Source organism: Vicugna pacos, chromosome 27 (genome assembly GCF_048564905.1).
Source record: "Vicugna pacos chromosome 27, VicPac4, whole genome shotgun sequence".
In the NCBI taxonomy this organism is placed as follows: domain Eukaryota; kingdom Metazoa; phylum Chordata; class Mammalia; order Artiodactyla; family Camelidae; genus Vicugna; species Vicugna pacos.
In genome coordinates, this window is record NC_133013.1 from 22,106,458 (window position 1) to 22,245,208 (window position 138,751).

At 43.1% G+C, this 138,751-nt stretch overlaps 2 protein-coding genes across 7 annotated transcripts; both read right to left on the reverse strand.

Annotated features, from left to right (window-relative positions):
- Positions 1–1,670: 1,670 nt before the first annotated feature.
- Positions 1,671–33,479, reverse strand: FAH (fumarylacetoacetate hydrolase). Of its 3 annotated transcripts, none has more exons than XM_006208801.4 (14): positions 33,269–33,479; positions 28,461–28,571; positions 27,268–27,389; positions 26,706–26,755; positions 22,465–22,555; positions 18,310–18,407; positions 18,150–18,202; positions 15,101–15,200; positions 14,209–14,339; positions 12,277–12,352; positions 10,151–10,197; positions 8,374–8,475; positions 7,579–7,696; positions 1,671–1,893 (listed from the first exon to the last, which is right to left on the reverse strand). In XM_006208801.4, the coding sequence occupies exons 1-14, from the start codon at positions 33,347–33,349 to the stop codon at positions 1,814–1,816; spliced, it is 1,260 nt and encodes a 419-aa protein (XP_006208863.1). In that variant the 5' UTR covers positions 33,350–33,479; the 3' UTR covers positions 1,671–1,813. The 3 variants fall into 3 exon arrangements, with proteins under 3 accessions (XP_006208863.1, XP_015098660.1, XP_031547628.2); XM_015243174.3 differs by having other exon boundaries at positions 18,150–18,226; positions 33,269–33,458; XM_031691768.2 differs by lacking the exons at positions 7,579–7,696; positions 8,374–8,475 and having other exon boundaries at positions 18,150–18,226; positions 33,269–33,462.
- A 4,629-nt stretch (positions 33,480–38,108) lies between these two features.
- ZFAND6 (zinc finger AN1-type containing 6) lies at positions 38,109–95,238 on the reverse strand. 4 transcript variants are annotated; one of them, XM_072950909.1, is made up of 7 exons: positions 95,105–95,238; positions 66,157–66,317; positions 51,763–51,933; positions 50,613–50,721; positions 49,655–49,755; positions 41,218–41,331; positions 38,109–39,026 (listed from the first exon to the last, which is right to left on the reverse strand). In XM_072950909.1, exons 3-7 carry the CDS (start codon positions 51,914–51,916, stop codon positions 38,878–38,880), a joined length of 627 nt encoding a protein of 208 aa, XP_072807010.1. In that variant the 5' UTR covers positions 51,917–51,933; positions 66,157–66,317; positions 95,105–95,238; the 3' UTR covers positions 38,109–38,877. The 4 variants fall into 4 exon arrangements, with proteins under 4 accessions (XP_072807010.1, XP_072807012.1, XP_072807009.1 ...); XM_072950911.1 differs by lacking the exon at positions 66,157–66,317 and adding an exon at positions 52,123–52,261 and having other exon boundaries at positions 95,105–95,232; XM_072950908.1 differs by lacking the exon at positions 66,157–66,317 and having other exon boundaries at positions 95,105–95,235.
- Positions 95,239–138,751: the final 43,513 nt, after the last annotated feature.

The following is a 138,751-nucleotide window of genomic DNA, read 5'->3' on the forward strand; positions in this document are numbered from 1 at the left end:
TGGTCTTGTGACTAAGTTCAATAAAATGAAAGAAAAGTATGGTATGGGACTCCCAGGAAGGCTGATTAAAGGGCACCTAACTCAGCTAGAAGGAGGACCCTTCAGCCCTTCATCCTCCTAACCCTTTCTGCAGGCCTGGAACTTAGATGTATTGGCTGGAGCTGCAGCAGCCTTCTGTACCATGCGGTGACCTTGAGGTTGAAAACCACGTGCTGAGGATGAGGAGCCTGGGTCCCTGGTGACACTGTGGAGTTGCCATACAAATTCCAGACTTGCTGGGCCCAAAATGCTTTCAGTGAGAAATACCAGCCTCCTCAATGTTCCTTAGAACTGATAAACATGTTCCACCCTCGGGGCTTTACACTGGCAGGTGGCCCTCTGCCTGGCTCACTCTGCCCTGAGATGTTCATCTGGCTTGATCTCCCACTTCCTTCAGTTCTTCTGCAAAAAAGCACCAAGAACCTAAGCACCAAGGCCTCTTCTGACCACCCTGTTTATTACAGCTCCCATGTCCCCCACTGTCTCGTAGAACCTGTCGCCATCTGTCATGCTATGCACCTTCTCCTTGTTCATTTGTTCCCTGTGTGTCTCCCTGCATTAGGAGGTAGTCACCACAAGGGCAGGCGTTGGGCTCTTCTGTGACCACTGCACCTCTTGTGCCTAGAACAGAGCCTGATGTAAAGAACTGGTGAATGAATGAATGGATGAACAGTGGTCTGAGGGGTAGACTCCACATGCTCAATCGTCCTCCCAGGCCCTGCTGAGTCCCTGGGCATCCTTTTCCCCTGTGGTCACCAGGAACCAGGCTGGGACTAGGGCTGCCTGTTTGCAGTGGGTGGAGCAGAGAAGGGGCAGAGCTTGCTCTCCTGACTTTGGTGGGCTTGCCAGGGAGAGAAAAGCTAGCTAGTCCCCAGCCCTTTTTTTGCTCTCTCACAGTTCAAGTGTGTGCACCCATGACTTGGGGCTCTGCCCAAGATTTATAACACGCTGAATGAATTCTCCACCTCATGTATACCCATTAGTCAGCCCCAAGAAATACTGAAGGTGAAGGGCAGTGTGATGGATGAATTTAGGTGTGTCAACTTGGCTGAGCCAATGGCACCCAGAGATTTGGTCAAATATTAGTCTAGATGTAAAGGTATTTTTCAGATGAGATAAACATTTAAGTCAGTGGACTTTGAATAAAGTAGATTATCCTCCATAATATGGGTGGGCTTCATCTAATCAGTTGAAGCCTCAAAAGAAAAAAGCGTGATCTCCCTGGAAGAGGGAGATCTGCAGCAGGCTGCCTTCAGACTCAAACCGCAGCTCTTCCTGGGGTCTCGAGTCTGCAGGCCCATACTGCAGCTTTTGGACTTGCCAGCCTCCACAACCGCATGACCTAATTCCTTAAAATAAATGTCTCTCTCTCTCTATACACATCCTACTGTATATAGGATTGTATTGTTCTGTCTCTCCGGAGGACTCTAATACAGGTGGCATCCTTTTTCCATATTCCAGGGAATACTGGGAGGCAGGGGATGTCTGATGAGAAAGCCCCACATGGACCCTCGGCCTCACAAATGAAAACTAGGAAACAAATAAATGAATGTCTCACAGGAGGCGGTACACGCCTTGACCCACTGGACCAAACCAAGAATATGAGTAAACATTGCACACTCACAGCAGGCTGGGCTCAGAGCGTGGAGACGGGGCACGATGGCTTTATTACTGAATGAAGAACCAGGCTACAGCCACAGAGGGGACCCCGGTGTCCCCAAGGAGGTGGAGGGCTTGGCGCTCAAGCCTGTTGTTTCCGGGCCAGCAGAGAACCTCACGCTGGCGAGAGGGCGGGCAGCACTTTTCCTGAACACTGGCCGAAGCCGACGCGGTAACCATCCCCCTGGCAGTGCCCTGCAACAGAGGAGGATCAGGGTCAGCCTTGGAGCCGCTGGGCTCAGGGGGACCAAAGCCCACGCAGCCACAGTGCCAGTCAGCACCCAGCTGGGCCCGAGGCAGGAAGGTGCCATCAGAATGACAAATATGTAGTTTTCACAGAAAAACAACCCTCCCCCAGAAGCTGGGCCGGCTGCAGGAGCACCGAGACGGAACTCCAAGCCCACCCGATGTCCGAGACCCCCGGAAGCAAGGATGGCTCGTCGGCTTTTCCGAAGGGTGATTGACTCTCCAAATTCAGATCCTAGGTCTGCTGATTAGCCTGAGGCCAGACTGTCTGAGTTCAAAGCCTGGCTTCTCCACCTCCTGGCTCTCTGACCTTGGGTCCCCCTGGAACTCAGTTTCCTTGTCTGGGAAATGGATCTAATGACAGTACCCACTGTTGTAAAGATGACACGGGTTCACACAGAGGAAGTTCTGAGAATAGTGCCTGGCCCAGGGTAAATGCTCGGTGTCGGCCATTAGGACAATTATTATTTTTTTAAATTATTTTTTAAAATTAAAAAAAATTTATTCTGGGGGGGGTCTGTAATTGGGTTTTTATTTATTTATTTATTTTTGATGGAGGTACTGGGGATGGAACCCAGGACCTTGTGCATGCTAGGCTCGCAGTCTACCACCAAGCTATACCCTCCTCACTCCCCCCGATTAGGACAGTTACAAGCTGGGTGAGTAGGAGCCACTTGTTTAACCTCCGAGCTCAGCCCCCTCATCTGCAGAGGGGAGCAGCACGCCTTGTCTCTCAGAGTTGTGCGGATCCGATGAAACTCTCGGGGAAAGCCCCAGCAAGGCATCTGTCACAGAGCACATGCTCAGCGAGTATTAGTCTCATTCATTCAATTCCATTCCAACAGAAAGACCGACAGGAGGAGGCGCCTGTCCCTGCACCTGAGAAGGGTCCGTTTAGTGGGAGCAGCCGGTCTAGATACGAGTTAGGGGAGAAAAGTCTATGAGGTGCTGGGAGAGCAGCAAGGAGGGAACATTGGAGCTGGGACTTGACAGGTGGGTAGGAGTTCACCAGGGGAGACACAATGAAAAGTGTGAGCCAGACAGAGGGAACAGCATGTCAAAGGCACAGAGACCCAGGCATTTGTTCAGTGGAACTGCTATGTGGGGACTCCCGAGAAGCCAGATTACAGAGGGCTCTGAGAAGCCACGTTAAGCAGTTTGAACCTTAACCTGCAGGCACCAAGGTAACATGGAGGAGTTTGCAGTAAGACAGTGAAAACTTTTTTTTTAAAGTGTGCTCTCTGGTGGCTCCAGTGAGAAGATATACAGAAACACATAGATGGATGAGTGCCAGCCCTACACAGAGGCCCCGGGGCTGCTCAGATTGAGATGCTTCTCAAGGGCCCTGGGCCAAGGCAGCGCTGAGGTGATGGCGACCAGGCCCTCAGTGGACACCAGGGCCACTGCAAGGGATGCCTGTGACCTCACGTTACGCTACCAGACCCCTTCACCTGTTGGAGACGAGCCCCAAATCTGGAGCTAGACCTTCTGCTACCCAGGGCGAAGAAGGGAAAATAAGACTGCAGCAACCGAGAGAAATAAATAGAAGCTCACTGCTGAGGGGACTCCCAGCCATCTGAACACTGAGACCGAAGGCAGCTTTCGGAGATGGGGTCAGGGACAGCTCAACGAGCCCTCCCAGTGAGCCAGGGACAGTCCTCACGGCCACCTGCAGCTCAGCACAGCGTACCCAGCCTGTCTCCTCCCACCTCTCCCCACCTGCCCAGTCATCCAGCTGGTCCTCCCTGCATGGGCCGTCCAGACCACTGGTCTTCCCTGGGAAGGTGGCAGCTTGGACGCTAGGGCGACAGCCCAAACCAGCCCCTCGCCCTCCCGGCATCATAGAGGCACACCCCTGCGACTGCGTGTTGACCCTTAATGCTCTGAGTCACCTTTTGTCCAGAGCAACATCCTTGCCTATTCTGTTGCTTGGTTTCATTATTTTCCCATCACTTTTGAATCCCAACGTTCAGACATATCTGTGTCCCTGGGGAAAAAAGGCCTATTCAAGTAAAACCTGGCAGAAATTCATCAATCATCTATCAAAGCATCTCCCTCCAAGCTGCAGCATTTAGAGAGCCTTCTTCCTCCAGAGCCGCCCACACCGATGAGTGTTGTCTTCCTCTCCTCCTGCCCTCAACGATGGGTGCTCTCTCGCCCTCCCGACCCCGACTCCTTCCTGCCCTGGGTTACAGCAGCACCGCCCCTGCAGCGAACAGCCCCTGCCTGCTTCCCGAGTGCGGGTGCCTGATTACAACCGCTCACCTCCCAACCAGCCATCCGGGTAGGAGGGCTGGCTGCTTCCTCCCCATTTCACAGCCGGCAAGCAGACGGCCTGGATGGAGTGTCTCAACCTCGCTGAGAGGTCCTGGCAGGTGAGGGCACAGCACTCCACTGACTCTGCGACCTCAGCAAAGGGAACACGGCTGGCACCCCGACCCCCGGTCCACGTCCCCACGTGCCCCTCCTCCCTGCAGGTAAGCGCAGAGCCCAGGTCTCAGCTACGTTCACTCCATGGAGTTTGCCAGGCATCCCCTTCAGTAGGAAACTTTCTTTTTCTTTCTATTGACATATAACTTATATCTCTTCTACTGCCAAGCTATCATTTCTGTGCTTGTTCCAGGGAATTCCGCCAATCTATTCTCCGGCCAACATGTGCTTCTTCAGACCCAAGGGGTTGCCCTTCTTGAATTTCTCTGCCTGGCCTCCATAAATCCTTCTGGAGAAAGGCATCGTATAAACAAACATACAAACGGGTGACCCTCGCAGCATCTTGGCTCCTTTCTCCCACCTCCTCTGGCTCAAATGCCAAGAACACATGTAAATTCCATCTGCCTAAGTCCCAGCCTCCTCTCTTCCAGGCCCCGGACAGCTGCGGGTCCAGAGCGATCTAGCTGGGGGCTGAGATGTAGAACATACGGTGACGGGTCTGAGTTATGGTGACAAGAGACAGCTGAAGCTGCAACTTTCTCCTCTCCCACCCTAACTCCTCCCTTCCTGTCCTCAAACCAAAACTTTGGAAAACGCTTTCACTCAATCCACAGAACCACAACCAGCCTGCAAGCATCACAGGAACTCTGGCACAAAGCTGGCAAGGGAATCCAAAGACCCAATCTGCATCCTGGCTTCACCAGTGTGTGACTTTCGGCCAGTAACCTACCTCTTTCAACCTAAATGTTTTACTTTGTAAAATCGGGACAGTGACCTTACCCAAGGACTACCGCGAATATGAAATGAAATCACAGAAGCAGACGCGGCTAGCACACCGTTGGCCCCAGCAGATACTCAATAAACATTAGTTAAATTGGAACTAGAAAGGATACTCTAGGGCTGCCGAAAGAGCAGGAGCAAAACTGGTTAATTCTGGGTGTCATTTGCTGCTGTCTTGAGCTCTGCCTGTATCTTCTCTACTTAATCCACTTCATTTAATCAACCTCCCAACGACCACACTGAACACCTAGTATGTGGCTGGCACACAGTCAGACTGCAGAGAGATGTAAAACCCGAACCTCATCCTCTAAGAACCCTGAGTAGGTGAAACAATCGTCCCCAAAGGTATCGAGTCCTAATGCCTGGAACCTTTGAATGTTACCCTATGTGGTAATGTTTCAGCAGATGTGATTAAGTTAGGGATCATAAGATGAGGGGATTATCTGGGTGGAGCCTAAAGGCATCACAAGTGTGACATAAGACAAGCAGAGGGGAATCAGATGGACAGAAGCAGAGGGGTCAGCGTGGAGATGAGGCAGAGGTTAGAGTCATGTAGCCTCACACCGAGGAACGCCGGTAGCCACTAGCAGCCAGAAGAGGCAGGAATGGACCCTCCTCTCGAGCCTCTGGAAGGAGTGTAGCCCTGCCAACACCTGGATTTTAGACTTCTGCCCTCTAGAACTGTGAGAGAGTAAATTTTTGTTGTTTTAGGCTCGCAGGTTTGAGGTAATTTGCTATAACAGCCAGAGGAAACTAATAGGAGCTCTTGGCCAAGCATAGAAACAGACGCGCGTACAATTAGCCAGAACTCTGTGTTTCAAGTGAGTTGCTAGTGGAGAGGACAGACAGGCTGATTCCCCCTGAGCAACTAAAGAAGCCGCTATCTGGGCTGAGCCAGGTTTAATTCCAAGGGCTGGCAGGCCGTAGGGAAAGCGGGGTCGTGTAGTAGAATGAGGCTCCGTGGGGAGAGCAGAATCAGATGCGGGACGGGTGTGAATTTGAGGAAACAGGCAATAGGGAGCCACGAGAAGATCATGAGCAGAACAGTTGCAGGCGGAAAGCAGAACTGAAGGACGATTTTCTAGGCAGCGGGAGCAGGAGGGATTGCAGGGGCTGGAGCAAAGCGGTGCCAGCAATCCAGACACAGCAGGTCAGACCAGGCCAGTGGCACAGAGACGGCAGGAAGCTTCAGAAGGATGCTCAGCAGGATGTTTAGATGAAACGGTTCCAGCCCGCAGAGCAGAGTCAGGGGTACCAAGACAGGGTCAGGAAGTGGGGGTGCCAATAGGACATGCGAAGGGAAATGTGCAGTCAGCCGGCAGAGAGCAGGATGTGGGGAGTGAGTGCTGAGGATGGGCGCTCCCTTAACCTGCCTACAGGGCAGACAGGCCCCGCTGGTCACACACTCCATGTGGGCACTCCTGTTAAGACGGGTCATGATGCCGGGCCTTCTCCAAAGGGGGTTCTGGAAATTACCACAATGACGAGGAGGACAACGGTGAAGACTGTCATCAATTTCACGCACTCACAAGGTTACATGCACCCTATTAGGCGCTTTAGACACTATAAGAGGGGTTAGGAGTTGGGGATACGCTGCCTGGATGGGAACTCTGATTTCATTGCTTACTGGCTGCAAGACCCTGGGCAAGCTGTTTAACCCCTGTCAGGCCTTCATTTTCCCACCTGTAAAATGGTGCAGCAGTGACAGTGGAACATGACCCCAGAAGGGCAGATCCTGCACTTGTCCGGGTCACCATCAGAACCCCAGTATGGGGCTCACAGCAGGTGCTCAGAAACGTCTCCTGAAGGAGTGAACCGGGTCTTCCTCACGACTATGCTGTGAGGTTAAGTATAGTAACATTAACTCCATTTTAAAGATGAGGAAACTGAGCCTCAGAAAGTGTAAAGAACCTGAGGAAGGTCACAAGCCAGCGTGGATCTGGGCAGCCAACTTGAGTCTGTCCGACCAATGCGGCGCTCTCCTACCCCACGATAATACGTGGCGGGCAGAAGCGCCCCCCAAGATGTGAGCCGTGCCCCCGCCTCCTCGATACGGGCTGCTGGGAAATCTCAGTCAGCAACTCAGCCCAGTCATAGGGCAAAGGGTCACAGGGCACAGGGTCACGGGCATAGGGTCATAGAGCACGGGGTCTCTGCCCTGCAAAGTCCAGAACAACGAGAACCTGACATTGTTTTATAATTTCTCTCGGGGAAAAGGGAGACAAAGCAGGACTTCTGCAGTCTTGTTGGGCTGGGGAGACTCAGATTGAAAATCCCTGGCAGCTGTGGCTGTGATAAAGGACAGAGCAAGAGGTCACAGACCTGGGAAGGCCAGAGTGGGGACGAGTTAGGACAGATGGCTTCCCAGCCAGACGGGAGCGCCGCATGGTTAGGACAGTGCCCGCAGGCCTGGGTCACCCCCACCTGTCATGATGACTTCATCCCCATCCAGCAGAAACTTCCTGGTCTGGCCGCTCCCCAGTTCCACGGCCCTCGTTCCCCTCCACGACAGCTCCAGCAGGGAGCCAAAGCTTTCTGGCTCCTTCATAACAGGACAGGGAAGAAAGCGTCAGACATATTTATACCGTGGTGAGCATGTTGGAGCCAGTGTGTACAGAGGTTAGCAAGGCCGGGGGGCTCAGGGCAGGGATAGGGGACCCCCGCGGTCCTCAGAGATCCTGGGGAAATGTCCTCGAGGCAGGGCACCCTGCCCTGCTCACTTTGTCAGGTCTCGGGAGAATGCTGGACCAGCATGCCTACGCCCCTTCTGCCAGGCCCCGCCCACTCCGGGGGCTGCAGCTTACCCGAGACTGTTATGCCTGACCCCTCCCACTGGGAAGAGATGTCCCATCAAACAGAGCCGCACTCATGACCTTGCAGGAAGTGACTGGTACGTGCACCGCCCCAAAGTCGTCAAGGGCTTACAGTGGTGCAGGGGTCTGGGGGAAGCAGTGGGGCCACGTGATCCTGGTGGGTGCATTCTGACTCTCCCCTAGTAGACAGACGCAGCCTCCCATTCCTCCCATTCCTCCCAAATTCCAGTCTCTTGAATTTGGAAAAGAAGACCCTTCTGCACCCAGAGATGGATGAGGCTACGAGTTGTAAGATCCACCAGCCTCAGGCTGCAGTCCCTTCTCGGGGTGAGCTGAGGGCCCTCTGGTCTGTACGGGGAATAGGGCTGCTCCACGTGAGCAGCTCCCAAGGCAATCGGATACTCACCGGCCCGCTGATGGTTCCAGAAGCCAACAGGTCCCCCGGCCGCAAGTTGCAGCCATTGACAGAGTGGTGAGTGAGCTGCTGCAGCATCGTCCAGTACATGTACTGCGGGTGGGGGACACAGAGGTGGGGATGGGCAGTGTTGGTGGGGGCTTCTCCTAGCCTCCCAGAGGCATCCCACCCAGACTGCCCTACTCACAGCAGCCTTCCCGGGGCTCTCTCCCTTCCCTTAGAGCAAGGACAAGTGTCCTCCTGCAGTGACCCAGCGACCCTCCCCACCTCTCTCCCTGCCCCTTCACCAGCTACAGCCTGGCTCCTCTGCTCCTCCCAGCAACCCTACCAACCCGTCTTCTCCAAGAGGTGCTCCCTAGGTAGCTGACCTCACTGCTCAGACCCTCCGTCTGCAACGTGCTCATCTGTCCATAATTACACTCTGTCCTGTGATTAACTTTGAGTCCTAGGTTGACGAGGTCGAGATCCTCATAACAGCAGAAGTTTCTGGTGAGCAAAGACCTCACTTGCATTCTCCCACCCTGGGCCTTGGAACAGAGGGTGTGCAAGTGGGAACAAGTGCAGGACAAGGTGTCCAGCTGCATGAGTCATTAGGGAGATGCAAACTGAAATCACAACCCCCCAGAACGGCTGAAATGAAAAGGCTGGTGTCATCACATGAGACCAGGATGTGGAGCGGCTGAAATGTTTATGCACTGCTAGCGGGAGTGGAAGTTGGAACAAGCCCTTTGAAAAAGTGCTTGGAAATACTCCTAAGCTGCAAACAGATATATATTCTCTATGCCTTAGCAGATCTATTCCTGAATATCCACCCAACAGACACATACACATACATGCACCAAAAGATACGGACTAAAACATTCACAGTAACTCTACCAAAAAATGGAAACAATCCAAATGTCCATCAAGAGTAGCATGAGGGGAGGGTATAGCTCAGTGGTAGAGTGCATGCTTAGCATGCACGAGGTCCTAGGTTCAATCCCCAGCACCTCCATTTAAATAAATGAATAAACAAATAAATAAATAAACCTAATTACCTCCTCGTCAAAAAAAAATAGCATGGAAAAAGCAATTGTGGAACATTAATACTGTGGAACACTATACACAGCAGGAAAAATGAACTATCACTGCAAACAGCAATGTGATTAAATCTCACAAAAGTAATGTTAAGACCAAAGAAGCCAGAGAGGGGAGGATACATCCTGTATGGTTCCATTTTTATAAAACTGGGAAACAAAGTGAATGTACGGTAACCAGAAGTCAGGAGAGAGGTTACGCTTGTTACAAAGACGAATAATGTGACTGGAAGGGGGCACGAGGGGGCACTTGAGGTCCTGGAAATTTCCCACCTCTGGATCTGAGTGCTGGCTGCACAGGGCTGCTGCTTCTGTGAGAACTCATTGCGCTTAGAATTTGTGCATTGTCAGCTGTGTGTGTTGTGCTTCAATTAAAAGTTCACTTAAAAAGAAAGTAAGTCACTCTGATCAGTCCAGCCCCTGGCAGACAGGAGAAGCCAGAGACTAGCCCCTTACAGGAGTATCTGTCACTCCCCAGGAAAATCACTGGCCACGTCCATGCAGCCTCCATCTGGAGGGGTCTCTGGGACCACCTAGCCTCTTTAGACAGAAACAGCGTCACGGAGGCTCCCCCACAGGCTGAACCAGCATCATATCCCAGAATGGGCGCTGTTGCCCTGGTCCTGCCGGGAAGACGGAGCTCCTTCTTCCCCTCACCTCCAAAAAGCAGTTTATCCAGCTTCCAAGCTTACCTTAAAGTTGGACCTGCATATGGTGGCTGCCTGGCTCATTCCTTCTCCTGTTGGTTAGACAAGCAACACAGACAAAGAGATTCCATTAATCAAGGAGGGGACAAAAACCAACCACCTTGTAGGGTGAATTGTTCTGTGGCTTAAGCGTCCCATTGTCAACCGTGATCCCACCGGAAGAGTCCGTGAAACAATAAGCTCATAGGATATCAGAGCTGGGAGGCTTCCACAGAGATGATCTGGCCCAGGGATGGCAAACAGATGCATACGAGACACCACTTTCTCCTCGCACACCCACGGCAGACAGCATGACTCGATCATGGTACTGGTTTCCTCTGAAGTCAGATGTAACCTTAGAATCCTCTTTAACACGATGCTCCTGGCCACCGGTCCTCAACAGGAGATAGTGTTCAAGTTGAAACCTACTTGCCACCCACCCCCTCCCAGAGCCCTCTGGACGGCTGGAGCCCGCCAAACTCCTCCAGTGACGGGCAGTGTGCTACCACACACTTTACTTCAACAATATTTATGAAACAACCAAACTCCTCCTACACACACGGTACCAGGCCACTGCTGCACCATGTCTAAACAGCGCCAGTAATCAGAAAGCTCTCCTCCCCAGCACCAGCCTTCCTCCCTTGGCCCTGGCTTCCCCTCCGAGGATGCACAGAACAGGTGGGCTGCTCGGCCCCATAGAAAGTCAGGGTCCCCCAAGCCTGCTCCACCCAGATCCTAACACGGAACATCAGAACTGCACGTTCAGGACTGGCGTGGGGGGGGGTCTTGGAAAGCATCCCTGCACTCGGCCTTCCCTCTTCTAGGTCTTTCTACATCTCTGGACCCTGCACATTGATAAACTTGTCCCTTCCCCCAACCGTGCACGCTCCTGGGTGTTTCCAGACAGGCAGGATGGAAACCAGACAGAAATGGGCTCTAAAGAGGCAGCTGTGGGTATAAGGACTCTAGCCTAGAGCGCGTGACACTTGGCTGTAGTCTCAGCCTTGTCACCAACCAGTTCAGTGACTTTTCCACTCTGAGCCCCAGTTTCCCAGTCAGTGACACGAAAGAGTTTGTAGGGCCTCTGTGGCAGCTAGGAGCCATCCGTTTCCCGTGTGGGGCGTCCTACTCCCACGAGAGACAGCTCCTTCCTCCTCCCAGCGGACCCCAAGCCTGCTGCCAGCATCCCCTCCATGAAGGCCAGAGACCCTGGAACCCACTGCAGCAGAGCCTGGGGTAAACAGACAGGACAAAAGGAGGAGCGAAATCTGCGAAGAAGAGAGACTGGCCGAGTGTGGCCCAGGGGCCAGTGTGCGTCCCCTGGGCAATCCCTCCCCCGGCGCTGAGGGCCCCCAGCAGGAATGGAAAACAACACCTGATTCTTCCCAGGGGCAGGCGCTGTTCTAGGCCTTTTCATGAGTCGTCGACCTGCTTAACCCCCACCATTATCATGAAGGCAGCACCAACGTTAGCCCACTTTACAGACGACAAACTGGCACAGACAGATTCAGTAACCCGCCCAGAGTCCCACAGCTGGGCAAGGGGCAGAACCAACTCGAACCTGCAGAGCCAGGCTCCTTATCACTAACTCTCCACCAGTCTATTAACGCAGCCGCGAGTAGCCTCGGGGACGGGGGCCCTGTCTTCCAGGCTCCGCAGGCTGACCAAGGGCAGGGTATCACGGATTGGGCGTGCCGGCTGTGTGGTCCCAGAGGGCAGAGCCAGGCGCACAAGGACAGGCTTTCAAACAGGCACTGGGCGAAATGTGCCCCACCCGGGGTGGGGTGGGGAGCGGTGTGCCAGCAGAGGCTGGGCAGACTCCAGCTGGGGAGGATGGAGAGGGGATTCAAGCGGAGGATGGAGGTCCCAGACTCCACAGTTTCTGGCCCTAGTGGCTGAGAGCCCAGTGATACTGGGCTCCTGTCATGCGGGCCCCATGTGGCTCCCTTTGAGCACAAGGGTGTCCCTTCCCCTCCTATCTCCTTTACAAGAGCCCCACGTGTCTCCCAGACCGCACCTTCCCCGCATCGACCAACACCCGCCTCATCCACCTCCTGCCCAGGAGTCAGGAGCCATTGGGCAATGGCACTTGGGTACACTTGCCCACACATCCTCCGACCCTGTGACAGTACCTTTCAGAGCGACAGAGAGTTTGATGTCAAACGTGTAGGGCTGGTCATGGCAGAGATACGGCAGGGGCTTGGGGTCCTGTGGGGTAAGAGCACAGCACAGAGGGTCGTGGGCCGGCGGGCTGAGCTGGCACAGGCTGGGCCCCGCAGCAGACCCACTGGCCCTCCTGCTCTGCTCTTTGCCCCTCCCGCCAAAAGAGGACCTGAGGAAGAAGGGGTGGTCCCTCTCCAGGGACCCAGCACCATGTCCCTGCACAGTGGGGGGTGGGGGTGGTCCTATGAGCTAGACTCTGGGAAAAGAAGCAGGGGGAGGGGAATCAGCAGGTCAGAGGTCAAATCAGAGAGGACCCAGAAAGCCGGGGAGGAGAGTGCTGGGCAAGGCTGACCCGGGGGAGGCCAGAGATGGGGGAACAAAGCAAGGCCTGGAGGAAAGGCCGGGGCAACAGAAAAGGAAGGTGGTGGGGCAGGTGCCTGGCCGTTCTGGTGCTGGACCCAGCTGTGGAGGCAGCTTTGATGGCCAGGCCAAATCTGCCCTTCGGCCAAAAGTAGTGCTCTCCCAAAGAGCAATACATGAATCTCTAGTGGGACACGAGATAACGTGGGGGATTTTATTTCAATAGTACGTTTCTTTTTATGATTAACTTTGTGGCCTGTAATGCTGATAGGCACATAAAATTCCTTTTCTAAACAAGTTATTAGTTTTCAAAAGGAAGCTGCTTTAAAGACAAACATTAAATAAATAATATTGCAGAAGGGGCAAGAGTCGGGAAGGTTGCACATCCATGGTATTTGGGAAAGGGTGGCATAAAGGGAGGCACAGCCCAGAGATCTCTCTGGCAAGGGTGCAAGGGTGCCTGTGAACGGGGATCTGGACCAAGGATGGAGCCTGGGGATGAGCAGCAGGTGCAGCGCGGGCTGGGCGGCCCGTGCGAGGGCTGGCTGCAGAAGCCACCAGCAGGGACTCACCAAGGAGAGGGGACCAGTCTTGGTGCCTGAAAATGATGGGGGTTGGGAGAGGCGGTGGCAGGAAGGAGAAAGGGGACAAGCACGGGAGCCCCATGGGAGCTTCACGAGGAACTGGTCTTCAGGGAAAGACCCCAGGTGTGTTTCAGCACAGCTCCCTGAGCTGACAGCAGGGCCAAGAGGGGCCCAGGAATGCGGGAGGGCGGTCGGGTACAGGGGCCGTGTATGAGGTGAGATGCTCAGGGGAGGCTGTGGGGGCAAGGGCAAAGGCTGAGAGCTCGGCAGGGGCTGCCAGCTCACCCATGGAGAGGAGAGTCAGCTGGAGCATCGCAGGACTCTGGGAGACACAGTAAAACTGGGCAGGTGATGTGTAGGAAGCCAGGGGAACGAGAGCCTAGGGAGAATGGGGGCTGCCGGGGGTCCACGCTGAAGAGGGTGCGAGGCCACGGCATCAGGCAAGATCACAGGCCCTTTGGTGAGACCACTGGCAGTGATGGGGCGGGGGCGGCAGCCAGCCTGGGACAGGCCGAGGAATGAGGGCTGAGACCATGAGACCTGGACAGTAGTACACCTACAGGAGGCTGGGGAGCAGGACTTCTTGTTGCCTAACTCCACACTGCATTCTATTCGTTAGACTCCAGGGGGCGCCATCACACAGAACACAACTTGGCGACCTGGGAAGTTGTACAATGTGGTGATACTGGCAGGGACCTTCCTCCTCCCAACTGGCCAGTTCCCATGGCCTCAGAGGATTCTGAGTTTCCCCACAAGAACTGTGCAGGGGGCAGGGAGAGCACAGGCAGAATGATTGGTGCCATGCCTGCCCGGAGGTCCCTGTCACCAGGAACCCCTGTACGTGGGCATGCTGGGGGCATGGAGCTTTTCCTCCGGACCCTCTCCACGCCTGGTGGGCAAACAGCCTCAGAGACAGCAGGGCCTGGGCTTGGCACTTCTGGCAGACGATGTGCTTACCTGCTCCAGGTTGGGCCCGGCAAAGGGCATGAGGGCGTCCATGGGCACCACCCACGGAGAGATGGTGGTTCCAAAACTCTTCCCGAGGAACGGCCCAAGAGGGACGTACTCCCACTTCTGAATGTCTCGAGCTACAGAAGGGCCAAGCGGGGGTTACAAAGGCTGACTGTGCCTCGTGCCAAGCCTCCCTCTGCCCCTTGACCAAGGAGCACAGACACAGCATAGCCCTCCCCAACCCCGGTGCTCTGGCCCCAACCAGGCTGCCCCAGGACCAAGGACAGAGGTCCTTTGAGGTCACTGTGCCGATTGCAGCAAAAAGAAAGATGACCAAAGTGCAGGCAGGATATTTCCCCACGAAGGGGCCGGAAGCTCATCCTCATTCTGGGAGGCGACACTTCCTGGGACTCACTGCACCATCTTTCTCCTACATCTGACATGGGGGCTGGGACAGGCTTAGAAACTGGGGTGTTTGGTTTGAAATCTTAGCTCAGCAACTAGCTGAAATCTCTCTATGCCTCATCCCTCATCTGTAAAATGGGGATAAACACCTTGTAGGGAGTCAGCAGGAGAGTCCATGGGAGGTACTCAGCACAGGGCCTGGCTCACAATTGCTCCAAAATATGAGCTATGACACCAGCCTTGTCCCTGTTCAACTTACAAGAAAATTGGAGCTCAGGGAGGTGAAGTAACCAGCAAAGAGCTCAGAGCTGAGATGTCTGTCTGATACCCAAGCTGGCACCCTCAGCCACTGTACCACCAGCCGCCTCTGACCCGCACCAGACTCGGGAAACCATCACGGCCTCTGCGAAAGTGTCCCCAGTACCCAGCCTCCACCCAGAGCAGAGCATGCACAGGGAAGTCAGCCCCAGGATGCCTGACAACCCGTAATTACCACTCCAGTCGTTCATAAGGACCATTCCAAAAATGTGCTCGTGCGCCTTGGAAATGGGGATCGGCTCTCCCAGTTTGTTCCCAGGGCCTACAAAGAAAGCCTGACATAGGGAAGAGTCGATGAGAATCTGGGTCTGACACACTGCCCCAGGTCATGTGCCTGGAGGGCAAAGGTCAGGCATTTCCAAACCAGGCATTTCTGGCCAGGGACCTGAGCTGCCCCGCAGTTACGAACTGCAAGGGTACGAATCCACTGTATTTCTACATCATGAACAGCACCCGAGAGGACAGACGGCCACCCAGGGGAAGTGGCGAGCAGTGCCTGCCCGAGCCCCCCACCCCCCACCATGGTCCCTGAACACCGCAGCGGCGCCCTCCCCCTCCTGCAGCCCGCCCCACGCCTCTGCTCTTTCCCCTTCACCCGATGCGAGCTCGGCCTTCTGAGATCTGACAGCTACACGAGGCTGGTGAAAATGAAAACATCAGGGTTTGTATTCATGTCATGAAAAATCGAAATGCTGCCTCTGGGATGCAGCAAAGAAAGAGCCTGCTGGGGTGTACCCCACACCCCAACACATCACCCACCGCCTCTGAGGAAAACGTCATCGACACACGTCCAGGAAATGAGACTACTTAGACATCATTGGGGGAAATTAGGAAGGTAACTGCCAAAGGCACACAGAATCAGCTACACATTTGCAAAACATGATTCGTGGTTCTATCCGTTCTGGGACACTGTTTAAACATCGCCAATTTTTCATCAAGATTTTTTTTAAAAAGGTGCCATCCTATAGAGAATCTTACCATCATCAAGTCTTGATTATCTGTGCTCCCCTCACCCTGTCGTTCCTCCACACTCTGACTTCCTGTCATCTTTCCTCTGCCCACCCCTCCCCACCCCACAACAGGGACTTGCCTGCAGAGTCCTCCGTTCTCCCTGGGAGAAGAGGCTGGCCCCAAACCAGGGCTCTGTGCACTGCTCTGGGCAATCTGGGCTGGGAAACATCCTCCGGGGGTCCACATGGCACCCTCACCAAGGCAGCGGGAGGCAGAAGGCTGGCTGGGAATGCCCCGCGGGACTGGGGGACTACTTGGCAGAGCCCAGACATCTTCCTCCCTTGGATGGAGCCCAAAGAAGTCACGAGGCAGGACGGGAGAGACAGGGAGCTCCAGCCTGTCTCCCACCAACCTAGATTCTCACTCCCACAGCCCTGCAGGGGACCCCACGGCCCCTTCCTCTCCACCTGCACCAGGAGACACTCCTGAGGCATCACCTAAAACCTTGAGTGCTGCCTACAGGAAGCCCCCTCCACGGCCTGTCTGCACTTGCCCGCACTGAGCCTGGCCCCACTCTCGGGTATCTGACAACCCAGCAGACACTGCAGACACTGCCCGTGTCCCCAGGTCCTCTCCTCCAGTTCCGCTCCTCCTTCCTATCACTTTCCTGGTCCCCCTCACCTTGGGGGCTTCCCGGAGTTCAGTGCTGGTCTCAGAATGAATGCACAGCCCTACAGCATGAGGGATCCTGGATGGAAGTAACCGGATTGATGTCAACATCTGGCTGTGAGGTGGCACTCTGGCTCTGCAGGATGTCACCCAGGGGGAAAATTGCCCAGGGTGCTCGGATCTCTCTGTATTGTTTCTTACAACTGCACAAGTCTATAATTATTTCAAAATACCTTTAATTAAAAAAAAAATGCAGCCCTAAAGTAACCACAGCTCTGGGGTTGTTGGCCCCGGCACAGGCACAGTGGGGCTGATGTGGCTGATCCTTGCTCTCCATAGTGCTTATATTCTATAAAGTCATTATGAACCTGAGTTAGCAAACCAGGCGTATTGCTTCTGGGAGAAATACAGGGTTCAGTCCCCGCCAGCCTCCGGTCACAACATTCATGTCAACAAATCAGTATATAACCTGGCTTCATGTGTGTTTCTATTTAAGGACACCTCATTTAATATACAGGCCTGCCTTGGTCAGTTCCAGACAATCACAATTAAACAAATACCACAAAAAAGCACGGATGCTTTGGTTTCTCAGTGCTTATGAAAGTTATGTTTACACTGTACTGTATTCTGTGAAGTGTGCACCAGCATTATGTCTAGAACATCTCTGTAAATACTTTAATTTAAAAATATCTTACTGCTCATAACATTGTAAATCAACTATACTTCAATTTTAAACATTTAAAAATAAAAAATAAAAATAAATTACTGCTAAAAAATGCTAACCATCCTCTGGGCCTTCAGCCAGTTGCAATAGTCACATCAAAGATCACTGACGGTCCATCGCCATAACAAATACAATAATGATGGAAAAGTCTGAAATATTAGGAGAATTACCAAAATGGGACACAAAGACACAAAGTGAGCAAATGCTGTTGGAAAAACGGCGCTGACAGACTTTCTTCAACCAGGGTTGCCTCAAACCTTTGATTTGTAAAAAAAAACTCATTGTCTGTGGAGCTCAATGCAGCAGAGACAAGGTCTGCTCTACATGGTTGACTCATGAACGTGAACTCACAACCATGGGCTCTGTCAGGCCCCGATGCAGCTTATCCAGCATACACATTTTCTCCATACGGCACATCACAACCTTTTTTGTGCTCAGGAAAACTAGACAGCACCTCCACACAAAGCATGAAAATGCAAAATAACGTGGCACTAAGTGGACCATGAAAAGGACACCTGTTTGGAGTAAAGGAGCTAAAACAGGAAGGCAGGGCAGGGCCTGGTTCAGCCTCAGCTGGGAGCACGTACGTCAGGAGACTCAAATTTTGGCCACTCAGTTTATGTCCTCCAGTGACCCCCAAAAGCTCCGTTGAGTATTGATTTGGAGGTTACAAATTAACTGTAGGTGAACTCACAAATATGGAATCCATGGATAATGAGGATGGGTGGTACTTTCGATGGCCAGGTGGGGACCCGTTTTCCTCCATTGATGTGGCTGAAATGGGGGGCAGCCCATCGTCCGGGGCAGCCACCCCAGAGAGCATCCCTGCCCTAATGTGTATATAGACCCCATGCCAATAAAACACTGAGACACAGCTTACCATTTCCAACTCGAAGTCCAAGAGCTTGCAGGCACCATAAACAGGAGGCTTCGCTGGAATAACACCAGGAAAAGAGGCTGGAATGAATACCAGGCATGCAACTCACTGGGTGGGGACCCAGAGCTGAGCATGGTGGCGCCTGGGTGCTGGGGGCACTTACAGTCATCGGGTCTCATCTGTCCCATGGGCCTGCGGACTGGGGTGCCCGACACCATGACGGAGGAAGCCCGGCCGTGGTAGCCCACTGGCAAGTGCAGCCTGGTGGGGGGAGGCGAGAGAAGGCGTCAACACCGTGACCCGTGCAAACTCAATTTCAAAATGGTTTAAAATTAAAGACCAGAAGGAGCCAACATATAGGCATGGTCAAAGACCCCAAGGTACTTGCATCTTAAGATGAGCTCATCCTGGATTATCCAAGTGGGCCCCAGATCCAGTGACAAGCATTCCTTAGGAGACAGAAGAGGAGACACGGAAAGGGAGAAGACCATGTGAAGACAGAGGCAGAGAGCGCAGTGATGCTGCCCAGAAAGGATGGCCACAGCCACCAGGGCCGAGAAGCGAGGAGACCGCTGGTCCTCTAGAGCCCTCGCGGGGAGTGAGGCTTGACTCCACACTTATGGCCTCTGGGGCTGAGCGCTAATACATTCCTGTCGTTGTGAGCCACCCAGTGTATGGCAGCTTGTTCCAGCAGTCCAGGAAGTGAAGACAGACCCACACCTCACATCACACCCAGAAGGAAATCCCAGGCGGATTACAGATCTAAATTTGTGCAGGGTAAGGCTATGCCAAGTACCAGGGGAAAAAGTGCAGAAACACCTTTAAGTTCTTAAGGTGGAGGAAGCCCAAGCACAGCAGAAAAGTAAAAGCCTTGAAGAAAATGATTGACACGTCCGCCTATAAACATTCAAAACCTCTGCATCAAGAACGACAGCAAATGGGAGGAGGGCATAGCTCAAGTGGCAGAGTGCATGCTTAGCATGCATGAGGTCCAGGGTTCAATCCCCAGCACCTCCTCCAAGAACAAATAAATAAATAAATAAACCTAATTACCACCCCTTCCCCCTCCCAAAAGACAGCAAATAAAGTAACAAGGTGCCCACGCTGGAAGAAAATACTTGGCAATGCCTTACAACAAGGGGTTCACTTCTATTAAATGCAAAACACTCTTTCAGATTAACCAGAGAGCAGTCAGTGACTGCCCAGAAAACAGGCCGAGATTCAGCAAGAACACCTGTGCAAGAGCCCCCGGGCAGCCGCTGATGATAAGGACAGCACCTCTGGAGGGTGAAGGACAGGGTGGACAGGGTGGGGGAGCCTTGCTCTGTTGCCACTGTTAACTGGTTAATTCCTTTTGAATTCTAGACCATGTACATGCACTGATGATTTTTTAGTTTTTTAAATGTAAGAATTTATTAAATTTATTTTGCAAAATTTATTTTGCAATATTGATGATATACAACAAGATGAAACAAAACAAGTAACCACAGAACACTAACAGGCTTTCTAACCCAATTAAATGCCCCCTTCTTAGCCCTCCCTGATGCTCCCCTGTCCTCTTCACCCCTCCTACCCCCTCCCCCAGAGGGAGCCGCCACCTGGAATGTGCTGTCCCTCATTCCTCTCCATTTCCATATACTTTCACTGCTGTGTAGTGGTTTTTGCATCTTGTTAGATAAGTGGCAATTTACTACACATTTGCCTTGTCTTACCTCCTCAAAAAAATTTATTTTGTAAATGGCTGAGGTAGATTTGTTTGTTTGCACAGAGTGATGTCAATGATAAATTAAGGTGAAAAATGCACATGTCAGTCAGCATGGTCTCATTTTGTTAACTCAAGAAATAAAACACGTGTGTGCGCCTGTGTGTGTGTGCCCGTATGTGTGCGTGCGGACGCTTGTAACCTGGAGGGGTGGAGGCGATGGAGCCAACTACCATTCAGAGTAATGGCCTGTGGGGGGTGGGCTGGCAGTTCCCTCCTTCTCCCTATTTGCTTCCCTTATTGGGCCAAGTTACAAAATACAACTGGGTGCAATTACATTACATGGAATTACTCAAACAACACAGAAGGCAGGCAGCTCTTCCCATCCAGCCACTGCCCTGAGGGAAGCCATGAGGAAGCGGTCTGTTATTCTGGGCCTTTCTCTATGCTCATAGCAGCCTATGCAAGTGTGTGTGTGTGTGTGTGTGTGTGTCTATATGTGTATGTGTAAGTGCATCTATGTATACACATGTATGTGCGTGTCCGTGTAAGTGTATGTATGAGTATGAGTGTGCATGTGTGTCCATATGTATATGTGTAAGTGTATGTATACAGTGTATGTATATTGTGTACATGCATTGTGTGCATGTGTCTGCATGTATATGTGTATGAGTGTGCATGTGTGTCCATATGTATATGTGTGAGCATATCTATGTATACACATAGATATGTATAAGTGTGTATATGTGTGTGCATGTGTGTGTGTGAGGCTGAATAACAGCCCTCCAAAAGACATCCAGGTCCTAAGCCCTGGAACCTGTGGATGTCACCACCAAAGGAGACCTGCAGATGTGATCAAGTCAATGACCTTGAGGTGGGGGAGATTATTCTGGATTATCCAAGTGGGCCTAAATGGAATCATTAGTGTCCTTACAACGAGGAGGCGAAAAGGTCAAAGGAGGGAGCAGGAGAAGCGCGATGGCAGCGCGAGGCTGGAGTTAGCTGAGGGGCCCCAGCCCGGGCACGTGGGCGGCCTCTGCAAACTGGAAAAGACAGGGAAGTGGGTTCTCCTTCGCAGCCTCCAGGAGGAACCAGCCCTGCCAGCACCCTGACTTTGGCCTAGTGAGACTGATTTTGGACTTGCGGCCTCCAGGACCATGAGAGAAGATACCTGTGTGGCCCCAGTCTGTGGTCATTTGTTACAGCCGCTGCAGGAACTAACACAGTCCCTATGTACGTATATTTTGATTTGTCTTTTTATAAACATGAGAACTCACTTTATACCATACCTTCACTTAATATATCATGCACATGCCTTTTGATCCTAAATCTTTCTTTCAAGAGCTACAAAATAATTCATATTGTGAACGGACCATAATTTTTCAACTATTCCTCCACCAGTAATCAGATTGCTTCAGACTGCTTCCAGTTTTGGGCCCTTAGAAAGACTGCAGGTAAAATCTCTGCCCTTGGATACAAACATTATCTCTGCAGGAAAGATGCATGTGAGAGAGATTGTGGGTCCAATGATGTGTACATTTGAAATCGTTAGTGTTTCATTTTATGTATTACACATACTTTCTGTTCGGGCTAATCACGCCAGCACATGTCAGCATTATGACAAAGCGTGTACACATGAAGCAGAGGCGCAGCCTCCGGCCACTCTGCACCAAAGCCTGTTTGCTCTTATCCTGCAGAAGAGAACGAGCTGCGACCGCACACCCCCACCCCCACCCCGACTTGGCCTGGAGCCGGCACAGGGCAGGACTCTCGAATGTCCGGCCCGCTGCAGTCCTAGATTCACCCAGGCCTTGTTCTGCAACCTTGGCCTGGTTGCTTCACTCCTCCGGCTCGTAACCTCTCTCCCTCCTTCTTCCTTCTTCCCGTGGTCCTGGTAGACGTTGCCCCTCCTGGCACAGCCTATCGGAAGCACTCGCTGAGAGAGGGAGAAGCCTGTGCCCACCCCAGCGACGGCACGCGGCCCACCACTGTGTCCGAGTAACCGTCACATCCTGAGGACAGTTCACGGCAACGGGTGAAGGACCTCGGCTCTGTGTTCTAGGCTTGGGCAATGGCCTTGACCTTTGACCTGGGATTTTGGAGACAGTCTCTGGCCCTGTTTGTTCTCAGGCAGATTGACCCTTCTCTGAGCCTGTGTTCCCTCCTGTGAAATGGGCCTAATAAATTCGCGCCTGGGTGGCCCCACAGAACTCCTATGAGGGTCAAATAAATAAACAAAGCTCCCCCTTCTGAGCTGACCACACTTGGAGAAACAGACAGCCCTGGGCACACTTGAGGATTCTCATCCATCAGAAAATCCTAAGTACGGAGATGGCTGTGATTTAAGACCTGCAGATAGAAGTATAATTCATGGAAGGATCTTAGTGACTCAACCCACGTTCTCCAGATCAAAGAGCTGAAGGGACTGCCCGACGACCCCACTGCAGGTCCACGGCTGAGCCGGGAAGAGACCAGAAGCTGAGAGCACTGTTTCCAGAAGTGACAGCAGGGTCATTACCAGGTTTCCTCCTCAGTTTCTTTAACCTGAGAGGACCTGTCAGCTCCTGGGACAACAGACAGACTTGGAACTTAGCCTCACTCTGGTCTGGGACATACCAATTTGGCATCAACGGGTTCTCTTTGCCCCGGAACATGATTCCGACGTTTGTGGCGTGCTGCCGAGAGGAATAGAAGTCCGTGTAGTCGCCTGCAGAGGAGAGATGTGAGAGATGCCCTCAGTGACGCAGGTGATGCAGGGCCGGTTCTGAGGGATGGGACCGGAGAAGGGGTGGGTGGCCGGGAGCGCACACCCGACAAACAGCAGGTGCACGTCCCAAAGCTCCACTCCAAAGGCAGCACACAACCACTCCACTAAGAATTCGTTTTTACAACTCCCGACTGAGAAAGGAATAAGAAATAAGGAGCCAGGCTTCCGGAAACAGACAGCGGAATCTGAATATGAATGGTGACACCGCACCCACCGACAGGCTCGGCTCACCAGGCCTCTGCCCCGGGGACTGGCCGCTCCCTCTGGGTGTCTGTGTGCCCACATCCTGGCAGCTCTCCGAGGCCCCCTCATCCGGGAGGCCCTGCCCACTCTCCCTAGCGGGACCTCTCCTCCTCCGAATGCCCTCATCCGGGGAGCCCTCCTGGGAGCAGGCTCCACGTCCCGCTGGTGTTCCGGTCACGTGTGTGCAGACCTTAGCCCTCTGCTGGCCTGCAGCCGTTTCAGAGCAGCCCAGCCCCAGGCCTTGCTCTGTCTGCCTCTCTTGGTGCCAAGAACAAGGTCTCACCAGTGCCTGCTGCTGCTGAAGAGCGGAACGAGCTGGCTGGACTGCGTGCTGCAGGCACAGGCTCCCGTAAGAGAATGAGCTGCTCAAACGGGCAGGAAGAACGAGTTGGGACAGTTTGCCTGTTCCTCCTCCTAAACCTCTCCTCCAAAAAAAAAAATTTTTTTAACAGATAAATAAAAAGCTGGGTAGGCCAGTACCAGCAGCCTGGACTAGAAACGGAAGTGGTGAAGGAGGCGAAGAGAGGAAAGTCTACAAGGCCCAATGAGAGCAGGGGCACCCTGGGCCGTCGCTGCTGCTCCCCATCTCCAGTCCCAAAGCTCAGAGATCACAGCGGGGATATTTTTCAGAAGAATACATCCGTAACAAGAAAGGAAGAAGGCACAGGCAGCCGACCTGAAATGATAAGGAATCCCTGAAAGCCAAGTGGCGTGCCAACAAAATAGCCGACCCCTGAATGCATGAGAAGGAGGAGGGAGAGGCTGAGGCGGTGCAGGTGATTCAGCCCCTGCCCCCAGTCCCTCCCTCTACCCAGCTTTTCCCAAGCAGCCAGCAGGGAAGACTCTGCCCAGGCTGACGAGCTGGTCCAGAGAGCTGAGACCATGCCTCCAGAGGCTGGCGGCACCCAGGAAAACCAGAGCAGCCCCCACAGCCAGGAAACCAACCCAGAGCGGCTCCCCCCACTGCCCCATCGGAAGTCAATTGTGCCCCTTTCCTTGGGTCTGGTTACAGGAAAAGCTACAACCACAGACACCTAACGAAGGTGGTTTCCACACAAATAAAGAGGAGCACAAAATCCAGAATCACCAAGTGTCCAGGAGAACCCTCACCATGAGAGAGGTACCAATTCATCTGGAGAAAGAAAGGAAACAGAATTAACAGAGACACCAAAAAGAAGCATCCTTTAATATATCTAATAAAAAAAAGGATGCCGAATACATGAACCAAGAGCAGGTTGTTTGCGAGGGGGGAAGGTGTAGCTCAGTGGTAGAGCTTCCGCTTAGCATGCACAAGTCCTGAGTTCAATCCCCAGTACCTCCATTAATAAATAAACCTAATTACCTCCTCCACAAAAAGACAAAAAAAAAGAGAGAACAAGTTGTGAAAAAATAATCTTGGACTTGGAAAATGCAAAATAAGTGGCAGAGACTATGCCCCCCTCAGACTCACAGCAGGTGGTCCTAGGCTCCCGTCTGCCCTCCTCCCCACCTGGGTAAGCCCGGCTCGGTTCCTGCCATCTGACACTGGACACACATCCCCGCAGCCCTCCTGCAGGATGAAAAGCATGTAGGACACAGGAAATCATTTACAGAAAAACAAAACCAAACCCTGTGTTCCAGCTCTTCTCTTAAAAACAAAAACATGGAAATGAGTGGGTTTTATTTCATAAAATCATAGATCTGAGGGCCAGAAGGCGGGGGTGGCTGGTTTAAAACCATGCCTTCAGGTAGATAATTCTATTCTCATTTCATAGGTGAGTGAGGCCTCACAGTAAACGACCTGCCTGAACCTACATCTGAATTCTGACCCTGCTGTCTCCTGGCTGTGCGGGGCCTTGGGAAAGTCCCTTTGCGGCTCTAGGCCTCAATTTCTCCTTTGGGAAGAATGACGCCAATCACAGGTACATCAATAAGCAAAGGAAATCATAGATCTAAAGTCCTTATCATTGTGCCTGGCATGGTGGTCCCCAAATAAAATTCCTTCTCTTGCCCCTACTGGGAGTCACTGTCGCCCTGCCATGGCTACTTTCAACTCAATTTCTCCTTAGAGAAGATCCAAGCAGACTCAAAGATTGAATCTATTTCAAATAATCATCTTTCAAAAAATCATTAGGACATGTCTTGTACACTATGAAGTGCAGCAGAAGTGTACATCACTCCAGCATTACTTTAAACACAGTGCTGCATTTTGCAGTAAGATCCCACTGCCCTGGCAGGAGCCCAGAGCAGAACCAGCACAGCATTTTAGAGCATTCTTGCCAAATGAAAAGAAAATGAACAGTTTCTACCCCCTTGTCTGTTTGTAATATCTGTGTAAAGGCCGTGTCAGAATCACTTAAGAAGGACTGGAAAAGGTGGTATCCAGGCCAGCTGCCAGGCAGAGGGAGGAAGGCCCGCCCCCACCCTGGAGGTGCCTGCAGCCCAGTTCAGAGGGCAGAGCATGCTGCTCCAAAGGCTCAAAGTGACAAGGGGGACAACGTGGTGTACCCGACGCCGCTGAACTGTACACTTAAAAACCGTGAAGAGGATAAACTGATGCTGTGTGCATTTTACCACAACTTTGAAAACATATTTTAAAGACCTCCTTAACTCCAAAGCTGATTTTCATTTAGTTAAAAAAAAAAGTAATGAAAAAAATAATATGATGAAAGGAATAACAGTAATACGAGGGGAAATACAGTTGAGAGGGACAAAGAAGACCGGCATAGAGTGTAATTCTATTTATGCGAAATTTCTAGAAGAGGAAAAACTGGAGACGGGCAGGCAGTGGCTGCCTAGGGGCGGGAGCAGGGACCGACTGCAGACAGACTTCTTGTGGTGACGCAGTGTTTTCAAATTTAACTGTGGGGATGGCTGCCCAACTGTGTATATTGTCTGAAACTCATTAAACTGCACACTTACAATGGAAGAATTGTGGATGTGTAAATTATACCTCAGTGAAGCTGTTTGAAAGGGGGAAGGTTCAGAACCAAGAGAAAGGAAGTGGGGGCGGGGCAGGGGGTACAGGAGGAGAAACGTCCCGCCAGGGAGCCAGGGGGTGCTGAGCAGAGGCGGACCATTTGACTCTCACCGTACTTGGATTTTAACTGGAGCTATGCCCTCGGAGCACCGCCTTTCAACTGCCTCTGATCCTCAAACCCTCAGATGAGGGTCAGCGAATACACTGATCCTGTGTGTGCCCATCTTTTGGAAGGAGATTACCCAGCAGCAGGCCTTGGGGGCTGCTCGAGAACACAGGCCACAGAAACGGGGTCAGAGGCAGCAGGAAGGCCCACCAGAGCCCGGGCCGCAGTCCTGTCTGGCCCCCGCCGCTCAGCGCCCAGGAGCCCAGGCAGATCCGGCAGGCAAGCGCCCCTGGGCCGTTGGGCAGGTTGGAGGGCCCAGCCTTCTGCCTCGGCTCATCTGGACTCTCTCTGCTTTGGGCCAAAAGAGTTTTGAAAACTCCAACTTCCTAACTGAAACTCTAATTAGAAACCTTGCCAATGTCTCAAACTGGGGCCCTTCTGGCCTCTTTGCTCAAAACCCTCTGACCTCTTTCCTCAAAACTGCTGACTCATGGACAGAGCACAGAGCGCTCCCCTCAGCCTTCTGGGGAAAGGGAGTGGTCTGCTGCCCAGGCAGCCCTGCGGCCAGCTGCAAAGCTGAGCAGCCTGCAGCCACCCTTGGCGGGAGCGCTGGCCTTCAGCCAGGCCTGAGCCAACACTGGGTCCCTGATGGGGAGGGGCTGACAGCCCCCGAGCCCCTCCCCCGTGACCTCCCCCACCAGGACGCAGGGGCCACCGCCCTGGGCAGCCGTCCTGGCCCACTAAGCTGCTCCATGCATGTCTAGTAAAGAGACCATGCTCACCTATGGTGGCGGGAAGATGCATCGTGGCAGAATCCTGGGAGGTGAACGCGCTGAAACACAGAACAAGCGGCTTAGAGGTAAAGCAAGTGGCAAAGCAGGGTCTCTGCTCTGGTACCCCACCCACAGGCTCAGCCCAGACCACTCCCAACATCCCACTTATAATCTCCAGTGCACACTTTCAGGTGAACCTGGGGTCGGAACTGGGCTGAAGTGGGCCACACTGGGGAGGGCGTCCACCCACTAAAGACAAGATGCCTCTGTTCTGCTTCCAAGTTCCACTCTGGGAAACAAGCTAAATGACGAGCATGTGAATGAAGCTGAGGAGTGGCTGGGTGAGCAAGGGAGTGGGCCAGTGGGCGTGACCTGGCCTGGGCACTCTGGTCCAGGCACAGAGGTAATCCCACTTGTCCCAGAGCCCTCCCACCAATAGGAGGCCAGGCCGGGGCTGGACGAGGCCAAGGCAGCCAAGCGGTGACTCAGAATGGCCCTGACTACCACACTGTCTTCTTCTCCCCGACCGAGTCCCCTGGTCCCCACCCACCAAGGTCCACGGGCTCCTCACCATTTCCGAAGCTCTGTGTCATCTCTGAGCCTGGCTTGGCTGGCCGATAGCAGGTTCTGTAAGAATGCTCTCGCCTCCTTCCAGGCAGCCTGACCCAGGCCCATGAAGCTGTTGAGAGTTGGCTAGGACCAAGACAGGGAGGAAGAAAGAAGCTCACACACGGGCAAGCCAGGAGGGGGTACTCCTCCTATCGACAGGAGAGAGGCCAGCCAGCCTTCTGGGGCCCCCGTCGTTTATCTCCAGTTCATTCAAACTCTCAGGACGTTCGTTCTTAGTTCTGTCATCTGTGCATCAAGTGGGCAGACGTGTCACCTCTCCTGATGGGCCTTCATCCCCTCATGGACTTGCAGATGACTGGTAAAGCCAGGGAGCTGCTGTCTGGGACAGCTGCCTGGTTAAGCTTGGCCCAGCCTGCAGGGAAGATGGCTGCGTTCCTCCAGGGAAGGGAGTCTACACCCAGCCCCTTCGCATAAGTTAAAAAGAGGTTTCTGAGCAAAGGAAGCATGGTAGAAAAAGCACTTGTGGATGCTCATGGTCAGAGTTCCAGCCCCAGCTCCAATCCTTGTAGCCATGTGACCTTGGAGGACTGTGTCTCATTTCAGATTAGACCCTCATCCACCTAGTGAGGATTCCATTCCCATGCCAGAGGGTCGTTGCGAGAATTGGACAAGAGATGTGTGCAAAACTCCTGGCACATAGAAGGTGCTCAATAACTATCACCTTCCTTCCTGACCCACAGAATAGGAAGATGCACATCAAAGCGTTTGACCATTTACAGGGAAGCCAATTCACGCCCATCACTCACGGAGGTGTACTTCAGGCTGACTCCTAAGTGGTGGCCACAGAGAGGGCACCTGGAGCCGGCTGTCCGTCCCTCCCAGGCTATATCTGCAACCTGAGGGCAGCGCTCACGGCTCCCTCCCTTGGAGGGCCCAGCTCTGGCCTGGATCAGGCAGAGGCTCAGTCCGCTTAAAATGGGGCAACTAACCAGTTACTGGAGAGCCTTATCTCAGAGACAACTGGGAAAGGCCAGGACTGCAGAGAGACAGACACTGTCTCCCCTAGGAACCATCCTGAGGTGTCCCAAGGCTGCTTCCTGCCAGCCTATCTCAGAACAACCCCAGTCTTACCCAAGTAAAATCTCTGAGACCTCCAAATGCCACTGAGATCCAGGAAAAGCCATGTCATCATACCTGATCAAAGACATCCTGATGTTTGGAGAGGACAGGCCCAGTGAAGAGGTGCTTAATGACACTGAGGTCCAGGATCTGGTCACCAATGGCTACGCCAATCCTTGGTCTTGGCTGGAGGAAGATGGTATGGTCAGCACTGGGAAAAGCCTTGACCAAACTTGGCTCATTAACTGGGAAAGTCCATCTATTTAAGAGCCCATGGGTCCCCCTGTAGGTGGCCCGGGATGGAGAGGGGCTGAGAAATTGGATCCTTAGCACCGCAGCCCAGCTCCCTGTGCCTCCCAAGGGGCAGATATTGCCCAAGTGATCTCTGTCCGGGCAGATCCTGGTGCCATCTCTGCCTCTAGGACAAGAAAGGAAAAGAATCTGTGTTCCCTGAATGGAAAATAAATCAAACACCCCTTGGGGTGGGGAAGTTGCAAGAGGCCTAGTCCAAACCTCTGAGCCCGCCAAAGCTCCCAGCAAAGCTCCTCAGGGGTTGCTTAAATGCCTCTGGTGATGAAGAGCTCACCACCCCACCAGGCAACTGGACTACTTCTCAGATGTAACCTAGGCCTTCCCTCGGGGCAAGTCCTTTGCACGGCAGAGCAGAGAGTGTCCCAGGCACCCTGCTAAGGGCCAGGGGCTTGGATTCATGAGCTCTGATCTGGCTCAAACAGAGTAGAGCTCAGGTCACATGGGAGCACGAAGCCAGACTTGGCAGAACACGCAGGGAAAGTTCCTTTCTGCACCATCAAATCCCAGCTTCAGTCCTGACTGTGAAGATGTCTCATATTTGGCAAAGCCTGGCATTTGTCCCCATGACCCTGAGCTTTGCTCGTCAACAAGGAACCCAAGAGCAGGTCTGCAGACTCGACCTCCCAGGACTCTCTCCTGAGCCGAGCTTCCAGCCCTCCTGAATCATGAGCTTTGTCATTTCAGTTCCAGGGAGTTTAGAGATGGGGCTACGGGCTGGCCTTATCTCCACTGGCTGTTCATTTCCAGGCACTGAGAGAAGACTGCTGTCCCTCGGTGCACATCAGCCACCGGGAACAGGGGGAGCCCGGAGCCATACCCTCACCTGGCCCTGAGGCCCCAGGCAGACCCTGCCCTGGAGGAGGTTCCCTGGAGGGCCTGGCTCCTTGTTCCCAGCTCAGTCTTCCCCTCTGGAAAATGTCAACTGCTGCGACCAGCAGTGAGCTAGCTGGGCCCTCCGGACCCCAGCGGTTGCCCACTCAGGGGGTGTGCAGGGCAGAACCTCAGGCCACTTCTATGACCCTGGCTGCCACACACAGATGAAGGAAGAAAGGAGCTGACTCCACTGAGAAACATCCAAGACCCGGTCACAAGCGGGGCTGCCTGCTTCCCCTGCTGCAGGCAAAGGCAAGAAGCTGCCCTCGTGCCCAGGTTTCCAGCCCTGACCTGAGGACCCGAGAGAGTGAGTCCCTCTACTTTAAGCGTTGGGAGTTATTTTCTTCAGTACCGGACTCAGAGTCCCTGAGGTCCCGCCTGCTCTGTCATTCACCATCCCATCAATTTGGACAAGTCCCTGGTCCTCTCAGGGCCCTGGGTTCCCATGTATAACTTGAGGGAGACAAATTAGAAAGAGATCCCATTTGTCTGACTTTAAGAGAACCCATGTGCATCACCTCTGCTTCATAATGTTTGCTCATATCTGACAGAAAGTTGTCCAAAGGAAAGCTTTACCCATTGCCCAGCCTGACAAAGAGGGAAAAGTGTAGGGTTTGGGAGTTCATAGATGTAGAGTGCAACTCCAAATCTGCCTTACTGGTTGTGAGACCTGGAGCCCGAATCTTAGCCTCCCTGTGCCTCAGGTTCCTCATCTGTAAAATGGGGACAATAGGTTTGTAGTGAGACTTCAATTAATTAATATCTATAAATCTTTTATCATGAGACCAGAGACAAGGTAGACATTCACTCGGACAAAAACATCTATGGAGCATCTATTTTGTACCAGTAGTACATCAAGGCTGCAAGAGTACTGAGGGTACAGGAGAGACTTGTTCCCACCCTCCAGAGGCAAAAGGAAGCACATAGTGTGGTGAGAGATTAAAAACTGTGACTATGCACCTCAATGTTCATAGCAGCACTATTTACAATAGCCAAGACATGGAAACAGCCTAAATGTCCATCAACAGATGACTGGATAAAGAAGATGTGGTATATTTATACAATGGAATACTACTCAGCCATAAAAACAACAATATAACGCCATTTGCAGCAACATGGATGTCCCTGGAGAATGTCATTCTAAGTGAAGTCAGTCAGAAAGAGAAGGGAAAATACCATATGAGTTCACTCATATGTGGAATCTAAAACACACACACACATAAATACAAAACAGAAACAGACTCATAGACATAGAATACAAACTTGTGGTTCCCAAGGGGGAGGAGGTGGTAAGGGATAGACTGGGTGTTCAAAATTTGTAGATACTGACAGGCATATGTAGAATAGATAAACAAAATTATACTGTATAGCACAGGGAAATATATACAGGATCTTATGTTAGCTCATAGCAAAAAAAAATGTGATGATGAATATATGTATGTTCATGTATAACTGAAAAATCGTGCTCTACACTGGAATTTGACACAACATTGTAAAATGACTGTAACTCAATAAAAAAATGTTATAAAAAAAAACTGTGGCTAAAATACAGTAGGAAACTGGTTCTGTGAGGGTGCTTAGGGAACACCTCTCTGAGGAGGTGACATTTAAGCTGGGTCTGGAAGAGTGAGAAGAAATCAGGCACACATAAAGTAGGGGGAAAAAGGGTATTCCAGACATAAGAAACAATGTGTGCTAAGGTCCTGTGGCAGGAAATGCTCTTAGAATGTTCCAGAAACCGAAAGGCAGCCAGTGTGGCTGGAAGAAGCAGAGGGTCTGGAGGCAGAGGCAGGCCCGGAACCACAGGGACTTTAACAACTTGGCCATCAGCTCCAGGTTACTGTAGCACCTGTTTCTCAGAAGCCACTGTCCCTGTCTTCACAGAGAGAGCCAGGATACCCTCCTCTAGTCCATGAGCACCCTGAGGTGGAGGGAGGGTGTCTAATGTGTCTTTGATCCCCAACTCCCAGCCCAAAGTCTGGCCCAGAGTTGGGATTCATAAGCATTCACTGCATAAAATGAAAGCCGGATTAATTCACTATTGTTCCACCCAAATTATGAACGGCTGGCCAACGGCCTGGAGGAGGGAGGCTTTGCCTTGGCAACTAGGCCAGCCTGGAGAGGCAGTCGCCACCCTTGGAATGTCCAGTGCCTGCAGCCATAGCTTTAGACACAGCCTGTTCCGCTTGAAGGCTCTGAGCCTTCTGGAATGCCAAAGGGGCCCGCTCCCAACCCTCGGCACTCTTTCCAGAGGGCAGTGGGACCCAGACATCCCTAGCGGCTGTCCCTGCACATTATAATATGAAACAGCAGGACTGTGGTGTCTGAAGGTCACTAGTCACACTCTAAGGAGCATTCATTCCAGAGTCTTCTGGGAAAACAAGACAGAGGACCCCACCTGCCTCTCGCAAAGGCTGCTGTCTAGTCGATGTGTACCCGAGGAAAGGCGAGGACGCACTGCTGAGGGCAAAGTGTTAGAGGAGCACAGAGCAAGGCTGGCTAACACAGGTCAAGGTTTAACATGCCTCGTATTTGTATTTGCCTCCCTCCAGGGACTGAGTGTTAACTTTTTGTGTCCTTGCAACATCTGGTCAGTCCTGGCAGTTGTGAAACCACATGCTGAATCTTCTAGACCTAGGCATTTGCTGCACTTGGGGCCAATGATCAGCCATGGGGGCAGGGAACCCACTTTCCAGAAAGGGGCTCACTGCCAGGAGCTTCACTTAGCAAATAGCTCCTAAACACTGTTGAGTGTAAGCAGATTCTGAGACTCCATGGTTCACAGAGCTGCATCAGCGGTTTACCTTGAAGCTTGGGAGCAGAAATCTAAGCCAAAAATACCATGAATAAATCCAAGGGAATCTGCTTTCCCCCCCCCAGGGACCTTCTTATGTATTTGTTGATAAATCCCCAGTTTTCAAAGATTCCTTTCTGCCAATCAGACTACACTTACTAAGGGAAATTTCATTTCTCTGCCCAAAAGGGCTTCTTCTGATCAGCAAAGGAATGCCAGGGAGCCCATGGAGCCCGGGGAGCCGAAAAAATTCCAGCTGGAGGCAAAGAAACTTGACCTGTCAGATCCCAGGGCTCTACTGCCAGCAAATGTGCTCAACACACCGGGTCAATTAGTATTTCCCGGGTTCGAGGGTTAGGGGCTAACCTGGGCCATAACGTGGTGTCTTGAGGGGAGGAAACAAAGCCGAAGGACCTCGCAGTACGCAGTGCGATTGTGCGCCTCAACTGCTCTGTACTAAAACTTGAACTTACTTTGCTTGCCTGAGAGGTTTATATCTTTCAGTTCATTTTGTACAAACTTGCAGAAATTGAGGCTGAGAGTTTCAGTAACTTGCACATCTAGAAAGTTACAGGAAGGGATCTGAACCCACATGCATTCTCCATGATCAGCTCCTCAAAAGCAAAAAGGCCCCTGCCTCCACCCCACCCCGCCATCGCACGCCCCAGGGAGAAGAATGCGAAGCACCAGTTATTAGGCCCCAGATGACACCGAGAGTTTTCACGAGAGGCGCCCAGTAGCGAAACTACAGGCCCGACGTCCCGCTTGGTCTGGTGCGGGCAAGAAGTGGCAGGGATGGGCTGAGGCCGGGGTGGGGGTGGGGGGCGGAAAGATGGTGTGGGGGTCCCAGGCGGAGGGGACGCCCCCCCTTCCCCGCGCCCGGAAGCCGAGCGCCGCAGCTCACGTTGCCTTTGGTGGAGAAGACGCCGTAGGGCAAGTTGTGGATGGGGAAGTCAGAATCCTCGGCCACGGGGACGAAGGACATGCTGGCGAGAACGGAGCAGGGCGGCGGGCTGCGGGCTGCGGGCTGCGGGCGACCAAGGCGATTGGACTCGGCAGAGGTGGTCAGGCCAGGTCCCGCCTCCTGCAGACTCCGCCCCTTCAGGCTCACCCCGCCGGAGCTGACCCCGTGACCCAGCAGAGACAGGCCCTGCCCCTCCGAGGGCTCCGCCCCTCCTCGAACCCCGCCCACCAAGAGGCCGCCCCTTCGAGGGCTCCTGCCCCGCGAGCAGCGACGCTTCCCCGAAGCCCGCCAGGTTCGCGAGCCCTGTTGCTCTGCAAATTCCACCCCTGCAGAGAAAGGGAGGCTGACGTGCAGTTTGGCTTGGAGGGAGGAGAGGCTGGACTGTTGGGATAATGTGAGATAAATGGGTCTGAAACCCGAAGGCCTGAGGGGAGGGGTACTGCAGGTGGGGCTGGCTGAACCCCCTCTCTAGGCCCTGAGATGATTGAAGCTGACCAGCGAGCACCCTGTATGGGAATCAGTCTTGCCCAGCCTCTTGGCTCTTGTCTCCTGCCCAGAGCGTCTCTACCAGGGGTAGACCTGAGTTTTGGTTGAGTCTGCCCTGGGGAGGCAGTGGTAGGTGGTCTGACTCTTTCTGGTAGGTTCCAGACAGGGGAAAGAAAGAGGAGTGTCCCAAGTCTGTTCTGCGACCTTGTAAGAGGCATTCCAGGCAGCACCTAATACCTACCAAATTCAAGTGACTTGTTAGCCGCAAGGCAATGAGCTATTTACATGTTCTGTACTGGCCCTGCCCCTCTTGGAGGTGGGAACTATCTTATTCTGTGTGCAGCTTTGTCAACGACCAGCAAAACACCTGATACAGAAGATTACAGCAGCACCACAGCAGCTTCATTATTTACGGAGTATGTGCTGTGTGAGCCATGGGTGGGTGTGTGTGTGTGTGTGTGTGTGTGTGTAGAGGTGTGGGTATGAGATAGCTGAAGGGGGAGTACAATTTCTTGTTTTAAAATAAGACTTGCCAACCCACTAATTATATATAGTGTCTGAAAACACCAAAGCTGTTCTCCATTTGGGGAAAAGAAAAGAACAAAACATTTGAAGTAACTTGCAAATACACGATTTTCTTTTCTTTCTCCTGTTTTGGGAGGGAGTGTGTTAAGTATGTACATTACAGCAATATAAAAAAGAATTCTAAGGAAAAAATATTGCCCATAATCCCCATCATCATACAATTATCAAATTTCCATGTTATTTGTTCATTCCATGTGTATGCACACGATTTTCTGGCTTCACAGAGAGGCAATTTTTTGGTCTTTCCTTACATTTTACTTCTGAACATTTTTCCTTGTGGCCAAATAAGCTTCATTATTATCATTTTCATCAGCTAAAGAAATTGCAGTGTTTGGGATTGTACTAATGGAGCCACGAACATATGCATACACAGAACGTTTTCCTTTTCCTACACTGTTGTCAGAGGGTAAATTCCCGGGTCGCAGGGTATGGATGCTTTCAGGACTGGAAGAGTTTTGGCACCTCCATCCTGAAGGGCTGGTTTGAGCCTCTGTAGCACCAAATTCGGTGCCTCCCTCAGATGCTAAAATGCAGCACAACAGAGGCTGCAGCAGCTGGGCTGCAGGCCTCGTGCACACCAGCATGCCCCTGACGCCTTTTCAGAACTGGGAAGGGCTTTTTGAATCCAGGGTGCAGACGGTTTGCAGGGAGGGGCTCCGAGAGGTGGGCAATTGTCATTCAGATGAGCAGGCTGTGGATGTTGCCTGTACTGGGAGCAGAGGGGTAGCCTTTTTAGGGCAACACTCAGGAGTCCACCCATTCCCCTTCTCCCCACCCTGCAAATTTCACTTGCACTTTGAATTACTTGAATTCAGTCCCAAGGTCCTCTAAATGCTGAACTTGAAGACAACGGAATGTCACTCATGTTTGCACATGACGTATATCCCTCTGATGCTAAAACGTATGGTATACATGCCAAACACATGAAGCCCTCTCTAAAACGTGTACAATGAACACTTGAGAGGAGATACTTGCTTCACTGAAGTGCTTGGTCTTTATCATTTTTCTTGACTATCCTGAAGCAGAGCCAAGTGAACCAGCTCAACCAAGACTGGGTTTTTTCAAGGTTTTTTTTTTTGCAAGACAAATTTCTTCTCCCTGCCCTTTTTCCTTCTGTCTTCAGTCTGCTTTAACTGTTTCAGGTACTACCGTGTCCGTGTCTTGATGGAATGCCACCTCAAAGCCAATGCGGATTTAAGCTGGATCTGAAAGACCCACAAACGAGAACCATCATGCTAAATAGAGAAAACATCATTGACAGTTAATTGCCTTGATAATAATGTGTACCATACAATGTTCTCCTTTGTTATTAAGGCACAAGCAACTTCTTCTCTGTGATTTCAACTACTTATGACTGTTTTGCTTTCTTGTGTGCATACATATTGAAGAGCTTTCTCATTCAAATTTTTCCTTTTCCCATCTAAATTTTCCTTTTTGAGCTATAGCTATGCACCCAAAGATGCAGAAAAATTTCAACATTTTAACATGTGCAACCTGTCTGGCATAGCTGAATAGATATTTCTCAGTGCCCCTCTCCCCAAATACTGCTTTCCTGTGTCAACAATAACTGCCCACTGAACTACGTCTCTCATAAACATCTCTGCTCTTTTTCCCCTAAAGCACCAAGTTTAGGCCTGCTTCTCTCTTCCTTAAGGCTTCCAGACCAAAAGCCCTACTCCTAGTCTGCCATCTACTTTCCCCGCTTATTGTTCCAAAATCACCTACCTTCTCCCTTGCTGGACAGACCAGGGGAGTCTTGCATCTTCAGTTGTCTACCTTGCCCACAACTTCCTTTGGATGGGGTGGTCCACATCTGCTTTTCCCTCCACTAGCTCCTGGGGCTTCTGCCTGTGCATTGAGGGAAATCAGCACAGCTCCTCTGGACACAATGCACTGGGCTAGACCATTGCTAACAGAATGTTCTGCAGTGATGTTCTTTATCAGTGCTATCCAATTCGGAGCTACCAGGGCATCTGACATGTGACTAGTGAATGGAGAATCAAAGCCTTCATTTGACTTAACTGATTTAAATTTGCAAGTCTCATGTAGCTAGTGGTTATCCTCCTAGAAAGCAGACCTATAGACTCAGCTGTTTGATGTCCCACGGCCCTGAAATTTAACTTAAAAAAAAAAAAAAAGGGTGAAAAGTTTGCTATGCTACCTAAAAGTAGACCAAATCAGAGAGAAAGCCAGAAGCAGCGGGCCCAGGCATCTTCTGCAGGGAGGTCGGTAGGCATTTTCTGGGCATTCTGGTTTAATCCAGTGGAATTCTCTTCGGCCTTTAGCTGATCCCATGCTATTTTAATTAACATGGCTTCATAGTGAGTCCTAACATCTGGCAAGAAAAAATGCCCACCCCTCTGCTCTTTCCTTTCTGAGATGTCCTAGCCTTTTGCTCTCCTTTATCTTCTACTTTAGAATCACCTTAACAAGTTCCAGGAGAAAACTTGGTGCGATTTTGACTGGAATTGTTTGAATCTATAGGTCTATCTGGGGACAAATGTCATCTTTATGAAATCGTCTGCCTAGCCAAACATGTCTCTCTCTATTTTTTTGAGGTCTCAGTTACTATCTCAATAATGTTTAAGAATTTTTTCTTAAAGAGGTGATGATCATCATACATTGTTCACTTCCTAGGTACTTGGTATTAATACTATTGTATAAGGTTATCTTCTTGTTTTCTAGTTGTTACTTCTGTAAACAAATGAAACTGGCTTGTGAAAATTAATGTTACATCTACTAACCTACCCAAACCCTATTATTTCTGGTATTCTCTTTAGACTTACTTTGGTTTTCTATAAAAACTAACAATTGTAATGTGCAAATGAGTGTTTCTACTACTTGTAAAACTTTTTCTTGACTTACTCTATTGGCTAGGCTCTCCAACACAAATTCTGAATATAAGCTGTGATAGTGGAAAACCAGCCCTTTGTTTCTGACTTACAGGGTAATAAATTTTCCTCTTTTTGGAAGATGCTTGTTTTTTGTTTATTTGGTTGGTTTTACATAGAAACTATCACCTTAAGGAAATTCCTTTCTAGTGCTAGTTTATCAAAGGTTTTTATTAAGAATGGGTGTTAAATTCTATTAAATACTTTAAGTGGATCTATTAAATAGCCATAATAGTTTTCCCTTATTTACAGATTTCAATGCTAAGCCATCAATACACACCAAGCTAGAATATACATATTAAGAGAGAATATACAAGTAGTTTAGTAAACAAACTTAAACATAGAAATTTGTATTTTACTGTAAAAGGCTATTTTAATGTTTTACATAATATTTCATGTTTAAAAAAAGGCTGGCTGCCAGGTAAGTTTGAAAACCACAGGACAAACAGTGTTTCGGAGGCCCTTCTACTCCACAATTCTCCAACTGCTGTCTGAATTACGCTTTTTCAGTTTCTCTAATCCTACCAGAAAAAGCAGCTTCCACTAGATGCTAATTCAGCGTGACAGAGAGCAGAACAGAGAATCACACAAAAGCTAGAAAGTATGACATCTTAGTGACAGAAAAGTTCTTGGCTTTAAAGAAATGCTGACATCTTCAACTCACAGGAATGTAAAATTACAACTTACCATCATAAGTTTTAGTCACAAATAGAAGTGAGAGTTCATCTCACAAAACTGGTAAAGTAGAAAACTAAAGGACCAAAAGCCAAAATGAACTACCGGAAAGAATAACAAAGAAAAAGCAACGCAAGGGAACATTACGGTTTTCTTTTTTATTTAATCAAAGACTGGTGGATAAACATAAATACAGCACAATTACTTCAGATCATTCTTCATATTGTATACACACAGACCGATGAACGTAATCTGAAAGAAACCTGCAGTCAGCAATGAAATGCATACAGCTTTTCCTTCCCTCGCTCAAAAAAAAATTAAAAACACACAAACTTAGAATCTCATCAGCACACACTCTCCTGTGACAAATGATTCAGACATAAATAGTGGGTGCAAAGAAACTATATGCTAACATATGTATAACCTTTGTTAATGAAAAACAGAAGCAGCCATAATGATTAAAATACATTCAGTTACTGATAACTAGCTGTGCCCTAAAGGGCATTATCAAAGAGAAATCGTGCTGCAGAGAAAAGCTATATATACATACACAATGAGAAAATAAACTGCAAGATTAATGCATGCATGTTTAATACTGGAAAAATCACAGCCCTCCAAAATTTCTCCACGTTTGTTATAAAAGCCCTCTGCACTCAACTAAAATTAAAATGATCTTAAAAGGATAATACTTGTAAAGTTTACTTAAGTCTTTTCAGCCACAGAAACTGCAATGGAAATAAATGTTCAGAGTCATTTTCAAAACAAAAACAAAAATCTATTCTTCTGATGACATGCATGATTAAAAGGTCTATGCAAGATACATCGCTCTACATTCCCAATGACTAGGAAAAAAAACCTCAAGTCAATTTTTAGTTTGCAGATGGTCAAAGGAGTTTGTATTCCAGCAGGAGTTCAAATCTTCTGGATCTTTTCACCAACAACTACTGGATTTTCTTTTCTGATTTTCTCAGCAGCATCAGCTTTGTAATTGTAAGAGCAATTGTGTACATCTGAGTAACGGTGTACGCCACAGTAAACATTTCCACACCGGCATTCAAACCCTGAAAATGGATTAATACACATACATGAGTTGAATGGAAGCTCTAAATATTAAATTCCTTAGCCTAAACAATGTTAAAAAAGATCATGTATTTAGGGCAGCAATGTAAAGGATCATTCCAAACAAGCCGTTTCATGAGCTAGTAACATTCTCAAAATTCACTAGCTGATAGCTTCATTTCTTCTTCCCACCTACAAATACAGATTTGTACCAGAGCAAGTCATAACCACTTCTCTCAGCTCAAGTTTCTTTACCTGTGACATGGCCACAACTGCCTCCTATCAAGAACAGAATTGCTAAATCGAAAATGTGGAACATTTCTCAAATACTACATACATGTGAAAAAAGCATAATGTCAGAAGGCAATCTTAAGATTTAATTAAGAAAGATGAAATGAAACTTTTGACAGAACTGTTAACAAATAAAAGTGTATTAGCTTTCTCTGGCTAACCTCCAATGGAGATGTGAACTGTAACCAGGCTGGGTGATTAAGAGACAAGATCTAGTTAGGTTGCCTAAGCGTGAATCTACTTACTAACGTAGGCAAATAGCCTCTCTGAGCCTCAGTTTCTGCATTTGTAACTTTGGAATCAGTTACTATAAGAATTAAATGAGGAAGTATTAAGTGCTTAACATATACTAAACATGCAATAAATGCTACTTATTTTAGGGAAATGCCTGAAGAACTGAAGACAAAAGACAGATATAAGCAATGAGGATAGTCTTTAAATTAAACCAGTCTTGCACCCCCCAAATTAGGATTTTATGGTATGATGGAATTGTTGGAAATAGAGCATAGGAATCAGTATTTTAAACACTGACATTTGATGTAAACTTCCTTTACTACATTTTTTTTAACTTCAAAAACATACTCTGTAACTTCATAATAATGAATGAAAAATGAAGCCAAGAACACCAGACTGACAAGACTGGAAAAGATGAAAATTACTAAGTTGCAGCCTTCTAATCATGAAGTCTAAGTTTCTGAGATTTAGAAAGACAATGTTTGATACTAAGTATGTATACTTTAAAACGTCTTCTTACTAGTTCATGTTTGTATTCTTTAAATAAACACACTTGCCAAGGTATGGGCCAGTCTTAAACATCTCTGGTATCAGACTGTAATTTCCCTTCTTCTTTATCCCCTATATACTCCTTAGCCAGAGAAACCTTCCTAAAATACAATTTTGCTCGAAATCTTATCTCCTCCTCTTCTCAGCTCTTAGGTTGATTTTTAGGCAGAGTACTCAGCACAACGCCTGGCATAACGTACACAGTCAGCGGGGACTATTTACGGCTGCACCTGTCCCTGTCACTTCGTCACAGTGCACATCTTAGTCTTGTCTCTATTTTTGTCTGATGGTGGTATCCGATACCCTTCTTCACCTACTCTGTGGTACAGCTACACTCCCCATTTACGGTCCCTAAACATGCCCTATCCTTTCCTTTCTCTGCGCCCTTCATGAAGATATTTCTTCCGAGCTGAAATGCCCCTATTTCTGTCAGTTGTAAGTCCTACTCATCTTTCAAGACCCATCTCAAACATTCTACCTTCATGATACTTTCTTTGATGGGCCTCTACGCCTCTTCTTCTATATAAACTAATTATGCCCATCTCTGAATTCCCAAAGCAATCTATCTGCACTTAAATGTACTTTTTGGGGGGCCAAATACCCTAGGATTGTGAAGTTTTCTCTCCCTTTCTTAATAACAGCACCACCCAACAGCCCTGGGACGGCAGTTAACGTGTACTGATTACTTACTGAGTGGCAGCACAGGGCCACCACCTTCCGTGCATTAACTCGGAACCCTCACAACCACCCATGGCTAGCCACTTTACACAGAGAAAGGACTTCACAGCTCACCAAGTTCTTAAATATTCTCTCACACACAACCGGTTTCTGGCTTTTGGAGGCAGGAGCCACACCTTTGCCCTTTCACAGCACCTGGCAAACCGACCTTGTCTATTATTCTCAAACTCAGCTGAAATGAATTTTGAAAAGAAAAGCTATTCATTTTACTTTAAGGTATGTAATTAAAACTACTTTTATTTAAGATAATTCAGAAGGTGAAGCATATCCAGTATTAACTCTTACGGGAACAGAAACAATCCTAAACGAAGCCAGTAACAGTAAGTCATGAATCATCTCAAATAAAATCTTAATTTTACACCATATGATTTAGGCTCTTACCAGTAAGTCCTACTTTCTTCCTGCACATGAAACAGCGATTCTTTTTTTGTTTTGGTTTTTCAAGAGACTTGCTTTGCTCTTCAGATGGCTGCTGTGCCGTATCTGATACTGAAGCTGACAGAAATAGGAAAGCGATGAAATTTAATTATTCAATGAGATCTTGCCATTTGGGTGGTTGTTCCCCCCACCCCCCAGTCTGTTTATTCAGAGGATAACTGAGTAATTTATTAATGTACTAGCCTGGAAAGATGCTTACATTAAGCTACACAGTTTATATGATATGACCCCCTTTTGTTAAATATAAATATATAGTTATATATGCACGTATACACACATGCAGAAAATCTAAAATATATATTGACATGTTAACGGTGACTCTAGAAAACATTATATTTCCTACATTTTCTAATAATTATGTATTTGACCAATAAAAGACACACAACACATAAATACTCCTTGGGTATTCTAAGGGAGTGTGTAAGAAAATGGTCACATGCAAACTTCTAAATACTGTTGAGCTCAGAACTACGTAGACTTCAAAGAGGACAAGGGGAAAAAATGCTGACACCAAGATTCAGTGGAATACTTAGTACGTTCAAAATTCTCAGGCTGTTCCATATAAAACCTTTAAAATATTAGGAATAAGATAAATTGATTAAAATGTTAAGTAGTGAAACTAAGGACAGCTGCACTAATATTCAGGTCAAATTACTGTCCCTAAATCCTAACAAATGTGAACCCCCCTCTCCGCCCTTAACTACCCTGGCCCTCCTGAGTGCTGTTACTAGAGTTAAATCTATAATGTGACCTAGCAGACCTGGATCTTGTTCTAAAACAGTGACCTGCCAGGGATCAAGTTCTTAATCTCTTCAATTTCATCACCAACTGTCGTCCTTCACAGAAATCTACTGCTCAACCAATCTCTGGGGCTATGCCAGGTACCTTTGCTCACACTGTCTACCATAAATTCAAAAGGAATTCCTTTCCCTCATTTCATCTAGGTCAAGTAGCCCTTCCCCCAGGAAACCCTGTCTCAGTTTTCTTGCAGCTTTTCACTCTGATTGCTCTTAACTCCCTTAAATAGTCTCAACCAAATAAATACTGGACACTTCACGTGAGCCCCCTCTTCAATCCATGCGTTTACATACTGCATCCAAATCATCTGCCTTGCATGAAAATCTAATGATATGCCCTCCAATGTTTAAAATTCTTTGACGACTTCCCACAGACCCCCAGGATAAAGCCCAGAAGTCCTTCAGGATTTTTCTCATCCTCATTTCTCACCCCTCAACAACACACTACGCTTCAGCCACACTGAAATATCTGCAGGTTTCCTGAAGATCCAGAATTTTCTCTTACCTCTGGGCTTTTATAAAAGTTGTCCTTTCTATATGGAATACTTTTCTTATGCCCCTCTTGTCCCTCCTCCTTACCTGGCCAACCCCAATGTGTCTTTTTTGTTTATGCTTATATTATCAACTCTTAATCTATTCCCTCCCTCCCTGACACAGCAGGAAACCCTACTATGCCCCAGTAGCACTTTCTACACTATTATAAATGCCCATCTGACTTAACCCGGCCTTCACCGTGAACCATTTCAGGGCAGGAACCTATCCTTTTCATCCCTGTTACCAGGGCCTATCCAGTGCCTCCTACCACACAGCAGGCACTCAATACATATCTGCTGAATGGAATTAGTACTGAGTTACTTACATATTATATTTATGTGCCCTCTTTCCCCAACTAGACTGTAAGCCTGTTCAGAGGGACGGAATCTTACTCCCTGTTTGACTTTCCAGCACCCACCACAGTGAACTACACCTAGTAGATATTCAAACACTTGATGTAATGGATTCTAACCTGCTTATGTTAACACATTATGTCATATTTTAACAAAATATGAAAAAAGGCAAAACACCACAAACAAGTAAATATGCATGAATAAACAACTCTGTAATGTGACTGTTCCACCTAGACATTCTGAAGCTAGATGGGAGATAGTTCTACCAATATATACATTTTATTTTGAAACGTAAAACCTTTTATTTTTAATAAATAGTACCCTGAGAATGTAAGCTCTGTGAGGGCAGGGCCTGAATGTCTTGTTTGCTGTTTTATCCCTAGCCCCTAGAACACTATCAGGTAAGGTTTGGCTGTGTGTAAATGAGCTCAAAAATAGTTAATTTGCAATCAGAAAACAATCTATTACATTTACTATCTTTGAAATCTATAAGCCATGCCTGTTCTCCCAAGAAAGTCTGATATTCAAATTAACTACTATAAATAAAGCTTTAATGGCAATAACAACACTACCATCCCACAAGATTACACATTTGAACAAAACCAGTTTAACCACTGAGACACAAACTTTGGTATCTGGAAATGGAAAACAGTAAAAATACACTTATCTGCTATGGATAACAAATGTAGCTACCGCATACCGCAACAAAGACATTTCACAGTATTAACCCTAAAGATCTGTCAAGGCAAATGGCTTCTTTTTAACTGAGGCAAATGCACCACCTTTAAAGTAAAGGATCAGTTGGCAATGTAAAAGCTTATGAACCAGGGTTCAAATCTGAGGCTGATCAACATCCACTATATCCTCATCAGACTAAGGTAACTCAGCTTACCTGAAACTAGTGGGTGTTAGCCTGAATGCAGACATTCACCAAATGAATTTACAGGCAAGACAGTACAGTACTCAGTACTACATACGACTCTCAGAAATTACTCCTGTTTCTCCAATTTTTATGTGATATGTAAGATCACAGCATCCCTTATCAAACTCTATGTAAAAGGAAATGATTCAATCTTTTAAAAGGGCCATACAGTAGACTAAAGACCAAAAGACCATACTCTTATTGAACCTGAAGCCAAAATAAGGACAGTTTCCTCAGATCTAGGCAGTTTTTCATATTCTGAGATGAGAATTATAAACAAAGAACACCTGCTTATTAATGATTAAGAACAGGTGGCTGCCTGCATCGCATCCACTGGCCCTAAAGGCTATTTGGGAGGCCTATGCGACGGCATAAAGGCTGTGAAGTAAGCTGCAAGGCGCTTGCTAATAATTTTTAATGGGAATCCCAACTAGACAAAATCTACTGGCCACTACTTTAAAGACACTTCAAAAAGCACTGGGCAGGTAAAATTAGTTTAACTACCCACATGGAGGATCACATTCAAGATCACATTCTGCTTTGGGTCCTGCTAAAAAAAAGAAAGGAAGAAAGAAAAAAGAAAGAAAAGGAAAGAAAGAAAAAAAGCACACAAATATAACAATGAGTACATAAAACTATTTAGCACTACCTCGGTTTAGGGGCATATTCAGACACGTGGTGAAAAATAAAACTGAACGTAAGATGACATTAATAGGTCACCTTACAGTATATACAGTATCTATGTAATATAACATATCCCGTCGTCAAAGAATCATGACAAGTCTCATTCAGGGATTAAGCTAAAGCATTCTGAGGTTGGGGACTATTTCCACGCACCACTGTATACCCAGTGCTTACACAGAGTGGTTGTTCAGTAGATACTTACTGAATGAATACACACTTTTACAATGACCCACTGGGATAAAATTCACTTCCCTCATTTTTTTGTATGCAAAATAAGGAAGAGGACCAATGATCTTTAAGTTACTCTTAGCTCAAAAATCCATTAAAAAGGGAAAAAAATTAAATTTTCAAGAGAAAAATAAGCCTGCATAGTGGCAGGGTCCAAAGGAAATATAATAATTGAATCATGTATTTAATTTTATATTTTCTAGCAGGCATATTAAAAAATAAAAACAGACAAAATATATTTTATCATTTTAAAATATAATCAACATGAAAAGAATAGAACATTTCACTTTTTTTTTGCTACTAAGTCTTCAAAACCTAGTGTATATGTTACACTTAGCAAATGAAAATACATTATCTAACTTCAGATTAGCCACATTTCAAGTGGTCATTAGCTGCGTGAGGCTAGTGGCCACCATCCTGAAGAGATCAGCCCTATAAATGAGATGAGTCTCTATTAGCAGCTATTTGGAGGCACAAAACTGTTACATTAATCCTAAAAATACAACTTTGTGTCATCTTATAACAAACAAACAAAAAAAATCAACCAACCTTCAAAATGGCTCTCTTTCCTTACCATGGATTAAAACCAAATACCTTAGAAATTCTCCATGGCCTGGTTCTAGACAACTTTTCTAGCTTTAGTTTTAACACATACTTGTCTGAACTGGCCACTCCAGCTACTGCTGTTCTATTTCCCAAATTTCATGTTTTCCTATCCATAGGCTTCTGCTCTCACAAAGTCTTCTCCATCAAAAAAGCCCTCTTCACTGTGTCTATCTTTCATAAAAATGGAATCATACAACGTGTGACCTTTTGTACCTGGTTTCTTTTATTTAGTATGTTTTCGAAGTTCATCTATGTAAGTAGCATGTTAAAAATTGGGTTGTCTTTATTGATGACAACTATGTCTATATTTCCTTATATATTCTCATCAGATGATTTGCAAATTTCTTCCCATTCTGTGTGTTGTCTTTTCACTCTTGATGGTATCCTTTGAAGCAAAAGGATCTTTAATTTTGATATAGTTCAATGTATCTATTTTTTCTTTGTTTGCTTGTGCTGTCTGTAGGCATCATATCTAAAGAAACATAATCCAAGGTCATGAAGATTTATGCCTCTTTTCTCTTAAAAGTTTTATATGTTTTAGCTTTTACATGTTGGTCTTTGATGTATTTTGTGTAAACTTTTGTGTATGGTGTGAGAGAGGGAATCCAATTTCATTTGTTTAAATGGCCCAGCATCATTTGTTGAAGATGATTTTTTCCCTACCGAATGATCCTGGCATCCTTGTCGAAACATCAATTGCCCATAAATGTGAGAATGTATTTCTGGACTCTCAATTCTATTCCATTGATCTATATGACAATCCTCATGCTAGCACTGTGTAATCTTTAATACTGCAGCTTGAATTAAGTTTTCAAGTTGGGACTTGTTAGTCCTCCAACTTTTCCCACATTGTTTTGGCTACCATCACTCACTCTTTAAAATCAATCTCTGATTTTTAATCCACACAAAAATTTCTGATTTTCAGTCCAAATGGACCGACTATTTCTCTCTAGTTGTTCTAAACCAATTCTATTTTGTGTGAAGTCAGAAACCCTCAGAGCTGAAAAAAACTTGAGAACTGTAAGTCACTCTGCCACTCAGTGCAGCAATCCCCTCTGTTTTGTTCCTGACAGTAACTCAGCTCTAACATGCTTCCTTGATGGAGAGCTCACCACCTTAGTAGTGATTTCTTGCTACTGTTGGAAAGCTTTAAAATTCTCTTATTCTAAAGCCTCCTATAACTCCCAAATCACTAGCTTTATACAGAATAAGAATATTCTTTGTAGTTCATTAAGCACGTTTCACCTCCATTATTTCACTGACTTCTAATAACCTATAAGGTGGACATGGTTGTTATGCACCTTTATAAATAATATAAATAAGGTTCAGAGAGGTGGAAGAGTCAAGATATGAAAACAGAACTTCTGGATCTAAATTCCATATTCTTTTTACTATGGTCAAATATCTGAGGACAGAGAGGTTAACTGAAGTTAAGCATATTATACAATAAGCAATCAAGTATCATAGTTTAGAGTGCACCAAAACACTAAAAAGTTTTTCTATTTTAAAAGCTAAGCTTTTGTAAACTGAAAATCTGACATTACTAAGTGACACTGTTTAAACTGAGGTACTGTGGTTTATTAAATGAAAAGGCATAATTAAATGAGAAAGATGCTGTAATATGCTAAATTCTCAGTTAAACATGATAAAAAACTCCTCAGAGCCATGAGGACAAGATGAAAGCAGTACCACTCACCTGGTGGCAACATAGCCTAATTGTAAGCAGGATACTTACACAGAAAAAAAGCTGTTTCAAGGACACTGTTCTGAAAACTCCAATAAAAAATGCTAGGAAACTCTGGCTAAGGCACACAGGGACTCCTCATGAACCCTCTTTCATCTGGGATGGTCTTTCTACCTAAATAAATTTCCTTTGAGGGATGCAAATATATTAATAAGGAAGAAAACAGATTCCTGAGTAGGTCACCAAACCAGCGGATCCTACCCTAGGAACTGTGGGGGGCTGGATGTGGCAACAGAACACACACAGGGACATCCCAGTCCAGGAAGCACCACAACTGTCTAGGAGAAAGAACACTGGCCTAGAGTCAGAGGCCTGGGTTCCAGTTCCAGCTCAAACAACCATAGGACTTGAGTCAAAGACCTTCTCTCTTTTCATTCATGTATGAACTAGATGGAAAAAACATTCTCTGCATTTGTTCCTATCAAATAGGGAAATCACAAGTAGATTATGTATTGAGTGTACGTATATATACAGATACACATACATTTGCAGGCATGTTTATAATAAAAGAAGACATTCTTAATTCAACAGTATAACAGGATATTTGTAAAAACCAGGCTATGGAGAGATTTTACACATTGAAAACTAATCCTCTCAAACTAAGATGAAACACATTTCTTCAAAGATTCCACTATGCTGAAATTATGAATGCTAAGTTCTTAAAAGGTACTTATAAGTTAATACTGTCACTGAAATCACGCATGAAAAAGCAGTCTATACAATTTTAAAATCCCCCACAATTTTTCTGAATATGGCACCAAGACCATCTTTTGCATTAATGTACTCAGTACTAAGTGGAGAAAACTGTATTGTCTCCATATGCCACAAATGGTATAAAAGCACTTCATATTATTATGGCCTATTAACCTGCAATCTTCATTTTTTTGTCAAACGTGTAGAACTGCTATTTTAGCCTTAAGCAGCATGTATTTTTCCACTACCAACATTATAAAATTTGTTCTGTCGTTAAGTAGTATCTTCATGGTTAGCGCCTGTTTTCACTCTTCCTTACTTAGCTCTCTCTCAGAACTAAGCAACTCTTGCTCCTTGAAATCCTTCCTTGGTATCTGTGGCCTGAAACCAACAAGGCTCTAGATGACTTCTTTCTCTCCCTTTTGCCGACTCATTATCCTACTTGCTCTTCTTGATTTTGCCTCTCATTTTTCAACCTATGCCAAGGACTTCCAAATTTCAGACATAATGCTGATCATAAATTTAAATATCTAGTAGCCACCTACAACCTCCAATTGAGCTCTTTTAGTTTTGAAATTTGATCACTTCCAATTCACCCTATCTAAAATCTTGTCCAACTGTAACTTCTTTCAAGCTTCCTGTTGAAAGCAACCACAACTGAAAGCATTAACAGCACCCTTGTCTTATTTCCCATGCCTAATGGATAACTAAATCTTGGGAATTTTTCTATATCTGCTTTTTAAAATATCCCTTATCTCTGGCTCTTCCTTAAACTTTTCTATTTAACTGAAAAATAAAAAAGGATTCACTTCTAATGTTTATGAATATTTATAATATATTGGAATATTTATGTTGGCCAGACAGTTCACTTTCTTGTTATAATAAAATCTACAAATGGCAAATTATGCTAATTATTTGTTGGGCGTGAAATCAGAGGAAGGGGAATTAGCTAGCCTAGCTGAATTTAAACTTCAGAAAACTCCAGCTAAAACTGGTAGATACTATCTGTTGCCACCATGTGAATACCATGTACAATGGAAGGTATCACTTGATGGTCATGGCATCGTCTTACTTTAAATCATGCCATAGGTAAAATGACACACAGTCATCCTTTGGCTTCTTTCCAGAGTATCCTTCTCAATTAACACATTGTTTCCACACACTGGTAGAATATGACTAATTAAGCATAGATTTTTAACAGTGTCCTAAATGCCTCTTCTACAGTCTCTGCCCACTAGAAAGCCTTCATACATATTTTCAAGTCTTCCTAGAGCCACTTCATTTTGATCCACATAATGAGGATATAAAGAGCATGGGCAGGAACAAGGGACACTATGCTATAAATAAAAGTAATTGAATGTGACTGTTATGCTGGAAGTCACAGATGGGAAAAAGGGGCCACTGCCAGTCAAAATAAATAGTCACTCAGACAATCTGAGTCAAAAGCAAAAGATTTCTCTCAAATCAGCAGCCCCAGTTTTCTTGGAGAGGAAACAGTATTTAGGCAGAACAGTAAAAGAAAACAGTGTAACACCACCACTCATTCATTTAATCACATTTCTCCAAAAAAACCCCCCAATTTTTAATTTTCTATGTTTATATTGATGACCTAATTATATAAAAGTGGGAAATGGCTCCTAACATTTCAGTCAACTAAATATTTCAGGGTATATAATATTCTACTCATAAAGAAAATGAATGTAAAAATATGTATCTTAGGCAGGCAATTTTAAAAAACATATGCACCTAGGATAGTGCCTGGCTTATAATACTCAAATGTTAAATAAGTGAGAAAACACAGACTAGTTCATGTGCAAACCTTGCAGGTCTTCTGTTTCAGGTATTGCTTTGTCCACAGATGTACTGTCCACTTGGGAAGATGCTACAGATTCTGATAAAAGTGACTGATTTGATACAGGGCTAGAAAAGCAAAAATATTTAATTTTAAAAATGATATCTATGCAGGAATAGTAACTAAAATGATATAAGTAAGGGTTCAAAATATGTAAGTAGATCATTAAGACAAAATTAACACAGAGATACTTTTTTTTATAACTTAAACGTAAGTTTTAGAACTTTGAAACATGAGACCAATTTGGACCAGAAACGTATAAAGCAACAGAATTGTGCATGAACGCACTAGATGAAAACTAGCATGACGAAGACATGCTCCAGACGCCCCAGTGCTAAGCTGTACATGATGCACTGGCATAGCAGAAATGCACATCTCCCATCGTGAACTGGAAAAGGGAACTGCGGGGTAGAAATTTAGTATTTGTTTCCTAACAGTAGAGTAAGAATGAAACAAATATTTCTGTATTTTCAGACTTCTAAATGATGAGACTTTAAAGTTAAAAAGAAAAAATACAATACAGTACAAATAAATATCGTACCACATCATGACATTAAACAAAGAGAACCTGTGGCAAGACTGTTATTTTTAATACAAAGTACTAGTACAGGACTTGCAGAACAAGCTTACGTCTAGAAGAATTTAACAGGTTTCAAAAGGACTTTAGAGGTCTGTCAGGACATATTATGAAGACAATGAAAGAAAAAACTGTTTGAAAAGGAAGTCTGAGGCTTAAAAGACAACTCCCTACTTCCATCCCAATGTAAAATCGACAAAAAGACTCTTCTGACTAGTCAATAATAATAATGAGATAGATACAATTTTATGCCAGTGACTTTATACATAGTTTTCATTCTTATCAAAACTGATCAAATATGGAATATTTATTTTTCAATAGCTTTCCAATTCAGAGGCTACATCCTACCTTGGCTGCATAGATGAAGATGTAGAGTCTAACGATGACTGAGCTTCTGGAACACTGCCATCTGTGCACTGAACTGGTAGAGACTCAGACAGACTACTGACAGAAGGTGCTGTAACAAGACCACATCTCGTATTAGTGACTGTTTACCTTGGGCAGGCCAACACATCTAAAAAGAACCAAGATAACTTTTCCACAAAATATAGTATATGGATTTAATTTTACTATGTAATATGCTGGTTCATTATTTTAGGTTAAAAATTTTTTAGTTTTCCAACGAAAAAAATGTTAATTTTAACCAAGACCAAATACAAAATGTATATATTAAAAAAAACTGAACTTCTATTTCTTAGAACCATCATCCAAAATCCTTTAACTCACAAACATCTTCTAGTGCACAAATGAGACATTTAAAGAAGTCCTGATTAAATGATTCTAGCTTTTGGCTCGAACATGAAGCAATGACAAGAAAGACACACAATTTTAAATGAACTAAGTAACAGCCCACACCTTCATTATCACAAAAACCTATACATTCAGGCATTAACCTACGTGAGAACTATCCTAGATGAATACTATTAACATTTTACTTTTGCAGAATTCTCATGATTCTTCTTACACGAGTACTGAAACAAAAGCCACTTCAATTCCAGGAGAATTCTTGAGCACAAAAATGCATAAAGAACTCAAGGGAACTGGGGTTAAATATCTCTTACTCTGAGTCAAACTGCTACACCTCTCCTTCCTAATGGAGAAAGGCTTTCCCTAAAGTCAGCTGTGGCTATCCATAACTTACTCTTTCCTTCTACAACTATCTTGGCTTCAAAAGTCAAGAACCAAGGTCCTCTCTTACAGGCCTCACTGCCTTACACCTTACTTTCTAAGACAGCTATATATACGTGAACTATGCCTCTATTTTAATAGAGTTCTCTAGCACAGCAAGTAAGACTGTAAGGTGGATTTATAGTAGTTCTTTTCAATAGTAAAGATACTTTTATCCCTGTTTCCCTACCACTGATAATCACAATATGTAATGATTTTCCTGATCTGAACATAGTAATAGAAGTACAATGTGAAAGTGGAAAAAGGTACCCTGTGCTATCCAAGTGTATTTCAATTATGAACAGTGCTGTGTTTTAACAGAATTACTTACCAGGTGGGCTTATTCTACCATTACTACTATTCTGTCTTTGAAGATGTTCTTTATAGCATACTGAACACATGCCATTTGTACGAGGGTTTCCATAAAATCCGCAGCCAGTGGAACAAAGCATAGGCACTTGGCTGTGATTAGTTTCTTGAGCCATGTTCCTCTGTTGCACACCTGAAATTTATACAGAATTAGCAAAGAACTAAGACTCACACAGCAGTCACACATTATCCAAATTTGCTTTCTATAATAAAGGAAAACCCACATATATTCCCCCCTAAGTCACTCTGTGCAACTGTCTCAATACCTAGGGCTAAGGTATAGAGAGAGGAAAAATAAAGATCAAAAGGGTACAAACTGAACTTTTATTGCCAATCCAATCTATAGAAGTCGGTCTGTACTGGTTTAGAAGTGGTAAGAACCAGGATTAGGTATCTGTTCTGAAGAGTCCACACCATCAGAATGTTAAGGAAAATTCTTTATGCTAGTTCAGCCTGGACTCCTAGTAATGAGAAATATATGTGTAAGTTTTGCTATGTGTTGTATTATTAACTTCTAAGCATGTAAACTTTCCCTTGAAGTTCACATTTTAACTTGCATAATTTTTTCTGTTTAAAAAGCATTTAACACAAAATCAATGCTGGTGAAGCTGAGGAGAAATGAGCAGAACACTGGTGAAATGAAAAATTGGGTCAATCTTTCTGGAAAGCTATGCAGCAATTTACCTTAAGAGCCTTGTAAAAGATAGCCCTTTTGAACCAATCATTCTCCTTCAATAAAATAACTAGGGTATAATCAGAAAAAAAATATACCTATACAAACACAAGGGATGTGTTTCACAGCATATTTATAATGCTGACAAACTTAAAATGATTTAAATGTCTAACATTAGGAGAATGGATTTTTTTCAAAAGTTAAGGAGTCGTTAAAATATTTTAGAATAATTTTTGAAGGAGAAAAATGCTGATAAGAGTGAAAAAGTACAATATGAAATGTATATATAATATGCTGTCAATTAGGACAAACAAAGCATCTATTAATCACCAGTAAGGACAGGAAGGAACATATCCAAGGGAGGCAAAGTTAATTGTGATTTCCCCCTCCCCGATTTGTACCTTCTCTGTAGTTTTAAAATCCTCTTATATGAAGATACTATTTATCTAATTGGGAACAAAATATTTACTTATTTTTACAGTGCTTAAAATTAAAAAACTAACGGGCAGAGAAGCTGTCTGGGAACCACACAAGGCAATAATCAATTATAGCAGATAGAAGAACCCCATGTGCCATTTCTCCCATAAAGTGGTTCTTTGGCATGAGTAACATGACAGAAGGTAATAACAGGTTCTATCTTTTTTCCTTTAAAGGAGAAAAAAAAAAGGCCTCCCATATGGAATGAAGGTTACTCCAAAATGGGTGTGTGTATATTTACAGATGAGTCTATGTTCAAAGAGCATAAAGGATAAAACTAACCAAAGAAAGATAATGCTTCCTTGAATTGACAATCAAAGAGGGAAAATTCACTGTTTACCATTAACAGATCTTTTTTCCTCACCTTAATTATTTGAAAAGACTGTTGGAGAATGGGGAGGATTTAATGCAAATTTCAGAACCAAGAGCAATAACACATTTGACTGGATTACAAAACAAAATAGCAAGCTTAGCATTTGTCTTTAAAAAGAATTGTCCTAAAATTTCTATAGGCCTAGGAACATAATTTGGGATTCTGACAAACATCTTTCTTACTCCATGATAGCAAGTCATTTCAGAATCCAATCTTGGCTACCCTGCTTTATATACTGCTTTTAAATTCCCTCCCCCTCCTGTAGTTCTGCAAATATACATATCAAATTAAAAAAAAACCCATTAACATGACAGGATAGAAGAGCTAATGTCAAACATTTTGTTGATTTTAGGGGTCTATATTACTGAGATAATGCTTGTCCTGTTTGCTATCGGGTAATTGTCCAAGGTCATGTACTTAGCTAATAAGTGATAGAGCTGGGATTCAGTAGAGATCGTTTTGTCTCTAGTCCATGCGCTAAATCAGTGGTTCTCAAAGTGTGTTCCATGGACCCCTGGGGAGGTCAAAACTGTTTTCATACTAACACTAACTAGTTATTTGCCTTTTCCTCTGTGTTGACATGCGCACTAGTGGTGCAAAAATCAACAGTGGATAAATACCTGGAGCCTCATCAAGCAGCCAGATCAAGACAGTGGCACCAAAGTAAACTACTACTCGTAGTCTTCATCACAACATTGTCACAGAAAACTACTAATTCTATTAAATCCTGAGTTTGGATACACATCTTGTTAATATTTTGTGACAAACTGGGACGTACATAGAAAGCATTCCTGCTGCATACAGAAATATGATGACTGAAGAAAAAAGGCCCTTGTGCAGTTGTTTTGAGTTACAAGCTAGTCAAGTCATCTTTTTCACGGAACACTTTTTTTTATTTCAAAGAACACCTGGCAAACTCTGATTATTCAGACTTGAGTATATGACAGATACTTTCTCAAAGAAAAACAAAGCGAGCTTGTCACGTCAAGAAAAACAACTAATATCATTTATTGCCAAGGACAACATTCAAATGAAAAAAGCTTGACAAGTATCTCCAAATTTTAGAGTTTCTGATAAGATCAGTAGTGACAGTAATGACACATGAGTAGTTGTACTATTACCAGCATTTGGAAGATCTGCATAAGTCAGTAAACCAGTATTTTCCAAGTGACCTATGTATAGCGGTACAAAATTATTCATGGACTAAAGAGTCATTCAAAGTGAAAGACAGACCAATGAATTTTAAAGTAATAGGACCAAAAGCTTTTATATAGTATAAAATTCTACACTGCACTGCAACTATCCCTTAAGAAACTACAAACTGTCACATTTGGTGTAATGTCAAAAAAGAGCAACTTCTATTATATAAAAAGGTTATTAAAATATTCCTTTCTTTTCCAACTACGTATCTGTATGACACCAGTTTTTCTTTACAACATTGTAACAGACTGAACACAGAGGAAGCTATTAGAGTCTTGCTGTTTGTTATTAAGCCAGGCCTTAAAGATTTGTAAAAATATGTAACAATGTCACTTTTCTCACTAAACCATTTAAGGAGGGAAGGAGGAGAAATGGTTATTTTTCATAAATTAATAAGTATTTTGTAATTTTTCTCACCTTTATTTGCAAATATAGTATTTTTGCTAGATATAACAGACATAAATAAAAGGTCCTCAATGTACTCCATAATTTTAGAAAATACAAAAGTCCTCAACCAAAAATTGAGAATCCACTGCTGTAAACCATCAATACAGGTAGTATCACCTCAAGAAGGCCAACACTGATTTTTTGGGGAAATAGAACACTAAAAACAAAATCTCTTACTCTCTATAAAACATGGACATACATTTAATACATGAATAAATATGCAGTATGTCTGTGGAATTAAAATTTTATGGAGGTAGAAAGCCAATTAAGGAAAAAAACTGTTTAAAGGCTCCTAGAGAGGTGGGGGCAATAAAGAAAAAAGACTTAGAAACTTTCCTGTGTGTTCTAAATCACCAACTATTTTATGCTGCCTATTAATGACATTAAAATGATATGTTATAAGAATTAAAGAACTTCCCCTACCAGTACTGATAAATCTTTCAGTATATGCTGGCAATTACAAGCATCTAGAAAAGATAAATATCTCATTTCCATAAAAACTCAAGTGAATAGTCAGATTAAAAGTACAACATGACTACCAAGCTTTTTATATCACAATTCCTGCTCTTGAATAGTAAAATTAAAATTTAAAACATGTAACACTAGCAATTTCCCCAATCCAAACTGCCTTGCACAGCAGCAAATTAGTAATAATTTTCGTAAGAGCTTTCCTATAAAGAGCTATTACCTTGGCAGATTAAAAAAAACAACAACACAGGATTTCACAGGTTACTTAACAAGAAACAAAGAGAATAAAGCAAAAAAAAAAAAAAAAAGAATCAACTTTATTTATTCACTTCTAGGCCACAAAATATACCTTTCCATGAAGATTCAGAAAAAGAGCAAAAACCATAAAAGGGTTTATTTTTATATGTAATGGGAAAGATGGGGTAGGTACAGAGAAACTGGAAGTCTAGCCTCCACCTGCTACTGTACCTTTCTGGTAGGTAAACAATTTGGAGGGCCCATTAGCCTGGCATTTAGGAAGGAAAAGAGGAAAGCGAATGAAAAGACAGAACAATTTCTTAATGGCTCTATGTTTTGTGGGATTATAAAGCTGCAAATCCAACGAACTAAAGAACGAGATTACCAAACATACACAGAAAAACTGATTAACATGGTGTTAAAATTAAAAAAAGTACTAATTAGAGAGAATTCAGAACTGTGATTTTTGACTCTTAATAACATTCATAACCAAAACCACAACTGATGATCCTCTCTAACCCCCTTGGATATTACTTAATTATTCAGAGCTTACTATGGGCCCCAAACTGTTTTTATTGCTGTATTTATCTTATTTCATTCTCCCCAAAACCCTGTGATGTTGGTACTACTGATATCCCCATTTTTAAATGAGGAAACTGATATTCAGAGACTTAATAAGTTGCCCAAGGTCACATATCTTGTAAGCAATTAGGTCAATGTCTTTTTTGATCTAAAATACCAGAATGACTTTCAAAGTCCATCCTGTCCCGTCAAACCTGTAAGTCCATGAGCTTGTGAATTCTTATTCTTTTCATTTAAAGATAATTTAAAATTTCACTCATTTATTCAACCTTGAGATATTATGCAGCTTTAATAAGCTTAACCAAGGTCTTAAGAAAATCTGTTTTTCCTTTAAGTCTTTTTACCTAAGAAATTCTCATTAGCATAAAAATTCAAGATCAAATATTTTAAGACTGCAAAGAAAATTCATTACCAATCGTTAGAATTCTGACAAAAGAACAGCAATGAATGAATGCAACACAGACTCAATTATAACTGCAAATACATGTCAGTTAATTATTTCCCTCTACTTCATCCCATAGAGTTAAGTCACCAAGTTATAATAATTTCCATTTTGAAATATCTCATGCTCTTTTCTTTTGCATTCCAATTCTGATTCTCATTTCATACCCGGGTTACTCTTAACAGTTTTTTCTTTCTGTTTTACCATCTTTCCTCACAATTCACTTTTGTAAATTCTTACAAAATACCCAGTTCTCATCATATTACTTCTGTTTTAGTTACTATATAACTGCCCCAGAAAGGAGTACTAGACCTGGCATTCATGCTCTACATAATCTATCCCAACTAGCCCAATTTCCCTGAAACGTATGCTGAGTGAGAAGTGAATAGGCTTGGGGTTAAATCCCAGCTTTGCCATTTTTATTAGTATAAGAGCTTGGACATGTTCCTCAACTTCTCTAAGTTTCAACTCCTTAAGAGGGCGCTCATATCATACATCTAACTAGATTAAGTAAAACAATGTATGTAGAAAGCTTTTATACAGAGCCTGGTAGGTAGCAGAAACTCAGTAACTGCTCTTTGTTCTTCCCAAAGCAGAGAGACCTTTGCTGTTTGAAACAAATCATGCTCACTGATGGAAACAAGCTTCTAGCTCATATTGCTCCTTCCTTTGTAAATTCTGTCCACTTCTTCACTATGCCTGGAACAATCCTATTCAGGAATCAGCTTAAATTCTACTTCTGGGACCATTTCTGTCCACCTCGATCCTCCTCTGCTATGTATTCCTAAAGAAGCTGTCTGTACCATCCTTTTGGGGCACTTAAGCTAAGCACTACACAAGTGCTTCATAGGTATACAAGTCACTTCCCAGTTGAACAGTTTCCTCTTCAAATCCCCTTTATGCCTAATATGAATACTACAAAATGTTTTGTTGAATAAACACATTTCATTATTGTTAGAAGTATTCACGTCAGGCCAAAAAATGATTATTTTCCATTGAAAAGAGGAGAAAACAGATTGATATAAAATGTTTCAATCACAGAACTCATAATTTATATACTGAAACAGTCCTTCAGCAAGAATGATCAGTAACCCAAGCCAGTTACAAAATGCATATGACTTTTCATTCATTATTCTTCTCCCTCCTCCTGCAATAGGGAGGATATATAACTTATGACAAGTTAATCTACAGAAGCTACAAACTGGCAAACAAGTTAAATCCAATACACAGGCATATCTGATTAGTCAGCACATACTAAAATTTTAAAATAAGCTGTTAGCATTCAGAAATTACGGAATGTCACACAGAAATCTCAGATTTCCAGCTTCTCTTGAAAAATAGCAAGACCTGGGAACAGTGAACTGGTATTTCCAAAATTAACACCCATCAGCTACGCCGCCTCTTACAGCCTATACTCTCCAATTTGAGACCACCTTCACTTTCAGTTACCAGAGTTTCTTAATTCCTAGGTTAACACCTATGACTTTTTCAATTTGGAATCTTTCCTATTAATTTCAGGGAAAAAAATACGTAACATGCTGAGTTAAACAAGAACTCACATTAAACTTTCAACTAGTACTACAGGCACAAAGTGGTAAGAAGCCTTCCCCCCACCCCCTAGCCTTTTCAGTCATTAGAAAGCCACTCAGCACCGGCTGGCCCTATTTGCTATTTTATCAAATAGAGATCCCAGAAAAGAGAACAGCAGAATTTATGGTATATTCTACTAGAATTTTTGTTTTCTTAATAGTAATTGATCAAAAGAGGAATACTCATCCTGTCATAAGTGTTTGAGATTAACATCTCCTGGTAGCATATAGTAATTTCTTATGGAGTCCTGAGCATTTGGATCTACTGGCTATCACATGGGCAATACACATTTGTTCTGGGGGGTCAAGAACCTTTGCAGAGATTACAAAAATCCAGGAAAGTTCATAAAGCAAACAGATCAGAAAGTATGACTCGACATAAAAGAGTTGGGACGAATGCTACTTACTCTGATAAAAGTACAGGGACTTTGGATTAGGGTTTCTAGTGTACTGAGGAAGCTATGTTGTTCTCTCTCTGTATAACAGTACCCACTTCCCTATGTCAGGTTGCCTTTCCTGTTGCTGTTTGGGCTGAAAGACAAAAAGGTGTGAGTCCAGCTAACATAAGGATAACATGTTTGGGGATGCTACATATTCCTTCCCAGTAAATGATAAATTCATCAGTTCCAACATACTAGGTTACATAAGGATAAGAGACCCCAAAACTAATTCTAGTATATACAAACCTCACTTTCCCAGTTACTGACTTACGGGAAGTTTTCAATGACTGGCATGATAAATCTCATAAAGAGAGGCCACTATCATGTTTCCAACTGAATAAAACAGGTTTTAGAAAGACTATGAATGGCATTCCCATCTTAGATGACTCATTTGTTTCATTCTACCCAACAATGAGTAAATCAGCAGTTGGCAAACTTTTCTATAAACGACCAGACAGTAAACATTTTAGGCTAAACAGACATAAAATCTGTTATAACTAATCAGTTCTGCTGTAGTCATGCAAAAGCAGCTAGACAATATGTAAACAAATGAGCACGGCTGTGTTCCAATAAAACTATACTTACAGTCACCAAAATTAGAATTTTCACATTATAAAATGTTCCTCTTTTGATTTTTTCCCCACAACCACTTAAAAATGCAAAAACCATTCCTAGGCTCATGGGTTGAACAAAAATAGCTGCTGAGCCAAGTCTGTCAACCTCGGGATGAAATAAGCAAATGACTCTGGTCTAATCACTGCAGATGACGCGGGGAGGCTAGGTGGACATGGGACTTAAGCATAGGTACTACTAACTGAGATTCTCTAATCCAAAACAACATAAATTTGAAGTATTATTTGCTCTTGCTAAGTCTCACCTACTCAATAAGTATGTTCATCGCTCAGTAAGGGGAGAGGACTATGAAAAGCAGTATTTCAAACAACTCTGCGTCACCAGGTATAGGGTATACGGAGAGCTGCAGCTAAAATCTGAGAAATGACAGTAATGTTCTTGGTACAAACTGTCCATGTGTATTTAGTACACAGTTTTCTATTCACGAAGGCTAAATAAAACCCATGATGTCTTAATAATTATAAAATCATTCAATAACTGAACATGGAAGATATTCATATTCCTGAAACTGACAGTTTATGTCTGCCTAGTATGTTTTCCTTCCTTATTCTTTCAGGTAACAGAACCTCTTTTTCACGTGGGAAGACCATTTCATTTGCTTAGGGTAGGCCTAACTTCTTCTCAGGGCCAGACATGTCTCAGGGGTGGGCATGAGAGCCAAGCCTGGTCACGTGACTCAATATGAACCAACCATTCCTCCCTGGATTTTACCGGTACTACTGGGAAAGAGGCCGACTGTGCTCTGGGATTACACTAAAAACAATACAATATAAGCCTAGTGCTGCTGGTGGACGTCTTTGCCACAATGGAGAAAGAGTCCACATTTAACATTTAATTAAAATAAGGTTATAAACAAAGCCAAAATGAGTAGGAAGGAGTCAAGACAAAGAGGCGTTGAACTCAAACACTTTGCTGAGGACAGTTCCATCTCTTAGACTTCTCAGCTATGTGAACAAATTCTGGTTTTGCTTTAGTTTGATTTGGGTTTCTGTAACTTGCAATTCAAAGTCCTTACAAATGTTATAATCAAGTTGCTCTACTAAAATGTTCAAACCGAACACAATCAACACATTATCAAAATGAAAGATACTCCATTAGTTCAATTGAGATGTCCTATGGTAAAGTAAAGAAATCAACAACTCCCATTCTTTTCTTCTTTAAACATACGAAAGTATACAAAGTTCCAGATGTAAAGCTTGAAACTTCACAAGCTGAACACAACTGGGTAACTAACTAGCACACTAATCAAGACATAGAACATCATTCATACCCCACAAAAGCTTCCTCACACCGTTTTCCAAATATTATCCTTTCCCCAAGGATAACTAACCACTATGCTGGCTTCTAACACCTTAGATTAGCTTTTCTTATTTTTAACTTTTAATAAATGGAATTATATAGTGTATACACATTGTGTCTGTCTGTCTTCAATACAGCAGCCAGTGATCTTGTTAAAATCTAAAGCAACTCACACTGCTTGCTTACTTAAAATCCTCCAATGGCTTCCCAGTTCACCAAGTAAAAGCCAAACTGCTTACCGCCCTTATTAACTGACCTCCTCTCCCACTCCTCCCTGATCATACACACTGCCAGCTTTGCCAGGTATGCATGATCCTGTCTCGAGGCTTTTGTAATTGCTGTAACTTCTACCCTCCAGAAGTCACCATGGCTCATCTCCTTCAGGTCTTTGTTCAAATGCCATCTTATCAGAGAAGGCTTCCCCGACCACCCTATTTAAAACTGCCACCAGTATTTTTTATTACCCTTTCCAGTTTTATTTTTCTTCAATGCCCTTACCTTAGTCTTAATTTACTATTAAGTTACACTTGGTGAATCCGTGCTCCCTTTACTAAAATGTAACCTCTGTAACGGCAAATATTTTGCCCATTTTTTTCACTGATGCTTAAAATAATGCTTGGCGCACGGCAGGCATTTAGTATGTGTTGAATGTATGCATGAAACTGGGCTGGCCAGGTAGCAGCCTTGTATGACAATGTGTAGTAGCCAGGTATGTACCCCAAGGCAGATAGGCTGCAACAAGCTCTTTTTAAAGAGAGTGAATGTGCTGCTTGAGAAAAAATCTACGTCTGCCAGCAGGAGCCACTACGTAATACAATTTGGGCACTGAACAAGGAGGCTTAGCCTCATGCTCCAAGCTTTTGGGTAACTTTTCTAATTTTGTCCACTCGGAGAGGGGTTCATTTAGCAATTTGCCTAATTTAGCAAACCAAACATAGTAATTTTATAATTAAAGTTGTAGTCAATACTTATGTTCTCAAATTGACCTACATTCCATATTGCATACCTTAAAGAATTCAGATAAAGTTATTACCTGCACAAGGTGGATCCACAACTCTTTTTTTTTTTGCAAAACAGTAAACCCACTCAAAATTTCCCAGTGGTTTCCACATTCATGAGCGTTCATTCATTCTTCTCCAAAAGACTAACATAAAAAAAGGTCTATGTGTGCAAGATCCACATGTATGACCCTCCTTTTTAGTTCCTCCTCTTTGACCTTAAACCTTTTAATTCAACCATGGAGACTGCACTTCACCTCCCTGTCCCAACCCTGTTAAGAAATCTCTTCTCCTAATGCAAACCTCCAACTTAGTTTCCAATATTTGTAAATGAGTATTTCTCCTTGATTTCTTCTGTTGTATGTGGTCAGTCTCTAAATTTAAATCTCTCCTATTCTGGAACTTTGTACAACACTTTTTACACAAGTAACTGGCTTTACTATTTAGTTTTGTTTAACAGTATTTGTGTAGTGCTTTGTGTGCCAAGTATAAGTACTTTATATCAACTCCTTTAATCCTCGTAACAAGGCTATGACATAGGTATTATCACCACCCTCATTTCACAGATGAGGAAACTGAAGTATAGACAGATTGAAGTAAACGGCTTAAAGTCACACAGCTAGTAAGCGGTGGAGCCAAAAGTCAACCTAAGCAGTCTAGCTGGAATCCATGCCCTAAATCAGTAGTCCCCAAAGCTTATCTATGGACTCCCGCTGGGGACTGCTGAGATCCTTTTGGAGGTCCAGGAGGTCAAAATTATTTTCATAAAAACAAGAACCTGCGACTTGCCTTTTCACTGTGCTGTTGACGGGCAGCGTAAAAGCAATGGAGGGTAAAACAAGCCGGAGCCTTAGCACGAAGCTAGGGCAGCAGAAGCCAACTGTACTAGCAGTCACCAATCACCGTATTCTTAGCCACCACACTCTCACCTACCTTGCCACCCAAAAAGCCACTTTCACTTAAGAATATCCTTTTTTTAAGCTTTTGTGTGTGTGTGTGTGAGGTATGAATATTCTTGATAAAACAACAGATTATTAATTTTATTAAATCCTGAAACCAATCACAATTCATTGTGTTTTCCTCTTTGGCCTATTCTGGGACACTGGCATTCCAGAGTAAAGTCTTCCTCATTCTAGTTTCCTATCCACACACCCCAAATTGAAGTCTACCCTTGGACAGAATATGAGCAGACAGCTCTCTGTTTCTCATTTCAGGGAGAAGTCTACTAAGGAAACATACCTACACAAATTCAGAGTTATGACAGCTATACAGTAATCTACATCACCCTTCACTATGAAATGAAACATGAACAATGAACAAATAATATGGTCTGTAAGGACTGAGTAACGTAAGAGAAAAACCAAATTAAACACACAAAACGATTATTTAGTTTTTTTCAGGGTTGTATCCCCAGCACTGTAGATTACAATTGGTAAACTTTTTCTCTAAAGAGGGCCCAACAGTAAATAATTCAGGCTTTGTGTGCCAAATAGTAACTACTCAACTCCACTCTGGTAGTGAGAAAGTGCTGAAATGCAGACTACTTTTAGGCTTTAGGAGGATCATCCCCAACAGAGGATATTCTCTTACTGATACCTAGTCCTTCCAGAACGAGTCAATGCACCATCTGTAACACTGCCAGTCTTTCAAAGGTGCTTCTAGATTAGAGAGCACCCTATCAGCATCTGAATGTAAAAAAAATGGCTCACTTTAATCCAAGAAGCGGTCACTGACAGAACTCAAAACTTACAACACTGCTTAATTTACCCTTCTATGCCTTCATCTTACTTTAAAATAACATTATAATAACTTTGGTAAATTTCCTACAAATCACATTACCTAAAACCTAGAGAAAATATTCCTAACTTTCGCCAACATTCTTCAAGAAATATTCTGGTTTCCTTTCCTTTTCCTTTGTGGAGTTATATCTGATGCAAGAACCAATCTTTCACATTCCAGACGCATACAGCTGTGTGTCATCAATATATTAATACATCAATACATTAATACATTACACAGATTAAAACCCAACTATCTAGAACAGCACTGTCCAATACACTAGCCACATGTGGCTACTGAGAAACTGAAACTGGGCTAGATAGGTAGAAGACTGAGAACTTACTTAGGTAAGAAAGTAAGCTAATATAGAGATGTCTCCCATGATACCTAACTGAAAATACCCTATTTTGTGAGTTCCAAATTCTTAATTCTAAAGCCTTAAAATCTATTACTTTAAGGATTTATAATAGCCCACTTAGTATTATGCCTCTCAAAGAAGAAATAAAAGATAATAATAATAATGATAATAATTTGCAGCACTGATGCCTTATTTAAACCTCACAAGACCCCGTATCAGGTAGCAAATTATTACTGTATCTATTTTACAGAGTAGAAAAACTAAATCACAGAAAGACTTAAGTCATTTGCTCAGTGCCACACGGTTTTTAAAAGGAATAGTTAGGATCTGAATCAGGCCGCCTGTCTCTACATACAGCCTGGGTACTTAATCATGTTACATGGCATTAAATGTAGCTCAGGAACCTCATGTTAATGCATACTGCAAAATACAACAATATAAGAAGCTAAAACACATATATAATCTACACAAAACTCTACTATACAAGTGGGTGCAAGATCAACAAAAAGCCTACGTGGTAAGGTAACGGGTATGACACGACAGGGGACAGAGTAGCAAGAGTTTTATGTATGGCGCTCACACACTCCTATGTGAATTTTCTAGCCCAGGAAAGTTAATTAGCTTCTTAGCACTTTCCTCTACCTGCTTGGGAGAAAAGCAATATAGAACACAAGGAAACATCTCAGAGAGACAAAAGGAGAAATGAAAACTGGGGACCAATTTACTGGCATACAGTTTCCCCTCAAATTCTCTATAGTTTTAAAAGCGTCTCTCTTTTCCTATTGTGTGTCCTTTCTGCATAATTTCACCCTAAAAATCAAAGTTTTACTGTATGTTCTAAAAGCTTCCTTCACTGAACAATTTATTTTTGACACTAATTAAATAAAGAGAGGAGGGATATGTTTTGGAGTACTATTTAAAGAAAAAGGACCAAATTAAACTACAAATGAAATGCCAAATGACTGTAAACTGGAGAGTTAAATCTCGTATTACAGATCCTAAAAATTCATTAAAATGAGACTTGCCATCATTAAACAAGATTTCTTGGAGGGTGGGTATAGCTCAGTGGTGGAGTCCCTGCTTAGCATGCAGGAGGGTCCTGGGTTTGATCCCCAGTACCTCCATTACAAAAAAACAGAAAGAAAAAAAGATTTCTTTAGAGCTATCAAAAAATTAGAAACTAGGTAATCCTGGAATTCACACAGTGCTGTATATTTACTGACCAATCCAGAAAGGAAAAAAGTTGGCCGGACTGAAATCTCATTTTTTTTAATGACTTTGCAAAGCAACTACATGTATCTCTTCATTTCTGCCATGTACCCTTTAACTACTTTCATAAGAATACTCATATTCAGTGTATATTCTTCATATGCTTTCTAAATGTCTTCCCATTCACTGATTCTAAAGTCAGTCAGTTTTTATTTTCCTTCAGCTAACACACGTGATATGAAAGTAAATTCATCTCAGTGCAAATAATATTCCTTCGACTCCATGCCTCAAAAATAATAAGATTTTATAAATTTTATCTACATGCTCATCATATTGCTCACGGCAATGTCTTATACTTTAATTACCTCATCTTTACAAATCAGGCTTTCCTCTAAGGGGGAAAAACATTCAATTAAGAGTCTTATTCCTAAATCCATGAAGGAGGGAAAACAAAAACAAAATTAAAACACAGAGGACAGCAGGGGAAAAACAAAATCAGACTCCTCCATCCCAAATTGATTCTTTTTTTTCCTCGAATTGATTCTCAAGGTGATAGCTTTTAGTAAGAGAAAAAGGAATATTTTGTTCAGGTATTTATATTATATCAAAGCACTTTAAAAAACATAGTTGGCAAGTGTAAAAGACTTTCAAATGCATTTAGGAAACAAGAGTTCCTTTATTTTGAAGTATATGCTCTCTCTGATTAAACAGAGCTATTTTAAAAATTATTAATTATAATTTAAATTATTAAATTATCTCCAGGAGCAATTTTTTATATTAACATCTAACATCATATTCTCAAAATACATTTTTATGATTGTTTGGTCAAATCATGTTTAAAAGGCTGAAATCAACTGCAAAATAAACAGCAATCAATAATTATAACTTTTTGTTTCACAGTAATAGAATAATGATGAAAAATGCATGGTCACTAATAATATTTAGTTATTAAGTGTTATTCTCAAAAGTACTCTATCAATAAACATCTACTATCCTCTCCACCCTCAATATCCTACCCACCAGAAAAAAAAAAAAATCAGACCCTAAAAAAATACCTCATCATGCTGACTTAAGTGTATCTTCAAGCACTTAAGATTTAACGTTTTAGGTATTATGCCGAATTACATAGGTCCCAGGCTTAAGTCTACTCACACAGTTGAGGTTGATGAGCAAACAGCTGTCCTGTATCTTGAGACAGACATTAGCTTCCTGCCTTCCCTATCCTCATAAGCAGCTACTTAAAGTTTGAATTTTATGCAAGAAAACATTTTAAAGCCTTCAGTGTTTTACTGCAGCAGACTTCAGATTCATTCCTGTAACACATTTAACATGAAACAGAGTTGAGACAGTTAAAATTGACTATCGACATTTTAATTGTCTAAAATTTTAAGGAGTGCTTTCACTATTACAGCTACATAAAAAGGGTTATGTAAAATTAAGAGTATTTCAATTGGTATCTGACACCAATGTATAATATAGTATATAACTTTAACACACAGATTTTTCTTCACCTGACCAAAGGCTAGGTAAAAAAAAAATTATTTTTATAATCATTTGTACCCAAAGTAGGCAAAACTATGTATTTTTCTAAAAATTTAGCTAATTTCTTTAGCATAAACCAATTAAAGAACAACTTTCATGAAGAGATAGTCAGGGAGGTACCCTCAGTGTCCCAAGAATATCCCCTGGGACCCTGACTGGGGAGAAAGATTCTTGGTCTCATTGAGACAGAAAGAGGAGCCAATTTTCTAACATTTACAATGAAGGTTTATAGCACATTTCCCCACAGATTCAAATTTCTACAGTATCATTATTACTACAGGTTAATCAAGTGTTACCTTGTCTAGAAAATAAAACTGCATTCAATCAAAATGTTCTAAAATACCTAGGTAAATATTTTTCCCTTACATGTATATTATTAACCTCAATTTTTATAAGTAAATTTTAGGAAAAGTTTTAGGATTTCACAGAATAAATTTACTATCTATATTAACAACATCATTTAAAAACACCATAAGAAACAGCATCCAAACACTCAAAATTCACTGGCGAATACCCCCACACAAACACACACACACTGGCTAATTTTTAAAGTATTATTTAAAGCTGAAAAATTGATAGCATTATTTGTTATGCAATAAAGGAAGACTAAAGGTTTTATGGTTCATTCAAAATAATTCAAATGTTTCTTTATAATCTACTTCTACTGTATAAATAACAAGAAATAATTCAAAACTATATGAGTTCTATCTTGATAGAATACTCATACAAGTTTTAAAATATTTGTTCAAGAGTCTAACTGTGCTTCAGTAGAACTTACTAAAACTTTCTGATTTTCACCACAGGTTTAAATGAGCTCACAGTAAAATACAACAGCTAAAAAATAAATCGTACCAATCTTGGGCTGTAAAACAGAAGCATGCTTTCTATATTGACAATAATTAATATTTAATTAGTGATTATGGACACCATTTCCAGAATTTTACATGCACACTTAATCCTCATTCCACTCTAAAAGGCAGGTGTAATTATTACCAAATCTTTTCAGATTATGGAACTGAAGTTTAGAGATATTAAGAACTTGCTCAAAATCAAAGAGCTGATAAATGGAAGACCTAGGACTTCAATCCAGATTTATTTGTCTCCAAAGCCTGGTGCTCTTAAGCATCAAGCCAGATTATAGGCAACAGCAACCCACTGTACTGATCAAACCACATCTGGAATTGGTATCTGGATTTGGTACTCTGTTAAGTATGATATTGATAAATGAGTGTTATCAGGAAATCAACAGAATGGCTATAAATTTAGGAAAGCTATCTCTCACAAGAAACACTGCTCAGAAATGGGAGTTACATAACCAAGAGAAAACGGGAATTCATTTCTAAGGGCTGTTAAAGAGAAAAAAAGAGTAGGCTTATCTCACATGACACAAAAGTACAGAATTTGAAACAGTGTGTCAGAAGACAAATTCCAGTTCAACACAAAATACTCCCTAAAGCTAAGGAACTCAACAGTTAGAACAGACTCCCTCCTATATTACTGAGTTTGTGCAACTAAACATTTGAACTTCAAGTACTATACCAGAGACTTTGGCAAAATCACCAAAGAATGTTAAAATTCTTTGTGGATGAAAGGTTGATAAGGAAGAGCACATACTGAGTCTCAAAGTGTCTCCCCACAAATTACTTACTGGAAAAGGAAAAATAATAGCTTTTAAGTGGAAGAACGTGGCAGATATTATATCAATCAGAAGATCAAAGTTGGTATCCCGGATAATGGGACAAATGGATATGTGCCTCCTAATGTGATGCCCTGAGAAGCACACAGCACTAACGTAGCCTTTCTGCCAAAACTACTGCATTTCCTAAATTTAATCACAAGGACACATCAGACAAACCCAAATTGAGGGAGATTCTAAAAATAAATGGTCTGTCACCCTTCAAAAGTGTCAATGTCATAAAACACAAAGAAATGCTAAGGAAATGGTTCTGATTAAAAGAAAGTAGACATGACAGCTAAACACAAAATAAATTACTAGGCACCATATTCACTGAAGTTATTTAGCATTCAGCTGAAAATTGTTTCCACTTCATCTACAATGGGTCCTGTAATAGCTTCTTATTTACTGGTCTTAAATCTGCTGGATGAAGTCCAACTACCTACAACACTAGCCTCAATATATGCCAGGAAGTTAAAGTCCCAACCACCTGGCTTTAAGTCACACAGAACCAAAGACCAACAAGAGTATGATTCAAAATTTCAAGAGATAAGCAAGTTTAAAAAGTCTGTTTTCCTCATAGGCAGACATGAGGAATAGCTGTCTTTGATATAAATCACAGCAGTATTTTTAAACTGTAGCAATATTTTTTAAAACTTGTCTGCTAAAACAAAGGAAATAAAAGCAAAAATTAAGAAATGGGACCTAATTAAACTTAAAAGCTTTTTCACAGCAAAGGAAACCATTGACAAAAAGAAAAGACAACCTACAGAATGGTAGAAAATATTTGCAAATGATGTAACTGACAGGTGGTTAATATCCAACATATATAAATAGCTCATATTAACTCAACATCAAAAAAACAAACAACCCAATTAAAAAATGGGCAGGAGAACTGAGGAAATGCAGATGGCCATTAGGCACATGAAAAGATGCCCAATATTGCTAATCATCGGGGAAATGCAAATCAAAATCATGAGATATCACCTCATACCTGTCAGAATGGCTAGCACCAAAAAGAATATAAATAACAAATTTTGGTGAGGATGTGGAGAAAAGGGAACCCTCCTGCACTGTTGATGGGAATATAAATTGGTGCAGCCACTGTGGAAAACATGTGGTTTCCCAAAAAAACTAAAAACAGAACTACCATACCACCCAGCAATTTCACTCTTGGGTATATACCCAAAAGAAAAACAAAAAAACAACAACAACAACACTAATTCAAAAAGATACATGCACCCCACTGTTCATAGCAGCATTATTTACAATTGCCAAGATATGGAAGCAACCTAAGTGTCCATCAACAAATGAATGGATAAAGAAGCTGTGGTCTATATAAACAATGGAACACTACTCAGCCATAAAAAGAATGGAATTTTGCCATTTGCAGCAATATGAATGGACCTGGAAGGCATTATGCTGAGTGAAATAAGTCACAGAAAAGACAAATACTGCATGATATCACTTATATATGGAATCTAAAAAATACAACAAACTAGTGAATATAACAAAAAAGAAGCCAACTCACAGAGAGAACAAACTAGTGGTTAGCAATGCGAGAGGGAACGGGAAGGGGTAATATAGGGGGATAGGGGACTAACAGGTACAAACTATTAGATATAAAATAACTTACAAGGATATATTGCACAATGCACAACATAGGGAATATAAGCAAATGTTTTGTAACTATAAATGGAGTATAACCTTTAAAAATGTGACACAGTATACTGTACACCTGTAATTTATATAACATGATGAATCTATACATCAATAAAAGTAATAAAAATTTAAATATACAAATTAGACCAAAAAAAAAGTCTTTTGAGTTTTCCTGAATTGATCACTAAACATGGATTTCCCTATATAATCTTTATATCAGTTTTTTCAAATACATGGATTAACAGCATCAGAAAACTGCAAAATCCTAGGCCCTACCCCATACCTAATGAATCTACTTCTGGAGGCTGAGCCCAAGGATTAGCACTCCCTAACAAGTTCCCAAGGGATTCTTAGATTCAAGTTTGAGAACCACTACTTTAGATATATACTGAGAAATATTTTAGCACAGAATATAGTAAGTACATATTTACAGCTGAAAAGAAAATGGTTTCAAATTACTGGAAAGGTGATAACTTTAGAATAACTTAGATCAACTAAAATTAGGGGGAAAATGCACCTCAAAAGAAACCTATCAAAAAACATAAATAAAACATAAAAAGCAAAATAGTCTTCCACTATAAACTTTGGTGAACCCTTATATACAATTTTAGCAAACATTCTTTGTTGTCTAGATATAAGAAAATGTGGTCAGTACTAACTACAGTAGTTGGTAGGGAACCAGAGGGTTTTACCTTTTCACCATTTAGTAATCATGATAACTAAAATAAGAGTATTAATATGTAGAGATTTGCTCCTCAGCTTTGGGGCAAAAAAAAAAAAAAAAAAACCAACAAAACCATGAGTAAAATTTTAGGGAGGTGGAGATTAAACCACAGAGGAAGAATTTATAAAGATACTGTCCTGAACTAATACAATACAGTACACTACTCCTGGGTAATGATGATCTATTTTATATACTTTGCTTTGAATTTCTGGAGAGACATTGTGATGTAACAGAAAAAGACCACATGGACTTTTAATTTCAAGATTACAGAGTAAAAAAGTTTTTCTCCAAACTCATGCAGTTATAAGAAGAACAAGAAACAGGAACAGAAACACTATCTTCAATAAAACATGGGAAACTGTAACCCATGGTAAGGGAGTGAAAGGATGGCAAATGACTGAGGATGAATAGCCAAATCTAAGGGAAAGAGATTGATATTGTATGATCCACTCGAACTATAGAAACTATAGTTTCTATAGAAACTGAGAAGTTGTTAGAAAAATAAAAATTTGCATAAAGAAAATTCAGATCTCTCCTCTACTCACCAATCCACCTTCTGCATAAAAGAGCTCAAACGGCAAACAGAAAAGAAGTTTCTCAGGCAAAATTGCATAGAAATGGGAGGACTGGAACCACTATTTTTTAAGTATCTCTTGTAGCAAGCACTGTATATACTTTATATACCTTCCCAAAATAATCATAACTTTAAACCTATCATTAAGATTAAGGAGTTACAATTTTCAGCATATCAAAGTTTGTATATAACATATACTTCTCAAAATCTTGTAGATACACATTTAGCTTGTTTAATTTATAGAAAATGCCTGCCATACAATCTAAATAAATGGCAAAGCCAATCTTCATTGACCTCACTCCAGTTTGGTACCACAGGTATATACCAAGTGGTCGGTCATGTAAGGCCAAACAAAGCTGTATAACTAACGCTCTTTCAGACTTGTGACATAAAGTGGAAAAACTGTGGCAGCTAGAGAAAACAGGTAAATATTTTAGAGAAAAAAATCCCTGCCATCATGTTTTCTGCCTCAAATCATTTCCAGAGGGTGAGGACCAATTCAGATGAGAATACTGCCAATGCTTCGCTCCTATACTGACAGAAGAGCGAAAGCAAGCCCTTCTTCACCAAGATGGCTATTTCTCATAAAGATCTGAGCATTTTACAAGCTTTCCCCTAGCTTGCTTTTTTTTTTTTTAATAAGAAAGGTAACATATGCAACAGGTATACAAATGTTTGACTTCACAGAACAAAGTTACAATACACTTATTCTGCCTTATGTGTGGGGAAAAAAGGACACAAATGAGCTTATCTGCAAAACAGAAACAGACTCACAGACGTAGAGAACAAACTTACAGTTATCAGAAAGTAAAGGGGGTGGGAAGGGATAAATGGGAAATTTGAAAATTGCACCTCTTAGAGAGTGATGGAAATGTTAGCTATCTTGATTGTGGTAGTGGTTTCATTGATGTATATACATCTATCAAAATTCAACAAATTATAAATTTGAAATATGCATAGTTTACTGTACAGGAACCATACCACAATAAAGGTGTTAAATACACACACACACACACACACGCACACTATGCCTATACTATTCCAAAGTGTTCACATTTTGCAGAGAATGAGAACTTCTTTGGTTAATATGGTTTCTTTTCCTGCTTTTTCCTTAAGTTCTAAAACCAATTAACTATGCAATACAGGTTTCCATCAAAGAGAGAGAATGCCCATTCAGAATACACATTCTGATTAGGCAAATGTAAATTATGAAACAATCAGACCTCCTGGGATTATGATCATTTAAAAGTGCTCAGCTGTGGCTAACACCTTATAGAAACTCTGGGGTACAATTGCTACCTACATTCTAAGTACTTTGAACATTACTTAATACCTTTTCATTCTATTCTGTTTAAGAAGCTAGGTCTAACAAATGACAGGTAATACAAACAACATTTTACCTGCAGTACAAAATAATTCTACCTCTTTTTATCAATCACACTCAGTTTCCTTTCCCTGTGCTAAAATAACTGACAGTCATTTAGACTCATTTAGCATGCCAAGATTTCTGGTCAGTATGAAATATATTTGTCTTTCTACCGTTATTCATATATAATTCTTTGTTGTGTCCTAAGATGTACCATAAATGTGAACTCAGATGGCCACAATCAGCAGGTCGGGATACCGTTCTCTCTTTACTAATAAACACCCTCAATTTATGTATCACTGTCATTTTAAAAGTTAAGGTATTAAAAATATACAATAGCTTCTATCCCCAAAAGTCAATGGAATAATCACTGCAATTGATTTGGTCTTAACCTAAGAAATAAGCTTTCTGCATTATCAGACAGTAAAATTTTAAATTCTAGAATTTTATCATCTGTTAATAATCATGGTCACAGTGAGGTGTTAAAGATATGTATATATTAAAAATCGGGAGCTGTTTCTATTAGAGACAATCAAACCAAGGATACTTATGACAAATCAGTAAAGCTCTGCGCTATTTTTCTAAAATATTTCACTCCTGATTTTCATGGGAAGACAGCATTATAAAAAGTAACATTAAACATTTTATCTACATGGAATTCATTCTGTAAAAGGAACTGGTAACCCATTTCCTTCAAAGGGATAATTATTCTGAGAAAACTATCAACACTGGTGGCTAGGAGTTTAATCATATACAAAGCAGCAGATTCTTGTGATGCTCTCCCTTATCATGTATACTCTCTAGTTTCATGTGCATTCCCCCTGCTCCATTTTCTCTGATTAAAAAAAAAATCTAATGAATAGTTACTGACATTTTACTGACTAAAAAACAATATAACACTAATGATATCTTACTTTGGGATTATTTCCTTTGACGATTTCTCTTCCTATTTGTCAAATGAGGGTCACACATATTCTATCTAACAAGAGAAAATATTTTATTGAAAAAACATGTACTTTTGGAGAGGGTACAGAAAAGGGGCAGTAAATATCAGGCTACCTCAAATTTCTGTACTGATTCCAAGTATATGACTCTGTATTTTATGGATGTCAGAAAGTTGGTATTTCCGAAATATTTCAAAAGTTTAGAAGGCCAACTAAAAAATACTTGAACACTGGGATGTCCAAGGATGTATATGGCTCCTGGACCTATATCTCAATGTCCCATCACCTGTTATCTGTCTTTTTATGTACAAAGCTCAAGTTTCAAAGCTCTAACTAGCAGCTCTGAGCAAATGTCTTCCAAATATGACTCTAGCCAAAACCTTTCTCTTTTTGCTAACTGACTGCTTGATTCACTTAGATGGCTCATCAACTCTGCCAGTAAAAAGATCATGGGGCAGGACAAACCAAGAGAAACTAGCAGCTCAATCGTAGTAGTAGAACAAGATAAGAACAGAACTGAGAGTTCGTGATAAATTCTCTACTTGCACTGCCCCCTCCAATCTCAATAATATCCCTTACAGGTGGAAACTATAAACAACTTCATTTCAGAGATGAGGAAACTGAGGCTTAGTGATTATGGAACTTGCTCAGGTCAAATAGCTAGTAAGTCATAAAGCCAGGATTTGAATTCTGAGAGTCTGATTCCAAAGCCCCAGCACGTGTACATGCTAAAACCCCAAGAAGAGATGAGATACAGATTCTGACAGGGAAGTTGCAGTCACTGGTCAATTCCAGAGGCATTTCCAGAGCACCACGTATGTGCTAGATACTGGGGAGACAAAAAAAGATCTGGATTTAAATCCCTGCTTTACCACTTAATAGCTATGTAACCTGAGTAGGTCTCCAGCTTAACTCTCACATGATTCATGAAAAAATAACATGCCTATATTTATACACATACACATGGAGACAGAGAATATGAGAAAGCAAATGGGACAAGCACAATTGAGAATCTAGCAAAAGGGAATGGGAGGCCTTTGTACTGTTCATGCAACTTCTATATAAGTTTGCAATTAAATCAAATTAAAAAGTTACAAAAACTTTCACAGCAGTATCAAAACATAAAACTCTTGTGATTTTCTCTGGTAGTATTCAGCAGCTTAGGTTTAGAAGCAGAGTGTATAATTGATAGAACTGGTCCAAGACTAGAAACTAAGAATATTGGGAAGAAAAGCCATTGAAGAGGGAACTGAAACCAGAGGAAAAGAAGAAACAAGATGTGTTGAGAGTGAAGGTCTTGATAAAGCTTAATACTAAATCTGTTGGGAAAAGGAGAATGAGAACTGGAATGACAGAGGCTATAGCCAGAAAAATAGGAGATTAGCATTCAATATTAGATAATTAATTATTCAAGAAATGCAAATTAACCCCACAATGAGATATGCCACTCCACATCTCCTAGAATGCTTAAATTTAAAAAGACTGACCATACCAAGTGTTGGTGAGGATAAAAAGAAAAACTCATGCATGGGAATATAAAAGACTACAGGAATGTATGAAACATTTTCCAGTCTTTTCAACAAATGGTGCCAGGAAAATAGGATATCCATATGCAAAAGAACGAAGCTGAACCCTTACCTTTTACTACATGCAAAAATTAACTGAAAATAGGTCAAAGACCTAAATGTAAGAGCTAAAACTATAAAACTCTTAGGAGAAAACATATGACAAAAGATATAAACACTCAATTTGACAATGATTTCTTGGATATGACACCAAAAGCACAAGGAACAAAAGAAACATAATTTGGACATAATCAAAATTTAAAACTTTTGTCCATTAAAGGGCACTATTAACAGAGTAAAAAGACAATCCACAGAATAGAGAAATACATGCACATGATTTCTCTGACAGGTGGTTAATATCCAGAATGTATAAAGAACTCCTACAACTCAACAACAAAAAACTCCACAAACAATCTAATCCAAAAATGAGCAAAGGACTTGTACAGACATATCCCCAAAGAAGGTACACCTATGCATGGCCAATAAGCACATGAAAAGATGCTCAAGATCACTAATCATTAGGAAATACAAATCAAAACCACAATGAGATACCACTTCATACCATTAAGATGGCTATTCTCAAAAAGTCAGTACGTTTTGGTGAGGATGTGGAATAACTGGAACCCTTGCACACTGGTGGTGGGAATGTAAAATGGTGCAGCCTCCATAGAAGATAGTTTGGCAGTTCATCAAAAAGTTAAATATAGAATTATCATATGATCTGGCAATTCCACTTCTGGGTATATACCAAAAAGATCTGAAAGCAAGAACTAGAACAGTTATTTATATACCAATGTTTGTAGTAGCAAAACTCACAATAGCCAAAAGGTAGAAACAACCCAAATGTCTGTGGATGGCTGAATGGACAAAGGACAAACAAAATGTGATATACATGTGAGAAAAACACATACACCGTGGAATATTATTTAGCCTTGAAAAGGAGTGAAATTCTCATGCATGCTACGAGATGAATGAACCCAGAAGACATGCTAACTGAAATAAACCAGACACAAAAGGATACTGTATGAGTCCATTTAAATACAGGGGGAAAAAAAAGGAAGGGGACCAAGCTAATGACAGATGTTGTAACTTGGATATACCTCAAAAACATCCTAGGTTAAAGTAGTCAAACTCAAAAGACCACATATTCTATGATTCGATTTATACGAAATGTTGAGAGCAAATCTACAGACAGAGAGTAGACTATTGGTTGGTAACCCAGGACTGGGGATGGAAATAAGACTATTTAAAAACAGGCTCAAGGGACCTTTTTGGAGTGATATAAATGTTCTAAAATTGGACTGTGGTAGTAATTAAACAACTCTATAAATTTATTTTAAATTATTGAACACTTACTAAATGGATGAATTTTATGGTGTGTAAATTATACCTCAATAAAGAAAAACATTTTACTTACCAAACAGGCCATCACTAAAAAATGAACATACTTGCTGGTTTATCATGTAGATAAACTAGCCTTTATATGCCTTCTTGGTGAGAATATAAAATAGTAACAACTTTTCTCTAGAACAAGTTAAAAATGCACATACACTTTGATCCAAAATTCCACTTCTGTGAATTTATCCTAAGGACATAATCATGGCGGCACTGTTTCTGACAGTAAAAAAAAAAAAATCAGTCCCAAAGTAAAAAGGATAGAAGGTTGGTTAAACAAAGCCTGGTGCTTCACACAACAGAACACTATGGAGTCACTAACAATGATGTCATCACTTACAAGATTTATATAAGCATCTTTAGTGGAGGGGCTGTTTCCTTTAATGCTGTATCTTTAGCAACTGGCACATCTGCCTAACACATAGCAGGCATTCATATATTTTGAGTGAATAAAGAATAATTACACAGAAAGATTTCATAATAAACCCTAAAATCACACACACACACCATCTGGGTTTTTACAACAGTATTTGCATATGACTCATTCAAAAAAATTAGGAACATACATGTGTAGAGGATATTCATTTTCACCTCTAGGTAGCTAGATTATGAGTGATTTTTTTGGCCTATCCATTTCCTAAATTTCTAGTAATTACCATGTATTATACTTTAATACTCAGAAAAAAATTTTAGGGTGGGACTGTTTCAAGCAACAAGGTCTTAGGCTTGATCTTTGGAACAGACTGCTAAAGCTCTGTGGAGACAGAAGTCAAGGGAGTTATAAAAAATTTGTTAGAAATTTATTTATTCAATAAATACAAATTAAGCACTTCAATGTTCCAGCCACTGTTCTAGGCTCTGAGGATAAAGGAATACATTAACAAAAACCAAAATCTCTGCATTCATAGAAGTGGTAACTCATTTGGATGGCTAAACGGGATAAAAAAAGAATATAAACCAGGTGCCAAAATCCTCAATAAACAAAAGGATAATGTAGAGAAGATAATGGACTGGAGAAGTAGCCATGATAGAAGGATCACAGGCTTTTCACCTCGAAGAGCAATGGGACAAAGGGAGCTAGAAAACAACAGCCCTCACTCCCCTCCTGGAGTATGGAGGAATCAACAGCCACCACTTGAGAAGACCACAGAGAAGTGGCAGCCTTTGGGAAAGCTTCAGTTAGGGCAGGCAACAAAGGAATGATTCTGTGAAGAGTTAAGTATCTGAAACAACTGACATGTCTTTCAGTAGGGAAATGGATTAATACACTGTAGTTTATCCACACAATGGAGTATTATTCAGTGTTAAAAAGAAAGAAGATATCAAGCCATGAAGGAAACGTAAAGGTGTATTACTAAAAGAAAACAGCCAACATGAAGATGCTACATACTGTGTGATTCCAACTATGTAACATTCTAAAAAAGCAAAACTATAAAGACAGTGAAGTCAGTGATTATCACGGATGGAGGAGAAGGAAAGGATAAACAGGAGGACTATAAAGGATTTTTAGGGCAGTGAAATACTCTGTATGATACTATAATGATGCATACATCTCCTTACACATTTGCCCAAATCTATAGAATATAAAATACCAAAAATGAACCCCAATGTAAACTATGGATTTTGGGTGATAATGATGTGTCAATGTAGGTTCATCAATTTTAAAAAATAAACCACTCTAGTGAGGGATACTGATAATGGGGAAGACTATGCATGTACAGGGACACAAATGGCACACAGGTACTCTGTGCCTTCCTCTTAATTTTGCTGTGAACTTAAAACTGCTCTAAAAAACATTAAGACTTAAAAAAAAAGTTGATGCGTCTGATACAGTGTTTAGTACATGAGTTATAATTATTAAATTAATCCTCTTAACACTGTTGTCACCATTTCTCTGCATAGAAGACTTTGATAGTTCACCACTACTCATAGACACTTTATTTTTACATCCAGAGTATATCCTCCATGCCTCTTAACCACCTGAAGAATCCTAAAGAAAGTTGGAGCTTACTGGAGAAGTGGAAAATCACATGGCACCTGCTGAACCAAGAAAACTTGGGTGGGAACACCCAAGGTCCCACTCTTTACCATTCTTTACACTTTACCAAGTTTAGGGTTCTCCCTTTTCAGGTGACTAAAATAAAGCTTTTGACCTATATCCAAAATAAAAACGAAAAAATTTTAACAAGAAGGCGGCAGCAGCTCTATGTGGCCCAGGCAGTCTCAAACATATATAACCTTCAAGGGATGTCTCAGATTTTACTTTTTCTAATTTCCTGATTATCCTAGCTTACAGTGATTTTTCTCCCTGCTGAGCTTTTACAGCCATCATTTTTAACAAACCAGTTTGGCACTCAGTATTATACAATACTGACTTGTAGAACAGGAAATATTCATATGCCCCAACTTCATCCTTCAGGAAAGGACCAGTCTTTCAGCACTTTACAGATTCACCTGATTAACCTCTACACACACAGCTAAGAATTTGCTTATTGAAACACTTATTTCAGGCAATTAATGAGACCTTTTCAGCGTAGGTTTTCATTTTAAATACTCTGCCAAGAATTATTTTTCCTACTAAGAGTGAACATATTTTATAAAGTTCTATAGATATTAAGATTTGGTTCTCACTGAGAAGAAGCACATTATATATTTTAAGCAATAATCTAAAATTTTAATTTATCATTCTATTTATCAAAGCTAAGTAATAACATTATTTTCAATTTCATGTTTTATTATTATTATACAAATATATTATTATAACATTTAAAGTCTACTAAAAGAGCTGTTGACATTTTTATTATTTAAAAAAAAAGCAAGAGATTACTCTGGATAGTAAATATGCCAAATTAAAACCTGAGAGTAGCAATGGCATTTTCTAACTGTAAAATACTTCAATGGTAAAAACAAAAACTTCTGCTTTTATAATGGGCAACCATGGTTTTTATTAAAAGTTTATAGTTACATTAACTTCTAATCATAGTTAAGAATTTAAACCCTTCAAAGATACAAATATTTACCTATATTTTCAAAAGCTCTATCCATTTGGTGTTTTTCTTTTAACATCAAGTTTCTTTCACAGCTCTAGATAAAAAGGGTTTGGGGGGGAGGTTGTCCAATGGAAGTCTTTTGCCTTAAAATATGTTGGAGGGAAACAGTGGAGAGAGATAGAGGTAAGAAACAAGATACTCAAAATGAAAATGATTCCAATTCAACCACCTCTCAGTTTACCTCAGTTTTCTTTCTAGATATGATTAGCTGCAGTATTTAACTTCTTTGATGATTTGATGTGAAAAAAAATATGTAGCCTATTTCTCTACCTATAAGTTATTCACAGGTAGATGCTTTATACACCTGGATGCAAAAATTAAGGTCCTGGCTAATAGCTATTTAAGTAGGTCATTAGCATTTCAAATAGCTCAGATAAAGTGCTTTCATACTTTCCCTAATCTTTCTCTTACAGAGCATGGCCTCAAAGCTTTTATTAAATGTGAAGAATTCCACAGCTTTGAAATTCAAAACTAACCACATATGAAAAACTATCTTTATTTTCAATGTCTCATTCTTTTATCTTACATGCCAGGGATGCCAAAATGTCTTTTTTTTTTAGAATGTTTCAAAAAATTGTCAGAAATGCTTCTTTGAAAATATATGTTTTCCTTAAAGCACTTTTAAGGTTTAGGCAACAAGTTTTGAGCATGTCCTAGAAGGAGAAACTGCAAATAGCTGGTTAGAGGATGAAATGGAGGGGGAGAGTGAGGGGGGATGGCGAAGTAAGCCAGGGTTAGCTTAGGAAGATACACGGCTCGGTGGTTAAAAGAAAGGACTTTGATCTGACAAACTTCAGTTTAAAGTATGCCAACCACTTACCAGCTAAGGTGACTCTGGACAAATAAGTAAGCATTTCTAAATCATCTCACTTGTTAAATGAAAGTAACAACACTTCTCCTTAAGGTTGTTTGGCGATGACCTCAGAGAATGCTTAGCACAGAATTAGCTGGTATTATTATTCACCCTAGGTAGTTAAGAAAGTTCAAAGGGCAATAAGGAATCACTAAAGAATTTTAAGCAGAGAGACAGACGTGACTGTATAGTGAAGAACGTATTACATACACAGAGCCAAAACTGGGAGTGAAGGTCAGTCAGGATGCTGTTTTAGTAATCTAAATGTGAAACCACAGCATGACGTATGCTAAGACAGTGAAGAAAAAGAATGGATGGATTCTAGAGTTCCTACGGATTTAAAATTGATAGGAAGTTGTGGCTAATTGGGAATGACACCTGAGTTGTGGCTTGGATGGTAGCACACCACCCATTTACTGTGACAGGAGGGAAAAAAGAGTTTGAGGGATACTGTTGGGGAGGACAAAGTAAGCAGTTAAGTTTAGCTTTCTTGAGTTTAATATAGGTATGGAAGAAACACTCATGAGCTGAGTAAATAGGGGCCTTAAATACAAACAAAAAATTGGGATTGATACGAATCTCGGTCATTCTGCTGCAACATGGATGGACCCAGAGATTGTCATACTACATGAAGTAAGCCAGAAACAGAAAGAAAAATACTATATAATACCATTTATATATGGAATCTAAAAAAAAAAGAACAAATATGAACTTATTTACAAAACAGAGACAGACACAGAATACAAACTTATGGTTGAGGAGGGGTTCAGAAGGATAAATTGGGAGTTTGGGATTTGTAGATACTAAATACTATATATAAAACAGATAAACAAGGTGCTATTGTACAGCCCAGGGAACTATATTTAATACTTTGTAATGGCCTATAATGAAAAAGAATATGAAAAGAAATATATGTGTATAAATGAATCATTATACTGAACACTAGAAATTAACATAACATTGTAAATTGACTATACTTCAATTAAAAAAAAAAAGACACCAATCCCAGACTCATTAATATATATAGGGTGTTGACTGTATAACTGGAGATTACCCAATAAATATAGAGCGAGAAGAGTACTAAGGTCAGAATCCTATGAAATTCCAATACTTAATGGTTGTAAAGAAGAAACACTCGTAAGGACAGAGATAACAAACAGAAGAAAGCCCAGGCATGTCATTAAACTTATGGGAGGAGTTTCAAGAAATAAAGAGTAGTCAACAGTGCTAAATTCTACTGAGAAATCAAGTACTCACAAAAAACCATGGGCAGGGGGCAGTACTCAATCAAGGTGCCTATTTGAGGAGGAAAAAAAAGGTATAGAAGAGAGAGATGGATCTGGTCCCTTCTACCAAAACATTACTAACCACAATAATGTTTTGAGTTCATTTTTTTCTGATGACATACAAATGCAGAAAGTTAGATTCAGACAGAGATTCAATATACACATATTTAATGTTAATAAATCAGCATTCCTAAGTAATCAAACTCCTAAAACATTTACCTACTTTTATAAAGAAGCCATACAGGAAGAACACTGCAAAACTGTAAAGTCCCCTACTATACAGAACAAAGAGAACTTGTAACTACTAAGCCACTGTTTCCAGGTTCTTTCAAGTTTTACCAACTTAATGCCCATTAAAATTTTTCCTTATGTCATTTAGAAAAAAAAAATCACTGTATTCCCCTCGAATGGAAACTAACAACAGAGACTTTGAATGCATTTAGAATCCCTCCTCTAGATTACTTTTTTCTCCATTCTAAAAGAAAAAACAAGTTATCACTGTTATCTTGCCTCAATGCTAGGTCATTTAGAAATGATTCTTCTCCCTATAGAAAACTGGTTTCTACACTCTGAATGAAACCAAGGTACTAAAAGGATACTCCCTAGTTCTGTTAACCAGAGACCATTACAGTAGACTTACAGCAGAGAAACAATGAAAGATTATCTGTTCGCAAAGTTCTAACGTTCCCAGAGTACTAGAAGAGAAGGTAAGTATCCGTTAAAATGTAATCTACAGCCAAATTTGAAATGACTTCCACTGAAACTGTTCTATTTACAATTATCTTCATCTCTACCTGGCAGCAATAAGATGAATCTGTTAAGAAGAAAATGAAATACATCTTCTCAAATTCAGAGCAAAGGAAATGTAATATAAATATTTAAGCACCAACATAAATTTTAAATATTCAAGTGAAACTCAAACAGTTGTTCTATTCATGAATAGATTATCTATCCAGCAAATTTAAATGCACAGAAAATATATTTCATAAGAATTATTTCACTAATTAAAAGTGATGAGTTTTAACTTTTTTCTCTTTTATTCAAAATGTTAAAACCAAAGTATCTGGAAAAATCAAACTCTTAAGCCGTGACAAACAAAATAGACATTAAAAAAAAAACACCAAAAAACTTCCCCAAAACAAACACCATGACCAACATACCAACAGTAGCTCTGAAAGTTAGAGATACTAAGTTTATTACCAAAAATTTACAGAGTAAGTTATTTAAACTGCAAAATGGGCAAGACTATTCAAAAATTATACATGCTCAACTACTGGCTGCATCAGTGAGAGCTTAACCCATGACTTATCATTGGATTGGCTCCCACTTACAAATTAAAATTAGAATTTTTAAATGTCTTGAATTTTTCTTTAAAACAATTTTTTAAGTTTATTCTCGAACATTGTTAAGTTTGTTTAAGTTCATATCCTAAACACTTACAGCCTTTTCTATTCAACATACTAAATGGCAAGAGTATACACAACTCCAGTTACTGCTGAACAAATGCTCTTAAAGACAAACAGAAACAACACAGGTCTAGTAACACACTGTGTGTGGGAAGTTTCATTACTTTCAACTAAAAATCTATGAAATACTGAAAAGGTGCTGTTATGACATTTAAAACCTAGGTCTATACATACTAATTGTTTCTATATTGTACTTAAAAAAATCAGAAATGCACAAAAAGTGACAAAGGCTATTCAAACTTGTTCAGCCCCCTCTCTAAAAATGTTTCTGATATACCTTCTTAGAAGAAAGTGTATCTTCTGGTATGTGTTTACCATAAGAAATGTACTGAGAAAAGCTGGCGTGAACAACGCCAATGTAAAATATTAAGTCTTGTACTTAACTGATAGCAATACATATAAGCGATACACATATAAGTAACCAACAAAGATATAATTTTCACTTAAGTGGGTAAACATTTTTCCAGTTTCCTTCAGCTGATTTTAATGTCCAGAAAATGGATTTAGATCCACCTACATTTTGGAAAATGGAATTTAAAACAGGCTATTAGTTTAGGTAAAAACTAATCAACAAGTCAGACAGCTTCAGAGGCATATTTAATATAACACTTAAGAGGCTACGCATTAGAGAAATTTTGAAGCACATTCTTCTGGTGGCAATATAAACTGGAATAAACTTTTGAAAAGCAATTTGGCCACTGAAGTGTTTATATCCTTTGATCTAAGTAAGTCCACACCAGGGGATTTTTCCAAAAGAAATCAAGAGGAAAATGTTTCAAAATTTACACAAAGAAGTTTGTTCAATGCAATACCATGATGTGGTGAAAAATAAGGAACAATCTAAATGTAACACAGGCAAAAAACTAGGTAAATTAAAGTCCCATTAACCTAACCCATATAGCAAATGAAATGAAAACAATTTTAATAACAGATGATACAGTTTAATGTAAAATATGAAACTGTACTTATTTACAATTACGGAAAAAATACAAGAATATGGTAAGGTACAGAATGGAAGAGGAAAAAAATAAGACTACCTCACAATGATCTTCTTGTGGATATCAGGGTGACTTTTCCTGATTTTATTATTACAGTATTGCTTAAGCAATAGATGGAACAGAAAAGCATTAATTTAAAACCTTTTGCATGAACTGGAAGAAGCAGCACAGCAAATACAAGTATACGGACTGAAATGCTCAGGTGGCATTTGGACTGATTATTGAAATTATTCTATATTAATTTCTATGAGATCAAAGAACAATATAAAGAAAAGAGCCTCTAAAGAAAAATTCTGGCAATGAAACATAGTGCAATTATTTCATAAGTTTAAGAAATGTCAATAGATTCATATATACTTTTTAAAGTTTTGGTAGCCTACCAGAGCTCTTTAACATATGAATCCATTTATTTCCTGTTTCAAAGGGTGTTAATTACTCTACCTATACCTTTGAAAGAAATCAAGTTTGAAAGGAAAAAGTTACCTTGCTCTATATAAATCAATGATCTTTTTTAAAAACAAAACTAAAATTATCAGCTTATTAAAAATGCCAACATTATCTCTAAATTTAAAATATACTAAAGTTTAAAAAAAGGGGAGGTGTGCTGGGGGTAAAAAAGAAAATTAAACCGTTGGCATTTCAATTCTTTAAAAAGAACAAATTTAAGCCTACCACATGTATCTTTTAGCAACTTAGTAACATTTTAAGTTTAAGGAAAATGACATATCAAACAGACTTCTTCAAGATGTCATTTATAAAAACTGACAAATGACTCTTCAAACATCCAATCCAAGAGAAAAAGCCCGTTACTGGAGATGATTTTTATTCAAGCATTTTTTAATGACACTTAAATTCTGAACTAAAAATAATGATACAGAAAGTCAAGTTTGATTCTCTGAACACCTATTTCCTGTCCAAACAGCCCTTTTGTTCTGCTTCCCTGCTTAATTTTAATGTTCGGTTTGCATCAGAAAATAGCAACAATGACAAAACCTAGCATATACAGAAGCATAAAGGAGCAAAAGTGTAAAATAAAGGATCATTAAAAGATTAGAACAAAAATCCTACCAACAAAACCTCCACAATTTTCTGTTTGCTTCACCTCAGATTAACTTCACTTGAAGCTGTACTCCAAAGCAACCAAACCTGAATACCAAGCTCCACCTTCTCCAATTCTAGTGGCTGAAGAGTAAAATCTCCTCCCTATTAGTGAAACTGAAAATTGTGATTGGATACAGCTAATATCCATTATTTTAAAGAACTTTTCCTTGCTAGCAGGTTAGGTTAAACACACTAAAACCCCTTGGATAAGCTGGTTTCTTAAAGAAACAGTAGGTTATGTTTCAGTTTTCCCATCATATACTATTTGCTTACTCTTTTGTCTAGGTAAAAAATAAATAAACCAAGTAACAGCAAAGAAAATCTCACAGAAGAACTGTTAATTTGCAGTTCAGTGACCAATTGTTAAAAATACCATGTTTTTAAACCAAATCACTTGATATTTTCACAGAGCCATTAAGGTGAAGTTATGGTTTATAAAGACAAGACTCTTTTCAATAGAGTTCACATTTTGCATGAAAATTTTAAAAATGGCATCAGAAAATCCACTGCAAAATTTTGCTAGGAAGAATAAAACAGTATTTTCTCAAAGACAAACGTAAGACCACAAAACTCAAGTGAAAATATCCAGCACTAAAATACTGAATGCAAAAGATTCATTTCTACGCTATCAAATTAACTGATACTTGTATGTTCTCAGTACCACAAAAGAGTAAAATTTTCAGTGACGTTAAAGATTGATATTTCTATTTAAAACTGGAGAAAAAATGAGGCAGAAATTATTGTTTCTATATCACCACATTCTCAGGTCTGCCGTCTGAGTGTTTTGAAAGCTTAAGGCTTATCCTTTGCAAATGGGTATCAATGAAAGGAAAAGGCAACTTGTTCTAATGGACATGTTCAAGTATAGAGTTTGGGATGGTTTAAGTTCTTTTTTAAAAAATTGTTGTTTTTTACAAGAGGAAAGTGGACACTATTTTACACTCTACATAAGTATTATTTTAGGGAGGCATGGGAACCCTAAGGTACAGCTGAAGGTTATACTCCTCTTAAAATACTAAGTTATGTTAAATGTTATTTTTACTATAGAGATTCTAAAGAGATTCTGACTTTTCAACAAAAAAGATCTACAGTCACTTTGTACATTACTAAATTTGCTGTATTTTATTATGTTTATTTTAATTAGAACTGTTTATATTTTTAATAGCTTGGCCCATTTACTATTACTCTGATATTAATCATTATCTGATTGAATGGCATTTTGATAATATTCACCTCTACCAAATATTGACCTATTTATAAAAACAAATTCAAAATTATAGCAAATTAGGGTAGCTCCTTCCTAAAATACACTTTCAATAATTTTATATGAAAATTTCTAATTTAAATTTATTTTCTAAATTTAAAATCCTACAAGCATTTTTTTCTCAAAGAAAATTCATATAGTAGAACATAAAGCCAACAAACTTGTTTTGAATACAAAGAGAAGCTTTTGTAAGAAACTAAAAATTCACATAATTGCAACTAGACATGAATATGGAATAATACCCCGCAGAAGCCCAAACAGCTGCATAATCTATTATGCCTTTTAAGTGGACAAATTGAAAGAGCCAATTCACAGAGGTCTAGTCCCAAGATCCTTTGCAAGGATTCACAGCTTTGAATGCTCAGTACTTCACGAGTCAAGTTCAGGTTTTCCTCCCACTGTGTGGACACTTGCAAAAGGACACTGGCAGCAGAAGAGGTACAGGAGCAAACAACAGAAGAAATACATAATTTGCGTTACAGCATAAAACTTGAGTTACACTATAAAACAAGTTTTAGGTGGCCAAAATTTTTACAAGGTTACAGAAAAACAGATGGCAAACATTTTAATCTTAAAATCTGGCAAAATTAAAATTAGTAGACAGTTATGGGAACCAAATGAACCTTTACTCTAACATCAATTTTTCACGACAAAGTTAACCATTTGTGTAAAACAAACATATAGTACATACACTAATCCAACACCAAGACCACTATCAATCTATAACCAAAAGAAAAAGAAATACAGACTTAGATTGTTCAAAGATCTCCAGGGCCTACTTGAAAGAACTTCAAGTTAAGAAATTTCATTTTAGATGGCTCACAGGTTAAAATCCTTCCTCTTCTAAATCAGTAGTAGAAGAAAACAACAGCAAAAATAAAAAGAAAGCAGTACCACAACTGAGATTATTTGAAAACAATATTGCTTCAGAGGAACAAGGAGGCTGCAAAGCTTCAAGGCTCCCTGATCGCATGTGACAATACCACTTTTTGAACATCAAGTATTCAAAGGACATATTGTATATTTTTTGTGGTAGTTCAGCGGCTTCCCCAAACTTATCAACTGAAAACAATTCAGAAGAGAACAAGCCACTGAAAAACTTGGCTTCATTTCATTTTTTTATTAAAAAGACCCTATATAAAGAATCAATACCTATACTATTAGGAATAACTTTTGGTACGTACAGAGAGAACAGGGTGAAAATGTCCTTGGAATTTTTAAGGACTAAAATAGCTCAAACTATCCTTCCTACAACAGAAATTAATCCTTGGTAGTATCCCTGGGCACTTCAGGTAGTTTAGGGAATAGTTGGTGAAAGGACCACCCTGGTATTAGCAAAACATGACTAGGGTCACTAAGCGTAAAGTCTGAAAACCACCAACTGACGGACAAAAAAAATGTTTTTTAAATATTTTCCTGACAAATACACAGTGTCTACAAAAGTGAGGTATGTATTTGAGTTTGCTGCTCCTGATGAGTATCTTCTAACTCGTTAAGGGAAAAAAAAAACCACAAGATGAGTATTAGGGGAAGTGGGAGGGTGGTGATGGTCCATTTAGCAAATACTAAACACGAAGGAAACTTTAAAGAAACCAATAGATTAAGAAAGCATAAACCAAGCTGACAGAAGAGGTATCATTCCTTAAGGTAGTAAATTGCTCTTAAATCTAAGGGAATAAACAAGGTCACCAATAAATGTAAATTAAAACGGAACAGAAAAAATAATATTGAGACTGAAACATAAGTAAAGGAAAAAGCATTCATATAATAGTCAACTGTTTAAATAGTCATAAATTTTCATGTGTCAAATAACACACAATAGATCACCTAAGTAAACTGCTAGACACAGAAAACTGACAGAGAACAGATTGGCAGATTTTAAATTCCTTCTCTTTAGATGCCTAAGCCAGAAAAAAATAACCAAAAGATAAAAAGATGATGCACAGCGATTAGTTAATAAGGTTAATTTTTTATACAGTTATCAAAAGAAAAGCTTTTCTCAACAGAAAAATTTTTTAAATTATTGTCATGAGGAATACCAACAATTTTAAAAAGTAAAATCTGAACAGGTAGTGTTCTTTGACGATTATACAATAACATTCAAAGCCAACATAAAAGTTTACTCCATCAAACTTTTCAAACACCTACTATATGTTGGGCACTAGCTGCTGTGGTGAACTTTTGGATGCCAGTGTAGACCAGTGCTGTCAAGCAGAAATATAATGAGAGCCACGTGCAATTTTCAATTTTCTAGTCGCCACATTACAGCAGTAAAATAAAGTTAACAGGGATAATAGCTCAATTTAAAAAATACTGATTACATATTGAAGTAATGCTATTTTCCAGTTTTGTGTTAAATAAAATGTTTTATGTTAAATAAAATTAATAATGTTTTATTAAAATAAACATTTTAAAAATTGAGCTATTTTTCCTGTTTTGTACCAGAAATCAAGTTCATTATTTCACTTATAGCACATCTCAGTTCAGACTTGCCATATTTCAAAAGCCAGATGTGGCTACTTAAACTTAAATAAAATACTGAAGCTATTAGCCACATGATTACTTATAAATTAAGATAAATTTCTATCATTGCAACAGACTCTATCTCTGCTCTCCATTATAATATAGTCACTAGTCACATGTGGTTACTGAGCACCTGATATATGACTAGTAAGACCAAGGGTACACATTTTTAATATTAATTTTGGTAAATTTATAGTCACAAGCGGTTAGTACCTACCAGATTGGAAAGCATTAGCTCTAGAAGAAAAAGACGCTGAAACAAATCACAAGCCAATTAATGAATCGCAGTTGTTATAAGTATTTACAAATAAAGAAATATCCAATGTGAAATGAGCAAATAAAGCCAACATAAGAACTTAACTTCTTTTGCCAATATTAAGGGTTAATCCATCAAAAAAAAATCACAATTAAGCAAAAGGGAACAGCACATGCAAAGATTCTGAGTGGGAGAAAAGAGAAAATACAGTAGAAATAAGGAAGGAAAATACCAAGGAGTAAAATAATCAAAGTTATTTGTCGGAGACTGATTTGGATCACAGAATATAAACAGGATAGGAAGATGGCGGAAAAGTAGAAAGCAGCCTTACCACCTGGAAATAGTTAAGTCCCCCAAATAAGTCTTGCAGTAAACCTTGTCCCACTCTCCCCACTCAGTAAACTCCAGTCATCCCAATCTTCAGTCAAATCCTAAACCAAGCCAGGCACTTTTTGCCCCCTTTGTGCTAGCAGCTCTCTTCACTTAGGAAACTTCCCCCAGCACTTTCTTGATCTCAGAACTCAGAATCACAGCTCCACATTTTCTACACAGGACAAGCTGTGGGGCAGTAATCCAACTGGAAGACAGGGGAGGGACGGGATGGGGGTGGCGGTTTGAGTCTGTCTGCAAGGCAATTTTTACAAAAAATTTTACAGAAGAAATTCAGTGTGTGTGTTTTTTAAAATTTCTGACAGACTGGGGAAAAGCTAAAGAAACTACCCAAACACACCTTAGCATCATCACTGACTTTAAATGTTAAATCCTCAGAATGACAGTCTCAGAACATCCATCCAGCACCTTTCAATCTCTATCAGCACATACTGTTCTTTTTTTACTAGCACTTGTCAAAATCTGAAAAATCTTTACTCATTGGTCTGTTAATACCCTAGCTCTTCCAACAGACTGTAAACTCCATGAGAGCAAAGACCCTGTATCATTCATTTTTGTATCCTTAAAACTTAGCACAATGTTCAACTAGTATGGAGCAGTGGTTGATAAGAATGAAAACTGCAACTGCAGAGATTTTAATAAAAATATTACATGTCAAAATTTAAGGAATAGCTAAAACTAGGCTCAAAGAAAAACTTAATGGCATTAAAAAATTTTTATTGTACAACATAAAACATTAAATATAGAAATGATACAATTTTTTTTTGAATTTGAAACTTCAAAAACAACCTGAAGATCCTAAGCAATCAACTAAAAAACTCGAAGACTAACGAAGCAACAATCAAAAACTTGCAGGGAAAAAAGTGAAGGGAAGACAACAATAACAAAACGAAAACACATTATTACTCTCAGTTACTAAAACAATATGCACTGATATAGAATCACTGGTATTGAATAAAAGCTAAGAAGAACCAAATATATATGTATTTAGTACATGATAAAGGTATGAAATTCAGGCAAAAAATGTTCACATGCTTTGACTAAGCAATTTTAAGACTGAATCCTAAAGAAATGAGAAATACAGAGAGATTAGCTCTTAAATACATGCACCCCAATGTTCACAGCAGCACTATTTACAATAGGAATGATATGGAAACAACCTAAATGTTCATTGACAGATGACTGGATAAAGGTTGTGGTGTATATAAACATACACTCAATGGAATACTATTCAGCCATAAAATGAATAAAATAATGCCATTTGCAGCAACATGGATGGACCTGGAGATCGTTATTCTAAGTGAAATAAGCCAGAAAGAGGAAGAAAAATACCATATGATATCACTTATCTATGGAATCTAAAAAAACAAACTTATTTACAAAACAGAAACAGACTCACAGACATCATAGGAAGGGATAAATTGGGAGTTTGAGATTTGCAGATACTAACTACTATATAACAGATAAACAAGGTTCTACTGTATAGCACAGGGAACTATATTCAGTATCTTGTAGTAACCTGTAATGAAAAAGAATATGAAAAGGAATATATGTATGTGTATATATATAACTGAAACATTATACTATACACCAGAAGTTGACACATTGTAAACTGCCTATACACTTCAACTTAAAAAAAAAAAATTTAGCTCTTAAGATGGTCTTCACCACACTTAATAGTGAAAAAAAGGACAAACAAGTTACACACAATAGGTGACTAGTTAAGTTACAGTACTTTCATGAGATGAAATGGTATGTACTTTTTAAAAATTATATTTTAATATATGAGGATCTAATAGTAAATATGAGGAAATCCCTGCCCTCAAGTAGTTTACATTCAAGCAGGGGATACAGACAATAACCAAATAAATCATTTCAGATGACAGGTTCTGTCTGTCATCTGAACAGACAGGTTCTGTCTGTCTGAAATGAAGAAGCGTAACACAGTCATCAGGGGAGATGGTCTGAGAAGACATTTCAGAAGGAATGAAATTTGAGCAAAACATGATTGAGTGTTTCAGGCAGAAGGAAAAACAAATTTAAAGAGAACTCAGCTTGGCATGCTCATGAACCCCCAAAGACAAATATTGCTGGAGGTGCATGAGTCAGGGGAGAGTGGCAGGAGATAAGTCTATGAGGTTGGCAGGCCTGACAGTCTACAGCAGCACCAATCTGTAGCCTAAGAAGTACTTTAAGTGGAAAACACAAAATGAATTGTGAAGACAGTTTGAAAAAAGGAAAATAAATATCCCATTAATAATTTCTTATACTGATTACTTACTGAATCATAATTATTTTGGGCTAAAAAATATTTTACCTCTTTCTCTTTTTTTTTGTAAATGTAGCTATCAGAAAATTTTAAGTTACTTGCGTGGCTCCCATTTGTAGTTCCTATTCTATTTCCATTGGACATTGCTGGTCTAGAGTATACAGGCCATAATAAATGTTTTAATTTGTGTACTGAAAAGTCATTGGAGGGTTTTAAGTCTGGAAATAAGGTAATCTAATTTTTACATTTAAATGATTGCTCTGCAGAGGAACAGCAAGTAGAATGCACGGGCCAGAATGTTGAAGCAAAGATACCAGTTAGGTGACTACTATTACCATCTTATGTGCAGTAAAGGTGTTAAGACATATAATTGGGATACTAGAAGCAGCCTAGGTTTGTTTATAATTCAACTTTTAATTGTTTACAACATGAAGAATACACACAAACAGAAAGACTGGGGGTATATCTACCAAATTTAATGATTATTTATTCTTTGTAACTTTTTTGAAAGTTTGGGGGTAAAATGCCCTTATAATAAAATATAAAAATGAGCCTTTCATTTTTTGTTTTTGTTTTAAAAAGCAGTACAAAATAGCCCTATCAATACAAAGCATCCTGATATCTGTCTGCATACTGCTTAAAAAAAAAATCAAACTGTCTCTACTCCCATGCCTTTAAATAAATCAATGTATTCAAGATATAAACTCATGTCACACGCGCGCACACACACACCATTGTCAAGAAGTTAATACTGCTCCCTGTTTTGTCTTTGAATTGCTGTTAGCATGATAAATAAAACAGAATCACTCTAGAAACATACCTTGGGGCACTCCCAAATCTAAGGCTAAAGGAAATAAAAAGTACTTAAATGTGTGGTTAACACATCCTGATACTCATCACACATCTTTCTCCAAAAATGTTCCAAAGGACATACTCACCATAATTCCACAGAGTAACACTTTGGCCCTAATCCTTTTCCTTAAAGGCTCTGCCACTTGATAGGTGCTTCCCTTAACTAAAGTCTGTATAACTGAAAGGATAAATTTAGGACAGGTTTCTTTTACATGAGTATGCTAAGGCACAAGTGAAGTTTTAATTAACTTGCCAGAGATTACAAAGAGGGGATGGGGAACACAGAGTGATTTATTTTACATCCGTTCAAATGTTTTTTCCTACCATATTTACTTTTGGCATTAAAAAAGGAAATAGCAAATAGTGCCAGACTTCTTACCATGGGATTTCCAAGGAAAAGATTCATTATATACAGATTAACAGGAATCTTGGTTTCTCATGCAAATGTTCAAAAACTACCAACTAACCACCGTGGCTATGAATCTTCCATTAAAACATAAAAGAGAACCTAAGTTTTTCATTTTATTTCTAGTATTTCAATCTACTTTACTTCTGACTACCTAAAGACTTTCCAATGCAATCTACATTATTTACTCTAGAGAAACTCTTGCACGAGGAGACAGGAAACCAGAAATGTTCATAACGCACAGTTGTTGATAGCAAACAAAATCAAAAACATAATCTAAAGGCCCATGAGTTACGGAAGATTAATACAATACTGTACAGCAATAAAACCAGTGAAATACAATCACATACTATTTTTATAAAGCTCAAAAGAAAAAGCAAACTGAAAACACTGAACTTAAACGTATGCGATGAAACTTAAAAAAAATAAGGAATGGTAAACAAAATCCACTAGACTGAAATGATTACCTCAGTAAGGAGAGGCAGGGGTATAGGACAGATAAGAAACTCATATAAACAGATGCAAGTTTTGGTAATGTTCCAGCACTTGGGGGGGGAGGGATCTCGGATTTTTAAGTTACATTTTATCTCTTTATTTTGTGTTGTGTGTATTCATACTTCTGTGGTACTAAGTATATTTTGAACACTTTTAAAAACAGCTTTATAGAAGTACAATTGACCTACAACAAAATGCACATATTTAAGTGTAAAAAGTGATCAGTTTTGACACAGGAAATGATCACCACAATCAAGATAATAAACCATCAACCCCTAAATAATCCTCCTGCACACTTTTGTGATCCCTGCCTCGTTTAAATATATTTTAAAACGTTAAAAGAAAAAAAAACATAAAAAGACAACCTGTTTGGGAAACTTAAATGAGCATATTCTGTAGAAAGAGAACATTTTCCTCTGAAGCCCAGGACTATCAGTAACTCTTCAAGTGTCCTAAAATTGGTAACATAATTATTACATAACCTTAAAAGTGTATAGTATTTTACATTAAAAAATCAAATTCCGAATTTGATTTGAAGGAGGAATTTAAACCTCTTTCTCAGATCATTAAACCATTAAAAACTAACCAGATTTCACCGCCAAACAACTTTAAATACAAACGGTCTACAGGTAACCCCAAGCCCTTAACTTCTTCACATTGTTGAACTTTGTAATTGTGAAGATGTATCATCACAGCGTCCTCATCGTGTGGTTTAGCACAAAATTTCAAAACAAAGTTAAAATCATTTCAAATACAATATTCTTCTGTAGCTGTTTACGCAGCTAGAAGCCAATTAGAAAAATACTGTTTGAGGGAAGAGCAATTTCAGAAATCCTGAGTGTACCAAACAGGAGCAGAGGAAAAAGAGGCCAACCCCCGATCCCCTCTCCCAGTCTGACTTGCTAGACCGTCACCCCTCGCCGGCTTTTGAAACCGCGACAGGTGAAAAACATTCCAAAAAGGACTCAGGCTCGGAGACGCGGTGCGGGGAACTCGACTAGGGCTGGTGACAGGGACGCGCCCCAGGGGGCCCGGGGTCCCTCCGACCCCCACCCGCCAACTGCTCGGAATGCGGTCAGAGCGGCGAGCGCGGCGGCCCCCGAGGCCCGCAGAGAGTGGGGGTCGCGACCTCGGCGCGCCTCCACCCAACACCCCCGCCACCGACGGGAAGCCCGGGTCCGCGAGCGCCCGCCGAGCTCCCGCCCCTGGCCCCGGGGCAGGGAAGCCCCTCGCCCTTCAGCAAACTCCCTGCCCGGGCCCGGGAACCAGCGGCCGGCGGCGGGCCCACCACCTGCTGCGCCCGCCGGCCGCCCTCCGCTTCCGGCTCGCCAGCGCCGGGAGGGGCCGGGGGCGGGCCTCGCCTCGCCTCAGCCGGGTGGGGGAAGGGAGCGGGAGGGAGAAGGTTGGCGCCGGACGCCCGGGGCCCACGGGCCGCGCTCCTCACCTGGCGGCGGCCCTCTCCGCCTGACGCGCTGCCCGCCGCCGCCGGTCGCCGCCGGTGAATGGGGACAGGTGAGGCCGCCGAACCCCTGCTCACTCCGGCCCCGCCGCCGCCGCCGGCCCCTCCGTCCGCTGTTTATTAAACTTTTCTGTTTGGTTGTTCGGCCTGTGACGCGACCGCGGGAGAGAGCTCTGGGATTGGCCGGCGCCGGGCGCTGACGCGGCACCCCTCCTCCCGCAGCCTAATTATTACCGGCCCGGGCGGAGCCGCAGGCCGGAGCAGGCGGGGAGGGGCGGGTCCGAGGCTCGGAGCGCACGGCGATTGGCCGCGGCCCAGAGAAGAGGCGGGCGGAGCGAGGGGAGACGCTCCTCCGCCCTCTCCGCCTCCACTGTCCCTTCCTATGTCCTTTCTGGGGGGCCCCTCCCTCCGCCTTCTCTCTCCCTCCCACAGTGGCGGGAGAACGATTCGAAGGGTCCCGAGGAGGTTATGTGGGTCTGGGGCAGTAATTTCAGGTCCTCGGGTACCTCGAAGGGAGTGGCATGTTTCTAACCGGATTGAGGAGCCAGAAAGAGTTGAACTCCACCTGTCAATTTTGCAAGAAGGAATTCTGAGCTCTCCCACGTGCAACCTCTTGCCCGTCCCCACCGCCCCATCTTTGCAAGCACAAAGTCCGAGGTCTGGGTGTGTATTCGAAGGCGTACTCTGCCCCGCCCTGAGCCCGTGGCTTGGAAAGAAAAAACCTTAAGACTAGAAGCGCGCATGCACAGGTGTGCCATACACATGCAAGGACATACACGCCCCCAAAGCACCCGGCTCCCAGCCTTTCCAAAAGGCCGTGTCCACTTCCCAGCTGAGTGGAGGCCGCGCTGCTGAGCTGGGGCATGGTGTGATGAGGCGGATGGCTCCTCCGCGGTTTCTCAGCCTTGGGGCTCACGTGCCGCACAAGCAAGATGTTCGAGGTCCTTCAGTCCTATTGTGAGTGAGGGGTTCGGACAGGGCTGGCAGGTAGGAGACAGACCTATACTTGGGGATCCTATCTTTATATTTGATGTTTTGTTAACGAGTTTTTGACATTAATTTCGATGTTTAAAAAATACAGTGTTAAAATGTTATTTTCCTTGATTGCTGAGCATTTTGGTGCTCCTTTAAATTTTACACTTGAAGTGAGTATCTCACTATCCTTACCCTAGGTCGGGTCTCTCTTGGGGGAGAGAGATTTTGTCGTGACTCTGTAAAGGTTAGGTATTTTGCAATAGGCCTTTGGGATAAGAAGTGCTTAATTGCAGAGGAGAAGAAAGTCTTCAAGGAGGAGGTGGCATTGGCTTTTGGCACAGAAGAGTGCATACCGCCCAGCCTGCTGGGAACCGAAAGAAGCATTTTCCTGCTCTCCTAAAGAGGCTGGAGATGCCGTGAGGGGTGTGAAGAACAGAATGTGAAGTGCTGTGAGATGACAGACATGCTTTGGAGGGGGCAAAGTAAGGCATGTCCTGTGAAGTTAAGCCTAAGGGGACAGCGGAGGGTCCTTGCCTGGGGCCTAAAGGTATTCAAAATGTGATTTTAAAAGGGATTCAAATTTAATTTTTAAAAACATGCTTAAAAACAATGGGCTAACCCAGCAAAAGAGGATTTTGCCCAAGGACATCATCCCTGATAATGGAGACTAGATTTAGGGTCAATTATTACAGGTCTTCAAGGCCAAATTGAGTAGTTGACTTTACTCAGTGGGAAATGGGAAGCCATTATAGAACAAGAACTTTAAGAAGGGAAGGAAATGATAAATCATAATGGTGTGGTGAATTCTTCTGTTACTGGGAATAATTTTGCAGCCTGGGCCACCTGGGGTACTTTCAGCTGTTCACTGCTTTCGAGTCACAGTGTAGGAGAGCTGTACAGAAAGAATTTAGGATTTTGACCAGGGTTCAAATCCCTTCTCTGACACATTGCCCAGTGCCATGGAGCAACACCCATAACCTCCCTGGGTCTCCGTTTTTTATAAGTTTGGGAACAATCGGCAAACAAAACAAAGTTCACTACCTTTATAGATTTTTCAGTCTAATGGGAGAGATACAAATAAAAAACAATAAGTATTTATGTTGTGAGTTAGACGATGGTAAGTGGTATAGACTGAAGAAAAAAATAGAGCATGGGGGAGGGTAGTCTGCAGTGTTAAACAGGGTAGTCAAGGTAGGCTTCCCTGAGAAGGTGAGGTTTGAGTAGACTTAAGAGGTAAGGTGCAGTCATGAATAACTGGGAGAAGAGCATTCCAGACTGAGAGAACTGTTAGAGCATGGACCCCAAGACAGGGACGGCAAGGAAATTAGTGTTCCTGGAGCCAGGTGAGCTGGAGAGACTAGGAGACGAAGTTAGGGAGGTAGGGAGGGCCTGCACACGTAGGGCCTTGGGGGCCATTGGCTTTTACTGTGAGTAAAAGAAGGAGCCAGAGTATGTTTTTGAGCAGAAATGTAACATGATCTGGTTTAGATTTTGAAGGATCCTCTGGCTGTGGTGTTGAAAGTAGACTAAAAGGGCAAAAAGGGTAGAAGCAGGAACACCTATTAGAAGAGTACTGTCTGCAGCCACGTGGGAGATAAAGGTGACTTGGACCAGGTGACAACAATGGAAGCAGTGAGAGGTGGTCAGATTCTGGGTATATTTTGAAGGTAGAGCCAACAGAATATCCTGATAGGTGGGATTTCGGGTGGGAAAGAGAGGAGTCAAGATAACATCCAGGTTTTTTGGCTTGTGCAACTGAAAGGAGGAGCAGGAGGGACATCAGGAGATGTTTTTGCATGCATTGCGTTGTAGGTTAGTACACATCGCAGCGGAGATACCAGGTGGCAGTTGGATGTATGCTGGAATTCGGGGGTGGGTGGGCGGGCACAGGTGTGAGGGAGATGCAAGTTTGGGAGTCATTATCATGTAAATAGTACTTAAAGCCATGAGACTGATCAGGAAGTGAGTACAAAGAAGACCAAGGACTGAGCCCTGAGGGCTGACATTGAGAGTTCCTGGCGAAGTACTGGAGCCACAGAGCACACCAGGAAGGAGGAAACAATCTGGTGTGGTAGGAGCCAAGGGAAAAGGCGTGTCAAGGGGGGAGTGTCAAAGGCTGCTGATACTTCAAGTATCCTGAGGACTGAGAAGTGACTGTTGCATTCAGCGACATGGAAGTCACCTTGGAGGGTATGGTTTACATGGAGAGCAGAAGTGTGATGGGAGTGGCAATGATGCCTTCCTTATTAGAGTTTTAAGTTGAGGGTGTGGTGGTTAATGCGATAATATATGTGAAAGAGTTTCATGAACTGGCAAGGATGTGTATTCATAAGGATTTTAGCGTACATTTCTTTTCATTCAGATTCTTGCCCAGCTTATCATTGTACTAACCCACCTGATGCAGTGGGGTATTCATGTATGTTTGTTATGAATTTGCAGAAATTGGGCTTATGTGGACTCATTTGCTTCTCTTTGTTCCAAGTCTGTACTGAGAGATTACAGCATTGCATGATGATTTAGAATTCACAGACCACTGCCATTTATTAGCTTCATGGTCTTAAGATCATGTAAAATGGGGCAAAAACCTACCTCAAAGGGTTGTTATGTGGATTAAAAGCTACTAAGTTTGTATTCATCCAGTGAACGTTGCATACTGACTTTTTGCCTGCCTGTGTTGTTAAGTACTGGGATACAGCAAGAAGGGAGATAAAGGCCGCTCTCTCACTGGTGTGTTTGTATAACACTGCTTATTGGCAGTGTGAACAGAAGCAATACTTTATAGCACAGGCACATAATAGATGCTCGGTAAATGATAATTTGTATTATTATTTCCAGTCCTTCCTTGTGGTGCAGACCACGATATCCGGTGTCTGCTCATCAGAGGCATTCAATATGTCTAAGGCTCATTTTCTTCCCCCAAACAGTCTTGCCTCCTGTAGTTCCAATTTTGGCTAATGGTGACACCATGTTTCCAGTTATTAAAGCTAGAATCTCATCCTTTTCCTTTTTAAAAAATTTTTTTTAAACAGCTTTGTTGAGATTTAATACACATACCATACAATTCACCCATTTGAAGGATGTAATTCAGTATTTTTAGTATATTCACAGAGTTGGCTAATATCACTATAATCACCCCCAAAAGAAACCCTATACGCATTAGTAGTCACTCCCTTTTTCCCTCAACCACTCCCCAACCAACCCTAGGCAACCACTGATCTATTTTGTGTCCCTATAGATTTGACTATTTTAGACATTTCATAAAAATGAAATACAGTCCATGGTCTTTTGTGACTGGCTTCTTTCACTGAGCATGTTTTCAGAGTTCACCCTTGTTGTGTCAATATTTCATTTCTTTTGTTGCTGAATCATGTTTTATTATATGGCTATGCGGCATTTTATTTATTCGTTCATCACTTCATGGATATTTGAGTTGTTTGCACTTTTTGCCTATTATGAGCGGTTGTACTCGGATCAGTTGTATACAAGTTTTTGTCAGGACATGTGTTTTCATTTCTCTTGAGTACATACCTAGGGGTGGAATTGTGGTGACTCTAACCATTTGAGAAACTGCTAGATTGTTTTTCAAAGGGGCCATATACCATTTTACATTCCCATCGGGAGTGAGTGAGAATTTCACCTCCCCGTCCTTGACCCAGATCCACAGTGTAGAGAAATACAACAAGGAGCTTGCCAAGAATTTGTGGCCATGTTAATCTATCCACCAACCTACCTTTTCAGTACTGTCACCAAGGGCCTGGAGACTTCTAACCTAAGGTGGGGACTGGCCAGGAAAGGGTGGGGCCAGAGCAGAATCTGAGGCTCTGGTTGGTGGGGAAGGAAGTACCCTTAGAAAAGTTTGTTACAGATTTGTGTTCTTCTAATGACTTCCTATCAGAGTCTAAACCAAAGGTTCTCACCTGTTGGTCTCAGGACCCCATTATACTCAAGAATTATCGAGGACCCCAGAGAACTTTTATTTATGTAGGTTGTAGCTATCAATATTTACTGTATTTGAAATTAAATACTAGACATTTAAAAATATTTATTAATTCATTTAAAATAGCAGTAACAAACCTATTACATGTTAACTTAAAGAACATTTTGTAAATGAAAAATAATTATTTTTTCAGGAGAATGTCAGTAAGAAAACTGGCAGTGGCAGTGTGTTATATTTTTGCACATGTCCTTAATGTTTGGCCTAACAGAAGACAGCTTGATTCTCATATTTGTTTCAGCATTCTATCTGTTGCTGTGTCATACATCATGTAGCTTCTGGAAAACTCCATTATACACTCATGAGAAAGTAATAGTGGAAAAGGTGAATAATGACTGCGATAATAAAAATAGTTTTGACCTTGCAGACCTCCCTCAAAAGGTTTCAGGGACCCCAGGGGCCCATGGCTTACACTTTAAAAATCACTGGTCTAAACCACCATCATGTTAAGATAGTGTCTTAAAATTGTTGAAAGGGTACTGCACTTGAAGAAGATACGCAGGCAAGCAGCTCTGTCAATCCATGAATATGCTTCTGCCTATCTCCTAGCTTTTATTACATTCAGTTGCCAGCCTTTTTCATGACCTTACCCTTGTGTATATACTCTGTCTCTCCCTACCAAACTTCTACTCATCCCTCAAAACCCAACGTAAAGGCCTGCTCCTTGGATAGAGCGTTCTTGACTTTTATAGGCAAAATTAGGACATCTCTCTTACACATTTTCACACACTCTATTCCTCCTTCTGCAATAACACCATGTTAAGTTGATATTTATTACTCAATGTTTGCCTCCTCTCTGATAAACTAGAAAGTTGTTTTTTTAAAGTTTGATTTTTTCCCTTATGAATATGAGATAAGGATGTAAATTGGTCCTTTTCCAAATCTCTAACCAATTAGCCTAACAAATTTATCAATCCTAACCTTCCCCATGGTTTTCTTTGAGGCCTCCTTTATCATATATTAACTTTTTGTACATAATAGATTCTAGATCTAGGCTTTTCTACTAGTCTTGTGATTCTGCTTCAGCAGTGTGTTTGTTTTTATTGGAGACTCATAATATTTTAATCACATGGCTTTATAATAAGTGTTAGTATCTGCTGGAGCTTGTCTTTCCATCATCTTTTGCCCTTTTTCTTCTGAATTTTATTTGAAATTCTGATCTGTTTATGCCTCCAGGTTAACATTAGAATAATTTTGTCAGTTTCCAAGAAATATCCTGCCAAGATTTTAATTAGGATTGCATATGCCTAAAATAATTTGGGGGAGCAAGGAGAGAAATGTTAGTCTTCACAGAATTTGGACAGCCCATCACAACATTTTCTAGGGTTTTTTGTTTTTCTTTCATTTAACTTAAAAAAGCCTCAATATAGTTTGTTTCCTTAATTTTATGTAATGTAGTGAAATATTAAAGAAAAATGCACATGATCATAGTATTTCTCTTTAATAGTTCACTTATGTTTTGTAGATACTGTGGATGAAATTTTATTTTTTTCTTATACTTTCAAACTGGTCATTGATAATATTATAATGATATTTAATTCTGTATATCTATTTTATACCTAACCAATTAATTGATCTTTTAAAGTGGTTTTTAATAATTTTTCAGTTGATTGGGATTTTTGTTGTTAATAGTACATTCTCTCTCCTCTTTCCAGTTTTTATATTTTCTATGTTTCATGTCTTACTGCTGTAGCCAGAATTTTCTAAGGATATTAATAATATTGACAGCATTTGATACTCCAGACTAGTTTCTGGCAAATGCTGATTTATTTGGCATAAACACCTTTTTCAGAAAACGATGCTAAGGAAGTAACTTCTATTTTTATATTTAGTTTTTATTAGAAATGGCTATTGAATTGTATGACTGACTTTTCCCAATCTGTGAAGATCATTTATAAGATCACTTTCATATTTGATCCATGAAGTATTGTATTAATAGATTTACTTATATTGAATTTTTCTTATATTATTTCTCATAGCATGGTGAGTTTTACTTCATCATGTGGTTTAATTACATCTGCTAATATTCTATTTTATATTTTATAATCTATATCTATTTAATATAACCCAATATATCAGTAGTATCAAAGGGGCTTACATTAAATGATTTATAAACTCTCAATCTACCTATGGTAAAGGCTCTTCTCCCTTATCCTCCCTTCCATGGTAATTCCAGGGGACTTACTCAGGCCAAAGATACTTACGCTCAAAGAGAGAAAACCAGAACATCAACCAAATCAGCGTAAGAGTCTCTGTTATTCGTTTGGTTGTTACTGGTTCCGGTGCCCCAGCCGTCCGTGTCCCTGGCAGTCTCTCCCGTGTTTGCTTCCCTCTCCAGCAAATGAGCAGAGGAGCAAAGAGCTGAGCTCTGCTCAGTGGCAGGGCTGATATTCAAACACTCCCTCACTACCAGCAACAAGGAGGCCTGGAAGACTGAAGTCCCTCCCTGGACCGAGTCCTTCCTCTCTCTTCTCCAGGTCCCAAGTTCCACCTGTGTTAAGATGATCAGATACAGGAACACCCATTGCCTTGCTCCATGGACAGTTCCATAAAGACAGTGCCAAAAGTAAGTGTGTTTGTCATTTCCCATGTTCTCTGGATGCTTATAGTCTCCCCAATACATATTTTCATATGTGAGATTGGTTTTCAGTATTATTTCTGATAACCTTCTCAGTCTCTGCTTGACTTACCGACGGAGGCAGGTTTTTCACTCCATGTTTGATCAATTTTGACAATATGATTTTTATAGAAGATGGTCTATTGCATTGAGATTTTCCAATTTGTTAGCATATGCTTGTATGCTTGTACTGTGAGTATGCCGGGGCTAGTGTGAGCTGCCTCCAAGCACTAGGATGTAAAATTGTCTGCTAGGAATTAAACTGCAAACCCAATTCACTAGGATTATAGTAGAGACGTTTAAAGGTTGTAGTCATTGTTTTTAGCTTGCTGACCTCTTCGAGGGTCTGATAAAGGCTGTGGACTTTCTCCTTAGAAAACTGTACAAAATATGTATAAGGAAAACTCTTGTTTTAGGAAGTTCCCATACCCCCTACGACCTGTCTGTGGACCATGGACCTATGTCCGCGAACTTCATAGCTAAAGAGAGTGGCCCTCAGGCCTTCCATTGTTAATGTAGCCTTTTTCAGCGCGCTACTGCATCTGAAACAAGCATGTGTCAATTAGAAGCTGGGGAGAGTCAGTCACCATAGAAGCAGAGACAAAGGGGAGATGCGGTCATTGGCAATGCCCATCTCAGCACTCTCCAGGGGATACTTCCACCTGCTGGATTTCATCTGTGCTGGTCTAGCTGGCAAGACCATCCTTGTAAGATGATATGTTTATCCAGTTTACACTTCTCTGCAAGGCTATTTTGATTATTCAGTGCCCAATTTATCTGACTTCCTTTGTTGGGAGTTAATATGATTGGGCTATTTTTTTAGCCTCAGCTCTATTTCTCATTTTTTAATTTGCAAATTGATGCTTGGATTTATGCATCAGTCTTATGAACTTGGCTAGTGTGTGTCAGTCTATGACAAATGGAGCAGATGACAAAGTCAACATTCTAAGATGCAAGATTCAGGGCCTGATGTAACCACATGAGGGTAGGGAATGCCACCCCATGAAGCCTCTCAGGGGACATCCTGCTGGCCTCACCCAGGCAGGACATCCTGACAACATCGTGACAGTCAAGCTAGGCATTCTCTGTAGACAGAGCTCTCCTAAACCTACCTGAGTGCCCCTTTCCTGCATTCTAATTGTAATTACTCCCACTCCTTGACTAGAATTCAGAGGATTATCTTTTTTATCATCAGTTTTAAAATGTACCTTCTGGTATTTATTTATCAGTTCTATTTTTTACAGCTTCTAATTAATTTAAATACTTTATCTTATCTTAATTACTTTCTTCCTAACAATTTCACTAGGACACTTCCGCCTCTCCCCCCCACCCCACCCATCATGAAATGTGTTTTCTCATTATCCCTCATGTGCAGACATCTTCATGATGGTGACTTTACCTCGGAGCTGTGTCGCTTCTGTATGGAGATCCCACATTGATTTCCATGTTGCCTTTGTTTCTTCTCACGACACTCCTCTCAGTTGTATTTTCAGAATTTTACTTCTTTTAGCCCAACTTAGTCTGAGAAACTGTCTAGAAGAGCCAAAGGACACATGACAACGAAATGCAGTGTGGTATCCTGGGTGGGATCTTGGAACAGATAAAGGACCTTAAGTGAAAACTAAGGAAATCAGAATGAAGTATGACCTTCAGTTAATAATAATGTACCAGTATTGGTTCATCACTTGTGACAAATGTACCGTGAGTGGTTGATAGTTGGGGAATCTGGGTGCTCTGTACTATCTTCGTAACTTTTTCCAAATCTAAAAACTATTCTAAAATAAAAATTTTATTTAAAGAAAGACAGCTCTGAGTAACCCATCAGACACCCCTCAGAACCTGCTTCCTCTCCAGTGAATTGCATGCACCGGTGACCTGCTTTGATTGGGCCTTGGCCCAGCAGACCCCATTCCTGGCCACCGCTAACGTGTGTCCTGTTGTAATAAGCAAGACAAATGGATGCTCAGCCCTTGTTGGGAACTCACTGCTGCTGTGCAGAAGACAGGATACTGGATATTTTCTTTCTTTCTTTTTTTACTTAAAAAAGTTTTTTTTTATATTCTCATTTGCCTCTCTGGATACATTTTTGTTTCATATCTTCCCCCCTGCTCTGTGTCCTGAGAGGCTCACTGCCTCTGTGAGCATCCTTGTCCTGGGGCCTTCGGTTGTGCTTGGTCCCGGAAACACTGGCAGGAGATGGGAGGGAGGAAGGAATGTGAGGTTGGGTTATTTATCCTCGGTTCTAGTCCTGCTGGGTCACAGGAGCTTAGTGATGTTCTACCAAAGGCCGCAGCTCCTGTCATCGTGGCTTTTCCATTCAGCTGTTCCCATAACAGCTCTTTCCCTTTATCCCTTATCAGCCAAAGCACAGCCTTCACTCAGCACTCTGGGTGTTGAAGCACCTGGCAACCTCACCGATGCCTGGATACCAGGTGGATGTGTGCTTGCCCCCTCGTGGGCCCTCAGTATGTGTTTGTCAAATGAGTGACTCAGTCAGCGCGTCACAAGATATTAAAGTTACAAAAGACCCTCAGTGGTTAGAACACTAGACACTCAGTGCTGGGCTCAAGCGGTGGCTCCTTCACTTACCCGGTGAGCAAGCGGGGGCAAGTTGTTTAAGTTCTCTGAGCTTCAATTCCTTATCTTTAAAGTGAACATAATATTTTCTTCATTAGGTTGATTAAGTGAAAGACAGTTTATGCAGAGCGCTTATTAGAACAGTGTCTGGCACAAAAGTACTCAGCAAACAGTGATTATTAACGTTATCTAATTAGTTATCTAATCCAGTCATGGCTAAAATTAGGTAGCCTTTTGCAAAAGATAAATGAGTGAGGACACACACAGACAATTAGCAAGCAACTGAAAGGAATTGGCCAGCAAAGTTATAAACAGGTTCAATCTAACCAGGAAGCAAAGAAATGCAAAGTAAGACAAAAGTGGGGTACCATGTCTTGCCTCCAAAATTAGGAAGTTTTTTGCTTTAATAATACATAAGCTGCAAAGGAATCGAGGAAACAAGGACTTGCAGTCATTCAGCGTGGGGCTCAAAAATTCCAGAATGCAAGAGTTTTCGAAATTTAACACGCACCTACCTCTGTCCCAGTAATTGCACTTTTAGTAGTTGAAACCACAGATGTACACTAAAAAGTGTGAATAAGGAAGTGTCTAATGTCATTGTTTATAATAACAACAAACAGACAGCTAGCTAGACAGGCAGAGAGAGAGAGAAAACCAGCTAAACATCCGTCAGTAAGGGAACATCTAACTAAATTTCGATTCAGCCCTCCCATGGATCTCTACGTAGCTGTGGAATTTAATCAAGTTCATCTCCAGGTTGTCCACAACGCAAGGGAGCCCACTGAAGTCTCTTCTTGTTCACCTACTACCCCAATTCCTGCCTCCTGCGCAAGTCTGAATGTGACACACATCCCTTATCTGGAGGTGGAGCGTGCACCCTTTGGAGGCCCAAGGACCCTGGCGTCCGGGGAGGTCAGGGTATATGTGGGTGAGAGTGCAGTTTCCGTAGATGCTCGACCAGGCTGCTGCCTGCGTGCTCTGGAGCACACCCTTGGCAGCGCTGATCAGACCGTGCAGTAATATACTAGCAAAAATATTTTGAGGAAAGACTGCCTTTTTAAAATCCGGCGAAGGGCAAAGGCATTGAGTAGGCTGGGGAAGGCCCTGCTGATATCTACGTGTGTGGCAAAAGCAAGTTGCAGAACAGTAGGTGCAGTGTGATTCCAGTTAAGTAAATACGTACGTGTATGTCAGTACAGAGGAAAGACTGTCACTAGGGGCTATTGCTGGACAGTCTGAGATTTTGCTCTTTTTTGTTCTCTATACTTTGAAGTTTTTATTATTTGAATATACTTACATATTTCTTGTATAATTAAAAAAAATTAAAATCAGGAGTAACAACAGCAACAACAAAGAAATGCCAAAGCGAGTTTCAATACCTATGTCCATTCAGGTGAATATTTCAGTTTACAAAGAGTCTGTAAGCTACTTGTGAAAGTTAAGTGAATAAAGCAAGAGAGAAAATTGAATATGAAAATATTTCAGTAATATATTAAGTGAAAAAGGCAAGTCACAGAACAGTACTACATTAAGGTCATATTTATGTTAAAAACATAGACACATGTGTATGTATAAATAAATGCCTGAAAAGATAGATACCAAATTGAAAATAGAATTTATTATCTACAAAGGATTGGTTTGAGTGGTAAGAGGAAACTTACTTCTGAAGTGTTTGAATATTTTGTAATGAATATATGGTTTATATTAAAAACTAAACTGTGTATAAACATGTATAAGTTATATGTATTTACGTTTAGATATATGTGCATATGCATACCTAAGAAAATAGATGGGAAATGTTAATAGTCTTCTCTGAGTTGTGAGTAATGGGATTGTGGATAACTTTTACTATCAGCTTTCTTTTTCATGCATTTTTCACATTTTCACCAATGGCCTTGAGTTTTGTGACCTGAAAATAATTTTATTTTTTTAAAAAAACCAAAAGGTTAAGAAAAGGAAAAAACTAATAAAACTGCATAGTATGATCACTGGTTAGTGAAAGTAAACAAAAACTCTATACATGGAAAAAATCTAGGGAAAACTGGAAATCAGTGGAGATTTGGATGTTAAACATTTTTCTTCCTCTTCTGAATTATTGCTGTGTTTACTATTATGAATGAGTATTATTCTGATCTAGAAGAAAGCATAATCTTTTTAATTAAAAAAAATAATACAGTTAGGTGTGCCCAAAGGTCACCATTTTAGAAATAAAGACCCCGACTGGCAAGCAGTGGCGTTTGCTAGCCAGGAGGGCGCAGCCCTGGTGCCTGTCTTGCAGCTGGGTCCCAGAGCTCCTCCCCATCTCCCCCAGAGGGCCGTCACTTTACATAGTGCACAAGTGCCTAACTTGTGGCCCTAGGTCCTAGTTGGCTGATTTTGTTCAGTGCTAGGGTGACTGAGTTCAGACGTCCCTGAGGGGTAGGGATGCCCAGTTCATTTCTGCTTGCCAGGGACATCCCCAGGTGTAGCACTTAAAGCCCCGCACCCTAGGAAATCCCACAGGCCCAGAAAAACTGGGACAGTTAGTCACCCTACAGTGAATTGTGACTCCAAGGACACCAAGCTAGGAACTAGGGACCACTGTTCTCACTCCAACTTCCCAGGTGGAAGTTGACTCAGCCCCCTGGGCCTTAGTTTGCTTCCCAGTAAAACAGTACTACCTACCCTGACTGTGCTTGAAAGGGTCATTTCAAGGGGCAGAAGAACACAATGCACATGAAACAGCATTCTAAGCTGAGGATTGTGTCCATCTAGAAAGTCAGAACAGTGAGGGTGGACTTTCCCCTTGGAAGACTTGGCTGGAGCCACAGAAGCCTGCCCACAGCTTTCTCATCGCAGGTGGCTCTCCGTTTTTCTCCTTGACACCCTAGATCGTGCCCACCTTGTGTGAAATAAAGTGATGACTCCTCTAAAATTCCCTCCTGGGCCCAAGCCAGCACACTCTGGTGAAGCGTGGCTCCCCAGGGTTACTCTAGGGTAGAGTTCTACACGCTTTTCCTGCGAAAGCCTACGATGGTTAATTTTACATGTCAGCTTGGCTAGGCCATGGTACTCAGATATTTGGTCAGACATTATTCTAGACATTTCTGGGAAGATGTTTTGGGATGGGATTAACATTTGAATTGCTTTGCGTATTCAGATGTAGACCTTTAAGTACTTTGAGTAAAAGCAGATTACCCTGGATAATGTGGGTGGGTCTCGCCCAATCAGGTGAAGGCCTAACTAGCACAAAGACTGACCTCCGCCAAACAAGAAGGAATTCCTCAGCAGATAGCCTTTGGACCTCAACTGCAATACAGGCTCTTCCCTGGGTCTCCAACCTGCCAGGACACCCTGCGTATTTTGGATTTGCTAGCCTCCATAATCACATCCAATTCCTTAAATCTCTCTCTCTCTCCCCCAACAAACACGCATGCACACACACCCATACAAAGCCCAGAGGGAAAATATTTTAGGCTTTGTGGGTCATACAGTCTCTGCCACATCTCCTCAACCCTCTCATAGTTCAGAAGCAGCCATAAACAATACGTAGAGGCATTCTCAACCCCAGCACTATTGACATTTTGGGCTGCCTAATTTTTTGTTGTGGGAGCTATCCTGTGCAGGTGGATGTTCTGCTGCATCCCTAACCTCTGCCTATGGGATGCCTGTAGTTTCTCTCAGTTGTGACAACCCAAAATGTCCCCAGGGGGATGGAGAGTGGAGCAACACTCCCCACGCCCCAAGTTGAGAACCACTGATGTAAATGAATGAGCATGGCTGGGTCCCAGTGAAACTTTATTTACAAAATATATGATGAGTTGGATTTAGCCTGTGGCCTGTAATTTGCTGACCCTCCTCTGGGCAGTGGGAACAGCCTGCACCAGGGCTGACCTAGAGCTTGTGGAAGGGGACCTGTGGGTGGAGAGTGATGAGCATTGCAGGAGACCCATTGTGTCCAGCTAGATCCCGTTCCAGAGCCTTGGATCAAGCCACATTCCAAGCCAAGGATCTTGGCGACATCTCAGGTACAGGTGGTGAGGGCAGGTGATGATGCTCTGTCCTTGACCATGCTGGTGCTGCAATGAGGGGAGGCTGAAAAGAAGCGTTAATATTCTCTCTGTGCGTCCCAGTTGGGGTTAAAAGGTTGTAGAAAACAGGGGTGTTCAGTGCCTGACCGTACTTCCCCTAGGCGGCCCTAGTGCCTGCCTCCTTTCCTTCTCACCATTTCTACATTCTGCCACCAATCGAGAAACTGTATTTCTGAACTTTTAAAAACCATTTTAATAAGCTCCCCAAAGAGTTTTTTCACATTTTGAGAAGCATTGGGTTGGATTGTAGACTGACTGGACAGTGCGTTGCTCCAGGCCCAAAGAAGAGACCTTAGCTGAATGGGGCCAGCTACAGGACAGGACAGGGTCATCCATCTGAACTGATGGGGACACAGGAGAGTCCAGACAGACAGAAGGAGCTTACTGGTGGGGAGAGGAAGGAGTGGTCTATTACTCAAGGAAATGGAACTTGGGGCTGGAACAGCAAAGAAATATTGGGGAGCAGCACAGATCTGGAAACTACCAGCAGCCAGTCACAACAGGCCCTGCACACTTAGCCATCTGCGGGGCCTCTCACAGGCAGTCTGTGCACTCTGCCCAGGTTTCCTTCTCAGGCCAGCAGCTGCCTGAATCCTGAGCCCTCAAATTTTGCTCGCTTTTAGCCCCAGTCTCAGCCTGCAGATTTGATGGTAAAAATTCGGATTCTCTGCTCTGCAGGTCCTAGTAATCCAGCTTGCACTCACTGGTAGTTGCTCCAAGAGACTCTCCTGAAGACCCCACTCCTGCCCCCTGGGCCCCACCCAAGGGTTGAGAGTTTAGGGTGGAGAGTGTATTTGGAAAGCCCCCGGTGTACCTGATGGACAGACAGCCTCATGTACAGGACTCCCACCTTTCCAGGGTTCCTCCCTGGTCATCCAGGCCTGTGGAGTAAGATCTCCACTGCTACCGAGGCAGGCCACTGCACTGTCTCTGGGGCTTCTGTATCCCACCTGCAACGTGATAAATAGGTCCTTTGTAAATCAGGCTTACGTTACCCTAATTTGAGCGAGCCATCCGTTGGGACCCTGATTAATACAGCCGGGGCTGGGCACATGTTTTGTTGGCAGAACTCTCACCCCCACCACAGTGGTGCCCACTCAGCGCATCTAGGAGTTCAGTACTGGAGTACGGCGTGGACAAGAAGGGGTGGCCTTTCCCTGGAAGAGATGAGAATGTAGGGAAAACTTCCTAACAGTCACCAGGCAGTGTTAAGGGAGTGAACATCCCCCAAGGCAGATTTAAGCAAAAGCTAAAGGCCATTTCTCCGCAGAGTGCGGCAAGACTCCTTTCCTGCACAGGTGGGAGGCTGGGCTCCGTGACCCAGACAGTTCCTTCCAGCTTTGAGGTTGTGAGTCTACAAATAGCCCCGCGCTCCTCCTTCGCCCTCCTCACAGCTCCTCAGGGATCCAGCCGCTAGCTGCTGGTGAATGTGTTGACTGGGAAGGAGAGGAAGAAGGATTGGCACTTCTCTTGGTGCCTGGTTTTCACCTCATCAGCTGCCTGATTGTAACAGATCCTGAAAGGACAGCTGGGTGGGGTGGGACAGAACCTGCTGGAGTCACCAGCTCTGAGGTCAGAAAAGTCAGCATGCAGATTTCCCAGAGGAGGTGTAGGGTAAAACAGGATCCTCGTCCAGGCAGCTGCCGGACTTCAGAGTGTGGGCGACCCAGCAGCCAACACACTGGAGATCTATCTGCCCAGGAGATGGGACCCCGGCACTGAGCCATGGGAAGCTGGCAGGAACCAGGCAAGGCCCTTCAGAGTGGGAGGGGGCAGAGTGCTGTCAGATACTGCCAAGGGGCCTGGGCAGCCCTAAAGAGTCCCTGTGGAGTGGAAAATGAGAGAGGGCTGGGTTCCAGGAAACATGGGTGCTCTAGGCTGGTTCCTGGGGTCCCATGTCCAGATGGCAGCAGAGGAGGCCTGAGAGAGGAGGCACGTGGCCTGGGTCAGGGGCTTCCTCTAAGTCCCACTAATGGAAAGACCCAGGCTCCTAAAGCATTCATGAGTGGTCCCTGCCCCATGGAGCGCTCTGCTAGCTGCTAAGGTTAGAGGGATGAACTAGAGCAGCAGGTCCTCCAACCTCCCTCCCTCCTGGGCCTCAGAGCTGCCCTTCCCGCCTCCACCAGGACTGACTCAGCAAGGCGAGGTGTGGCTGAGTCAGCAGACAGCAGGTCTGAACAGCCTGGAGCCTGGGAGCCAGGACTGGCAGGGCGCCAGATTGGAGAGACAGGTGCTGACACCAGGATCCTTCTGTGCAGCAGTTAACGTCCCGTTGTGAGCCCCAGACCGGCCGCCTTGGAACGGGTGCAGACCAGCACATGTGGCAAAGGGCACAGACTGTAGGGTGACCAGCTGCCCCGGTTTACTCGGGCCTGAAGGGCTTCCTGGGGCAGTGTTAGAATTGAGCCAGCCCTGGGCAAACTGGGACAGTTGGTCATCCTAGTACAGCGTGATGAGGCCCAAGGAGTGAGGCCCTTGGGCAGCTTGGGCCACGCATGAAAGTGACTAATTTCTGGCTCTGATTCAAAGTCCCAGGCTTGAGCCCTGGAAGACTGAATGCTGCAAGGTTGATGTTTGTTCCCAGATGCTCGGAAAGACCACACAGCAAGGTGTGTGGCAGTTAGTGGCATCTCTGAGCTAAATTCGTCCAATTCTGGTTCATTACTCACTATTACTCCTAAGGAAGTGAAGTCGGAAAGAACGTCGAAGGTCAAATCATACATTATTTTGGTTTAGGTGCCTACTCCAGTGTCCCCTGGGTGTTTTGTTCTCTTGTCACTCTGGATTGGCTGTCTTTCTCCTGCAGAATCTCGAGTCCGATGACAGTACCTAGCACATGATAGGAACTCAGCAAATGCTTGATGAGTAAGTGCCCGAAGACGCAATTTAGCTGTTGCAGAAGCGAGGAGCTGAAAATGCAGAATGACATGGTGGAGCTGATCATTTTGAAAGATGGCAAGTCAAAACGAGAGGACGGGAATAGACACAGTAGGAAGTCTGGTTTCAGGCAAGCAAACAGGAAGCATTCAGACAACAATCTCACAGTCATCCGCAGGGCCTTGTGCTGCTGGATTTCCTGGCAAAGGTTCTGTTTGTTTAGGGGCCTCCCCACCAGCTGGTCTGACTGTCAGGTCTTCTGCTGGCCATTCATTCCTCCTACATGCACTAACTGGATCCTACTAGGAGGGCAGGGCATTGGCAGGGTGCAGAGGCTCATAGAAAAGGGAGCTTCCTCAGGGGTGCACGTGTCTCCGAGGAGCTCAGCTCAGACACACACAGACATGTGCGCGCGCGCGCGCACAGAGAGCCATGATGCATCAGAGAAGCAGTGGAGTGCCAGGTGTGGGTGCCTCCTTTTGAAGGCCATGGCATGACCTGGCAGGTGTAAGCCAGACCCTTTAGAGCAGCCGGAAGGGTGCCATCACTGGTGACGTGGGCTTGCTGTGGGGCCTCTGCTTGTGTCTCCTGCACCTGTGTCCTTGCTCACATGTGCTGGCTCTGGGCTTATCTCCAGATGTGACTCTTAAATGCCACCAGCCACTCCACTTGGCTTTCAGCCTCTTCCGTGCCAACTGACGCTGCCAGTTGACTCATGTTTTACTTACAAGCAACTCCACCCTCTCCTGCCCCGGCTGACTTTGAGGCTTGGTGTTTGCCTCCTATGCTTACCAACTCATTAAATGTTTACATGCAGTGCTTCCTCTGTGCAGGCAGTGGACTGGGCTGTACTGGTAAACAAGACACGTTCCTGTGGAGCGTATTGTCAGGCAGGAGGAAGACAATAACCAGTCAACTATATACAGCATGTTAAGTGCTATGATGGGTGTAGGCACCTGTGGTCGTAGGGTGGAGTAGGGGTTGGAGGTGGGCAAACCTGGAGCAGGGAGACCAGCGAGGAGGCTGCAGCTCTGTTTCTTGGTTGTATGTTGTGCCATGAATTGCAGTGTCATATCTTGTCCCGCCGCCCCCCACGACCCATCCCTGCACTTGTTCACTCACTCATTGGCTTGTTCACAAACTGTCGAGACACCTGTTATGTGCCAGGTATCCTGCGAGAGCCTAGGAACAAGATGATAAAAAAGACTGGCTCCTGTGCCACATTCAGCTTGTCGGTTCCCAAACATGACTTGCTCCTCCCTTCCTCAGAACCTCCACACTCACTGTTCCTTCTATTTAGGGGGATTTTTGTTGTTGTTCTCTTTTCGGCAGAAGGTAATTAAGTTTATTTATTTATTTTTGGGGGGGTAGGTACTGGGGATTGAACCCAGGACCTTGTGCATGTTAGCACTCACTCTACCACTGAGCTATACCCTCCCTCTTCACTGTTCTCTCTGCTTGGAAGATCTTAGTCCCACTCCTTTCAACCCCTACCTTTGCCAGTTTGCCTTCTCCATCCTTCAGACTTCTGCTGAAAGGTCATCTCCTTGGGGAAGTCTTCCTTGGCCCCTTGACTGGTTTAAAGCCACATTATGATGCTCTCATAACAACCTGTCATCTTCTTTCATAGCACCTGTAATTATTTATTTATTAGTGGGACTGTTTCATTAATGTTGGTCCTCACAGTCGTCTGTCAGAGACTCATTTTTCATAATATTTGTACTATCACAGGGTAATACATTTAATAAATACAAATTGAATGGATGGATGGATGGTTGGATGGTTGGATGAACTGGAGCTAAGGCAGAGTGAAGGCAGAGACTTAGGAGACTGACCTAATAGTCAGGGAAGGAAAGAGATGAGAATTGGTGGGTAGACCAAAGCAGTACAAGTGGGAAAGCTGAGGAGAGGATTGTCAGGAGAGAATCTGCAGGATTTGGTCTGTGATTGAATTTCAGAAATGAAGCAGAGGGAGGAATGCAAGGTGACAACCAGGGTTCTGATCAAGGACTGAGGAGACTGAAAACAAAAGAGGGAACAAGTCTGGAGATATTGGACAAAGACGATGACCTGCTGAATCTGAGATATCTTTTGAGGCTATGAAGTGGAAATTTAAAATTCTTTTTGGCCACTGTGAAAGTTAGGATAATACCAGCTGCTCTAAGAAATAAACTCCGCAATATCAGTGGCCTGAAACAACAAAAGTTTTGTTTTTTTTTTTCAAATTGGTTTTGGTCCACATGATGTTCTCGTGCAGGTGTTCAGGGTCAGCGTGGTGCCATGGTGCCATGGTGGTTTAGGGACTCAGGATCCTTCCATCTTGTGGCTCCACCATCTCCCAGGGCCTTAGAGCTAAAGGGGAGAGAAAGTGGAGAACACACACCTGCTTCTTAACCACCTTGGCCCAAAAGTGCCACCTAGCACCTAAACCCTTTTCCAAACTCCATGAGGCAGAGCCTACCTCCCACCATAAAGCGAGAAGTCCAGACTTGCTTTCTCAGACTTCCCTGAGTCAAAAGCATGAACACACGACCTAGGCTCTGTCATTCAGACCTTTCTCCTCCAGACTTTGACTTGGAAGTTAATGGTTCAAAGCAGTAGCCAAGCTGAATCCATTCAGGTGAGAGAGGCAGCGACTGGTGTCCTGAGGCCGTGGTGGCAGCTGTCCACTATTCAGTGTCAGTGGGATTAGTGGCCCAAGATGCTAGCCTGTGTCCTCTGGTGGCAGTTCTCTGGCTTGATCTTTGACACTGTTCCTTGCCATGTGGTCTGGTTGTCCTTTCAGAGATTCCGTGAGCTATTTCATCTTTTCAAATGAAGGTTTTTTCTGCTTAAATGTACCAGTGGTGTTTTCTGTTGCTTGCAGCCAGACACCAGTTCTCATACAGACCAACTGTGAATGTGCAGATGGCAGTTGGATGCACAGGTGGAGAGCTTGGGAGATCTGGGCCAGAGATATCCATGGCTGGGTGTGAGGCCATGGGAGGGGATAAGATCGCTCTGGGAGTCTGTGTCACGACAATGGAAGAGGGCCTGGCCTGGAGACCTGACAGATGAGCGGATGAGAAGGGGCTCTCAAGGGAAATGAGGGGGAGCTAAGGGTTCAGCTCTGTTCCCAGCCCACTGAGGCCCTGCTGGAGATCAACTCCTAATCCAACAAAATAAATCACTTGTCTTTTCAAGCCACGATCTTTTTCAGGTGATTTTCTGCTTCTTCAATGAGAGTTCTGTCATGTTAAGCCTGCCCATGTTGCCATTATGATGACAATTATGACACCCATTTATCTAGAATGGTAATGCCAAATATGTGATATCTGTGACACCCTCTGCCAGTGCCCTCCCAGTGCAAGCTATCGCTTGTAATCACAATAGGCATTTCTACCCATTAATATCACTGTTTCCCAGTGAACCCAGATACAGCCTCAAGAGCCTTCTCAACCCAGTTCTCCAGACAGCGCTAGTAAATTCATGGGAGCTGGCTCACGAGAAGCCTACTTGCTAGCTCAGAATAGTTTTTCAGTGCACACAGTATTTTTATATACATTATCTTGTTCCCTTTTTGTCAACAGCTTTATGAAGTAGTTGGTAGCAGGCTTGCTTTATAGATGAGAAAATTGCTATCTTAAGACGTTAAATGACTTGCCTATAATTACACCTTATAAATCATGGGAGAGTCAGGATTTGAACCCTGAGATCTTGATGTAAATCCCAAGAATACCAACAAGATATTTCTCACCTGTGTGTCTGATAGGTTACAAGGGTTTTTTAAAAATGCGTTTCATGGGACAGAAAAAGACAAGACCAGTTGCTGAGCCTCTTGAACTGGCCTAGCAGATAATAATGGTTCTTCCAGCTGGGAAATGTGATCATGTTCTGGATAAGCAGGTGCAGCCTTTAGTTGGAGTCTGGGCAAAGGTTTGGTTCTACATTCTAAAAAGCCATGTATATGCTGACAGAGAGTAGAGGAGATAAACCTTTAAACATCCACGAAGGTGAGCCTTGGACATCTGGAATGTTGGATCATGGGTAGAGCCATAGCCACTGAGATTTAGGGACAGAATTTTATCCAATAAGTCACATTTTAAAAAAAAGTAAACATGTTCACATCCTAGGCCCAGTGAAAGGTACCAAACCATGTGAGGTGGACACATGGATTCACACACACACACTCATTGTACATGAGAGGCTGGAACTAAAAATGGCATTTTCCAACTCCCTTCCCCCTAGAGTACAGGATGTAAATGACTTTCTATCCCAGATGGACTCGCCTGTGATGTTGAATTACGCTGGGAGGAAAATGTGACAGGGATTGTGGTAGAGGCTGTATGGAACTGGTGGCTGCTGGTGGCTTCCTGCCTTAGGAAGCAGCTTCCCGGAGGCGGCCGGGGTGGCCGCTTCCTGCTTCTGAAGCCTCCCCATCACGCACAAGCAGAAGGCCCTGGGGCCGCGGGGCTCTGTGTTGTAGTTTGGGAGTCCTTCCTGGAGCCTCACTCTGGTGTTTATTTCTTTAGTTCCCCCAGTGATTCTGGGATCTGTCTTTAACCCTTAATAAACACCTTTCTGTTCAAACTAGCTGGAGTGGTTTCTGTGGTCTCCAACCTAGAACTCTGACCGACACCCCACCCCTGAGAGGAATGTGTCCGCCTGGAGCTGGGTTCTTCCTGGTAGCTCACAGGCCGTCAGAGAGGCGCATTCTGAGCGTGGGGCAGGCGTGCTGACCCCGATTGTGTCGCTGTTCTGGTTCCAGCTGAGTGGGTGTCCTTTTCTGAAATAGGGGCCCAGGTCCTCTAGGAATTATACAAGTTTCTGGTTGAGGAGGCTGTTACTGTTCCTAATAGCCCTGTTAGAAAGGAAACCAGAAGGAAGAAGGGTCTATTCTGCTTCTGGAAAGAAAGCAGAGGGCTGTACTCTGAGCACCTCTTTCAGTAACCCTGACCCAGGGGCTGGGCTCTCTGAGCCTACTGTCCCGTGGTTGGAGGTTGAGAGAAAGAGAGAGAGAGAGAGAGGGGTGTGTGTGTTTGTGTGTGTGTGTGTGTGTGTGTGTGTATGATCATAAGGGAGGGACCAATCCTCTAGGGAATTAATTCAAATTAAATACTTGGCCTGCACCTTGTTACTAGTCACATCTTCTATTTGCTGTACTCTGATGTTTTGACATCTTGGGACCCTGCTGACCCTGGAGGGATGGCCCTTCCCAGGATTAGCCAGTTCCTAAAGACAGTAAATAACTCACCTGGGAGCACACCTTTTAAATACAAACCAGCCAATCCAGAGCCCACCCCCCAGCTACTTCCTCTACTGGGCTCTCACACTTCAGGCCATTATCTGCCTTCCCTAATCACCCCAGGACTAGGCCCCAGACAACTAAAGACAGCCCCTGTTATGCCCAGAGTCAGCTGAGATTATCCAAACTAGCCAATCTGAAGCCTTCTTACCCTGCCTCACCTGTTCCTTCGTGCAAAAACCACAGCGAAGATTCTTGCCCACGTTTCTCCCGCACTCCCTCTGCCTCCTGACCGACCCTGGTGCTTCCCTGTGTGTCCCCCATGGTTTGGCCTGCCCCCTTCTCTTGGGATCTGTGGGTATAACAAATTATTTTTTCAATGGCAGTCACCTCCTGATCTGTAGCCCTTGCCATACCTAAAAAGTAATAGAGCCTAGATTTTCAAAACTCCCTCTGTTTATTCATCTTCCATTTAAAGAGTATTTACTTAACACTTCTTAAGTGCCAGGTTCGACGCTAGGCTTCAAGACCTGAGTGATGAGCAGATCCAACACTGTTGCTGCCTTTATGAAGTATAACTAGGGCAACACACATGAAACAAATAATCATACAAATAAATGTATAATTAAAGAACATGACAAATTGTATGAAGAATAAAAATTACAGGGTATTATGTAAGCATAAAGAAGTAGGATATGCCTTCTAAACTAAAACCTGAACCATGAGTCAGGTGAAGAGTGGAGGAGGAGAACGTGTAAGGAGAGGAAATAGCATGTGCAAAGACCCTGAGGCAGGAAAGAGTGTCTGTCAGAGGAGAGAGGGTTAGGGTGGCCAAAGCATCACAAATGAGAAGAAGCAGGCACTAGACGGTTTCAGAGACTAGAACATGTGAAACTTCAAAGAACATCTGAAGGATTTTGGAGTTCTTCCCAAAAAGTAATGACATATCTCTGGAGGGGGTAGGGCAAAGAGTTATTTAATCTAGTTTACTTTTTTAAAAGATCACTTGACTGCTGTGGATGGATTATAAGAGGGAGAAATGGGAGCAGAAAGAGCAGTAGGGAGATGAGGACACAGATGCAAAGTGCTCTGGACTGGGTTGGGGGCAGGAGAGATCAAGAAAAGGGATGCATTTGAAATGTGTTTGAATTAGAATTGACAGGACTTGGTGATGGGTCGAAGAGGGGAGTGATGGAGAGAGGGGAGCGATGGAGAAGCGGGAGTGGAGGCTGTGTTGCAGCTCAGCAGACCTAGGCTTTCAGGAGCCTCCTAGTCCTGAGCAGAAGGGATGTGGGGAGTCAGACTCTTGGGCTAAACAGCTCGAGGTTCTCCTTATGGGAGAGCAGGCCCTAGAGGGCCCCAGGCCCAGCTCAGCTTCTCTTCCTAGGGGGTCTAAGCAATGCTGGCAGAGGTGTGAAGGCCCCTGGACCTGGGCCACAAAAGGACTTGGACCAGGGACTTCTGACCCCAGCAGAGCTGAAATTCCAAGAGCGCAGAGGGAGCCGCAGGAATGATAAGTAATACATTTTCTCCCCGCAACCCCACCCCATCTTTAGTGTTCCTTGAAAGGAGCTATTCGCCCTTTTTGGAGGGGGGGGGGCGAGTGGTCAGGGTGGAGCAACTTTCCTAGGATTAATAAGACATCTCTCCTCCGGGGAGCATAACTCAAGTAATTGTGTTTTTCAAAAACTGAACACCACCCCACACCCACTGCCCTGCCAACTCTCCCACGCACTGCCACACCACACCGTACTTGGAGAACTAGTTTTTCTGTTGCAAAAGAAATGAGGTTGGCTGTTTTTTTTAAAAAATCAAATTTTCTGAGGTAAAATTTACATACAATAAAATGCACCCATTCTAAGTATACAACTTGATGTGGGTTTTTTTTTCTCGGTTCAATGGGTTTTTACAAAGGTTGAAACTCATGTAACTGACAGCCAGCACGATCAAGATAGAGAATATTTCCATCAACTTAAAAAGTTCCCTTGTGCCCCTGCGCAGACAATTCCTGGCCCCTGGCCCCAGGAAACCACTGATTTGCTTTCTCTGCTGTTACAAGATTAATTCTGCCCGTTCAAGAATTTCCCAGGAAAGAATCATATGGCATGTAATTTTTGTGTGTCTGGCTTATTTTACTTAGCATAACGTTTTAAAAATGTCTCCCTGGTGTTGCCTATATTGGCAACTTGTTTTTTGTCGCTAATCAGTGTTCCTTTGCATGGGTGTATCATTTCTTTTATCCGTTCCCCTGTTGTTGGACATTTGGTTTGGGGCTGTTATGAGTAAAATTGCTGTGAACATTTGAGTATAGTCTTTTGGGTGGATATATTTTTATTTCTTGAGTAAAATACGGAACAGCGGAATTGTAAGGTTGTCTGATAAATTTGTGTTTAACTTTACGAGAAACTGCCAAATTTTTTTCTCTGATCACACTATTTTATAGTCCCCCCAGGAGTGTGAGTCCCAGCTGTTCTACATTTTGGCTACACTGGGTGTTTGTGGAGCAGGCTGGCACTCTCTGGAGTCATAAAACCCCCACCCCTGGGCTGTCTGTGTGCCTGGAGCCATTGACACCTTGACCCCGCTCTCCCCGACCACTCTGCATACCTGCATTTCTGCAGGATAAAAACATCTCTTGTTGTGTGTCTACCCTGGCAGGACTCCTCGCCCCAGGAGAGAGCCTGTCTCACAGCAAACATCCTAGGCGGACAGGCCTCACATCCTGCCCTTAGCAAAGTCGTAAAACCTACTGTTCAGAGAAGTCCCTGACGGATCTTACCGCCAATCAGTCAGGTTCCTGTGCATGAACTGATCATGCAGCCCCTACTCCTTGTGTGCGCAGCCCCTACTCCTTGTGTGCGCAGCCCCCTCCCCTGAATAAAAGACCCTGCATGCCCACCCTTGGTGCTCACGCAGGCGCCTCTTGCCTGGGTGGCCCGCTGGTGTCTATGGCAGCGTAACCTAGTAAACTCCGTTCCTGACTCGCCTTGGTCACTGGTAAATCCTTTTACCAACCCAAGTCACTGGCCCACCACGTTGTGCCCACAGCAGTGTTGTCAGTCTTTTTTGTTTCTTTTATTTCAGCCATTCTAGAGGGTACTGAGAGGTAATCTCTCAATGTGTTTAATTTCAGTTTTTTCTTGAGGTGCAATTGATGGCAATGTATTTAAAGTGTACTATGTGATGATTTATGTGTATGTTGTGAAATGATTCCTACAGTCAAGTTAATTAGCACCTCCATCACCTCACATAGTTATCTTGTGTGTGTGTGTGTGTGTGTGTGTGTGAGAACGCTTGAAATCTGCTCTCAGAAACTTGCAAGGAGTATTAGCTATAGTCACCAGGTTGTGCACCATCCCCTGAACTCATTCTTATAACTGGAAGTTTGTACCTCTCCCTGTTTCCCCCGCATCCCAGCTCCTGGCAACCATCAATTTATATTCTGTTTCTAGGAGTTTGCTTTTTTTTTTTAGATTCCACATATAAGTGAGATCATACAGTATTGTTTTCCTCTGATTATTTTTCTTAGCCTAATGCCCTCTAGGTCCATCTGAGTGGTTGCAAATGGCAGGATTTCCTTCCTTTGTATGGCCGAATAATATTCCCTTGTATGTGTATACCACGTTTTCTTTATCCATTCAGCCCTTGATGGACGTGTAGATTGTTTCCGTGTCTTAGCTATTGCAGATAAATACTACAGTGAACAGGGAGGTGCAGATGCCTCTTCCAGAGAGTGATTTCATCCCCTTCAGATATACATCCAGAAGTGGGGTTGCTGGATCACATGGTAGTTCTATTTTCACTTTTTGAGGAACCTCCATACTGTTTTCTGAAGTGGCTACGCCAATTTACAGTCCCACCAACAGTGCACAGAGGGTTCCCTTTAGTCCACGTCCTTGCCAACTCTCAGTGTGGTTTTAATCTGCATTTCCGTGCCAGCTAATGATGTCAAGCTTCTGTTCATGTGCTAAATAGCCATTTATCTATTGTGAAATGCCTATTTAACCCTTGTGCTCATTTTTAAAAGTTTTGCAGTTCGTCTTCTTGTTATTGAGTGATGAGAGTTCTTTGTATATTCTGCATACAAGTCCTTCATCAGGTATACATATATTATGCTTATTTTTTCTCCCAATCTGTGGCTTGTATTCTCATTTTATTAGTAATATCCTTTGAAAATTTTAATTTTGATGAAGCCCAATTTATCAGTTTTTTCCTTTGTTGTTTATGAGATGGCCTGGGTTTTTTGTGACGCGATCAAAGCTCTTCCTGATAGGAACTCTAGGGCTATTGCAAGGGAAAAAAAAGAGAGAATAAGGAGTTTGGTCCACAAGGGTAAAGAAATGTGGGTAGGAATTTGGAGAAACCTGGGGAGGAGGGAAAAATTATAAGGGGGGTTTCAAATGCCAGTACCTTGAACCAAGATGGTGGAAACAATAATAATAGTAGCTCATATTTATTGAGTGCCTACTGTGTTCCAGGCCCCTTGTGGGATCTTCACGTGTATTAATCATGAAATCTTTACAACCACCCTATAGAATAGGTCCTATCATTATCCCTATTTTACAGATAGGGGAAATCGCGTCACAAGGTAATTAACTTGCCCAGGGTCGTGCAGCTAATAAGTGGCAGAACCCACACAGACTGGCCCCTGGCTCTTAATCACTGCCCTCTGCTGTATGTGCTCAAGCAGGGCTGCTGGCTGTAATCAGGCAAGTAGGCTGAAAATTCCTGCAGCAGGGGTACTGTTTGAGTGTCCATTGGTATCCTCACTGGAATACCGCCCAGGCTTCTGTACTGGTGAGCTGCTCCGTCATCACCCATGGGAGGGAGCCTACCCCAACTTCTGGTTCCCCTAGATGCAAAGCAACATTTGGTGCCACATGAAAATAGAGAACTCATACCACAACAGGAAAGGGAGACCAGGGACCTGGGATCCTGCATCCTGACCTGCTTCCAGCAGTGTTCTCATGGGATTGCACCTCTCACCTCCCACATTCTCAAGTCCATTTCCATCCTTGCTGGGGACCTCCCTGCATCCTGGACATTCCCCCTTTGCACCTCCTGTCTCTACCTTCATCCCCAGCCTTTTTTTACCCCTTGGTCTATTAGCCCCATGAGTTGCCCAGTTCTGAGGGACTTCCCCCAGAATCCCACTACCCCGTGCTCATCCCCACAAACAGGGGGCTGGGAAGAGTGGAGGGGCGTGGGTCCTGTGCTTCCACTTCTGCACATTGAGTTGCTGGATACTCTTTATAAAGATGTGAAAAACATTCTACAGAGTAAACATATTTCAAAAGATTACTTGAAGAGACAAAACCTTTTTTTTTCCAGTTTTTTAAGCCATGAGAAAAACCTGTACGCTTTGAGATTATTACAGTGTCAGGATAGTTTCTGACTTCTTCATCCTAGAAAGAATAGCTGTGCCTAAACATTTATAGGTAAATAGTTGACAATAACAGAGACTAGACAATGGGAACTGAAAAACTACTCTGTATAATTAAAATGCTGCTCTCTCCAAAGACCTGGGGTTAAAAAAAAAAAAAAAAAAGGACCTCAAGAGGTCCAAAGCCAGCAGACAATGAGATGTAATGGAACCTGAAGGGCTCAAAATGAGAGAGATGCGCTATTGAAAATATTAATGAATTCAAGGGTTTGATAAAGTTTGAAGCTAAGATGAACTTTTAATTGAACTCACCTTTGGTGAAGTTTAAGGGAGACCCATAGGCCACAATAACCCACATGTTTCATGAAGATTTGTCCTTAATGGAAGATCTCTAACTCTCAATGCAGACAATTTTTTTTTAATTTAATAGTTTCAAATTACATTCTTATCATAATGGTAATTATACATGACCAAGTTTCACTTCGAGCCACTTATGCCTCATCTTCCTAAATGTCATGCAAAATGTATTAGTGTATCAAATTAGGATGGCCAGCTTTTGAACTATAGTTACCTCACCTCTGATTTTTCTTGTGACGTGGTTGAATATGGAGCAATTAACTCCAAATAGATGGAACAGGTCGAAAGGGTCAAGAACCTGCAACTCTATGTGCCCATTGGGCTTCTGGTATAGAGACCAGAGGATGTTGCTAAGAGGTACCGATGGGTCCAGGTGAATGGTTAGCATCTGGGAACAGTGGTATATAGCATGGATGGAGGGGATGCATTTCCCCACACACATAATAACATACCTCTCTCTCAACACTTCAGCTTTGTTTACTCATGACACACCAATATCCTGACTTTCCAGAGCAGGGAAGGAATGTATTGGCAAAAAATGGAATTGGACGTAAACCAGATCTGATATCAGCAATGCAGCTGGATGCCAGCGTTTTAAGGTTCTGCTACAGTGGAAACATCCCATTTATGCTATGCAATCAGGATAGAGACTAAAAGCAAAGATGAGCTCAGTATTATCTTTTGCCCAGGAGATTCTTCAAGAAGTGGCAGGAGTCCTCACCAGTGATTTAGCCCAGGAATAGGGAGGTAGGAGGTGGCACTACCTGGAGACCCAGGCAGGATCCACAGGTGCTAGGAGAGCTGAGGTCCAGGCAGAGATTCAGGTCCCCATGACCCAGGGACTCTGGGTTAGAGAATCAGCAGCCAGACTGCCTTGTTGCTGAAGCCCCTCAATGCCCCTCGGGCCCCTAGTCTGGCTTGTCTGGGAGCCTGGGACAGTGGGAGTCAGGGAGCCACGGAGAGGAAGGGAGGACAGTGGGGAGCTGATGTGCTCAAGAGGGATGGCCAGCATAGCTTGGCTTCCTACTCATCTTCACTTGCTCACCTTCCAGCTGGCTTGAAGGATGTTTGTTTACACTTCATTTTCTTACTCATCTGATGATGGGGAGAAGAGGCTTTCCAAGATATTCAGCCAATCCAAGAACTTTGCGGTGAGGAACTGAAGTGCAAGGGAGTAGGGTGGGAGGGGGTACTGGGGAAACCCGCCTAGATAGCCACAGGCCTTGGGCATCTAGTGTAAGACTGCCCTGGTCCTTTCGACAACACCATCCACAAATTGTATTTTATATTTTGTAGCAGCTGGTACCTGCCCCACCTGTGAGATCACCTCATCCCACTCATTACTATAATGGCTTAATTCTTTTGCCATCCTTGGTCCAGCCTCAGTAATGATGACGAATGGAGGTGTGGATCATGTCAGCTGGCGATGTTTGCAATGTTGGAGGAACACTTACCAGACACACAGTGCTCTCAAGGTTGCTGGGAACGCCCGGGGCAGGGAGGTGGGGTGGCGGGGGGTGGCAGGTTGGGGGAGGATGGCGAAGAAGCTGAACACTTGGTAGCGGCTCCTCTTCAGGAGTCCACTAACTTAGGCAGGGAAGGAAGCATTGCACAAACTTGAGGGATCCGATGTTGAAAGAATGCATGGTGCACGCGATAATGTAGCAGGGCCTCCTGAGTAAAGTCCCGCATCCTTACAATAAATATATTTTTAAGCTTCAAAATTACAGGAGAAAATGACGTAAGGAGATACTGTCCCCTCCAGGAGGTAGAGCTTTGTGCAAAAGAGAAAGGGACTGCCCTTCCTTCAGCGGCCACAGTGCATGCCAGGGTGGACGCCTTGCCCTCCTGGCTGAGTGCCCAGGAGTGGGGCATGGCATCACAGCCTCATGTGGTGGCTGTGTTCATGGTCCCTCATAATCTGACCTCGAATTGTCCTTCTGGCTTCATCTCCCACTGCTCCCTTCTTTGTTGTGGGCCCACTAGACGACCTGCCTGCCCCGGACGGAATGGCGTGGGCTCTGCAGGCCCCGTGTGTGTCCGATGCTCCTCTCCCCACCTCTGCCCCCTTCTCTGCCTAGTATTTCTTTTTTTCTCCCCAGTAATTTTTGTCTCTTTCTAAAAAATACTGTGAAATATAACACTCAGAAAAGTGTATAAAACATAAATTCACAGCTCCATGAATTATTATAAAGCAAATATCCAAGTAACAACATTCGGGTCGGGAAATAGGACCTTGACAGCCAGCCGGCGTTGCCTCCTCCCTCTTCTACTCCCCTCCCCCAAAGCCTTTTCTAATTACCATCCTCTCCTTCCATCATTCTTGACTTTTATGGAAACCACTTCCCTGCCCGTTCTTTTTTTTCTTTTTACCACATAGGAATGCAAACCCTAAATTCTACTGTTTAGCTTTGCCTGTTTTGAACTGTATATAAATGGAATCGTACAGTATGTCCTCCTGTGTTTTGCTGCTTGGGCTCAGTTTTGTCCCTGTGAGATCCGTCTTGGTTGCTGTGCGTAGCTGTACGTGGTTCACTTACTGTGTTGTCCAGATTTCTTTTGTATAAATACACCACAAATTATTGATCCATTCTGCTGTGATAGACATTTGAATTATCTCTAGTTTTTGGTGATTATGAATAATGCTGCTGTGAACATCCTTTTGTGTATCTCTTGCTCTACGGGTGCATGCATTCCTGCTGGGTACAAACCTCAGAGTGGAATTTTTGGATCTTAAGGTATACATACTGTCACCTTTAACAAACCCAGCAGGGTGGTGCCTGTGGCACTTCGTACTCCCATCGGCAGCTTATGAGAGCTGCAGGTGCTCTGCAGCTGTACCAACACTTGGTACTGTTGGTGGTTTCAATTTTCGCCATTCTGGTGGGTGTAAATGGTTGTAATGTGTGTTCCCCTGATGATCAATGAAATTGAACACTATTTATCTATTTATTGGCCATTTAGTATTCTCTGTTGCAAAGTGCTTATTCAAGTCTCTTGCTCCTTTTTTTTACTGTGTGCTTTCTTTCCTTATTCTGAATATATATGTATACATATATGTGTATTTATTTAAAATATACGTGTATTTCACACATATATGTATATGTATGCCTTCATAATACACACATATGTATATATAAAAATACATAATAGAAAAACATGCATATTTTATTAATATATGTATGAATATATATGTACATATATAAATATTTTTAAATTATAAAATATGTACACATATATAGTATATATAATCAATCCTTTATGTAATATAAATATGATGCTATTTGTCTGTTACATATATTGCAAATATCTCTACCACTCAGATGCTTGTCATTCTCTTAGAATCCTTTGATAAAGAGAAGCTTTTAATTTTTATGTGGTCAAATTTATCAGTCTTTTCCTTACAGCTAGTGCTTTAATGTTCTACTTAAGAAACATTTGTCATGACTATATTTTTATAGTATCTAGTAGGAACTTTAAAATATTTTAAATTGAGATATAGCATAAGGTATATAAAGTACATGGAGCTTAAGATGTGTATAGCCTGATGAAGATAGATATTTCACAGTGAACCAGAAGACTTTCCAATGCCTTTCCAATCAATTACAATCCCCTCACTAAGATAACCATGTGAAAAGCATGCTGTAAATAAGATGTGTAATATGATCCCATTAAAAATTATGTATTTGTATGTGGAAATAAAATTTATCAGTTGACTATTTGATTGGCTCCTAGTGATGTTCTCAACATCTGCACCAACACTTTGAGGTGGCCCTTTGCCTGACACCCTACATGTTTTCATACCCTGGGGGACACACACCGTGGGGGGAGATGAGGGGCTGTGGTGTAGAAGGGGGAAGAGAAAACCACCAGCTGTCCTTCCAGTACTTTGCAAAGTCCTCAGGTACCCTTGGGATCCCACATTCCACACATGCTGGCTTTATTCCTCTGTGGCCCACCTTCTTGGTCTTGTACAGGGCTCTGCGTCTGCAGGCTCACAGACAACGTCAGGGTTACCCTGGAGTACTGCCCTCTCCTCTTTTCTTAGATCCACGGGGCCCCTTCTCCCTGGCTGATTTCAGCCTCTTCCAAGACTTCAGAACTATACGTACGTTAATGACCCCCACATCCTTGACTCTCATTCTCCAGCTGAAACATCTCTCCTAAGCTCCAGACCCACTGGACTGCCTCCTTTCAATATTCCATTAGTACCTCAAACATGCCCCTGGCTGATAGCCTCTCCATCAGACTTGCCCTCCTCCCTGAGTTTCTTATCTCAGCAAGTGTGTCCCTTACCTCTTTCACTCCTCCCGTTTCCTCAGTTGGCTTCTTTAATGGCTCTCATCCATATTTTTATTTCTATCCTCAGGATCTCTACCTGAATGTGGGTCCTGAGAGTGTCCCCCCTAGTTACACAAGCATTCCAAAATTACAGAAGCGTTCTAACCAGCCTCCATCATTTTCCATCCTCTCCCATCCAGACTCTCCTAAAATGTGCTTTTTTAAAATGCAGCTCTGACTGAGTCAGTGCCTTGCTTCAAGCCCCACTGTCCACAGGGGAAGGTCTACTCCTGCTCGCACGGCTTAAGACCCCCAAAGACCCGGCTCCTGCCCGCTGCTCACCTTCCTTCCTCTGGCTGTTGAGACTCTGCTTGTTGGGCTCTGGTTTATATTGAAGTTGCAGTTCCCCCAGCTTCTGTTCTCTTCCCCACCCCACCGCTCTGCCTCCATCTCAGCCTGGCAAACTCCTACACGTGCTAAAGCGTCAACTCCATTGCAATCTCATCGCAAGGCTTTCCAACTCGCCCTGTGTTCCCCTCTATCAGAGCCCTTGGTACATAGGATTATGACGGTCATGCACTGGGCCGTGTCCTTCACTAGAGAGCAACTCGAGGGCCACGTCTTCCCTCCCAATCTCCAGCGCCTACACAACGGCTGTCACAGACAAGGGACTCCTTAACATATGAAGGATGTTTATTGCGAACACAACAGACACAGCCACTCTGATTTGCGGGTGCTTCCCCAGGAGGAGTTGCAGTTGCCACTTGCCTGGGGCCTCTGGTTTTCTCAGTCCAGGCAAAACCTTTGGTAATGGTGACTGCAGCGCTTTCCACTCTGATATTAAGCACAGAGCAGCCGACGCTTCTGTTCCTCTGCTGCAGTCCCACCTGGAAACACGAGATGGCGCTCTGCGGAGGCCTGTTGAGGTCGGCTCTGGGCCATCAGCCAGCCTCACCCCAACGATCCAAAATCAGTGACAAGGCTGATACTGGACTTGTTTGTTCCGATGAATGGAGCTAACACATGTTTGCATTTATTCATTCATGTGCACATGTGAATTTAAGAAAAACTTGTAAGTAGTATTTTATCTCTGTGTTTTGGAATCGGACAGTCCTGGGTTTTATTCCTGGCCCTGCTGCTTCTAGCTCTGTGACCAAGTTCTAAATATCAGATTCCTTCCCTGTGGAATAGAGTTAATACTTTTAAGAACTTTAAATGAAATGAGGTTTGCAAGGTTCCTGGCACATGCTAGATGTTCAAGAAATACTCATTTTCCCTTTTCAACAATTTTATATAACCTTGTATGCCTGCTTGACACTCATTGCTTTCTATTTGGTTTGATAATAGCTTCTACATCCGTCTTATGGCTACTAATTCTGGTCTGGGAACTCCTGGAGGACAGGACTCGTCTGATTTTTCTCTATCTTCAGCACGCAGCTCAGATCTAGGTCCACAGCGGGCATTGGGTAAATATTCCATGAAAGGATGATAAGAAATGGAGCTCTCTTTCCCCACCTCCACCCCAGTGTCCTCTCCCTGGGCCAGATAAAAGCCCAAGGTATTCAGGTCTAAGTTCTTAGCTATTTTTGTATAAAACACACAATTGAGAAAGTCTGGTAAAACCTGACCTGGTACTTTGGCTGCCAGTGACCCTAGAGGCTTGTCTGCCTGCCTGCACCCCTGGAGAGTCTGGAGAGCCTGCCTCCAGTCCTGTCATTAGAAAGGTGGCCCTCCTGAGCTGTGCAGGGGAGCACAGCCCCTCAAGGCAGACACATGATCACCTGTTGTGGGCAGGAGCCAGCAGGTGGGACCTGCCACCCCTTGGCAGGCAGGGGTGGCACAGAGCCAAAACGGGGTGGTTGGGCTGGAATTGCCCTCCTTCTGTCCGGAGTTCTGTTTGAGTCCCTGACATCCTGCCGGTCCTTCTATTCCTAAGGGAAGAGGTTCAGACATCTCCCTGAGAGGCTCTTCCTAGGTGTCGGGGGAGCAGTATGCTCCTCTGGGCTTGCCAGCCCAGCCAGGTTGGAAAGGGGAGCGGCTCCAAGGTTCCTCTGCTTGAGGGAGGACCTGAGCAGGTGACCCTGAACTACGAACTGTTCACCAGGGAGCAGCGATCGAGATGGGAGGAGACAGTGTGTGCACGGCCCAGGGGGTCTTCTAACCACTCATTGAACCCTCGCACATCCTCAGTATGTCCAAAGTGCTCAGAACACAATCCCCTTAATGAAACAGAGAAAAATCAACCTCTGACCATCAACTCTTTGGTACCTGGATCAAGATTCTTCATGGAGACCTGCCCCCAGTAGGAGGCTTCCTTAAAACCCTTAACTTGGCCAAGAATTTGAATTTTCCCAAGTCTGCGACTTTTTTCTTTACATGTGTGTTAGTTCAAATTAACTCGAGAAATGGGAAGTAAGACTAGAAGATTCTGGAAATTCCCCCAAGCTTTCCTAATGCTGGAGCAGCATGGCTGTTAAAGCTGTCTGCTGCAGGGATGGAGCTGGGGATACCAAGGAGGACAAAGGAAGGGAGTTTCCTTTGGAAGGTACCTTTTATGAGGATGGCTCCTCCTTGAGGGTGTCAGAAAACAAAGGTCAGAAAGACACAAATTCAACAGAATGTCTATTTATAAAAAAACTTTTTTAAGCATGGAAAATTTTTAACGTCCCCAGGATAGAGACTAGAGGACTCCTATGTGCTCCTTACCCAGCTTCACAAATTTCTGACATTTTTCCCAGCTTGTTTCATCTCTCTCCTAACTTTTTTTTCCCCCCTTTTTTTAGAGTAGAAGCAACTCAACTTATTTGAGGAGGCTAATAAACCCTTATAAAGATCTAAGATAAGGATTGAGGAATTTATGGAGCTGGGAAGGAATTTGGAGATGTTTTGGTCCAACTTTCTTAGTTTGCAGGTGGAAAGCTGCGGAAAGCTGCGGCTCAGTGAGGAAAATGGGCCGAGGGAGACCGAGCCCGAGCCTGGCCTGGAACCCGGGCCTCGGCAGTACCAGCGTCTGGACTCTTCCAGCTCCAGGCAATCAAAGGCCACTGAGTGTTGCAGCAAGATTTGTTGTAAAGGGGGGAGTATGTTAGGAGAACTCTGAAAAACTCCAGAATATTTAGAGCACAGTGAAGCAGCTCACACTGATACGGCGTTTTCAAGTTTATGAAACACTCTCATTTTTTCCCCTTTATTGAAACATAGTTAATTTACAATGTTGTGTTCATCTCTGGTGTACAGCATAGTGACTCAGTCACACACACACACACACACACACACACATATATATATACAAATTCTTTTTCATATTTTTCATTATATGTTACTCCAAGATATTGAATATAGTTCCCTGTGCTATACAGAAGAAACCTGTTGTTTATCTATTTTATATGTAGAACTTAGTTATCTGCAGATCCCAAGCTCCCAATTTATCCCTTCCTACCCTCTTCCGCCAGTAACCATAAGTTTGTTTTCTGTGTCTGTGAGACTGTTTCTGTTTTGTAAATAGTCCATTTATGTCATTTTTTTTAGATTCCACATATAAGTGATAGCATAGGGTATTTTCCTTTCTCTTTCTAGCTTACTTCACCTAGTATGATTATATCTAGGTCCTTCCATGTTGCTGCAAATGGCATTATTTCATTCTTTTCTAGGACCAAGTAGTATTCCATTATATATTTATTTTATTGTATATATATTCCATATATATATTTTGTACATACATTGTCTGTATTATATATACATTGTATATACATTCCATATATAGTATATCTTATATATACATTGTATATATATTCCACATATATTTATTCTATTATATATTTTAGTATATGTGTATATATATATGCCACAACTTCTTTATCCAATCATCTGAAACACCCCTGTTTTGATTAGTACGTTTGATCCCCACAACATCTATGAACAGTAGGGATTATGATTGTAAACCCACAGGAATTCTGGAAGGTAAAGGTATTTAAGGTAGTGGCAGAGCCAGGAATAGCACCCAGGTCTCAGAATGTCTTTTCCAGCCCAGGCTCCTCTCATCTGGGCTGTGTCCCCTCTGGAAGGTGGGGTGCTTTACAGCTGGGTTCCCTGCTATCTGAACCCTGGTGACCTTGGGCCCCCAAGCACTAACTACAGCCATACCCTGAAGAAGAAAAACTACAGAGACAGTGGCTCCGTGAAGGAAGGAAATCTGGTCTCCTTTATAAGATCCGGCCATGGCTGGTTCCATTGTGACTTCCGACTCAGGTCAGGGTGCGGGGAGTTCCCCACCAAGCAGGGACATCTTCCTGCTTCCTGTGTGGCTCAAGGTAATAGAGGCAGTGAGGGGCAGAGCATTCCAGAAGCCTGTGGGTGTGCAGACTACAGGCTTGATCTGGAGTAACTCTTCTTCACTGTCCCCAGGCAGCATCCGGAGGGGTACCATAGCACTGTGAGTAAAACAAGGACTTTTTCTGGGGGCCGAGGAAGCCAAGGCAGCCCTACCCACATGGTCCTGCAAGAATAACATTCACATGTGCTCTGAGCTCAAAAGGCCTAGCTTTCGAAGTCTGGGGACACAGGCACAGCCAGCAGAGGAGGGCTGCTTCCCAACCCCGCCCTTAGTGTGAGCGGGCAGTGGCTGGAGGAGCCCTAGGCCGCCTGAGGGCTCGCTGAGGGCCACAGTCCCATGCTAGCTCCTTTCCCACTGTGCCTTGGGAGCAGGGGAGGCAGCTAATCCTCAAAACACACCTATTACTGCTATTATTCAGTTAGGGACCTTCTCTGACGTCACAGACCATCTTACTCTCCTGTTTGAAATCCTTCAAAAGTTCCTCTGATTTTTCATAGTCACTTCTAAGCTCATAGCCCAGCACTCAAGGCTGCTAGGACCTCAGTTCTGCTCGCTCTGCCAATAAGTCCACAGCCCATGATTACACATTTCAGCCTCACGAGAAGCGCACGTCTGGATTCACACCTGTGTACATTTACCCATGCTGTGCTCCCTGCTCCCTGGTGGCATTTTATTCATCCCTTAGAGCCAGCTTGGATGCTAGCCTCCTCTGGGATACCCTTTCTTTCTCCTCCACGCTGAACTTTCATGTTACTTTTTATTGTGGCACTTAACTCTGCAGTTGAATTTTTCCACTGGTTTGTGTGAGAGCCCATGACACCGTGAGCGCTGTGTTAATGAGACAAACCCCTGCCTGTGAGTCCTGACCCAGCTCAGGGTCCGCCGCGGGGTGGGCGCTCAGTGGAGTTTGCTGAGCGGAGCGCGTGGGTGTCGGCTGTCTGCACTTTGCTCTTTGGGGTAATCCGAGTCCTTGGCTCACCACAGAAAATTGCCCTTAAGGGGCCCAGTTTCACTTGCTATCACCGAACATACTTCTGCTTCCTTCGTTTGTGTCGTGTCTTTTGCCATTTAGGGCAGTGGAAAGTCCGAGGCCTTCTGCCCAAATCCCTTGAAGGGCCTAGTCAAATAGGCTTTTCTCTTGTACTTCCCCTGAGATGACATTTGGGGGAAGAAAAGATAATTTTACTTTTGCTTTGCCAAGAAAAACTTAACAGAGATACTAATATAGCTTCAGCCACGGTATCAGTCTCATTGTGAAGCAGGCCGTTTGCAATGATAATAATGGAATCCAGTCAACATCTGTCGTGGTTCTTACATGCCCAGTCCCTGTGCTGGGCCTTCAGAAGAAATCAAAGACACACAAACAGCCCTCTTCCTAGGAGAGCTGTTGGCCTGGAGTCCAGCCAGCGGCACCAAACAGTACGACAGCTGCAGTGCGAGATACGCCAGGAGGTGTGTTATCACGCAGGCACAGATCCCTGTGAGCACGCCCTGGGAGACGTTTGCTGGCTAGAGTGAGTAGGGAAGGCTTTGTTTGGACTGAGCCTTGAAGATGGAGAAGATCTGGAGGCACGGGGATGAACAGAAAAGCTGTTGCCATTGGAAACAACAGGAGACACAAACTCCTAGAGCCAGAAAAGCCCCTGGCAGAGTCAGGGCTCGGGGTGGGGGCGGGGCGAGACGAGGTTGACTGGGAGTTGACTGGGAGCTCAAGAGCATGAAGGCCCTTCTAGGAGTTTGGACTTTTCTTTGCGGGCAACAGGCAGCCCTTAGAGGATCCTGATCTAGGGAGCAGGATGAGCATGGGGTTATTCAAGTAGATTCAGAGAGGTTAAGGAAAGATGGGTCTGATTGCACGCCTGTCCACAGAGGTACGCAGAAGAGATGAAGGGCAAGTCGGTATATTATTACAGGTTGCACTCAGACCTTCCATCTTATGTGGGACCATCTATAATTGTAACACACCCCTGGCATTTCCCCCCTACTCTTTTCTCCTCCGTCTCCTTTGTGGCCTCTACAACCCTCGTCAAACATCCTATCCCAGGAGCCACATTGGTTGACACCTCTCTCCTTCCCTCCCGGCCTCTCAGCTTTCTTGCTTCATAACTGGTTGTTCACAGCTGCCCACTTTACATCTTGCTCCCAAAGACAACAGGAGAACTGAGGGAAGTCCGGCTTGCTTACTCTGCTGATAGGATTTCCTGGAAATTAGTCTCCTCAGACAGGAACCAAGCTCCCACCGGGGGCCCTGTCACACTGGGCCACTGGCTTTTCTTGACGGAGAGTGGCCTTGCCTCTATTGTGTTTTCTGATCAAGGCTTGGACCCACTGGACCAAGGGAAATGACAGGGCGGCACGCAGGTGGCTTCCCCCTCCTTTTTGTGTTCCCGCCGAAGACCATTGTTCGCTGCAGAGAATTTGCCCCACCAGAGCCTTGGAAAGGGGAAGTAGTCATGATAAGCTCAGAGACCTAAAGATTAAACCAGGGTGGGAGTTCCCCTGGGCCGCCTCCTCTGAAGTAGCCAAAAGCCCAGTAAGTTTCCGCCCAAGTTCTGCCTTTGGGGAAAAGAGAAGTTGACCTCAGCAGCCTCTCTCTGTGGTCACTTCAGGACCCTGGTCCTGGAGCCTGGATTCCTCTGGCCACTCTTCAGCCAGGGTAGCCTCATGGTCTTCCCTCATATTTCCCATCAAACCTTAACCTTTGCCAGTCATTGCTTTCTGCTCCTTGGTCAGAGCTGGGGTGGACTAATGCTACAGTGAGATCGCTGCCATCAGGAGGGAGATTAAATGAGATCCTCTCCAGGCGGTCATGCCTCAACCCACTTAGAAGACTTCTGTCTTCAGAGGGTAAAATCCAGATGATGCTCAGCCCTGCTGTAGCCTGGGGGGAGCAGGGGGGAGCAGGATGGCTTTGAAGTATTTCCTGGGTCACCCTGAGACTGGAGTTGCCTCCCTGCCCTACCAATCTGAAGGATTATGTGGGGATGACATTGGTTAAATTGTACACAATTGTGTATGTTGAGTGACCTTGCATGGGAGTTGCACACTGTGGCAGTTTTAAAACATGGCTGTAAATTCTTGACAGTCCTCTTAGCGATCACAGTGTTTGCGTTTCCTTTCCTTGAATTTGGGCAGGCGCGTAACGACTTCCACCAATAGAGTATGATTAGAAACAATCCTCTGTGAGTTCTAAAGCTGGGCTATAAAAGGCCATTCAGCTCCTGCATTTGTCTCCGGAACACTTGCTCTTGGGCCCTTGAGCCGCCACGTGAGAAGTATGACCACTTTGAGATTGCCACACTGGAGAGACCACACAGAAGGTTCCTGAGATGACACTAAGTGAGATGCCCGGCCAAGCCCAGCTGTTGTAGCTCCAGCTGTTTGAGTCATTCCAGCTAAACTCCAGGGACCAGTCATCTAAATTGGGCCCTGCCCAAGTTTCGCATTCATGAGCGAAATAGATAATTATTGTTTTAAGCCACCAGGTTTGGGGGGGCTGATTGTTAGAAAGCAGTAGGTAACTGGAACACGTGTGTAAAGATGCGGTCGTTTATGTAAGCGCCGTGACCAGACACGAGGCTGTAGCTCACATGCAGGAAGGTAATAATAATTGCCAACAGTGCAGCCCAAGGTACTTTATAAATGGAAGCAGCTGTCAATTAGTGATCAGGACGATTTATACTCTCCTGATGCTCATGACAAATCCTAGTGGTTCGCTCAGCCCTAGCCAAGACTCCATGCGTCTTCAGTAGAAACTCTGGACACAATGAGTGTAGAGGAAAGCCTGGTCAGGCGGTCGGTGCTTGTTAGGTGTGGACAGATTTGGAAAATCATCTTCTGCTGTCACCCCCTTCCCCAACACGTCTGCACCCCTCAGTCCGTAACAGATCAGTGTCATCCATGTGCATTTCAGAAGCTCAGGATTCTTATGTGACCACAAGCCTGGCTCCATGGCCCTAGAGTGGATTCCAGGAAAGACCCCCACATTTGACGCTATACTGCAGCAACTTTCTCTAATTATTTCCTTCTGAAGTTCCCTTGACTGCCCATAATAGGGCATCGTTCCTCCTAGACTAAAACTTCTTTAGGGGCAGAATGCGTGCTCTACACACATGGTGTCCAGACCCCACCCGTTCTAGATGACTCCCTCAGACTGTACTCGAGTGAACCTCTAATTTCATACAAAGTTCCTCATGACAGAGTTCCTCATGACAGACAGCTGCTCAGGGGCTGGGGAACCACACCCTGGTCCTTATGGCCTGAATCCTGGACCCTGCTGAATGCAGACCCGGGTTACAGTGGCACTGAGAAAGGATACTTCCCTCTGTCTTCACACCCAGTTTGTGGTCAGCTACTTGTCCCTGTCCCACACTGCCCTCCACCCCAACACACCCCGCTCCAGTCTTTTCGCACTTTATACGCAAACAAATAATTCTTTTTGGGAAAAGCTTTGTGTTTCTCTCTTTCACCTATCCTTGAAAAGTTTGGAAACTCTCCAAAATAAATGAAAGCAGGCTTCAATATTTAAGAATTTTAAAAGCAACTCCTTTTGGGATCCGGAGGATTAGGAATATAGAGCCCTAAATGTAGCTGGCCCAGCTGCGATACGTGTGCATTTCATTTGTTCAACAAAGATCAACTGCCTGCCTCCCCTAGGTCCAGGCATGGGCACTGGCAAGAGAGAGAACAAAGGCAGGCTCTGATCTTGGAAGGCTTCGTTGCAACTCTTAATCCACATGCTTGCTACACTGTTTCTCCAGAAATGCTCATCACCCTGGGAATGTAATGGGGGGAGAAAATAAAATTTCCCATCCTTCTGGTGGTTCTTATGATGCTTGAAGGTAATTTGAGGAGAGAGAGCTGCCTGCACATGGCTTCATGTGCCTGTGGGCCAACAGGCGTCGTCCAGGAGGGGAGGGGAGGGGAGGGGAGGGCATTCTCAGGGGAAATCCTGGAGAAGTGGCTTGCCCACATGTCTGTAAGCTCCTTTGTTCTGTAGGTCCCATGTCAGTTTAGAACTCCACCAAGAAAATCTCAAGCAAGGATCAGATGTGTAAGAGCCATTGTGGGGTGGGGGTGGGGGAATGCCCATGAGGGAAAATGGGGAGGGAGGTGGAAGCGGCTGGGGGAGCTGTCAGACCACAGTGCAGGGCTGACCTGGGTGAAGAAGGGAGAGAAGGAAGGAAGGTTGGGTAGGAAGAGTCTCAGGCTGTAGGACAGTCTAGAAAAGTCACCACAACGCTGATGGCAAGTCATTGAATCAAAGTAACCTTGCAAAGGAGGCTGACTTACAGGAACCGCTCTTACTAGTCCTGCCTTGCTAAGTCGTTGCCTGAGGACAGCCTGAGGGTGGCGTGGCCTCAGTGCAAATTTTGTCCGTAGATCCAGGGCCCAGCACCTGGGGCCCTGAGTTAATGACATTCCTGTGGTACAGGGTCTGAGAGGTGCATTTTCATGGCCACTGAAAGTCCCTATGAACCAGCACCCTCAGCAGCCTCTCTCCCTTCCTCCTTAGACCTTTACTGATAGTTCAGAAATACAAGTTACATGAGATTTTTTTCCCTTCTGTTTGCAGCTGTTCATAGACACTGTTGCAAAGAGTCAAAGTTACTCCACCTGTGGATAGAAAAAAAAGTGAATTCAGTTTCTCTAGGGACCCTCAATTGTCTCCCCTTTCTTCCACCCACTACTCTGCCTACTGGCGACACTGGCTCCTCAGTCACCAGAACGATGCAGCTGGCAGACAGGGACGTGGGTCTCTAAGTGCCTTAACTGCCATGTACTCCGGGAAGGAGACTTGAAATCCACCCCAAATCCCCAATGTTCCTCTTAGCCAGTAATTTCACCTTGTCTGCCAACTGTTTCCCAGAATTGGTGCCAAAGCTAAGTAAAGGACAGATTTGCACTTCACTTCAAGCTCCGCACTTACAAAGTTATGCCCTCACCAGGAAGCCAACTGGTTATTGGTCTGTAAATGAATGATGAGGAACTAGGAACCAGGGCTGACTCAGCCCCCACATCGTGCCAGGCATGGTGAGACGTGCTACACAGGTCATGCCTCACTCCTCTGAAGTCAAAGCGTATGGTCTCATTTTACAAACCCAGGGCACAGAGTGAGTAAGGGAAGGGGGATTTGGGTAAGACAGAGGCTGGGTCCTCCAACTCCAAGTCTAGTGTTCTCTCTGGCCCCCAATTTCTATCCATGCATGGGACAATTTGGCTGACTCAAGAACAGGAATTAGAGGCATTGGTTTAAAGCAGGATTTCGTTTTCTGTTCAAAGTTCTAGGGTAAATGGGAAATGAGGAACAAAGGAGATACTTTCTTCTCCCCTCCCCGACATCCTCCTACTCCAGGGCCAAAGCATCAAGGACAGCACTTCCTGAGCAAAACTCGAGAGGCCCTCACCCCCGTTTCTGCGCTGTTTACTAATCTCTGTTCCAAATTTTCATTACTTCGGTGTAGCCACTGGGCTGCACTTAAGGCTTTTTCTTGGAGTTGAAATTCACATAACGTAAAATGACCCATTTTTAAAGTGAACAATTCAGTGACATTTAGTATCTTCACAATGTTGTGCAGCCACCACCTCTGTAGTTCCAAAACATTTTCATCACAAAACAAAACCCAGTTCCTCCCCTTTCCCCTCAGCCCCCGGCAATCACCAGTTCGTTTTCTGCCTCTAGGCATTTACCTATTCTGGACATTTCACCCGGATGGAGTCAGACGGTACATGGTCTCTTCTGTTTGGCTTCTTTCACTTGGCATCATGTTTTTGAGGTTCATTCATGCTGTAACATGTATAAGCACTTCATTCCTTTTTGTGGCTGAATAAGGTTCCACAATTTGTTTATCTATTCATCTGCTGAACATTTGGGTGGTTTCCACCGTTTGGCTGTTGTAAGTAGTGCTTCTGTGAACATTTGTATAAGTATTTGTGTGAGCACC

Bases quoted from the DNA above. Each gene is read 5' to 3' on its own strand.
- FAH (XM_015243174.3), bottom strand. From the start codon at position 33,349: ATGTCCTTCGTCCCCGTGGCCGAGGATTCTGACTTCCCCATCCACAAC. The intron at 18,227-18,309 runs GTAAGTGCCCCC...TATTCATTCCAG, and splicing joins ACAGATGAGACCCGATGACT to CCTCTTTTCCTGGTGTTATT. The intron at 1,894-7,578 runs GTGGGGGTGACC...CCTCTGTTGCAG, and splicing joins GGATGAAGTCATCATGACAG to GGCACTGCCAGGGGGATGGT.
- ZFAND6 (XM_072950909.1), bottom strand. From the start codon at position 51,916: ATGGCTCAAGAAACTAATCACAGCCAAGTGCCTATGCTTTGTTCCACT. The intron at 49,756-50,612 runs GTAGGATGTAGC...TTGCTTTTCTAG, and splicing joins TCTTCATCTATGCAGCCAAG to CCCTGTATCAAATCAGTCAC. The intron at 39,027-41,217 runs GTAAGAGCCTAA...ATCCATTTTCAG, and splicing joins GAAGAAAGTAGGACTTACTG to GGTTTGAATGCCGGTGTGGA.